Source organism: Sorex fumeus, unplaced genomic scaffold (assembly GCF_029834395.1).
Source record: "Sorex fumeus unplaced genomic scaffold, SorFum_2.1 ptg000063l, whole genome shotgun sequence".
NCBI classification, from domain to species: Eukaryota; Metazoa; Chordata; class Mammalia; order Eulipotyphla; family Soricidae; genus Sorex; species Sorex fumeus.
In genome coordinates, this window is record NW_026606120.1 from 12,479,395 (window position 1) to 12,623,573 (window position 144,179).

General features: G+C 41.8%; 1 protein-coding gene and 2 non-coding genes across 6 annotated transcripts; 2 read left to right on the top strand and 1 right to left on the bottom strand.

Annotated features, from left to right (window-relative positions):
* Positions 1-6,968: 6,968 nt before the first annotated feature.
* LOC130036249 (U6 spliceosomal RNA) lies at positions 6,969-7,075 on the top strand. The gene has a single exon (XR_008794302.1). It is a non-coding gene; the product is annotated as a U6 spliceosomal RNA (small nuclear RNA).
* Positions 7,076-15,687: 8,612 nt separating this feature from the next.
* Positions 15,688-98,107, bottom strand: PTPN2 (protein tyrosine phosphatase non-receptor type 2). 4 transcript variants are annotated; one of them, XM_056127505.1, is made up of 10 exons: positions 97,837-98,105; positions 75,096-75,186; positions 59,023-59,123; positions 54,456-54,554; positions 49,111-49,248; positions 38,743-38,952; positions 36,650-36,802; positions 31,433-31,614; positions 25,401-25,502; positions 15,688-16,062 (listed from the first exon to the last, which is right to left on the bottom strand). In XM_056127505.1, the coding sequence occupies exons 1-10, from the start codon at positions 97,903-97,905 to the stop codon at positions 16,041-16,043; spliced, it is 1,167 nt and encodes a 388-aa protein (XP_055983480.1). In that variant the 5' UTR covers positions 97,906-98,105; the 3' UTR covers positions 15,688-16,040. The 4 variants fall into 4 exon arrangements, with proteins under 4 accessions (XP_055983480.1, XP_055983479.1, XP_055983481.1 ...); XM_056127504.1 differs by lacking the exon at positions 15,688-16,062 and having other exon boundaries at positions 23,854-25,502; XM_056127506.1 differs by lacking the exons at positions 15,688-16,062; positions 49,111-49,248 and having other exon boundaries at positions 23,854-25,502; positions 97,837-98,107.
* On the top strand, positions 74,483-74,589 carry LOC130036235 (U6 spliceosomal RNA). The gene has a single exon (XR_008794288.1). It is a non-coding gene; the product is annotated as a U6 spliceosomal RNA (small nuclear RNA).
* Positions 98,108-144,179: the final 46,072 nt, after the last annotated feature.

Here is a 144,179-nt window from a genome sequence, read left to right on the forward strand (position 1 = left end):
GCCAAGAGTATCTCCCTGAGCATCATTAGATGCGACCCAAAAGCAAACAAAAGGATGGGGAGAGATGGCAGGATGCTTTCGTTACACACTGCCAACCTGGGTTTGATCCCTGGCACTCCATTTGGTCTCCCAAGTACCACTAGGAGTAATCCGTGAGCACTGCTAAGTGTGGCCCCAAAATGAAACAAACGAAAAATGAGAAGAGGAGAAAAATGGGAGCAGATACTTTTCCAGCAAAGACATATGGATGACTAGCAGGCATGTGAGAAAATGCTCTTTGTCAATGTCACTTATTAGGAAAATTCAGATCAAAACAACAATGAGATATCATTTGATATCAGTGAAAATGGCATCTATCAAAGGAACTGGAGAGACTCACAAATGAATATTGGAACTGAGAAGCTCGCTGTAGGATGACTCCAGACTATGAGACAGGCTGCTTTCACTGGGGCACCTCAGAGAGGAGCAGGCATCCTCTCCCTCCGCCTGCACCAGATGAACCCCCGACACATTCCCCCTCCCCCCCCCCGGCCCCCTCAAACTTCTAGAAACCAATCTCCTCCCCCCCCATGGCTGATCTTCACAGGCTTGCCTTGGGCCCCCCATACAAGAGAATAAATCTGCTGAAAAAACCAAGGTACGCAGGACCAGCGACAGAAAACGCCAGGCTTCAAGGAGTCAGAACTAGGCCATTCCTTCCCATCTCCCCCCCTTCTAGCGTCCTGTCTGTCATGTTGATGAACTGTCTGTGGGTGCCGTTTAAGCTCATTAAGGGCCATGATCCAGAACCTCACAAATGAATCTCAGAACTGAGCAGCTCACTGTAGAGATGGCTCCAGAACCCAATTATTTAAATTTTTAGAATCCCAGGAGCGCACAGCTACAAGAGTGGCTGCACAATATCTCATAGTATTTTTTTTTTCCTTTTTTGTTGAATCACTGTGAGATAGACCCTTACGGACATCTCATACTATTCATAACAAGCAATACAAAATAAATTATGTAGCATCTGCCTGTGGGACAGGCTTGAGTGGTGGTGGGAAACTTCAAAATAATAGTGGTGGGAAGATATAATGGTGGTGGGATTGGTGTTGACATAGTGAAAGTAATTATTGTTAACAACTTTATGAAAACGAAATTTAAAAAATTTTTAGAAAGGGATTGGAAAAAACTAGTGATGGTGGGGATATGGTGAGAAGGAAACCCTCATTCACGGTATGGTGGAATGACATCTGGTTCAGTCTCTATGGAAAGCAGTATGAAGATTTTGAGAAGAGAGAGGAGAGGAGAGGGGAAGGAAGGGAGAGAAGCGGACAGGGGAGGGGAGGGCCTCCCATACAACCCAACTGATTCCACATCTTGATGTCTACCCTCCCTTCAATACAAAACATTAATTCGAAAGATGTGTGCACACCTATCTCATTGCAGAGTTCAGTACAATAGCCACGATATTTTAAAAAAAACCCAAATGTCAAACAACTAGATGAGGGAATAAAGAAATGAGGTTGATAGAGAGACACAGTGGAATTCTGTGTAAAGCTCACTGCATATGATAGGACTGGAGAGTACTGTATTGTGTGAAGTAAGCCAGAGAAGGACAAAGAATGGATAATTTCATTCATCTGCACAACAGAGACAAGAGAATTGACTATACTGAACAATGATGAACCTTGTTGGCCTTGGAAAACAAAACCATTTGCCAAGTAGTGGGGAGATGAAAGGGAGAGGAAAAAGAACCAGACCAGGGGTGTCATAGAGGCAGAGACAGAGAGTCCTGGGCATTGAGTCGGCATAGGAACATTGTATATAAATATTACAAAATCTGCTTGTTTGGGACCCACACCTCTTGGTGCTCAGGATCACTGAGCACTGGTGGTGCTTGGGGACCATATGGTATCGGGAATCAAACCTGGGTTCTAGGGTATGGTGCTGCCAGCAGGTCAACCTGTACCTGTGGGGCGAGTGCATCAGCAATCTGATGGTGACTTCAGACTTCCGGGTACCCCAAAATTGCTGCTGTGCCTTTGGCAGACCCCAACAACTTGGGGCCAAGTTTACCAAGAAGTTAAATGGCCAAAAGTTAGGTATGTGGGAGAGATACCCACAAGCCACCTCCGGCTCAGCTATATAAGCTCATTTATTGGCCTTATTTCAGAGACCCCTAAATCTCAAAAGAGATCAAAAGATGCAGTTAGGGCCTGTAGCACAGAGGTAGGCAGGACCCTGTGACTGATCCAGGCCTGCTTGGATCGGGACTGGACATCCTCCCCCCAGCTCCCCAATTTTCCAGTAGCTTGGCAGCTGTACCCACAAACTGCCCCCAGCACCATGTAATCTCATCAACGGCCAAGACTCAGGGACTATAAGCTAAAACTCCTGAAAGAGAGCGCTGCAGAATGTCCAAACCCCATGCCAGGCTGTCTTCACCAGGGCACCCCAGAGGTGGGTGGGTGAGAGCCCTCCCCGCCCCATGGGACCCCGCTCTGGCAGCCAAAATTCTCCACAACCCAACTGCCACCACACTCATGGCTGTTCCCATGCACTTGGGCCAAGCCTCACATATGAGTAAACGTATTCCTGGACACATTTAGTAGCTGTGCAACACATCATAAAACCTACCCATTCTCCATAATTACCATACCACATATTAGTGATATCCTGTAGAATGTCTTAATGGCTCCTGCCAAAATAGAGCAATCTTCACACAGTTTCCAATATGAACAGTTTTTTGTAAGCATGTTCAGCAGTTCTTTATAACAGACAAAATGAAATATATTATTTCGGTTGTGTTTTGAGACAGGGTTTGGGGTTTGGGATGGAAACGTCCTGAGTTTGGTGGTGGAAAGGTATAATTGTGGTGAGATTGGTGTTTGAATATTGAATATAATCAAACACTGTGAACTAACTTATAAAATTTAAAAATTAAAAAAATAATGTGGTGTTCATGCTCAATTCCGTCAGCTTAATCAATGGCTGAATAAATAGCAGGGCTCCTACATTATTAAAATAAAAAATTGAAATAAAAACCTGCATCGAGTATGTGCAAGGCAATCACTTATCAACTGTACCATCATGCTGGCCCCTAGAAATTTTATTTTTTAAAGGTTTTAAATTTTATTTTTATAAAGTAGTTAACAATATTTAATTACATTTAATATTTTATTACCAATCCCAAAACCATTATACCTTCCCACCACCATATTTTGGATGTTTCCATCCCAAACCCAAACCCCTGCCCCAAAGCAGAACCAAAATAATTTATTTTGTATTGTTTGTTATGAATAAACCACTGAAAATGTTCCAGAAAACTTTCCTTAGAGGAGAGTGTGTGAAGATTGTTGCATTTTATCCAGAGGCCATTAGGTCCTTCTATAAGAAGTTGCTGACATGTTGTGTGCTTATATATGTGTGTGTGTGCATGTGTGTGTATCTGTAAATATATATTTCTCTCTAAGATTGATTGCCTTCTACTTTAAACTCCATCAAATGCGGTACACTACTCTTGGAGTATGAGTGGTGTGAGATATGAGATGTTCCATGGCCACAAATGTGGCCACACTGTCCAGGGATAGGTTTACTTGTGGGTGAGGCTCAGTCCAAGCATGTGGAGAGCGGCTGTAAGCATGGTGGTGGTTGAGTTCTGGAGGTTTTTGGCTGCCAGGGCTGGGTCCCTAGGGCCGGGGCAAGGCCTCACCTGTCTCCCTCCAGATTGCACCAAAAGAAACAGCCTTGTGCAGGGTCCAGCAACATGGCTACGGCAAGTTGTTTCATGCTCTCTTCTGAGAGAGGACAATGAGTCTCTGGATCATGGCCATTGACGAGATTATCTGGCGCTAGCCAGAGGTGGCTTGTGGGTATGACTGACAAGTTGGTGGAAACAGGGGAACATGGGGGAAGGTCACCCATTCCTGGTTCCATTGAACCTGGAGTTTTCAGTCACAAGTCCTGCATACCGGGGTTTTGTATGGATTCACTTGTGTATGAGGCTCGACCCAAGTATGTGGAAAGCTGGTCCCTAGAAATTTTAATAGTGTTGTAATTACCTAAATTCTAACAAAGCAAAAACAGTATTACAGGGGAAAGAAAGAGTTTTCTCTCTTCCCATCATCCTCACCAATTAAAGATAAATTTACAAAAGAAACACAATTTTTAAAAAATTTTTATTTGTGAGACACCATGAGGTACAGTTGTAGACTTACAAATTTTTGTGCTTGGGTTTCAATTATACAATGATCAAATACCCATCCCTCCACCAGTACCCAACCACCGTTTCCAACCACCACCACCGATCCCAGTATCCCTCCCACCCCCCATCCCTCCCATCCCACCCTGCCTCTGTGGCAGGGCATTCCCTTTTGAAGAAACACAATTTTTGTTGTTTGTTTTTATTTGTTTTTTTTCCTTTTGGGGAGGAGGTTCACACCTGGCAATACTCAGGGGCTACTCCTGGCTCTGCACTCAGTAGACTGAGTAGCCAGTCTTCACTGAACTTTCAGGGGGAGGTGTAATTAGTTGTTTCTGAATGGAAGCCAGTGCTGGTCTCTTCCAAATCCTATTTATTCCCACCCCAAAATTGACTCTCTACTTCAGTTTCAGTGTAAAATGGTTCCTCCTGACCTGGCTGTGGCCAGAATTTTTCCAACTGAACTATCTTTCTCTCTGTCAGGACCTTTTTTATTTTCTACTCCAATTCAGGCATATGAATTTCTTTTCTAATTACAAGGTGGCATGCCATCTCACTACAGTTACCTCAGCCTATCTAAGTGTGTGAGCCAAATTCTGTTGGCCCCCAGGTTACTCTGACACTCACTTGGCCTTGGACCATTTATGCAAACTCCAGGTAGTACTTTTTACTATCTTCCAGCCGCCTTTGCCCTCCAGGGTTCCAGGACCTGGTGTGTCTTACAGCTTCCAGATCTTTCTGAAGCTTCTTCCTCTCCCCTGCACCGTTAAAAATGATGGGGAACTTCCCATGATCTTGGGGCCTCAGCAGCATACACTGAGCCCAGCAATCTCTGAACTCTGAACAGTGTTTGCCTCTGGTTAAGTTTTTGCCTTTGTTAGTTAAGGATTCCTGAACCTAGGGAGAAGGAGAATCAGCCTCAGGATTTAACTCAGCTGCTTCTATGTTGCTTGACAGCCCCCCCCCCCCCCCAGGGTGGTTTCCTGTTGTAAAAATTGTAGCACTGTAGCACTGTCCTCCCATTGTTCATTGATTTGCTTGAGCGGGCACCAGTAACCTCCATTGTGAGACTTGTTACTGTTTTTGGCATATTGAATACACCACTGGTAGCTTGCCAGGCTCTGCCTGTGTGGTTGGGATACTCTTGGTAGCTTGCCAGGCTCTCCGAGAGGGACAAAAGAATCGAACCCAGGTTGGCCGTGTGCAAGGCAAATGCCCTACCCGCTGTGCTAACGCTCCAGCCCTGTTGTAAAACAAGTGAAGAAAAAAGTGCAGGATGTGGAGACATTTGTGTATGACTAGCTTGGGAAGACAAAAGCAAAGTTTGTTGTTCCGTGTGTCAAACATTTGAGTTCAACCTGCGAGTGAGTGCTGATAAAACTGATTATTTTTAAGTTACAGAAGGTTTAATCAGTCCTTGGAAGAATTCTGGGAAGGAGTTTTGATTGCTTAGTTTGAAAGTGTTTAAACTACAGTGTTTTTGATACTTCAGTAATTATAAACCCCTTTGATCAAGTTTCTCACAGCCACCAACAGTTTAGTTTAACTCTGTTCCCTTCAAGCATGAGGTGAATCTTAGCAGGGAGCTCTGAACATGAGAATGACTTACTACACCCTGATCAGCCCTTGCAAGAGGCAGCAAGATCACGAAGCATCATTCGAATGATGCTTCCAGGAACGATCTTTATGACAAACACCAGAGAGGTGGCGAGGCAGGGGATCTTGCAAAAGACTGCAGAGGGGCTAGAGGGTACTTACCTTGCATGCAGCTGACCTGGGTTCGATCCCCAGCATCCTATATGGTCCCCTGAGCACCACCATAGGTGATTCCTGAGTGCAGAACCAGGAGTAATCTCTGAGCACTGCTGAGTGTGACCCAACCATTCCTTTCCCACCCCTCCCCCACAAAAGAAAAAAACACACCAAAGGCTGCAGAAATCTTGGCTACCAGCTGACTGCTCTGAGGAGCTAAGGGCTGCATAAGGAGAACCTGGCCACATGCATCACACTTGATTAACAATATCCACCTGAAAATGCTCTCAACTTGGACATTCAAGCTGGACATATTAAAGCACCTGAGCTCGTGAGACAGGGCAGGAGTTAAGGCACTTGCCTTCCAAGCAGAGGACCCTGGTTTGATCCCAGCACTGCATAGGGTCTCCTCTGAACCCTGCCAGAAGTGATCCCTGAGCTCAGAGCCTAGTGTAGCCCCCCAAAACAAAATAAAAATTAGAAGAGTACCCACAGAAGAAATTTTTAAAAATTTTAATTTTTGAATCACTGTGCGATATGGTTGTAAGCTTTCATGTTTGTGTTACAATGACACAATGATCAAACACCCATCCCTCCACCAGTGCACATTCCTCACCACCAATATCCCTAGTATACCCCCCCCCCTTTCCCACCCTCTCACTGCCTCCATGGCAGGCAATATTCCCCATACTCTCTCTACTGTTGGGCATTATGGTTTGCAGTAATCATTTAGGAACCCCTGGAAGTCAAGTGGATAAAGAACAATGCTTAATGGTGTCTGAGAATGATGTCTACGAAGAAGCAGAGCGAGCAGCACAATATTCTGCAACAGGCAGAATCAGAGCAGTGGCAAATGTCACTTTCTCTGTGTGCGTCTCTATTGCTTTACTCAAATCCAGTAATGCCTGGAGGATGCTCCGAGAACTCAAGGGACCATGCAGGATCAAATCCAGGCCTCCCTCATCAAAGCCTCTGCTCCAGCCCTTTGAGCTGTCTCTCCTGGCAGTAAATAGAGACTCAAAAACAAGGCCAAGTGCTTGCTTCGGCAGCACATATACTAAAATTAGAACTAAACAAAGAAGATTATCATGGCCCCTGCACAAGGATGACACGCAAATTCGTGAAGCGTTCCATATTTTTTTTTAAAAAAAAAAAACAAGGCCAAGGCAAAGGTGGACTCTGGCCTGTGTTCAGAAGGCCCTCACACTTGCCTTAAATACGGACCCAGAGTGCTATATTTACTCCCTTAAAGGAAAGACTAAAGCTAAATTATACTTTTTGTTTCTTTTTTTCTGGGTTTTGGACCACAACCAGTGATGCTCAGGGGTTACTCCTGGCTCTGCATTCAGGAATCACTCCTGGCATTTCTTGCTTGAACTGAGCAAGCAAGGAACTGGAGACCGTAGAGCCTTACCCACTGATCCAGGTCAAGCAAAGGATCTGAAGTCAGACTTTTTTTTTTTTTTTTTTTTGCTTTTTGGGTCACACCCAGTGATGCCCAGTGGTTACTACTGGCTCATGCGCTCAAGAATCACTCCTGGCGGTGCTCAGGGGACCATATGGGATGCTGGCAATTGAATCCAGGTGGGCCGCGTGCAAGGCAAATGCCCTACCCACTGTGCTATCACTCCAGCCCCGAGTCAGACTTTTTTTTGTTTTGGGTTTTGTTTGTTTTTTGGGCCACACCCAGTGATGTTTAGGACTTATTTCTGGCTCTGCACTCAGGAATTACTTCAGGCAGTCCTCTGGGGCTCATATGGGATGCCAGGGATCAAACTCGGGTCAGTCACATGCAAGGCAAGTGCCCTACTCACTGTACTCTCTTCAGCCCCTTGCGTCAGTTTGATCTGTTCTTACTTATCTTAGGCTTTAGGGGAAAGGACAGGTAGGTAAGGACAACCCTTCCTGTCCAGAAGAGCTCGCAGTTTTGCAAATCTTCAAATTCAGTTCTTAGCTTTTTGGCGGGGAAAGAGAGGTTATACCCAACTACTCCTGGCTTGGTTCTGGGGAGGGGTCACTCTCAGTGATTCGTGGGGAGCTGTGATTATATGCTCTAGACTTGAGCTACCATGAGCCCCTCAGCTCTTAACTTCCTTCACGGACTCTTTCCATAGGATCTGCCAATTTGGCTTGCTGTGAATGAGATAACCATCATCTATCTGCAAGCTGAAATAAGAGGAACTTATTGTCTCTCAGAGTTGAATATTGGAATTCCAAGATGAAAGTTCCAACAAAGTTGATTTCTCACAGAGCCTGTCTTCCTGTCTTGAGCACGTTCTCTTTCCCTGCCCTCACATGACCTTTCTCTGTGGATTTTATTGCTGCTGGAGAAGCCAGGTAGGGGGGCGTTGCATGTACCTGAAGTTTGCCAGAGAGACTCAGAAGCCAAAAAGGAGAGACGAACAAGAAGTGTGTTTTGTCTATCACAGACACTGCATGGTGCGCCGGGGTCTTGAACACTTGACCAATGATACAGAGACTCCAATCTCATTTGTCCCCCAAAATTACATTCCAAGTGTGCCAATTAAAAGCAGACTAGATGAACTGCAATCTGCAATAAAACAAAGCATCATCCAACATTCTGATGAGATGTGAGGGGGACAAGGTCCTGTTATGGTCATATGATCGAAAGGGAGAAAAGGATTTCTGTGCAGTGCTCAGGGTCCTGGTACGCTTTCCCGTGCTTACCAGGGAGTCAGTCCAGGTGGCTGCTGGTGAAGTCCAGGAGCTAGCACGGAGTCAGCACCTAGATACAGAGTGAGCACAGATGGTGCCTGTAAAGCTCAGGGACAAATTTTTGAATTCTTGTTTGACCCAACATTATAGACGATGTGGCTGGTTGAAGTTTTCTTTTCTCTTCCTTCCTTCCTTCCTTCCTTCCTTCCTTCCTTCCTTCCTCTTCTTTCCTCTCTTCCTTCCTCCCTCCCTCCCCCCTCTCTCTTTCTTTCTGGAGGGGGAAGGGGTGCTCATGGCTCCGCGCTCAGGGAGGCTTGGGGAACCATATGGATGCCAGGGATCAAATCCATGTTGGCAGCGTGCAAGGCAAACACCCTCTACGCTGTACTATGCCTCCAACCCCACATTATTATTATTATTATTATTATTTTGCTTTTTTTTGGGTCACTCCCGGCGATGCTCAGGGGTTACTCCTGGCTCATGCACTCAGGAATTGCTCCTGGCGGTGCTCGGGGGACCATATGGGATGCTGGGAATCGAACCAGGGTCGGCCATGTTGGCTGCGTGCAAGGCAAATGCCCTACCCGCTGTGCTATTTCTCCAGCCCCTCCAAACCCCACTTGAAAGAACATTTGTAAGCCATCCCTATGTGCTCCCTCTTAGCATTTCTTTTTCCACAGGGAGAACAGGAGCTGCTTCCAAATGAAGCAGTGTGTCATCTGAATCCAGTGCTTCTTGTTTGTTTGGGGCTACACTTGGTGGTGTTCAGGGGTTACTCCTGGGCCTGCAGGGTGGGATGGGGGGATGGGGGGTGGGAGGGATACTGGGACCCATGGTGATGGAGAATGGGCACTGGTGGAGGGCTGGGTACTTGATCATTGTATAACTGAAACCCAAGCACAAAAATTTGTAAGTCTACAACTGTACCTCATGGTGTTTCACTAATAAAAAAAATCTGGAGAAAAAATAAAATATCAATATTTTCTTTAATAAACAAAAAAGAATCATTCCTGGTGGTGCTTGGGGGACCGTATGGGATGCTAAAGACTGAACTCCATGTACAATGCAAATGCCCTCCCTGCTGTATTATCATTCACTCCAGTCCTTTAATTAGGAGCTTTTAGATTTTCAGTCGGAACCCATTATTTTCCAACCTGAATATTCGTTTTTTATTTTCCAACTTAATACACAGCCTTTTATTATTTAATTTATTTTTATTTATTTTCCTATTGAGAAACTTTTATTCCAAGCATGCTGGATATAAAAGACTCCATTTCACTCTGGAAGGGATTCAAAGTCTTTCCAAATAAATGACCTGCTGTCTAGTTCTCAAAATGTGAACTTCACTGGCACTATTACCACAGTTTTAGTTCAAGTTTATGTGCCAGACAGAAATAAAACTTTTGCCTTTTAAATTCAAGAAGGTCTTCAGGCCACAGTCATCCTGCACAATACGGACCTGCTGTTGGAGCCACGAAGGCTATTTACAGCATATTTAACGAAATAATGTAGTACAAATACTAGGAGGTTTGAAAGTCCGGCTGGAGCTTTAACTTTCACAAAGAATTAACTTTCACAAATCTAAGACCTCAAAATAACCTTTTTTTTTGTTAAAATGTTGGAAATCATTTTGTTGACTTTTTGGCTTCATTGGGATTTTTAAAAAAATAGTTCACAATATTTGATTACAATTAACATGCGAACACCAATCCCACCACTATTACACCTTCCCATCACCATATTCCAGATGTTTCCATCCTGAACCCCAACTCCTGCCCCAAAGCAGAACTGAAATAAGTTATTTTGTATTGTTATGAAAACCCACTGAAAATCCTACAAAAAGTTTCCTTAGAGGAAAGAGTGTGAAGATTGTTATATTTCACCCAAGGACCATTAAGTCCTTCTATAAGAGATCACTGACATGTTATTAAAGGTTGAGCCTTTCATGCTAATATATGTGTGTGTGTGTGTGTGTGTGTGTGTGTGTGTGTGTGTGTGTGTAAAAAAATATTCCCCTAGAAGATTGGTTGCCATCAATCAATCTTTAAACCCCATCAAATGTGGTGTGGTACTCTTGGAGTATGGGTGGTGTGAGGTATGAGTTGTAGTGCAGCCATGAATGTGGCCACGTGGTCCAGAAATAAGTTCACTTCTGGATGAGGCTTGGCCCGAGTGTGTCGAGAGGGGCTGTGAGCATGGCAGTGGTTGAATATTGGAGTTTTCTGACTGCGAGGGCTGAAACAAGGAGGGGTCTCATCCGCCCCCATCTGGGGCGCTCCAAATTAAGCAGCCTGGTGCGGGGTCTGGCAGCATGATTATGGTGAATGTTGTGTTATTCTCCCTTCTGGGAGAAACAGACATGCGACTCTGGACCATGGCCAATGAGATTATCTGGCGCCAGCCAGAGGTGGCTTACAGGCGTGACTGCTAAATTGCAGAAAGCAGGGGTCAGAGCGATAGTACAGTGGGTAGGGCATTTGCCTTGCTCGTGGCTGACCCGGGTTCGATCCCCTGCGTCCCATATGGTCTCTCAAGTACCGCCAGGAGTAATTCCTGAGTGCAGAGCCATGAGCAAACCCCTGAATATCGCTGGGTGTGACCCAAAAAGCAATAAATAAATAAATAAATTGCAGGAAGCAGGGGGATACAGGTGAAGGATCCCCATTCCTGTTCTGTTGAACCCAGAGTTTTCAGTCACAAACTCCTGCTGCAGACCGTTTTTTTTTTTTTTTTTTTTTTTTTTTTTTTTTTTTTTTTTTTTGCGGATTCACTCATGGGTGAGGCTTGGCTTGAGCATGTGGAGAACAGCTCTGAGCATGGCGGCGGTTGACAATGGGATTTCTTTAAGTATTCCTGGTAACCAGAAACAAATCTCACAATTTATGTTGCACTTGGCTCATGTTTCAGAAGGTGAGGGAAAGCTTGTTATTCCAGTAATCTGTGCACTGTGGAGTATGGAGAATCCAGCACCGAGAAAACCTGCCAGAAATCCACTCTGCCAAACCCAACAGGAGTCATTAACACACAGCCTGTTAAATACGTTTCCCCTTCCTCATTCAGCATCCCATTTACAGAGCTCTAGTGTGGATCTCATCAAGAGAATTGGTCCACACAGGCCAATTTAATTAGGATCATCTTTAGAGAGATTGTGCTTTCTCTTCCACCCCACAGTCTGCATCTGTATCCCATGACACAAGTCCCTTCTGTGGACAGGGATGGTTCCATTTTCTGTTCCCACACCTAAAAGGGCAGTTATCCCATTTTTGCTTGGGGTGCTTCTGTAGAGCAGCTGGAAAGGGTGTCTTTAGGACTTCCCTATCACCCTGACTGACCAACTTCTGGCAGGTGCCAGAAGTGTTCTCATCCCCTTGCTTAAGAGAAGTTGAGGCTTGTGTCCTGGTCAACCTTGCATCATTTCAGCTTCCTTAAATAATTCTCTGGGCCAGATAATCAGAAGTCCCAAATAGTGGGCAACCTTGCAACTGGCGTTTCCTCTTTAGGAGTCCGATATCTTAGATCACATGCTGCCAGTTCTCCAACTTAGCTCAGATCTCTTGCTAGGTTTCCTAAAACTCCCAAGTTTAATCGCCATGATAGGAGGTTTCCACACCAATCTGATTTCTACAGCAACTGTAGTGTTGGCAGAAGGCTGTGACTTGGGAAGAGGACTAGCCAACACCATAAGGTTACACCAGGGATTGAACCCAGGTCGGCCATGTACAAGGCAAACATCCTACCTGCTGTACTTTCGCTCTAGTTTTAAACCCTGTATTGCTCCCTGGCAGTATATGGTCCCCTGAGAGCAGCCACTGGTGACTCAAGAATCAAACAAAAAGGTATGTATTTTTTAGAGGGTTAATCTGAATAGCCATTTCTTTAAGGACAGGCAAACGAGTCTAGAAAAACGTGTTGAACATCACTCATCAGGAAAATATGTTAAAATCTGTCAGGATTTTCAAAATGAAAAATCAGACACAAGCGTTGGCCAGGATGTGGAAAAACAGCTTTCAGCGGGGATTCCAAAAAAAGGAAGGGCAGGAGACGGGTTTATGTGCTGGCCTTGCATATGTCTGACCCTGGCACAGCATATGGTCCTGAGAACTGCCAATATTGACCCATGCTCAGAGCAAGGGTGTGGCCCAACCCCTCTCCGGTCAAAAGAAAACAAAATGGAGGTTGTTGAAAAAAATTAAGAAGGGGCTGGAACAATAATAGAGTGGGTAGGGCATTTGCCTGGCACGTGGCTGACTCAGCACCCCAGGGTTCCCCTGAGCACCACCAGGAGAAATTCCTGTGCGTGGAATGGGAGTAACCCAAGTATCACCAGATGTGACCCCAAAAGTTAAAAAAAAAAACATGATCCAGTAAACTCACTTCTGGGTATTCATCCCCAAAATAACTGAAATCAAGAGATATTAGCACTCCCAGGTTCTTTGAAGCACTATTCATAATAGACAAGATGAATAAAAGCCTACATGTCTACAGTGGAATACTCCAGTTCTTATGAAGCATATTTTGCCATATGACACATGAACCTTGATGACATTATGCCAAGTCCAATAAGCTGGTCACCAAAAGGCAGCAGCTGAACAATCCTATTTCTATTCAGTATTGAAATCAGATTCATAGAACCAAAGAACAGAGAAGTGTCTGCCAGGGGCCGGGGGAGGAGAAAATTAGGATTATAACCAAAGAACATAAAATTTCAATTAAAAAAGATAAAAAAAATCTCTAAAAAAGACTGCTAGACAGCACTGTAACTATGGCTAGTGATAATAAAATACACACACACACAAATTTTTTTTACACACTAAAATTCTATTAGGTCATTCTCACTGGTATAAGATTTTCCTGTCTAAAAAAATATGATTTATGTGTGAATTATTTTCCCAAATTCTATTCAGAAATCAATCTTTTCAACTGTGACAATAAACTGAGGGTAAATTTTATCTTTTCACACAATCACTGTATCACTGTCATCCTGTTGATAGTTGAATTACTCGAGTGGGCGCCAGTAACATCTCTATTCCTCCCAGCCCTGAGATTTTAGCAGCCTCTTCTTACTCGTCTTTTCCCAACGATGGGAGGCTCTTTCAGGGCCAGGGAATGAGACCTGTTGTCATTACTGTATTTGGCATATCAAATATGCCATGGGGAGTTTGCCAGGCTCTGCCCATGCGGGAAGGATACTCTCGGTAGCTTGCTGGGCTCTCCGAGAGGCATAGTGATTTGTTTTCACACAATAACATTTCTTAAAATTCAGGTGTAAGAATTAAGATGAAGAAAATCCAGAGGGATCCTATAAAGGGTCTGAGGAGAAAATGGCAGGAAAGGTGTTAATATTGCTGCCAAGGATAAGGACTGTTTTCCTTGGAGATAGAGTTCATAACTCACTTGCTAAGAACCCATGTATGTTCATGCATGTGTGTGCCCCCCCACACACACATACACACACACACACACACACACAAAACTGAGCAGTGTACACTTCATTAATCATTTCTGGGTCACTTTTTTTTTTGGTGCTTGGGTTTCAATTATACAATGATCAAATACCCATCCCTCCACCAGTGCCCATTTTCCACCACCACGGATCCCAGTATCCCTCCCACCCCCATCCCCCCCACTATCCTTCCTACCCATCCCAACCCCCCCCTCCATTCCACCCTACCTCTGTGGCAGGGCATTTCCTTTTGTTCTCTCTCTTATTGGGTGTTGTGGTTTGCAAAAGAGGCAATGGGTGACAATCATGTTTGGTCTATAGTCTACTTCTATAGACCAGCATGCTTCTCTCTGGGTCACTTTTAAACAAGGGATAGTCAGATCTTCCTGGGGTCAATAGGCATATGGGAAGCAAGGAAATAGAAGTGGTTGTTCATAGGCATAATGGGAGGGTTGCCTGGCTATGCTATTTCATGATTCACGGAGCTATCATGCTTCCTTCATTTTTTGGTCATATCAGGGATGCTCAGGAATTCCTCCTGTCTCTGCACCCAGGAATCACTCCTGGCGGTGCTCAGGGGACCATATGGGATGCTGGGGAATCGAACTCAGGTCGCCTGTGTGCAAGGTAAATGCCGTACCCACTGTACTATTGCTCCAGCCCCCTATCATGCATCCTTTAGGAAAGATTTAGGAGGGATTAACAGTTTCCTCACTCCTAAAATAGACCGGTAGTAGTCCTGGAAGAAAAGGCAAAAGGAATGTAAGGTGAGGCATGTCTTACAAAGATAAAATGGATGTACTCACTGAGGGGTATTATGAAACTTTCACAGTTGGGGCAAAAAAAAAAAATGTGGTACTGGAGATCAAACCCAGAATGCCAAGTGCAAGGTAAGCACTTTACTTGCTATACTAGCTCTCTCGCCCCAGGCTGCTATAATGTTAGTCTTATGTTCATGTGATGGAAAGGTCTGAGTCATCTCTGGACCAGATAATCACCAACAGCCTAATATATAGCTCTATTCATTATTTGGTTAGGAAATTAGAGAGTAAAGAGTCAACAAGAGCAACAACAAAATCTCCAACAGCTCAGGAAGTATCCTTGGTCTTTTTATTTTTCAGGTTTTTGGGCTACACTTGGCTGTGCTCAGGGATCACTCCTGGTGGGACTTGGGGGACTATACGTGGTGCTGGAGAATGAACTTGGGTGAGTCACGTGCAAGACAAGAGATAGTACCTGATGTACGATCTTTCCAACCCCTTGGTTTTTTATAACAGGAAATGTTTGGGAAAAGCACAGCTAGCAACACTATGATTTTTAAAACGGCACTGAACTGCTGTAATTATATGAAAATAATTTTGAGCGTAAGCTAATACTATTATCCATCATACTGTTTTTCTGAGTGATGAGAGCGATTCTAACTTGTTTTTTGTTGCTTTTGCCTAGTGACGTATATTGTCTGAAAAATGACTTAGTAATAACTAAAGAAAAATCTCAAAGAGCAGGTGATCTGTCTTTTGAACCCACTTCAAGTTAAATGTGGCTAGTTATGAAACTCTGAGTAAACTCATGGGAAAAAAAAATTCACCATTTGAAGCAGAGCTGTCCTAAGATAATGCACACAAATCAACAGTCTATTTCATAAAAATATTTAATGCTGCCAAAAGTATAAAAATACAGTAGGAATGGCAGTACAATGCAAAGTAGTCTCTCCTCATTTATTTTTTTTACATCTTTCTACATTTCGTACACACATTAAAAAAAAACTTAACAAAACACCAAATTAAGAGAGTCTGCAAAGTCTTCTGCTGGTGGTGCTCTTCGTTCCCTGGATGTAAAGTTTACTTTGTAAACAGACAAATGTGAGGCAATCTATGGGCTTAGCAAAGCCTCACTTTAGTTTCCGGAGTGGACTTCAGATCTTGCTTTGCACATCAATGGTTCAAAATTTATAGCTGCAGAATAGTCTCAAGTCTCATTGAATATTTAGGTGTCTGTCAATCTTGGCCTAAAACATAAAATAAGAAGTCATCTATTCAATTCACATTTGCCAAACAGAGACATACAAAATTACACACAAACAGAAGAGGACTAACAATGAACAAAAAAGGCATAAAGAAAAAAAATTCCAACATCTCACATTCAACTACTCTAAGTGCTTTGCTGTTTATCCTCGTATAAAGCTGCTGACATGCTTGGTTTTCACACAACTGGTGGTGTGAGGTTGGCTTGTATTAAAGCATCATAACTCAATTCTTTTTAAAGAATGACTATTACCAATAAATTTTGTCATCTGGCATTACTTAAGAAATGACCTCTAAGTGTGATACTGACAGACAGACAAGATTTAAAAAAAAAGTACTCACAAAAGTTTAGTAAGAGTATATATTATGGACTAAACTTACCAATATTTTGGAATTCAATGCAAAAGTCTAATCCAATTTGAACCTGCAATGTACCACACTGCTAAAAATATTCTGAGTGCAATGCATGAACATAAATTCTATTTTTAAATCATGGACTGTTAGCTATATGTTTTTTGTCTTGAAAAATAACACTAATGATTATAGCAATATAATCTAAAATCAAGTGACATAATTTAAATTATCATCAATATAAAAAGGTACAGACATAAACAAAAAGTAAAGAGTTCAAACAAGCAAGTCAGTGAATAACAATTTTCTGGGCAAGCTGAATCTTTTTTAAATGCAATTTCAAAGTATTTGCAAATAGCCAACTTTTGAAGAAGAACTTGTATTTTTTTTCCTTCTTCAAACTTCTCTCATTGCCATACATAAAGTCCAAATCTAAATACCTGCCATTATTCTATTTCCACATATATATAAACAGGATATACAAGCCAGCACAATTAGCTGAAACATTTAAGTTAACCCCTTGAATTAGCTCAAACTAGGCTTCTTCCTTATTACTGGCTCCTTCTACTAAAGGAAAATGTAACAGAACTTGAAGAAAAGTTTAATAACAACAGAACACCTTGGTTTCTAATTTTTCAGCACTGGCAGAGAAGTAAATTCTTATTAGATATATATGGGTTGCAAAACTCCCTATGGGTATTGACTGCAGGGATCTACAGAATCATGAACCAAAGTAGCGGAAGCAGGACAGCTACTGTATATTGATCCTGACTGCTACAAAACAGGCATTTCCTATTTGTCAAGTCTGCTCTTGACAACAAAGGAACAATGAAAGTAAATGAAATGATTAGATTCAGAGAATATGTTGATGTTCCAGCTGTTCGGGTTCAGTGGTGGTTCAAACTGGCAATCTTTTGGAGGGGAAAACTATTTACTTCCCTTAAAAAATAGAGGGGAGTGGGGATATGAGGCTCAAATGATAAAACATATGCCTTGCATATGTGAGGTCCTTGATTTGAACCCTGGTACCACATACCCTCTCCTCTCAAACACTGCTGTGTATGGCCCTCACAGTGGTGACAAATATGAAAGGATAACTGGAACCTAGGGGTTTGACGGGAGCCAGCTCCCAAGCATGGCTTTAGGGGCCAGCCTATTGAGGTGATGCAACCTGGGCCAGGCAATGCTCATGGGCATGTGTGGTCCCAAGAGACGCAATTCGGAGCTTGTATATAAGGCATGTGCCCCAGGGCATCTCCCTGGCACCAAACATTTTGTGATTACTTTAGCAAGTAAAAATAGTTGCTTAAATCCATTTATTTTTTAATTTTAGGGTCACACCCAGCAAAGCTCAGGGGTACTCCTGGCTCTGTACTCAGGAAGTACTCCTGGTGGTGCTTGTGGGAACCATAAGGGATGTTGGGGACTGAATCCAGGTTGGCTGTGCGGATGCCTTAACCACTGTACAATCCGGCCCCTAATCATTCTCTATTTAAATATTTAGTTTACATTAGTATTAAAACCAGACTGACAAAATGGAAGAAGTATGTGATAAAGAGGCATTGTAATTCTATGGACTGGGATTTGAATCTCAGTTCTGTCAAGTACTAGTGGTGGATCTGGAGCAAGGGACTTTTTTTTTTAATGTTTTCTGATCTGGGAACAGGGTAATATAACGTATTCAGAAGATGTGTTATGTAGGTCAGATGACATATTTAAACATATTTAAACTGGAAGAACTGCAACTATTCCACATACACCACTGTCCTTCCTAGCAGTGTGTTCAAGATAAACTTACCTACCAAAGGCAATTGTTTGTAAGAATTTGACAGTATTTTAAAAATCCACTTTTTTTTTTTGTATATAATAATCTAGGGGATAAGAAAATAAGAAGGGCCAGAGATATAGCACAGGGGTCAAGGCACTTGCCTTGCATATAGCTAACCTGAGTTTGATCCCTGGCAATACCTATGGTTCCTGAGCCCTACTAGGAGCGATCCCTGAGGACTGCCAGCTGTGCCCCAAAAATGAAACCAAAGCAAACTGGGAACATTAGCTGCATTTGAAATATTATCCACGATAATAAAAAGACAAATGGGCTTCATTTTAGGGGGAAAAAAGTGTTCATTTGGGTTATTATTATTAGTTTTATTTTTTGGAGGGAGCAGGCTTATTTAGAAAGGTAAAAATAAAATGAGTTTTGGGGGCTAGTATATAGCAGTTAGGGTGTTTGCCTTGCCATGTGGCCAACCCAGGTTCAATTCCCAGCATTCAATATGGTTTTCGAAGCACTGTCCTACCAGGAGTGATTCCTGAGTTGAGAGCCAAGATAACTCCTGGGCATTGCAACTCCTTCTCCTCTCCCCAAGAAAACCAAAATCCAACTCAGAAAAAAAAAAAGGGGGGGGGTTTCAAAGATACCAATGGAAATCAATGGAATAAACACAGCCCACAAGAAAGGTATCAGGACCGTTTAAAGGCAGAGCAAAATCTCCTGAACAGTTCAGCCTCTGAAGTAACAGCAAGTCAAACAGCACCCAAAGGAGTCTTGTCCAAGACACTCAAACTTTATTGCAAAGAATCATATAAATTTCTCTAAAGCAAGACAAGCATTATTATAGACAAAACCCAACTTATCTACTTCTCCTGAATTCATACAACTCAAGTAAAAAACTCCTTATACTAGAAATTTGAAACATCCAATAGCAATATGTGTCCAAAACTGATGCGACATTAGACTAACAAGATTGACATTTCTCTTTAAAAAATGTTCTCTAAAAAACCCTGGAAAAGCATAGTAATAAAAGCAGTCTTGAGAAAGACTAAATTTTGTAATGACCACATTCCTGTCTCAATTGTAAAACCAAAACAATTCAAAAAGCTGAACTTTCATCCTGTAATTCTTAGCAATCTTTTTACTTTTGGGGGCCGTAGACATAGTACAGGGACCAGCTTGCATAATAGAATAAATTTTATTCATGACACTACATAGTCCCCCAAATATTACCTGAAGGCCCCCAAGCACGGTAAAGGTGGTTGGGTGACCCCTACCACTGCATCACAGGTCCACGTGGCTTAGAATCCCTGGCACTCCTAAGGACTATTTGGGTGAAATCTTTTCATTATCAGGTTGCTACCAATAAACACAAAACCTTTTAAACCAAGTAAAAGGAGCTTCTATGCGTCACTGCTTATCTAAGGCAATGCTCCGTGATGAAGTACACAGCAGAGAACTTGAGGAAAACGATCAGCAGTTGAAAAAAGTTTCCAGAATTCAGTAGCCAATGGAGTGAAAGGTTTCTGTGACTGAGACTGAGAGAAAGTGCTAGCACAGATTACTCAATACTATTCATGGAGCAATCTAAATGTGAATACCAAGAACATTCCAAATGCTGAAGGAATAACAAACTCATACCATTTTCCTCCAAATTTCTCCTTAGAATATCACCTGACACAGCAATTTATATTTTCATTCTCTAATTTATATGTTTTTTGGCCACACCTGACTCAGGGCTTTTCCTGACTCTATGATCAGGGTCTGCTCCTGGCAAGGCTTGGGGGACCATATGGGGTGCCAGAAATCAAAGCCAGGTTGGCCATATGCAAGGCAAGCACCCTGCTCTCTGTACTATCTCTCTGGTCCTAAAAGCAGGTAGTTTAAAATAACCAAATTCAAAGATGAGATGGCTACATGATGATTATTAGGTACGTGGAATATAGCCAGAAAGTGTGCAGTATCTGAATTGAGGGAATACAGCCAGAAAACGTGCAGTATCTGGATAGAGGAAGGCTGAAGAGATATTTAGTTTACATGACCCAAGTGTCTTTCCAATTTGGCATGACGCCACACATCCTAATGGAACAAGAAGGTAGCTGCAATGGCTAATATCTACTAGGTGTTAGTGCTGATGTCCCGTAACAGTCTCTTATTCCTTTGTGGACAGGAATAAGGACAAAGGGAATCAAATCGAAACAAATGAACTGAATAAAGGAGATCAAAGAAACAGATCAATTTTAAAACAAATCCCATAGCATCCCCAAAACCTGTATTTTGAACCAGAAGAATTTAAATTTTATTATCTGAAGAATACTGTATTTCTGTTTTCCAAATTTTGTGCTACAATTTCAATGCCAGATAAAGGTTTCTTAGAGAGACTGGGTGGAGAGCTCAAGGGGCAGGGCAAATGCTTCTGCGGGGTGGGGTTGGGGGGTGGGGAACTGGGTTTAATCCCCAGAACTATTCAGGAGTGACCCCCAAGCACTGAGCCTGAAGTAGCCCCTGAACACCACCTGTGTGGCATGCATACACAAAAGTATCTAAGAAACTTGTTTAGTTGTTGGTGTGTAAATGAGAACACCCATGGACACACTGGCTATGTGGTACTGCCAGACGGAGAAGAACACAGCAAGCTCTAACTTCCCCATCACCTTGCTGCCCATGAACAACCAAGAAATACCCCTGCTCTATAGTTTCTTCCTCACGAACTAACCCACATGAACCCACTGGAGGAAAAGTGTTCCAAAGTTTACAGAGGTGTGGTTCCTTGACCCATGCCTGGAGATAAGAAAAGAACAAACCATATTTTTAAGGGAACCACCTGAGAGATATTATTAAACCCTGCCAACCCCCAGCACTCTAAAAGCTCTAACTGAAAATAAAACTCAAAATGAACTAATATTTTCATCTGTAAAATAACCAAGCAGGCACTTTGGAAATGTAGACACTCATTAAAACAAGAGTATGATAGTTTAAGCATTTCTAATTATACAGGTGCTGATTCATGTCTGTATATAAGAATCCAGTTCATAAGTATTTTTCTAGGAGGGAAATGACTTGTCACTCCAGAGGAGATGAGAAGTCATTCTGTGAGAAATTCTTATTTCTAAAATATAATACCCATGAGACTTTTTCATGATTGTATCACAAAAGGATATAGAAATGTCAAGTTTCTGGCTTGTTATGGCTTAAAAATAATACCACCTACCTCAAAAGCTTGTTGTGAGGATTAAATAGAGTAATATATGAAAAGTGCTTAGCACTGTGCCTGGCACATAGTAACTGATCAATAAATGGGAGCCACCATCACTCTGAATTGATGCTGCAAGCAAAGAAGGAATGCAAAAGCTGAAGAATTGTTATAGAGCACAAACTACTTTTTAAATTAGTATGTACTTTTGGTTCCATACCATCAGTTATCGTTAATTTAAGATGAGTGGGGAACAAGTGTAAATAAAATTACTAGTCACAGCTTCTTCCTCTGACATCCCTGTTATGCAAAGCTATTTCAAAAAGAGGTGTGTTTGTGGGGCAAAGAGATGGCTCAACAGTCTGGCCATCAAGTTTTGAACGTGGAGGCCCGGGTTCAGTCCCCTGTACTGCAACGGTCCCTTGAGCAAGCACTCAAGGGAACCAACCTGGAGCAGAACCTGGAGTAGCCCCGAGTATTGCTGGGTATGGCTCCAAAACAACAAAATGACCAAACCAAAACACAAAGATCAAACAGTTTTTTTTTCACTCCCTTTCCTCTTTTCTTGCTTATTCCTTGGTAAAAATATTAGTGTCCAATAAACTAGAAAAAAATGATTAGTTATAAATATAACTAAAAATAAATAAGTAATAAATATAAATAATATACGAATATAAGTAAATATAAAATATAAATAAATATAAATATAAAAATAAATATAAATAATAAATATCCTTAAAACCCCAAATGGTCTGATACCACCTTAAGTTCTCTGTGCATATTTAGCCATGTATTTAACCTGCTAAGAATGCAGATGAGGGGTATTTTATTGTAAGGATAAAGTAAACTGGAGAATTGCATTTTTATATCTCATGTGTATGGGCATAGATAAAAATCAGTGAAAGTCTAGCATAAAATGCCCAGTTAAATTCAGATAGAAAAAATATACAACTAATTGGTAGTCAGAGAACATGGTGTTAAACCAAAGGCTGCTATCAATTAGCATGGAAAGCCATGAACATGAATCAATCAGAAATTAATGCAAACATTCCCTCTTAAGGTCTGAGGGCTGGAGCAAGAGTATAGCAGGTAGGGCACTTGCCTTGCAAGCAGTTGACCTCCAGGTTCAATTCTCACAGCACATGGCCCCCCATGACCCTTGGAGATGGACTTAAAAAAGATGCAGAATCCATCAAGGATTGCTAACTTTGGAGCTGGTCGCTGTTTGATTCCCTTTCTGAGAATGCCACTCTTCAATTCCTAAGGCTGGGGTAACAACCATGGGCACCACAGCAAATTGCCTTGTATTTTCAGTAATTAGTACATGGAACCCATCAGAGTTAAAACAAAACCAAAAATCTTCAAGTATTTGTGTGGAGGAGGAAAGACAATGAACCCTTGTGGAAGTACATCATCAGGAACTGCACACTGCACCAGACTTTAAAAATGTATCTGGGGCTTATTCCCCTGAATCTCTCTCCTCTATTACACCTTCCTTCACCTGGACAGTGGAGGGTACACTATTTGGAAAAAATAAAATCACTTGCTTTTGTAAATTAGTTGAAATAAAATATTAAAAAGTACATACATATGTAATACACATATAAAATTTGTTTATAGGGGTTGGAGACGTAGCTCAATGGACTGGAGCACAGGCCCTGAATGCATGGAGCCAACGTCTGACCCCAGGTACCCCCTTATTCCTGAGCAGTGAGATGAAAGCAGTCCTAAGCACCACCTGATATGGCCTCAAAAAACCAACACTCTCACCCCCTGCCCCCAATTATAATACTACCCCAGAATTTCAAAAAGGAGACAAATGACAAAGCTAAAAAATTAAATTAATGGAATTTAGGGCCAGTGAGACAGCTCAATGGGCTGAGTGCATGCAAAGCATGCTCTGCATGCAACAGGCCTGGGTTTGATCCCTGGCACTGCACGAAGTGACCCCAGAAACAGAGCTGGAAGGAGCTGCGAACACTGCTGGACATGGTCCCCAAAACAACAAAAAGCATATTTACCTCACAAATGGTAATGTGTACCATTAGCAGCATGTTTTCTGGAAGAAGTCTTTACCTTTTCGTTTAAAGGAAGGTTATCTTCAATTGAAATTTAGTATGTCCTAGGCACACTTGACTTATGGAGTAACAAAGTGTATTTTAGCAAAGATAAGCCAGGGTAAACTGGAAAGAAAGATTATTTCTTCTTCTTCTTCTTTTCTTTTTTTTTGGTAGGAGTGGGTACCGGGAATCAACTCCAGGGCCTCACACATGCAAGGCAGATGCTCTACCATTGAGCCACATCCTTGGCCCGGAAAGAAGACTTTAAACAATGATTGGAAGGGTCTTGGTGCCTATACAAAGGTTTAACGCAGACAAGACATAAGGAAATGTCTCTCTTACCTCCTCTCCAATTAAAGGTAACAGGAGACAATAATACTAAATTAGGACACAGGCACAAGTTATAAAAATCATTTAATAAGTAGTATCACCTACATTCAAGAAGGCTACTCACATCAACTAAAAATATACCAATGGTTTCAAACTGTTTTAAAAGTAACTGCTCCCTTAAAATAATAAAGACTTATGTAAGAATCTTACGTAGTGTATGAAACAGATAAGAGATGGTCTGGGTGAAAATAAAATAAAAATTGGTAGCTTGGAGTTCTTCCATCCACCTCTTGGTGACCTCTTAAAAATGCAAGCATAGTAGTTTGGAAACCACCAAAATAATATGATTTAATTATTCCCGCAATTAAAAGTTCTGACAACTATTTGAAGTTTAAGTCAAGCAAGTTAACACCAGATGGAATGTTGAGATATGAAGAAAGCTAGCACTCAAACAAGCAGTTAAAATCAGTAAATTTTCAAGTACCCATAAAAAGTTAAGGGACAATGTAAGGTTGTATGTCATCATACTATTTATTGAAGTAGAAAGAACTTGAAAAATTTTTTACTTCAAAACTTCAGCCTAGTAAACTGAAATCATGGATCGTAAAATGCTGTTTATTAATTCCCAAATTATGACTTACCCCAGTTGTAAATTAGGGTGAGTACATTGAGATTTTCATGAAAAATAAACAATATTAATAATGGGCTTTACAGAAATAAATGAACATCTTTATAAAGACTTAAATAACTGCCACCTAACTATGCCAGTAAGGAAAAATTTTCCTTCATATTTTTAGGAAAATTTTTTATCTTTTTAAAATTGGGAAAACTGTAAAACATGAAAGAAATGCAAATACAGAATAAAGATTACTTATTCCAAGTTCTATCTGCTCATATCAAACTTCTCTATAGGAAAATGTTTCCATTACAACGGAGTCAACATACAATTATTTTATGGTAACAGAGTTTTCAAATTGAGCTTTTAAAAAGTACATTTAACTACAAAAGATTAAATAGGTATTTATAAAATATACTCTGAAATGGTAAAGAATATAAAATGTTGATGCCCATGTTAATAGTACATAATACATTACACACATTAAAGATAATTTTCTTTCCAGTAATAATGTAGATTAAACCACAATATTTATTGCTTATATCAAGTGCAGGTTCATTTCCAGATATCCTCCAAAAACAAATCCTTGTGATAAAGGATTTATCAATCTGCTCAGGTAAAATATTATGCTTAACATGTATGATGAATACAGCTACAAAATGTACCAGTTTTAAACAAGCATTAAAGTCTTTATTTTTGATAGCCATTTACAGTCTTGGGGTAGCGTCCTGAGATGGTGGGCAGGGACGGAATTTAACACTTATCTGGTTAGTGTCTATGCTACTGTGCCCTTTGGGGGATGAGGAGTCTGTTAACAAGACAAACCCTTGTGATAAACGCAACACTACCAGCTACCAGTGTGGAAGCTTGTTAAGCAAAATTAATTGCTTATTTGTAAGGTATTTTGCCGAGAGAACAGCATCCAGCCGACAAAAGCGCCAACCAAAACGAATGACACAAACCCTATCTTAGTAAAAATAGGTTGCCAATATAACCACCTTTTTCTTTTTCGTTCAGTCTCATTTAGCCTCTGTTTCATCTGCTGCACTTTCTGGGCTGTGTTAGCTTTTCTGTCCTCTCGAATACGTTTCCGTAGAACACTATGAACAAATAGAAAAGAAATAAAAGGAAGAGCACAAAAGAATTTAATTACACTAATATAAAGAACTCAGGTTCTAATAAAATCACACAAACACACTATTCAACACATTCAAACACTGGGGAAAAAAAAGGTGCAAAATTCTAAAGGATCCAGAGTTGTACTCTGATAATTCAACAACAGTTTCTGATAGTTTTATGTTAATAAACTAATGTTAATAAATCAGGCAGACTTGAAAATAAATATGGTATTTTCTTTCTCAAAAAATGTACTAAAGATTTTCAGTTTTTCTTTCCTTCTTTGCTAACTGGCCGACAGTAACTATGTCCTCAAGTATCTGATTCCCTTCTGTATTTAGATTTGTTTTAGCTTCCCTTGACAGACATTCCTTATTTAAACATTTCTATTTCTAAAAAAATTTTGTTTGAGGCACCGTGATTTAGAACACCGTTCACAATAGGGTTTCATGCATACAATGTTCCAACAACCCACTCTCCACCAGTGTCTGCTTCCTTGCATCATTATCAGAGTGTCCCCCAATTTTTCTAGAGTCTAGTTCTGATGGTGTAATTTCATTAAAAATCTTGAATGTCTTTCTTTTGTCTACTACATTAGGAATTAGCTTCTTTCCTAGTCAAAGCATTTTACTTGAATTTAATCATGTGAAATAATCAAAAGGATTCAAATTGTGGGGCATCCTAAAAGCAACTGGTCTACAAGCTACAAAACTGTCAACACCAAGGGAAAAAAGCGGCAAATAGTTCTAGACTAAAGGTTCACATCAACCAAACATAATGCGCTAACTGCAACTGAATCTTTAAGTATTTTGGAAAGCTATAGAGACTGGGATCATGAAAATGTTCCCAAATTAGATTATGGTGATAGCTATACAACTCTGCAGGTATGTTAAAATCCATTACATACTTTAAATGAGTGAACTTTATAGTATGCAAATTATCTCAAAGTTGTTTCTATGGGCAGATTTTTAAATTAAGAGAAATTTGAATACAAAATAAGTTTTAGATGGTTTTATTTGATCAGTCAGTAATTTTCCACCACCAGTGTGAGGGCTCGAACCCTTCCCCCTTTGCTGGCGTTTGTTTTTTGTTTGGTTTCTGGGAGGCGGGGAAATCACTCCTGTCAGGCTTGGGGGACCATATGGGTGCTAGGGATCAACCCTGCATCAGCACCCTGCCCCTTATACTCTCGCTCCAGCCCCAGACACTGGTTTTCGTGGTATATTCGATATGCCAAAAACGGTAACAATAACGGGTCTCATTCCCCTGACCCTGAAAGAGCCTCCGACATGGCAGTGTTGGGAAAGATGAGTAAGGAGAGGCTGCTAAAATCTCAGGGCTGGCACTCAATGCCTCTTTTGCAAACCACAAGGAGAGAGAGAACAAAAGGGAATGCCCTGCCACAGAGGTGGGGTGGGTAGGAAGGATAGTGGGATCATTGGTGGTGGAGAATGGGCACTGGTGGAGGGATGGATACTCGATCATTGTATAACTGAAACCCAAGCACAAAAAATTGTAAATCTACAACTGTACCTCATGGTGTTTCACTAATAAAAATTAAAAATAAAAAAACCCCAGGGCTGGAACGAATGGAGATGTTACTGGCGCCCACTCGAGTAAATCAATGAACAACGGGATGACTGTGATACAGTGATATAGTGATATTTGATCAATATTACATCTCAGGGATACAAGAACTTTCAGATATTGCTAGTGGAAATAAAAAAACCTCACAGTTCCTCAGAATATTACACATAAGCATTATTTGAAGACCCAGTAATTGGCACTCTTAGAGACACACACACACACACACACACACACACACACACACACATCAACTGAAAGCACAAGATGACACAAAAGATTCTCAATATTCTCCTGCTCTGGAAAACTTTGTTCTTGACTAAGTGAGTGCGTGCGTGTGTGTGCGTGTATGTGGTGAGTGTGTATGTGTGTGTTTGGTTTTGGATCTCACAACTCAGGTCAGCTGCGGACAAGACAAGTGCACTAGTACCTGCTGTACTATTGCTCCGGACCTGACTATATGTTTTTTTAAAATGAGCATTCAAATTAGTTTCCCACAAAAAGAGAAAATGTTTTCTTTTCTCTTTGTTTCTCATTTCAATTTAACTATTCCTCTTTATCATCTCCAAGTACCCTTATTTTTACTTTATGGCACCAAATTTTTGTTGCTAAATTCAATTTAGATTTATTCCCTACATTTGGAACTAAGATATTACACTTTGCTTTAATCTGTACCATCTGTATATCTGATAGTGCTTTCTGGTCTTTTCCACTTTTACTTGTCACATATGTCTGGTGTCTGAATTTTCTGAATTCTCCCAAAATGTGTGCAAAAGATTATTATCCAGAATTCAACCTTTGAACTAAAATTTTTTTTGAACTAAAATTTTACTATGACAAATAGGTGTATACCTGTCAGTGAAAATATTTAACTTCTTTGTCAAGTGCAGGCTAAACACATATAACTTACAGAAATGTTTATAGAGTTTCTATTCAAGAGTCTTCAAAAAGTCCTTGCAATTTTTGAGGTGGAGGGGCGGGAGACACACACCTAGCGATGCTTAGGGGGCCATATGGGGTGTCGAGGATCAAACCCAGGTCAGCTATATACAAGGCAAATGCCCTATCTGCTGTACCATCGCTCCTGCCCTGAACATATTTAACTTTGTAAATCTCTTATTAAAATAGAAAAAACTATAATTTATCTAGTATGACATAATACTACTATTCACCATATAAACCCAATGAAATTCACTGGAACATAATTACATAGCTATCCAACTATATAATTAGTGCTTAAACAATTTGTTATATAGAATTTAAGATGTTTTTAAGGGGACTGGAGAGATCATACAGAGGATAGAACATCTGCCTTGCATGTGGCTGACCTGGGTTCTATCCCTGGCATTCCAAATGGTCTCTCGTGAACCACCAGGAGTAATTCCTGAGTGCAGGGCCAGAGTTACCCCCAAGCATCAGTGGGTGTGGCCCCAAAACAAAGATATTTTAAAGACATTTGGAAGCACTGGCTGAACTAAGAAGACAGAATTTGTTCCATGTAAAATAATCGGATTGGTGACACCATCCTCCCCCCCCCCTGCCGTTTCCCCCCCCCCCCCACACACACACACAGAGGCTGTTTACAATGTCCCGTACACATTTTCAAGAATGGAATAAACACTAACACCATGGGACACCTTTAATTAGTTTTTGAGAGTTCCAATAGAGAATAATTTTTTTTTCCTTTTATTTTTGGGTTACATCCAGCAATGCTCAGGGGTTACCCCTGGCTCTGCACTCAGGAATTACTCCTGGTAGTACTCAGGGGACCATATGGGATGCTGGAGATTGAACCCAGGTAGGCTGTGTACAAAGCAAATGCCCTACCCACTGTACTATCTTTCTAGCCCGAGAGTAATTTTTTTTTTTATTTTTAAAATTTTATTTTTTAATTTTTATTAGTGAAACACCATGAAGTACAGTTGTAGACTTACAAATTTTTGTGCTTGGGTTTCAGTTATACAATGATCAAGTACCCATCCCTCCATCAGTGCCCATTTTCCACCACCACAGGTCCCAGTATCCCCCCCCCCCACCCCCGCCCCCATCCCATCCTGCCTCTGTGGCAGGGCATTCCCTTTTGTTCTCTCTCTCCTTTTGAGTGTTGTGGTTTGCAAAAGAGGCGTTGACTGGCAATCATGTTTGGTCTATAGTCCACTTTCAGCATGCTTCTCCCACCCTGGGAGGATCCTCCCAACACCCTTTATTTGGTGCTTCCTTCTCTATCTGAGCTCCCTTTTCCCCTAGCATGTGTGGCTGGCCTCCACGCCATGGAGCAATATTCCTGGTACTAATCTCGGCCACTCTTGGGAGTAATTTTTAGTTTGTGACACAAATCTTTTTCTCACCGAGGTTCTAAAGAAATGTCCGTATAAATAACCTGTAATATATCCTACTCAGGTATGCGCATGCATTTTTACAATTCTGGCCAAAAAAGGAAGGCTTCCTAAGGTTTGTTGAATTGAAGAGTCATTGAAGCCCATGTGGAAATTCTCATAAAGCCATACATAGCGGTATTGTCTTGGTCTCAGTGAGCAGTCTACTAGGCAAATACGGAGAAGGGTATAAATAAGATGGCTACTTTTCACTTATCCAAACTATTACCCATTCTCAGTGATCTAGATCAATGGGTTGCATAACTGAAAACAGTGGCAAAAAAACAACCCCACACAGAAAAAACACCCTATCACGAAAGCACAGCAACACACACACACACACACACACACACACACACACACACTATATATATATATATATATATATATATATATAGGATTTATGTATAACATGTACATATATAAAATATGTCAAAAAGACTGGTGATATTCTGATCTACTTTTTTCTCTAATTTAGACTCCAAAATGTTTTTCATAAACTCATGACTTTGGGAATGTGACTGAATGGGAAAGACACTGATTTGAAGGATATTTAATAAAGAAAATGAGGGGACAAACAGACAGTACAGCAGGTAGGCATTTACTTTGCATATAGTAGCCAGTGTTTGGTCTCTGGCACCAATATGGAGTGATCCATGAGTACAGGGCCAGGAATAAGCTCTGAATGCTGCTGGGCATGACCGAAAAATTGAAAAAAATCAAATTACATTGAAAATGAAAGAAAATAAAAAGGCCAGGGAGATGGCACAGCATGAGGGGTACCATGTGCACTGACCCTGGTTTGATCCCTGGAACTGCCCCCAGGTACAACGTCCAAGGAGCACTGCATCCTTAGTCCTTCCATTGAACTCTCTGGTCTGTTTGGGGGTGACTACTGTAAGTCCCTGAGTGCTGCTTGGGAGCCCTACCTTGCCCCAGAAAAGGGGTGAAGGGAGGAAGTATCATTTTATTCCCTTTGAACTGAACTTTTTTGTTGGGGAGGGGTAGATTTAGATTTATTTAACAAGCATCTCTAGTAAAAAACTACAGATCAATATTAAAATTGATTGTGACTGGGGCAGACACAGTGGAGGGTTTAAGGTGCTTGCTGTGCACACCTCTGGTCCCCAGGAAATACTCTGGTCTCTTGGGTGTGGCTAGAAACGAAACAAAACCCAGAAAGATAAAAACCTAGGGGCAGGGGAACCGAACAATTAAGTTTTCAGGGTGATCTTTATTTTGTTTTTTATGCTTTTATTTTTCTATGACTATATCCAGCTAATCAATCCTTGGTTTCCTATAGGGACCTTTATTCTGCTTTTAAACAAGCTCTGCTCCCATCTACCCTGGAAAGAAGAAAACAACAGTGGAGTGTCTGCCCCTGCCTCCGTCAGACGATCCCTGCCATCACTTTACCGATGACAGTGACTTTCCTCTGTGCTTTCAGTCTTGAAAGAATTTACATCTTCGTATGGATGTAAAACTCACAAAGCATAAAAGAAAAGGGCATTTTGGGTAACTTTTTAGAAAAAGATGTTATTTCTTTCTCCAATAATTGAATTAAGTTAAAATAATCATTTAGTTCATAATTCTATTAAAAGAATTATTATCTATCACAAACTATGTATAAACACTATATAACTATACTATTAACAATATTCCTATCATCTGTTTACTGCACACAATTAAACATTTTACATGCTGGTTATATTAATTTTTGTATTGAATTAGTATTGGTTTAAACCATCTTCTATCTGATTTCGCTCTGAAATATTTACTTCTTAATAGGATTAAAAGCTCTAAAGTCAAAGATCTTATCAGATGCTACTAAACAGCCCGAGATAATACCTACATATAATTCATTTAACAGAGGATCTATGTGACTTCATAGCCACAGACTATATTTAAAACAAAAGCCTTATTATTTTTTAACTATGCTGTTGTAGTAGCCTTACCTGTCGCTGCTCTCCTCCACAGAATCTTGCATTTTAGAGGATAGTTCTGTATATCTGTCATCTGTCAATTTTTCTTCTTCTAGGTCTATTCTGTTCCCATTGTATTTTTCTGTCATAATTTTGGTTGATGAATGATCTAAAGCAGGAAATAAGTCTTCTTTAGAGAGTTCTTTCCACTGTTCCTAGGTAAGGAAAACAAAAATCACAAACACTAAAATTCTGATTTCAAGTTAAAAAGGAAAAAAGTTTCAAGATGGAAATTCTGTTCAACTTCAGAAAACCTCAAGATAAATTTTGCTTGCCATACTTTAGTTTCTGAAATTTCCGTTCTTCACTGAGATCTAATTACAGCAGCTATCTGCATGCTTGGACAAAACTCAACAGTAATGAAATGATAATGAAAATCAAGTCTTAACTAACTAAACTACCTCCCGGAATATCCAACCTCCTGGAATATCCAACAAATTCAGAATCTGTCCACAAAAAAAAAAAACCTTCAGTAAAACCTGGTGTGGTGGAAAGAGTTGTAAAGCTAGTTGTAAAGCTAAAAACACAAAAAAGGCGCCAGAACAATAGTACAGTGAATAGGGCTGGTACAGCCTTGCATATGGCTGATCTGGGTTTGATCCTGGGCATTCATAGGGTCTGCCAAGCCCTGCCAGAAGTGATCCCTGAGCACAGAGTCAGGAATAAGTCCTGACCACTATTGGGTATGGTCCTAAAAACAAAAAAGCAAACAGTAACAACCCAGGGATAGAGTGATAGTAGAGCAGGCAAGGTGCTTGCCCTGCATATGGCCAACCTGGGTTCAATCTCTGGCACTGCACATCATCCCCCAAGCTTGCTAGGAGTGATCCTGGAGTCATCACTTGACTCAGGGAAGAGTCAAGCGTATGCCCTGAGAATAGCTTTGCTTGGCTTCCAAACCAAACCCAAACACCCTAAACCTGTGTGATTTAGTCATATCTCTGGGCAGCAAGTTCTCTCAACTATGTCTACCTTATGATACGCAAGCTGATTTGCACTCCAAAAACCCCTGCCTCAGTCTTTCTGCTGCTCACTGGGAGGTCAAGATACTAATGCTACACTGAGCTACAATCTTTTGAGGTTTAAATTAGAGCTATGGCGATCCAGCTAAGTTTTCACTTTCCTAATTCTATGTTCAGCTAAACCACACCTGCACAACAGTGTCTGTGCTGCAATAAGAAATGTTCCTTATAGTACCACTAACATAATCTCACCTATTTCTCACCAAAGTTCCTCAGAAAAAATGATGAAACTAGCTTGGAATACACTCCAATTTGTAAAAAGTGTACCACTGACCTAACACTTTATTAGTGGTATCAAACAACCAGTGACAGATCTAAGAAGAAAGTGTTCTGTGAACACACTAGAAACTTCTTTCCTTCTTCCTGCAAGCATTGGTTTCCTCCCGAAAGTCTAAGGCAAAGATGATTTACATGCATGGAGGAAAAGAGAAGCCTTATCTACATGCCTATGTTCATTGCTGCATTATTCACAATAGACAAAATCTGGAAACAACCCAAGTGTTCAAGAATAAATGACTGGATAAAGAAGCTATGGTAGATCTACCAGTATTATGGTTAGGAAAAAAAATGGAAGTCATGAAATTCGCTGATACATGGATGGAAATAGAAAAAAAAACATCTTTTTCTAATAAATCACTATCTCCTAGTGATTCAATAAATTTAAAAAAAAAGAAACCTTTTTATAAACTGGCCATCACATTTTTATATAGTAGAAAGATACATTTTTATAGACTTTAGGCATTTTATAGCCATTTCACTCAACTTGGGGTTTCTATACTAACATAAAAATCTTAGATCGTAACTGTAAGGTTTTACTTATTTATTTTTGCTTTTTGGGTCACACCTGGTGATGCACAGGGGTTACTCCTGGCTCTGCACTCAGGAATCACTCCTAGTGGTGCTCAGGGGACCATGTGGGATGCTGGGAATTGAACCCGGGTTGGCTGTGTGCAAGGCAAACGCCCTACCCGCTGTGCTATTGCTCCAGCCCGAAGGTTTTATGTTTTTGATCTCAGAAACCTTTACTTCTTTTAGACTTCTGTTCTAATCCAAGATCCAGTCCTGCACTGTTCAGTGAAATATGTGAGGAACAGACATAATTTTAAAGTGTCAAGTAGTAAAACTGTTTTAAAAGGTGGATTTGGAGGTCTGGAGTGATAGTAAGGCAGGGTTTGATCCCTGGCATCCCACATGGTACTAGGATTTGCTTCCTAAGTGTAGAAGCAGGAGGAAAGCTTGGGCAATGCCAACTATGGCCCCAAACAACAAAAGTAGATATGGGTGTGGGACATGGCTCACGGGAGAATACCTGCTCTGAACATGTGAGGCCCTGGTTTCAGCCCTGGATATGCAAACTGAAAAAAGACGAATTTTAACAATGTTTTAACTCATATATACAAATCATTGTTATTTTTACACTTTCTACCCTGTATTTAATTTTCAAAGTCTGGTGTTTATTTGAAATTTTAGGTAAATCTTGATTCAAACTATCCACATTTCAAGTGCTTCATAGACCATGTGGGTACGGGCTGTCATACTGGACAGGAATTTTATGAAGAAAAAATATATATGCAAGACAAACAAGTCTCTTTCTGTAAAGTACATATTACTGAAAATATACTTACACGACCGTTTTTGTTCAAATTTAAGGTGGGAGGGTAATGTTAATGAGGACTTTAACTTTGTAAGTTATGAAAATACTTCTACTTTTGTTGAATTCTTTTATTTTTTTCTATAATAACACTACCAGAACTAAGTGAAGTAATTACTAGTCTTTCTAAGGTAAATTCTGTTGAAACTGACTCTCCAAATAGTAAAAATGACCCTGAGTACTGAAAAAATGTAGATACATTTCCAACACCATTTTCATAAAGGGCAGAAAAGCACTGGGTTTAAATAAGATGGCAATTTCAAAGTCTAATGGCTACAGCACACTAAACTGGGAAAAAAAATTCTCTCGTCATAAAATATACTACCATAAAATGTATGCTCATAAACGTCATTCTATTGTGAAATAGACCCTAAAATAAGTACATATAGATTGTGAAACTAAAGAACAAAACTTTGAAAAACCATCAGAGGGATGAATACTTGCTAAGGAGAACATACTCTCTCTGGTGGCCTATAAGAATAACTAGAAAATCAGGGGCTGGAGAGCGGGTAGGGTGCTTGCTTTGCACATAGCTGACCCAAGTTTGATCCCTGACATTCCATATGGTCTCCTGAGCACTGTCAAGAGTAATTCCTGAGTACAGAGTCAGGAGTAAGCCCTAAGCATAGCCAGGTGTGGCTCAAACCATACATTTCCCCATAAAAAGCCACCTATAATATTTTTCTTTAATGCTATTTAAAGATTTATTTAAAATCCTTTACTTGAACAATTTAAAATCAAACGTAATCAAGACAAAAAGTTAGCTACTAATAAATAATCTTATGGCTACTTACATACGCCTCTGAAATTTACATATATAGAGCTCTTATAATTATTCAGTTGTGGCGGATAGTCTACTATATTACAAAGGGAAACATTTCCAGAAATCTGTTTGGCTAGAAATAATGGAAATCAAGGAGCTAGCAAATGAATTAATATAAACAGAGTTGTTGTGTGAATATTCTTTCGGTTGGGGGCGCTGAGATAAGAGACAGGAGAGAAATGAGACTTGCTGGAGAGACTTCTTCCTTGTTCTGGAAGAGGAGCATAGAGAAGTACCCACCCACCACACACCTTTATTTAGTATCCTGCGATACACATCTAATACACTCTGTACAGAGAAATCATTAATGGGGAAAGGCGTTTACAGGAGGGGCAATAAAATATCAAGAAGTATTTTGTCCTGTTGAATCTGTAATCCAAATAGTCAACAAACTCCGGAGGGGAATGCAAAACCAAGGCATCTGGCGCCGTGGGTACTTACAGCCGGCACCTGGGGCGGTAGGGGGATGTGAGAGAAAAGTCTGCACTCCAAAGCTGAGCTGGGTTAGAAAAAGGGAAGATTGCTTCTACGTGATACTAGGAGCTAAAAAGCAGCCAAAGGAAGAGATCTTAACTCTTTCCAAACACGGGTAATCTCGCCCATTTTCATGGGGCCTGTGTTCCTGCCCGTGTGCGGGTCATTCTCCACAGGCTCATCCTATGTTGTTGGCTGGGCACCAACAACAAGAGTCCATCTAGTTTTTTTAATCTATCTGTTTACAATGTTAACTTACATTTAGTACGGTGATTAGAAATGAAAAATGTGACTTTGATTTCTATTTTATATAAAATGCAATAAAAATACTACATAATAAGATTTCTGACAGTCTCTCAACCTAGGTTTTGCAAATGTGGAATAAAAGTAACTTCATGAGACTAAAGCCACTAGAGAAAATACAACTTTCTATTGGAAATTTCATTATGCCTGTTAGAATTGCTCAAGTTGTTCACTTTTATAACTATAAAGTAAAACAGTTATTATACAAGTTAAATATCCCACAATTCCATTTCATGGCGTTTTGTTTGTTTTGGGGTCACACCCAGCAATGCATAGGGGATACTCCTGGTTATGCACTCAGGAATTACTTCTGGAGATGCTGAGGGCACCACATGAGGTGCCAGTGAATAGACTCAGGTCAATAGCATGCAAGGCAAGTGCCCTAACCTTGCATGTAATATACTTGCACATAATTCTTGCATGTAATATTCTAGAGACCAATTTTCTGGTATTTTCTATTTATTTTTAAAATTTCACACCTGGCAATGCTCAGGGGTTACTCCTGACTCTGCACACAGGACTTATTCCTGTGGTGCTCAGAGGACCATATGGGGAGCCGAGGATTGAACTGGGGTCTGCTGCCTGAAAGGCAAACTCCCTACCCACTGTACTATCACTCTGGCCCCTTTCCGGAATTTTAAAATACTTAAAACTCTCTTACATACAAATTTCACTTTTAGTGAAATCTTGATCCCTTTAGGCCTTTTAAGTAACAGGATTTATTACAAATCTGAGGTACATAAGAGGAAGTGAACTTAAATTTTATAACATTAATATATCCTTTTGGATTTATCACATTAAGTGCTTTTTTAAAAGAAAATAATGGAAGTGAGAAGGTTAAGTTCTTAAATAAAGAGCAATTATTTGGGGCTAAATGTATTTCATACACAGGTATAAATTTCCTAAAAAAAGTTTACCTGTATATTTGAATCTCCTTTTAAAATTTTTGCTCCCTCTATTATTGTCATATAAGAAAATCTGAGTTGATCTGGAGTCTGAATAAGTCCCATTCGGTATTTTCTCATATTCAGTAACAGTTGTTTAATGTTAATATCATTTCTTTTCTCCATCTGCAAGAAAGGTAAGCATTACTCAAGCCTTTTGTTGTTAGAATCCAGGAATAGAACAGCAATACAAGATGACTGGTGAGAGTTTGCTATCATGTGCTGTGTTTATCCTCAAGAACAAGGAAAGTTCCCACTGTAGCTATAATTCTTTCCATTCAAATCCATCCATCTTCCCTATATCTCCATTGCTTAGGTAGCAAACAGAGGGCTTCTGGGCACACTTAGCAGACTCACAATTAATTTCAAACCAATATAATTATTTTATCTGCTCATTTGAACAAAGTCCTGGATTTATGACCAGTTACAGTTTAATAAAAGAATAAATCCAATAAGATAAGTGGTCTTCTTTTTCTTAGGTCTTGGCGGAAGTAAATCTCTCCGCCTGGTGCCTTCTTTCCATCTTCATGTTTGAGGACAGCAGTCATTTCAAAATAGAGAAGAAACACAGAGAAAGTCGTAACATGGTGGACCCACTGCACAGGCCTAGAATATGGATCCGTGATTATAACTACAAAGCCTTTCATTCCAACAGAGAAATAAAAATGGTGCTAGTTTGGCAGAATTGGTAAAAACAATTCAGTTTTAACATCCACCATCAATAAAACAGACATGGCAAGAGTCTACTTTAATATAATACTCCAGTTTTTGATTGAAGTATACTATACAAAGGCAAAGTGGTAAAAAAATAAAACTGTGCCTATGCCACAGAAATTCCTTAGAGTGACTAAGGAAAGATGGACATTCTAATAAGAAAAAAGGCATAGTACTGCATTCATACTGAGGATGGAACGGCTTGTGGAGAAACTGTACAGCCTTTGGATTTAAGAGGAATAGTAACAACACTAACACTCCCCCAGTGCTAAGAAAATAGGAGGGACTCATTCCAAGTGTCTAAAATACTCATACCTAATAATCCCCATAACAACCCTGTGAAGAAAACAATATTAAATTAGATTCAAAGAAAACGAAGGAACAAGAAATGATGGGCTTATCTGTAAAGGAAGGAATCCGAGATCAATTTACATCTGACAAATAAGAGTAAATGAACTTTAAAATGTGTCTGTTATAGAAAGTATCGTGCTGAGTGAAAAAAAAGTCAAAAGGAAAGGGACAGACTATAGAATGACTGCAATCATTTGTGAGATTAAAAAAAAAAAAAGCATGAGACTAAAACCCAAGACCAGGAAAAAGGGGCCAGGAGTACTGGTCAATGGTCGGAAGCTGCCACAAGTGTGTGGGGGTTGGAGGACAGTAAGGATAGAGTAGGGACTAGTATGACAATAATAAATTATCACTTTGGACAAGAACTGAGTGTTGAAAGTAGGTAAAGGGATACTGATAATCTTTCAGTACCTGTATTGCAAACCATAATGCCCAAAAGGTGGTGGGAAGGCGGAGAGGAGGGGAGGTATTGGGAGGGAAACTGAGGACACTGGTAGTGGGAAATGCGCACTGGTGAAGGAATGGGTGTTGGAACATAATGGGACTGAAATCCAATCATGGACAACTTTGTAACTGGGTAACTCATTATGATTCAATTAAAAGAATAAATAAAATTTTTAAAAATAGGTGTCTGTCAAGGAGGTGGCCAGAAGTGCAGGAAGGGGAACCTGAGGACATTGGTGGAAGGTTGACGACTGGTGGTAGGATTGGATTTAGAACACCATATGCTTGAAAGTATTACTAGCAGTTTTGTAAATAAATCAAGATGCCATAGAAGAAAAAGGATCCAGAGTAAAATCCTATCATCTACAGAATGATTGTGAATACATCCACAATAGTCACAAACAATAGATGAAAGAAAAAAAAGGGTATATGAGATTTTTACGTTTTTCGAAAAGAAGGCAAAAATTTGAGTTAGGACAAACATAGTTTTGAGATGCTTGTATTCGAATTCACAGAAAGGACGCAAACAGAACTGAGATGGGATGAGGAACACTTACCAGAACGAGACAGGTATCTACCAGGGAAAAAGTGCCAGACCGCCCAATGCCTGCACTACAGTGGATCACGGCAGGCCCATGCTCAGGATTCAAGGAACCAGATTCTCTCACTTTAAACAGGAAATTGAGAAATGAAGCTGGTGATTCGGGGACTCCAAAATCTGGCCAGGTAGTGTAATGAAAGTGAGATATTGTTCTGGTTTCGCCCGTCTGAAAGTGAAAATTAGGTGGGGGGAAGTGTTAGTTCTAATTTCTTTTTAAAAACAACTTCAGAAAGACTGTTTTGTCTAATCTTATTGGCTTTTTGTACCGTATTTTCATTTGGCTTGTGATAGCCACAAATTTGAAGAGGTTTTCATTAGAATATGTAATGTGCTAATTGTCAATGCTATTGTTGTGCATAATTAGATATGAATACTAATGCATAGTAATTAGCCATTAAAAATTAATACTATTATACAACACTTATTTTGTAGGCATGTTCTAAGCTCTTTAATTCAATTCACACAACAACCCTATTAGAAACCATTTTTTTTTTCAGATGAGAAAATAGAGGCCAAAGGTTAAGTAATTTACCCAATGTCATACACGTAGAAAATAACAGAGCCTCAATTTGAAGAAGTAGTATATGGTATGCCATTTGGGTTCTGAATCACTTATTTGTATTAAATGCATTGCCAATATTTTCTCTACTTCATATATCATGATGAATTACTTTTTCATGTAACCATTAATTTTTCCCCTAATATTTTATTTATTTGGGGGCTATTTTTTGGGGGGGAGGGCACACCTGGTGGTGCTCAGGGGTTACTCCTGACTCTGCACTCAGACATCATTCTTGGCAGTGTTCAGAGTGCCATATGGGATGCCAGGGATCCAACCAGGTCAGCTGCGTTCAAGGCAAGCTCTCTACCTGCTATGTTATCACTCTGGCCCCAGTATTTTCTGTTTATCTTTTTAGGGTCATATCCAGCAATTATCAGGGGTTACTTCTGACTCTGTACTCAGAAATTACTCTGGGAAGTGCTAGGGGTACCCTATGGGATGGCAAGGATTGAACCCAAGTCAGCCATATGCAAGGCAAATGACCTACTGGGCACACTATCACCCCAGTCTGCCTAGCTCCAATTTTAAATATATCCTTTTTAAGAATTTGAAAGCTACTTTTTCAGACACAATTGTCTCCATTATCTATGTTAGCTTTTAGACTATACAAAGGCACAGAGGAGCAAGTCGATTAATTTAAGGAAACAATCTTTATATTTTTAATTGAAATTGTTCTTCTAATTGTGCTTTTCCCCATGGCAATAATTTCCAATCCTAAAACTGTTTATATGTCTTCACTGACGTGCTAAAGTGGTTTACCAACATGCAAAATGTTTCCTGTCTCTTAAAGCCTGCCTGGCATCCACTATCATTTCCTGGATATTCTTGATGATTTTTTATTTCTAACTCATTATGAAAATGTTCCTTAGCTCTTGCCAATTGCTTTTTGCCCCCAAGGAGCACTTCTCTGCCTTATACTCTTGTTTCTGTAAACAAAGCAATAATCCTCTAACATGTTTTTGCACAATTTTTCAGCAGTTATTGTTGTACTGTTAGGAAAAGGGAATCATTGAAGTCATCATTTTAAAGATACTCAGTATTTTAAACTGATCAATTACAGATGATTCTCATAACACCTTGCTTTCAATACAAACTTGTAAAGCTAAATGTAGAGGAAAGGCTAGTTTTCAATGAAAAAAAAAAACAACTTTTTTTTCTTTTAGAGCAGTAGAAATTAAGACTCAGTTGTGATACTGACAAAACACAGTGCAGACATTTTGAAAAAATGAAATTTCTGGATTAATTTTTGTTAATATCCAGCATTCATATTTCCCAAACACTGGGTTACACTGATTCCCAACATATTAAAAGCAACGCAAGAGGTTCCTATTCCTAATTAAAATGATCACGATGATTATTAGGTAGTAACTATTTTTTTAAAATTCTAAATTAAGAATGTTGCATCAGACTCTCAGTACTATATACGGTATGATTTCATTTATAGGATATTCTGGGAAAAGCAAAATTATAGGATCAGAGAAACCAGATCAGTAGTTAGTTGCCAAGATTTGGTGGTTAGGGGTGTGGCTAACTGTACAGAGGCAGCAGAGAGCAAATTTGGGGGAGGGGGGTAGATGGGTGATAAAACAATTCTTTATCTTGATTTTGAGATGGAAAGATATACAACTAAACATATTGCCAAAACTTCTGTAAAACTATACACCATGAACATTCCCTCTCACTTCATTTACAAGTGTCAATTAAATGTACTATACTTCAAAAAGGAACTTGAAACATTACGGAAGACTAACCTGTTGTTTTCTTTTACAAAGTCATGAACAGAGAAACAATCCCCACATTGGAACTAAGGACACTGGCTCTTGATTAGCCCAAGAGTATAGATAAAGTCCTGGTTTCCTTTAAGTGAGGTGTAAGATTCCTGTGGATGTGTTTGGCTTCCCGAACCCCTCACCACCCAACAACTGCCCTATTGTGGCCATCAGCTGCCACAAAGTGATGAACATGCACAGCAAGTTCATGCTGGCCTAAACAAGGTCCAGTTCTCACCAGAGTGCCCAGGTCTGGGAAGAGCAGTGCTAGAGGCACAAAACAGAGCTGTGCTCCCAAGGCATGGAGCGGTGCTAATGTCTGGGTGCACTGTCAGTGTGTCACTTCCAGCTGAAAACCTGTGGCTACCCGCAAAGTTTGAGCCATTATTCACTTTTACTTGGCCTGTATGATTTTGGCTCAGGACTAGTGGTCTCTTAACTTTTTTTTCCCTTTCAAATTCAGGTCACGCTGTCTGGAATATTCAAGGCCAGTTCCCAGAAATGCTCATGACTGTAAAATACAGTCTTCCTTACTAATAGATTTTTGAAAATCAGTCATTTTCCCCTCCGTATAGAACAAAGGATTTCTTCAGAGGTCAATTTTTATTTACTCCTACTCAAACAAGATTCAAAAAACACAGCCCACAAATCATATAAATCCTAAAGGACCAAATACAAAGTAGTAAAATACTTATGCTTGCTACTTTTGTATAAAAGAAATGTTTAATGCATGACTTTGTTTTCCTGTTGGGAAGAAAAACAAAAGGGGAAATAGGATTGCCAATAAGTAGACTGTAACAAAAGTCAACTTCATTCCTAGTAAGCTCTACTTTTAGATCTTATAATTTTTGACAAACTCTGTATTTCCAAATAATAATAAACCCTGTCCTTGGTAACCAAGTCACAAGGGGCCTCATCTTGTGATTTCTTGCCAATCTTCTCCATCCTTGTCTGCTGGGCCTCCTATCCTACTTTTCCCAATTCTGTGGCTATTCCATTTCTAGCTGTTTTTCACATACAAGTCCTTTCCAGCAAACATATATATTAAACCTAGGATACTCCTTTAAAAATGCAAATGAGGGGGCCAGAGAAATAATGCAGTGGGTAAGGAATTTGCCTTGCACAAGTTCTACCTGGGTTAGATCCTCAGCATCCCATATAGTCCCCGGAGCACTGCTAGGAGTAATTCCTGAGTGTAGAACCAGGAGTCTCTCACCCTGTTCGTTCCATTCTAGGCCATGGGTCCCGATGTGAAGTTCTTCAGCTGATCTTCTCGGTCCTATCTTGGCATTAAAATCACCCACAATGATCTTGTAGAAGGTGTGGTCTTCTTTATAGAACTTCTCTAGCTCCATGTAGAACTTCTCGATTTCTCTTTCATCATAATGAGATGTTGGTGCGTAGACAACGAAGATAGAAACTGCAGGCAGTGAGCCACATCTATTCAAATGTAAACGTCCGATTCGGGTTATTAGGCATTCGAATGAATCAATGCTCTTGGCCAAGTTTGTGTTGGCAAGGACACCGACGCCTCCAACACCTCTTTTATCGCATGTTCCGAGGAACAATTCTTCTCCAGTGTAGAAAACGGCATGGTGAGATTCGTGCCTTCTTGTCTCGGTCAGACCGATGATGTCGTACTTGATCATTCGCACTTGTACCATCAGGTCCTCGATGGATGCATCTGATGCTAGCGTACGTGCATTGAAAGTACAGACGATCAGCCAAGCGGCACAAATGCTGGCCGACTTTGACCGTGAGTGGAAAGGTAGGACTACAGCTGAATCTTACGAAGACAATGTTTATGAGAAACAGCCTTGTTCCTGACGCCCCATTCGCTCTCAATGGAACGACCATCTCCGAATGCAACAGCTATGTGTACCTAGGTCGAGAGGTCAACATGACAAATGACCTGGCACCCGAGCTACGCAGGAGGAAGAGAGCGGCTTGGAACGCCTTCAAGAACATCGAAGAAATAGCTAAGAGGACGAAGAACCTCTGGCTCCGGGCACATCTCTTTGATTCCACTGTTCTTCCTGCATTAACATATGCCTCAGAGACCTGGGCCCTATGCAAACAAGATGAGAACGCTATTCAGGTCTCCCAAAGAAGAATAGAAAGAGCTATGCTTGGAATATCACGTTTCACTCAAATGAGAGAACGAATCCGGAGTTCTGACATCCGTCGACGATCAAGGATCAGGGACGCTGTCTCATTTGCCAAGGTATCGAAAATCAGATGGGCTGGTCACGTAATGAGATTTAAAGACGACCGTTGGACTAGAGCTGTTACTGATTGGATTCCACGGGATGTCAAAAGACCGCGTGGCCGCCAACCTACCAGATGGTCAGACTTCTTCGTCAAGATCATGAACGATCGGTTTGAGGCCCTTCATGTTCCCGGAGCGAACAGATGCCATTGGGCTACACTAGCACGCGACAGGGACAAATGGAGACGTTACTGGCGCCCGCTCGAGCAAATCGACGACTAACGGGAAGTTAAGTGATTAAGTGATAAGAACCAGGAGTAACTCCTGGGCATACCTGTGTGTGACCGTCCCCCAAAATGAAAATGAGATTTTGCCTTGAATAGAACAGTGCCCTATTGCCTTAAAACACACACACAGTCTTACAACACAAAACAGCAATGGGGCACTGTTCTTTTTAAGGCAAAATCTCATGTACATTTTTAAAGGAGAATCCTAATTTAACATTTCTGAGTAGGTATAAGACAATAAGGAGTTATGGCAACTTACGTTTATGCTGTCTATAAAGTTAACTACTATTTCAAGTTAACTCCTATTATGAATAAAGTAGAATTTCAAATTATTTGAAATAATCCAACAGCTCTATGACCCGGGTCAAATTATTTTTATACTTTAGACATATATAGAAGGCACCAATATTATGAAAGCATTACTAAAATGCTTTCATAAGTCAGATTGTCATCCATAAATGGAGTTGAAAATAGTACTTACCTTAGAGTGCTTCAGTGAAAAGAAATGAAATAATAAATGGAAAATTCCTAATACTGGTCTGCATATGGTATATGATTGACAAATATGATGATTTCAAAAACACTTATACTAATTGCCTTAACTATAATCCCAAATAAATTCTCATCAGTTGTAAATCTCTCCATATTCCCAATCTGTTCATTTAGAATTTCTTCTATATCAAGAGTACAGTATGCCAATCCTCTCTACTAAATAGATGAAATAGATTTAATATATCAAATTTGAATTCTTGCTGTTACTGTTCAGCCCCATGTCAATTTCTTGAGAGGTTCATTATATTATGCAAGTTTGATATACAGCTACTGAAAATAATTTTTTTTGGGGGGGCCACATCTGGCAATGCTCAGGAGTTACTCCTGGCTCTGCACTTTGGAATTAGTCCTGGAGGTCCTTAGGGGAACAATGAAATGCCTAAGATCGAACGTGGGTCAGCTGCATGCAAGGCTAGTGCACTACTAGCACTTCTATCTCTCAGACCCCTAAATATCATTTTGAAAGATGAATGAAACTCACCAGCTCATAAGAGAGAAAAGTGAGGAATAGTGAAGCATCGGTCTTGTGTTCCTATTTGAGCAGCATTAAATCTTTTTTTTTTTTTGGTTTTCTTTTTAAAGGTTTTGGGTCACACCAGCGATGCTCAGGGGTCACTTCTGGCTCAGCATGGAGGTATTACTCCTGACAGTGCTTGGGAGACCATATAAGATGTTAGGGATCAAAATCAGGATAGGTACCAGCAAGGCAAGCACCTTACCTGCTATACTACCTCTCCAGTCCAAGAAGCATTAACTCTTTTAACAAGAACAAACCCTGATTGTCTGAGGAGGTGGACATACACAAGGAGGCAGAGATTAGGCTGGGGAGCTTTTAGATTTCTGCACTGTCACAGAGAATTTTTAGAGTATGGTGGAAGGATTATGCGTGGGTCTTACAACAACCGCACAGGTATACTATGCTTAATAATGGCACTTGGTGAATGAGAGAAAGGAGCATAAGGGTAGTGAAAATCCTCAATGGATTAAATATATATTCATGTACAAGTATTGAATAAACCAGTAAAATGCTAACATTTAGATTATGCAAATCACTATAAAAAGACCACGGGGCTGGAGAGAAAGCAAGGGGGGAACAGGAGTAAGAAACCTGCCGTGCATGCACCTGACCCTGGTTTAATCCCCTGACTACAGAGCTAGGGGTAAATAAAACCAAACCAATACCAAACCAAACAAAAAGATCTAGGCTGTTAGAAATAATGTGTCACAGATGGACTTAAGACCTAAGCAAGAACTGGGTCATAGGTGGTATTGAAGGATGTGTGAGATATAAATAGGCAGGGACAAGAGGAGGCCAGTCCATGTGGGATCTATTGTTTAAACTAGTTTGAATCAAATCCCAGTTGGGCATCATGATACGCAGGCATTCATCCTATTTTGGGCAAATCTATAGGGTTGGAGAGATAGAAGACGGCATTACAAGGGTGTTCCTGGAACTTTATAAACAAAATGCTGGCCAAAAATATTATAGAAAATCATGAAGGGCAACTAAGAAGAAAAACTGAAAGTTAAATAAGTACTTTATAAGACCTTATACTTAAACAAAACGGCAACTCACAACTATTTCTAACAAAAGCCGTAAGGTCACTTTGTTTCTGTATTTATTTAAAAAATTGATTCCTTCTTGTTCTTCTTCTTTTTTTGGGGGGGTGGGGAATCACAACTGGCAATGCTCAGGGGTTACTCCTGGCTCTACACTCAAGAATTAATCCTGGCGGTACTCAGGGGACCATATGGGATGCCAGGGATCAAACCCAGGTCAGCAGTGTGCAAGGAAAATGCTCTACCCGCTGTACTCTCCACAACCGCCCTCCCCCCATAGGGTTACTTTGAAAGCAAATAAAAAATCTCTTCAATTAGGGGCAAAAGTTTAAACTCTTGGCTCTAAGCAAGACATTGGAAAGTACATCTGTTATGTAGCTTCATTACCTCATTGGACTACAAGTTTCAACAGAAATAGAGCTTACAGAGAGCTCTGGCCCCAGATCTGTCAACAGAAAATACTGGAGGTCTTCAGAAGGAAACGGGTTCTCTGCAGTTCAAAAATCTCAACAGATTTGCAAATGAACTTGGCTAACATGCTTAGTCCAAAAAATACATGGACAAGGACAGAGGAATGGTTAGCAAAGTTGCAGTACATACACACAATGGAATACTATGCAGCCACAATAATGAAGTAATGTAGTTGACCACAACTTGGATGTAACCTGAGAATCATGTCAATCCAAGTAAGTCAGTGGCAGAAGGACAAACAGCAGGTGATTTCACTCATCTGTGGTTGTGCTCGTTTTGGCAGCACATACCAGAGAAACATGGAAAGAAAATGATCAAATGATCACAAACGCTGGGGCCGGAGTGATAGAACAGCAGCTAGGGCATTTGACTTGCACACGGTCGACCCGGGTTCGATCCCCGGCACCCCATGTGGTCCCCCAAACACCGCCAGGAGTATTCCTGAGTGCAGAGCCAGGAGGAACCTTTGAGCATCGCCAGGTGTGGCCCAAAAAGAAAAAAAAAAAGATCACAAACCCTGACCTTGGATTACAGACTGAGAATGCCAAATAAGGTGAGAGTGGGTGGCTAGGAAAATAAGGCAGGCTAGAAATGATTCATAGACTTTGGTGGAGGGTCGTGGGCACTTGGTGGTGCCAAGATAATGGTGTACACATCAAAAAGGTAAGGGCTAGTAATGTTGTAAATGTGTGGATTGGGCTATAAGAATTACACTTTTTAAAAAAAGTCTGCTAAGGGAGTACAGTAGAATAGGAACTTGGAATATAAGTGGAGGGACACTGACACTCATCGGTGGTAGGTATGGTGCTGGACTATGCCTGAAATTTTATTATTAACAGTGCTGTAAATTATGGTACCTAAATAAAAATTGGTGATGCGGGGCTGGGGAGTATGCCCTTCTTTACCTATTTCAACCAGATGTAAAAACTGGGATAAATAACAAGAGAAGCTGATTCAGAGACCACAAGAAGTCTGTGGCAATACAGTCATTTCTGGGAAGGGGAACTGGACAATTCAGTAGCAGATAGTGATATATCTTAATACCACTTAAGACACGGAAATAGAAAAGTTGTGCAAAATAAATGCGGTAAGGAATTTATAAATAACTCATAATTCTCAACCTCAAGGCTTCTTAGATGACTTGAGACCACACAATACGCTTAATTATGAGCGTCATGGGAAGGTCAATTAAGGCCTAAAGCACACAGTAAGCATCTACTTACAGGATGCAATATAAAAGAATCTACTGGGCCAGGGAGATATTGAAAGGACTGGAATGCATGCTTTGATACCGGGTCCCACCCAGGTTTGGTCCTCTGCAACGCAAAGTCTCTGAGCACTACCAGGAATGATCTCCAAGCACTGTGATGGGAATAGCCCCTAGCACTGCTGGGTGTGATAATACCCCACTCCTCTCCCAGAAAAACAAACTGTTCCCAGAGATCACGAAAGACATTTTTAATTTTTTTGTTCAGCTTTTGGGTACTTGGTGGTGCTCAGGGATCATTCTTGATGGAGTTCAGGAACCATAGGTTGTATGGAGATATCAAATCTGGGTTGGCTACATGCAAGGCAAGTGCCTAGACACTTTTTTTTTTTTTTTTGCTTTTTGGGTTACACCTGCCTATGCTTAAGAGGTTACTCCTGGCTCTGCACTCAGGAACTACTGCTGGCAGTGCTTGGGGAACCATTTGAGATGACAGGGATCGAACTAAGATCAGCTACATGCAAGGCAAACACCCTACCTGCTGAACTATCACTCCAGACTCCAAGACATTTTTTAATATGTAAAAAGTAGTTAAGTATATTGCCTTTTTACAAATAATTTGTTGATATACTTCTTAGTCACCTAATTCACTTAATAAGTAATTAAAATAACTCATTTTAGAGTCTTCATACATTATAGAAGCCATATTTTTTTTGCAAACCAAAACACAACCCAAATCCCCATGTTCTAATTCTCCTATTTTCTAACAGAATCACAGAAATCTCTCTTTCACATTTTACAATTATTTAAAAAATATTTTTTTTGGCGGGGGGGGGATCTACATCCAGTGGTGCTTAGGACTTATTCCTATTGGGCTCAGGGGATCATATGGGTGCTAGGGATCAAACGCAGGATCAAGGCAAGTGCCCTACATGCTGTGCTATTTCTTTGGCCTCACATATCCCAATTAATTACAACATAAAGAAGGCAAAAGAGAAAAGGGGAAAGAACTGCCATGATCTTTAACTTTATAACAACAGCAGGTTCATAATCCACCATGTATATGTATCTAGACCAAGTAGTAAGAAACAACATGCATACTTCTAGGGAAAGTTTTCAAGACCTCATGCTAAATTAATTTCACTATTTTTCCTAATTCAACAAAGACAATTCTTTGCTGTGAATCACTTGAGTTAGCTATGTTCTTATCAGTTACCTTGCTGACCTGCTTGCTACTCTCAACAGTAGTCATTTATCGGATATCAACAACTGCGTCAGGTACTTCATATTCTTCTCTTCATCTGATCTCCACAGTAACACAGTAACCTAAGAAGGAGATATTTTAATCTCCATTTTATACATAAGAAAGGTCTTCATGAGGTTAAGGAACAGGTCCAAAACATACTTTTATTAAGTCAGAGGTAGCATTTGATTCCAGGCTGACCTAATTCTAAGTTCCTCTCTCTTAGTCATCAAGCATTTTAAAAATATATTTATACCTCAAATATAAACCTGAATTCAAACAATTTTAGTTTCTGGAGAGTCCTTGGAGAGCTTCCACATATAAAAAGCAATCTAAAAATGAAAGTTTATGACTATACATTATTAGAATTTATCTAAATGTGTGGCACCAATTTCTAATATAGTAACAAGAAATAATCCTTAAACTCATAGTAAGTCCAATCGTTTGGGCATGAAAAGTCTTACATTGATATTTTCTAATCGCAGTAGATGTACTGTATAATATGACTTCACATCTTCTGACAAGAACTTCACACTGAATCCTGTTTCTTTGAACAGCATCTCGTGGTCGTCTTTTGTTGGCCAGTACTGTGCACATTTAACCTGAATTTAAGAGTAACGTATATACATTTTTTAGTTTATAGATACTATAAAACCACAAAAAGTTGGAAGATAAAAACAAACCATATACCATACATGCTCTATTTTTATCTTAAGTACCCAAATCTCCGAACACTCCACTACCATTTGAAATGCTTAATGTATTTTGGTAAGAAACACATAAAAGCAGTTTTACAAAATGTTTCCATAACTTAAATACCATAAAAATCATAAACATATTTTTATCAAAAGAAATGTCATTTCTAAAGAATAAAACGAATATTTTAGATCAAATTAGCATTCACTTTATGCTTTTAAATGACTCAAACTTTTGCAAGCACCTTATCTTTCATAAAGTATTGGAAAAACTTAATTTCACAAAGTTTCCATCAATACCTATGAATCTGCTACAAAATACTTTGTATTTAGAAATAACATCACATATTTACCAATTAAAGTCAGGAGGAAGAACCTGAAGATAAGTCCCAATACCAAAAGTTGTTACATTTTGACAGAGCTACTGGGTGAATAGCACAGCGGGTAGGGTGTTTGCCTTGCACGGGCTGACCTGAGTTCTATTCCTCTGCCCCTCTCAGAGAGCCCAGCAAGATACCAAGAGTATCTTGCCTGCATGGCAAAGCCTGGCAAGCTATCCATGATGTATTTGATATGCCAAACACAGTAACATGTATTACAATGTTACTGGGCCCACTTGAGCAAATCCATGAACAAGGGAGGACAGTGCTACAGTGCCACTGATAGGGAATTCAAAATTCTCACAATAAAAAGATCTTCCCAAAGCCAAATTATGAAGACATCACTTTGAAGCAAAGCAAGAGAAAAAGTCATTTAATTTGGGGGAAAAAGTATCAGAAATGCATACTTATAAACTATGGCCATTGTTCCTTTTCCAAATCACAAACACCTTAAACTTATAAACACAATAGAAGTCTCTGGATTGGTATGAACTAAAACTTCAAAAGTGCTAAAAGATATTTTTTAAATGGCAGGAGAATACAGCATAAGAATCAGAACTAAAACATGAAGTGATGAAATATAGAAAAGAATTAAAATAGCACATATTACTTCAGGAAAGAGGAATGAACTGGAAGGAACAAAGCATGACTAAAGAGCAAATAACATATTAAGATAAAAGGAAGAGGAAGAGGAATTTTTTTTAAATAAAGAAATGGAGATACAAGGGCCGGAATGATAATACAACAGGAAAGGCCATTTGCCTTGCACACAGCCGACCTGGGTTCCATCCCCAGCATTCAATATGCTCCCCCAAGCACTTTCAGGAGTAATTCCTATTGCATAGCAAAGAGTAACTCCTGAGCATTGCTGGGTGTCAAAAGAAAAAAAAAAGGAGATACAAATAAGATACAAACACAATTAGCAAGAAAGGTGACAAATGCAGAGGGAAGCAAAGAATAGTCAACATATTACATAGAGAAAGACAAATAAGATTAGATAACAGAATTTGACAAAGAAAACTGAACATTTGTATGTTAGGTCCCAAAGACAAACACCAAAGCAATCAAGTAACAACAAATACAAATGGCTGGAGCAATAGCACAGCGGTAGGGCGTTTGCTTTGCACACAGCCAACATGGCCAACCCGAGTTCGATTCCTTCGCCCCTCTCGGAGAGCCTGGCAAGCTACCCATGACGTATTCAATATGCCAAACACAGTAACAACAAAGTCTCCAATGGAGACGTTACTGGGCCCGCTCGAGCAAATCGATGAACAACAGGAGAACAGTGACAGTGACAGTGAAAAAGGAAAAAAAGGGGGTTGAGAGCTGGAGAGATAGTAGAGGCAGTAGGGGCTGGAGATAGAGTACAGATGTAATTAAGGCACTTGCCTTACAAACAGCTCACCCTACTTTGATTCCTGCCACCACCTAAGGTCCCCCAAGCACTTCCAGGAGTCACCCCTGAGCACAGAGCCAGGAGTAAGTCCTGAGCACTACAGGGGATGGTGTAAATCTGTCACTCCCCAGCCTCCAAATACCTGAAACAACAAACTGAAGGAACACACTATTCATGTGGAAAATTTGGACCAGAATGACCCACACAAAAATGTTTTGAGGCGCATATGCTACCTGAGAACATGTGTCGCCCACATCTCCCCTCTAGAGATGTGTACTTTAATGTTTTCATGTCTATTGCTGGGATGTGTGTAGGGGCTCTCTTTCCGCCCTTGGAGAAGCCCGGACTCTCTTTTGAGTAGGTTACTCTCCCCTCTCACTTTCTCTCCTTCCTTCCCTTCAAAACCTCCAAATAAAAACTGTGTAATTTTTTAAAAAAAAAGTTTTGATTCAATTAATGGGATTTAAATAAAAAGGAGGAATAATCATTAACTAAAAAGAACAAGTGACTTGCGCCAGGAAGACAGCTCAAAGGGCTGTCATGCAGGTGCCCTGGTTTATCCAGCACCACAGGATCCCCGAGCACTGCTGGGAGGAGCACTGCTGAGTGTGCCTCACACACCATAAAATCTTAAAAACAAGATGTAGATTTGATTTTGATGGCAATTTTTTAATCCAGGAAGAAAGCAGAATAATATAGTTAAGATGCTCAAAGAAGAATGTGAGGACAAGGATTTTATTTCTCCCCAAGCTCCTTTTTAGTCTTATGACATCACATAAACTGTCATGGACATGTGCTATAATGCCTCAGTCCTTCCTTGCTAGAGAATGCACTAAAGCCAGAAGTGGAGAGACAGCAATATACATTCTGTGTGTCTACATACAGAATTGCAGAACTAAGATTGTATAAGGGATATGAGAAAGATGATATAGCATGCTATATGCTCTGACAATGTGGCTAAGGTGTAACTTTAAAAAAACAGCAAACAGCAAACAGGGACCAGAGAGCTAGTACTGAGGGAAGGACATTTACCTTGCATGGGGCTGAACCAGGCTGGATCCCTTGAGCCCCATCAGGATTGATCCCTGAGCACAAAGCCAGAAGTAAGCTCCAAACTAAAAACAACCAAGAAAACTCTACAGCAAACAGAAAGGGGCTGAGCAGTGTGGTTCAGACACTTGCCTCACTAGAAAGTCACTGTGATTTTGATCTCTGGTGCAGCCACAAACGTCATGTCAAATCCCAACGGCACTGCTGTTTGAACTCCACAGCTCCCTTGCCTTTGGCCTCTGACACTAGAAGCCATCACCAGTGTGAATCTGGCAACCAAAAGTTATGGTCCCTCTAAGGACAGAATACCATGGCCAGCTGGGTAGTCTCTGCTGAGCCCTACAATAAAATACGGACAAGCACCACAACTATAGACTGTGACCCCCAGCAAATACTGAGGCTAAGGGTGTGAGCACCACAACCAAGCACATGTGTGGTCCCTGATCATCAGAACAAGGAATGGGAAAGAACAACAAACAAAATGGGGGAAAAACCCACTTTCAAGTATTTTTATTAGTAATTTATACCCTGCCACCCACACACCCGCAAAATTCTCACTGGCCACCTGCACAGAATTTTCTTTTCCTTGGTTGATTTTCTTTCCAATTCTCTTTTCCTCAAAAAGTGGCCAACTGGCGCCAGAGAAATAGTAGAGAGGGTAGGGTGTTTGCCTTTGCATGCATCTGGCACAGGCTTGATCCCCGGCATCCCATATGGTCCCCAGGTACCACAAGGAATAATTCCTGAGTTTAGAGCCAGGAGTAACCCCAGAGCACCACAGGTGTGACCTAAAAAGCCAAAAATAAAAAAAAAGAAAAAGAAAAAAGGGGGGGGGGGCACAACTATTTAGAATAGAAAGCTTCTTTTCATAAAAATATCTCAACAAAAACATAAGAAGGAATATCATCATTTTGAAACCCCTAATTAATGAGAAACAAAACAATAACTAATGATGTCTGTTAGCATCATTAAAGATATTCAGACACAGTCGGGCTTTTAATAAAATAAAAAAAAAATCCACATCAGCACCTATGAAGTATTTTTACCCAAAATAACTAAGCTTGAATCTCAGCCTGAATCTTTGTAAGCATTTGCATCTAAAACTCATAAATACACATAGCTGCCAATTACCACTGGCTTGTCTTTTACTTATAGGTATAATTTCCCCTTCCCTTTGTTGCTGTTGTGATGTCCAGGGTTCACAGTTGGTTGTGGTGCTCACCAGGGGTTACATGCTTGTTGTGGTGACAATGTAGGGGCAGAGCTGGGAGCAAATCCCCAGCAACACACACAGATGCTCTGCCACTGAGCTACATTCCCAGGCAACTATATACTCCAAAAGAAGAAATGAAACCTATAAACCACTTAGCTTACAATGCTGTTCATCAGTTAAAACTGACAATGTCATTGTCAACTAATTTTAAAATCATACTGCAAGACATGAAGAACTCCTAGAAATGACTATCCTGATTTTGCTTGATATTCAGGTATGTCAACGCCAGTTCATATCAGATATAGATTAGAAGATTTTCCAGCAACTGTTTAAAGTGTGCAACTAAAACTTTAGATAAAAATAAGAATCAAGAATCTAAAGAAACAGAGCAGTCTAAGATTTTAAGCTTTAGAAAACAGATGGACTTGTTGGACAGAAAAAAATCTAGAGCTACAAAAATTAAAGGACTTAAAGATGTATCACTAACTTTGTGTTTAGACCATAACTTCAAACATTCCCATAGTTACCACCTCAGAACCTAAAAACTGGTAATAATTTAGAGATAAAAACACTGTTATTTAAATCTTTTACCAAATGTTTCCATTCCATTAATACAGTGTAATGATTCTAATTAAGCCTAGGGACTCCAAAGATCTATGCATCAGTATCTATTCTGTATTTTTGGGTTTTTATTTATTTTTGCTTTTTGGGTCATACCCGGCAATGCACAGGGGTTACTCCTGGCTCTGCACTCAGGAATTACTCCTGGCGGTGCTCAGGGGACCATATGGGATACTGGGAATCAATCCGGGTCGGCCACGTGCGAGGCCAACGCCCTACCCGCTGTGCTATCACTCCAGCCCTCTATTCTATATTTTATCTTGAATGGACTATAATTGTCACTAAATATTTAAAGAAATAAAAATGATAAAGTATTCTGGTTTAAACAAAACAAAGTTAACCACTAGCTTTTTAGTTTTAAAAGCCAAAATGAATATTCAAAAAAAATATGAAACACATATAAGATAATGATCCAGAAAATAATATTAAGCTGCAAACAATAAATACTCACTGATTCTTTCTCCACAACACGGTTTAGCATGACAATTGCCTTGGTTTTTTGTTGCCAAACCATCAGCCAGAAATGACAACCTGTATTAGGAAGTGGGCCCTGTCAGAACAAAGAAGAAAAGTGGGTAAGAGAAGGGATGGTACAAGGCTCAAGGAAACTCTCCAAGAGCTTCAGTTTGAGAACAATGTATGGCACAGATTCTGTGTTTTCTACCAACTGTAGCTTTGTGACAACCTGAAACTGAACAAAAAAAGTTTCATTTTTCCAACAGCATGCCCGCACATTGTGTCACATTTCAAGCATGGATTTGTCTAGAGAGAACGCTACCATTTGTTCATCAGTTGATAGTATAGTATAAATCTAACTTATGCATTAGGAAACAAAAAAATTCACATGACAGGAAATTTAGAGACCTGGCTTTACTGTAATAATCCACTTTAAGGTGATCTAGAATAAAGTCCAGTTATCTCCAATGCATGTCTGTACTGAACCAAAAGAATTACATCATGACTTTAAATACACTTGACTTCAAAAAATATGCCTGTACATGTTAGGATATGGGGTTATAACTCATCAAAACTGACTTTTTACTACCTAGGCAAAAGGACATTATGTAGGCAATCAGGTAACTTTCTGAGCTGAGCGAGCTGGAAAACCTGGCTTGGGTAGGAAACGGTACCAGGGCAAGATTTTGTCACAAGAGTCAGGTAGGGATCAGACACTGCTTTAGATACTGTCACTTTGCTATGTGAGCAGTGTCATATGAAGGTGCTGTAGTGCGCATGGATAAGCCGTAAGCAAACCAGAGTCGAGATCTCAAGCAGAAATATCTGGTTGATCAGATATGTTGAATTGCAAAGTAGGACGGCAAGGGAAATTTCTCTCCAGCTTCTATAGTAGAGAGTTCTGCTTCCATGGGGCACTGACAAGTAACACATAAGGGAAAACTTGTGTGTTACTAGGCAGCCAAATAACCCAAGTTAACTATAAAACTATTTCTAGGAAAAGCAGGAATTTCAAAGTACCTAAACCACTATGAAACTATTACTCTACAAAACTGTGGCGTATGCAGCCACAATGGCAGGCATAAAAGAGATGACAGATATTACAATATTCCTGTGAGAATGGCGGTGGGGAGGGGAAGAAGTATATATACTTTTAATTATCTCCTCATTTTGCTTAATGGTAGCGTAGGGCAGAAGAAAGGATAAGAGATGCAAAGCTATACCCAAATCATGCCTAATTTTAAACAAATGAAGGTTAAAATGAATGAGACCTCACTAAAATAACTCAAAACACACGTTCCCCTTCCAGTGTGGTCCAGGAAAGGTCAGAGCTGGTAGGATAGTCAAGACACCCAGGGTGTCAGGTTCGCACAAAAAAACTGATTCATTGAATGAAACGCCTCTTTAGGGCAGTTATACTCCCCACATTAAGAGAAGTGAAGCATTTAGTAGTATGAAACAGAACCTCTATGAATATTATTTGAACTAAAACTATTTTCTAAGATATAAAAATGCTAGACATCTACTGAGAACCTGCAACCCAACATGTGAGGAGACTGTCCTGCTCAACTGATGCACGGAATCTACTGCTTGCTCTACTCTGAAAATGCTGTAAGGTAAAAAAGAGCAGTGAGAAAATCCCTACTAAATGATATTCCCTTTATGTGGAAAAAACAATGGATGTTATCTATTTAACAGTAATATCACAACTCAATGTATAAGCACACACAAATTCACATACGTTTGATGTGCTAACATGCATTGCTAATTTTCAAAGTGGGAATAGAAGAATACCAGAAATACCAACTTTCTTTACTTACAAAATGTAAATTTCTACAAGGAGAATAGCATTTTTTTCTTTCTCTCTATTTTCTGGGGCCACACCCAGTGGTGCTCATGACTTACTCCCGGCTCTGTTCTCAGGTATCACTCCTGATGGGCTCAAGGGCTCAATATGGGGTGCTGGGGACTGAACCCAGGTCTGCATCATGTAAGGAAATTTCTATTTTTTATTTCATTATTATTTTTTTATTTTGGGGTCATACCTAACGGTGCTCAGGGACTCACTCTCGATGGGCTCTGGGGAACATATTGGTGCCAGGGACTGATCCCTGGGTTGGCCATGGCCAAATCACATGTCCTGCTCACTGCAGTGTTCTTCTGGCTAATCTTCCCTAACTATTCTGGCTTTTATAGTGTCTCCAGAATTAAGAAACATTCTGTATCACTTTGCACTTTTCCTTCTTCTTTGGGTCAGAGGCAGTGCTCCTGGCTCTCTCCTCTGCCTGAACCTGGATGTTGGGTTCAGCCTGTTAATCTATCTCCCTAACCCTCACTTCCCAAGGATGACAGGGATCAAATCCACATGTAGGGGCCAGAGAGACAGTACAATGGTTTAAGATGCTTGTTCTGCAAGTGGCCAACTCAGATCCAACCCCTCGCACCAGGATATATAATGTGATATTTGAAATGCCCATGATAAAAATACCCTGAAAAATTATGGAGAAGGGGAAATGTAAGAAAGAATAAAAAACTAGGGAAAGGCTTGAGTCCCTCTATCTAACTGAATAAGCTCAGCTGTCAGGACATGGAGACCAAACCAACAGGAAGTTTAAACACAATCACTAGAGTTTTAAACAGGCATTTTCTTTATGGTGATATTCTTTATAATGTTCTGTAATGGGTCATTATCTTTATTACTACTAATAAAAAGCAGTAACGGATTTGGCAACAACCCACATGATGTTTGCCACAGTAATTTATATAATGCCAGTCACTATATGATTTTCTTTCAACATCTTCCCATGAACAATACAGAGATAGAGGCTTGGGAATTAAGTAATTTGCCCAAGGTCGCAACAACTACAAAGTGGCAGAGGTGAATGGTGAACTGGAACTGAGGAGCACTTGCCTTACCTATATGAGGCCCTGAGTCTGGTCCCTCACATGACTCCATTTACTCGTATACCCCCATGATCCTCAACGAGTATGAGCCACAGAGCAAAGGTGACTACAGAGCTTCAAATTCTGGTTTCATCTTCCCAGTTATATCAGTCTGATAAAGTTATTTGATGTCCCTGGGCTTCTTTAAAGTCCTACTATGTAAGATAAAGATAATAGTATTTACCAGAGAGGGTTATTCTGACATTTTAATTATGTAACACATAAAACAATGTTATTGGGGCTGGAAGATAGTACTGCGAATAATCTGCATGCCTTGTACGCAGCACGCCTGCATTCAATCCCTGACACCCCCTGTCCCCTGAACCTGCCAGCACTAGCCCAAAAAGTTAAAAAAAATTACAAAATGGTTGTTATTAAATTTACTTCTTTTAAGTAAATTTTATTTATGGCAAGTTTTGGGGCTGGAGCGATAGCACAGCGGGTAGGGCGTTTTTGCATTGCACGCAGCCAACATGGCCGACCCGAGTTCGATTCCTCCAACCCTCTCGGAGAGCCCGGCAAGCTACTGAGAGTATCTCTCCCGCACGGCAAAGCCCGGCAAGCTCCCCGTGACGTATTCAATATGCCAAACACAGTAACAACAAGTCTCACGATAGAGACGTTACTGGGCCCGCTCGAGCAATCGATGAACAACGGGAGGACAGTGACAGTGATGCAAGTTTTTAAATTATCTATTATAGTAAAGTAAAGGCCCTCCCGTTGATCATCGATTTATCTATTAATTGAATTATCTATTATATTATTACAATGTCACCCTCCCCCCATACACGCTGCAAAACAGGCCTCCAGTATTTGTGAATGGGCAAATGAAAATCCATTAGAGATTGGGTCACTTGAGCATAGAAACTGAATCTAGAGTTTGCACCTCTTAAGACAAAGGTTGAAAATACTGTTTGAGGTTGGATGGGGAAAAAGAAACCAAAACCAAAATGAGATACTGTGAAACATCAAGGTTTAATTAAGGAGTTGGGTAAGAGATCTAAGGTAGTTATTCTTTTCTATTTTTAAATATTTTTTACAAATAGAAGTTATTTTAAAACTGTAAAACTGGCTTAATTAAAAGTATTATGAATGCACATAATTACAGGTCCTCTTTTCTACTCCTATCTGTCACATTTTCAGAGTAGGGCATGTTTTGGATTCGGTCACCACATGACAGAGACTGATACAGGTCTCCTTGACATTCACCTGGACACCTGATCTCAGTATTACTACACTGAAATATGTGACAGAGACAGGGAAGAAAAGACGACCTGTAATCATGAAAGGCCTGCTAATATGATAGAGCTATGTGAAGAGAAATGGGAGAATCAACAGAGCACTAACAAAGATTTATCAACAATTTAGCATGGAACATCAGTTACTGAAGCTACTTCATTAAACTATTTCCATTCGCAGAATACATACTGCTAAAAAAACTCTAATTTGATCCAATGTACACAAAGCTTCAAAATACAGCCTACAATTACATAAGCAGGAAAAAAACCCCTATTAACATAGCATTTTGTTTCCCAAAACAGTCAAGCCATACTTTCAGTTATGTTTTACAGCACCCAACCACATAACCTGGACATCTACCCAACAATCACAGCACTTGCCTGTGTTAAGATGTAACTCCTCTGCGCCTCTTCTATGTCAACTAAGCTGGCGTTTATATAATCATTTTCAGCATTTTGCAATTTAACACGACTGTGATCATCTGAAATAGAGAATGATAAAGTGTAACTGTCATTTCAAACCTTTTATTTAAATATTTATGTTCCTGATATATAAAATTATGGAAGTTACAAAACAAGAAAAACAGACTATCAGCAGAGTCAAATCCTGAATTAATCCCTTTTGCTAATAAAGTATTAAAAATGTAATCCTCCATGTGCCGACAGAAAGTGCTTCGGGTGGTAGCAGATTAGCTATTTCAACAAATTAGCTGAGGAGTTTAATATAGTGAAAGGAATAAAATACTAACCTTCTAAAAGAAAAAGGACGTTTTAGAATTCTGAACCCCCAATACTAATAGATCACTTAATACTTAAGAACTTATGACATTTTAAGTAGGATACAAAAAATTTGCCGTATGGCATTTAAAAATTGTTACATTAGAATGTAAGTGATGCCTGGGGCCAGAGTGATAGTAAAATGGGTAGGGCCCTTGCCTTGAATGCAGCCAAGCCAGGCTGACCCCCAGCATCTCATATGTTTCCCTTATCCTGCCAGGTGTGCCCTCTCCCACAACCCCAAAAAAGCATTTAAGTGATTTATTTTTTTTTTAAGGAGCCAATGCTGATGATGTTTGGGTGTTACTCTGGTGCTCAGGGATACTGCCTTCAGTTCTGAGATCAAATTCTGTGCCCTACCACATTAGTCTTATCCCTTGCCCTCCATTATAATTTTTGGGGATGCAGGAGAGGGGGTCACACCCACCAGTGAATGGGGCTTATTCCTGGCTTTGTGCTCAGGAATCACCCCTGCAAGACGTGGAATATCATATAGGGTGCCAGGGACTGAACCTGGGTTGGCTGCTTGCAAGGTAAGAGCACTACCTGCTATACTATCTTTTCAGGTCCTCTTATAGAATTTTTTGTTTTTATTTTTGGGCCACACCCAGCAATGCTCAGGGGATCTTAAAGAATGCCAGAGGTGGAACCTAGGCCATTCGAACCTAGGCAAGACGAATTTTTAAAAAAAGATTCAGATCAGACCTTTATTACACAAAAAGTGGTAGGATGCTGTAGTATTGTTTTAAGACTCTACCTTAACTTACTGTATTAGAAGAAAAAGTTAGAAACACTAATTTTAAATGCTTCCCCAGTGTTTTGGTTTGAAAGAAGGAAAAGCGTAAGAATAAGAGGGAATTAACATTAACTTAGAGTCCTAAATATACAGCTATGGTAAGTACATGTGTGAAAAATATACTGGAAAATACTTGATGCTTAACTCGGGAGAATATATTCTATTACAAGGAATGCTCTCTAAAGGAAATCTATATAAAAATATCCACTCTCTAAAGAAAATCTATATAAAAATCTACTCTCCCCTCTTTTAAACTAAAAAACTGTTTACATTACCTCCATATGAAAGAAAATGTTAAATGATTCTAGTTTCACCATCAATTTATCTGAGATGATTCTGCTGGATTTAACCCAAGACCTCTGTAAATATTACATGTCACTTGCCAACAGGAAAAGTAACATCTTGTTATAGTAAATCACTTATACTAGTGTTCTCGGAAAGATGATGTCAGCAAGCACTATATTTAAAACTTTTTTTTAACAGTTTGATGACTCTTTATCTGTTATGTGAGAGTAAAAAGGTTAGCTGCCTAATTAAAAAAATAAAACTATCAATCTCCTAGATAATATACATCAGAATGAATGCTTTTAAAATGTCACTAATCCCTAAAATTCAAGTTCCACTAAAATATAATAGCCAAAGGAATGTATTTCCTCACATTGTAATTACAAGAAAGAACACAAACCCGAGGTTAATCATATCTGTTGCACAACTAAAAACAGCAGTTCGGCCACAAAAAGTAATCCATAAAAACCAGATCCATAAAAACTGTTTAGGGACCTCAACTGCTCTGTTGCCCACCATTCCTGAGTCTTTTACAGCTAGGGAAGAACCAAGCCTAAGAGAGAGACCTTCAGCAGGAAGACCCTTTGTTCTTACGGTATTTGAAACAAGGCTAGGAGAATAGGCCAGTGGTTATGGTGTGTGCCTTAAATGTGCTGGACCCAGGTTTGATCCCCAGCATCACATGGCCTCCTAAGAATCACCAGTTGTGGCCTAGGAAGCTGTCATCACTGCTGCGCTGGTCCTGGTATTTGATGTTCTATCCTCAGGTATCTGATTCAGAAACTGCTGCCATTCTCTCCCACCCTGAAAATTAACACGGGTGTCACTTCAGTACATTAAAATGCTCCATACACGAACAAAAGGACAGATCCATTATCTGAAGTTGTGTCCTACACCAAAAGGATATAGGACATAAGGCCTGGCCCTGACAAGTGGCCCTGGTTCCCAGATGACATTTATTTACAAAAAGTCAGTAAAAGCAAAATAACACCGAATTTTTCTTAGGGAAGAAGTTTTTATTTTGCTCAAATCAAAAAGGCAGTTATGGGAAACTATACGTCTTCAGAATTAGCTACAAATGTTAGCTGAACTTTTATTTTCTCAAGACAGATTAAAAAAAAACTCTCAAACATCTATATCATGTTTATTTTATCTGTTCTGTTTTATTAAGAAAAATTAAAAGGTGTATTGGTGGAGCTCAGTGGCAGAGCACCTGCCTTGCACTCTTGAGGTCAGTGGAACTGAGCTACATTCCAAGAGGGGAAAAAATATCAGTATATAACACAGAACAGGAAATAAATCCTTCTTAAAAATTACATCAAGGTGATAATTGATAAGGGATTAAATCCTTCTTAAAAATTATGTCAAGGTGATAACTGAGAGGAGGTGGAGCATATTTGCCTGTTTGAAAACCTGAGTTTGACAGAACCCACACCAGATGGCCAAGCACAGGGAGACCCCATTCAAATTATAAAATAAATAAAAGTGTCCATCACTTGCTAAGTCAGAAGGAAACCTGAATAAAGAAAAAAATTTCAGGTATTAAATGAAACATTTTAAAACTGTACACATTTCAGGAAGTGAAACTATCAAAGACTATTTATGAGAAACTGTGGGGTCAAAGCAATAATTCAGCCAGTAGGGTGGGTATTTGCCTTGCACATGGCCAACCCGGGTTCAAACTTCGGCATTCCATATAGTTCCCTGGGCACTGTCAGGTTTAATTCCTGAGTGTAGAGCCAGGTCCCCAGAGCATTGCGGGGTGTGGCCCCAAAAAGAAACCAAAAACAAAATACCACATAGAGGGACTGTGTCTTTCCTTATTACATGAATCAAGATCCAACGTATGGTTTTAAATATCTGTAATAGTGCCAGAGCAATAGCAGAGTGGGAAGGGTGTTTGCCTTGCACAAGGGTGAGCTGGGTTCAATCCCCCGCATCCCATATGGTCCCCGAGCACCGCCAGGAGTAATTCCTGAGTGCAAGCCAGGAGTAACCCCGAGCATTGCTGGATATGACCTCAAAAGCAAATTAATTATCTGTGATAGTAGAGGAATAACTAATGTCCAAAGGCAATAGAAATGAAGAGCAGAACTGGCCATTAACAGGAAGCTTGCCACCGGTGGGGGTTGGGCTGGGATAGGGGAATGGTACGGATAAGCCAGCGATGGGAACACTATGAGAATGACAGAGGGAAGCAGTGGTCACACTGGGACTGGGTGCTATATGCATGATACTTGATTGGAAACAGCATTGTAAACCAAAGTGCCTAAAAGGAAAAGAGGACACAGGTGTGGGTGGAGGAAAACAGAAAAAGAAAAAAGCTATAGAGGTAGGCTGGGGGAGCAGGGGGGAAATTGGGGGCACTGGTAGAGTAAAGTGGATACTGGTAAGGATACTGGTGTTGCCTGAAACTCAATCATAAATTTCTAATTTATGGTGATTCAAATAAATAAATAAACAAATAAATAAAATACCTGTGAGAGTGGACAAGTCCTTTTACAACCTGGGGACCAAACTCCTGCCCTACAAACATCAGTCAGTCCAATAACTGTGAACTGACCGTTTCAAATCAAACTTTTGACTTCAGAGTTACAGAAAAAGAAAAGAAAGGGCTCTCTCTTGCCTCCAGTTTATTCTGCACAGGAACCTGTGATCATCAAAATGACAGAGACCCAAGTCTTCAGGCTATATGTAAATCCAAAGGCCACAGTACTCTATCAGTCTAAGTATTAGATTATCTTCCTCTTCACTATCTTTTAAAGGATCTGACAAAGGTAAAAATTTTAAAAGTTCAACTTATATTGCATGAGATACTATAAGACTAACAACTCACACTTCACAGGAAATCTTTTTTCTCAACATCTACTAACACCAATAGCAGAACTATAGAGAATTACCACCCCCCCCCATAAGGCATAATCTTCTCTTCTCATCGCTGGTTGAATGAAGAAATGCAATACCTAAATAGAACTGTGGTTTATTAACCATAAGAACTAAGTAAACTTGCGATGAAGATTTCCTTCACCTCCCACCCCCAGGGTATGTTTTCTGAGAAATGGTTTCAGCTGTCAAGAAATGACTCGAGTTAGCAGTGGCCTAAGCTGACAACACAGATTAGCTTCCTCTTTCAATACTACCATAATGAATTTATTTTTTTATACACCCACACACATCACACTGTTTTCACCTAGTTCATCATCATTATAAAGTCGTCTTTTGGAAAGTCTTCCAGGCCAAATAGGAAACAGAAATCCCATTCATCATCCTCAGTGGGTTACACCAAAACAAAAACCATATACAATTTCTAAGTTGAGCAGGAAGAATAACTCAATCAGTACAACATTAGAAACATTTTGCTTTTCGTTTTCCTATTTTCCTAGAAGAGGGAAACAGTAGGTTTAAAAAGCTGATGTCCAGGGGCCAGAGACAGTACAGCAGGTAAGACTCTTGCCTTGCATGTGGCTATTCTGGGTTTAATCCCTGGCACAACAAAGGGTCCCCCAAACCTCACCAGGGGTGATCCCTGAGTGCTGACACAGGAGAAAGCCCTGAGCATCATCGGGTGTGCAGTTTCCCCCCAACCTGAGGGTGGGGTGGAGGGGGGAACACTATGTCCAAACTTAGAGGGTACTTCCCAGGCAAGAACACAAAGCATTTTCTAGATGTCAAATACCTGCACAAATATTATTTTTTAATTAAAAATTATTTTTGCATTTTGGGCCATACCTAGCATTGCTCAAGGCTTCTTGCACTGTGCTCAGGATCACACCTGGTGGGCTCTAGGGTGTTGGGGACAAACCCAGATTGGCCATATACAAGGCAAGTGCTCTACCTGTACAATTGCTCTGGCTCCAATTTAAAAAAGAATCACAAGCCAAAGGCAAAGCTGAACTAAAACCCAAGACACCATAAACTCTTTCACAACGAACCTTAGGGTACCAAGACATAAACATTTGAAAAGCTAATTCAAAAATTTAAGAAATTGAATTTCCAAGCATTAACAAACAACAAAAAACACCCAAATAACCCCACCAAAAGATGGGGAGAAGAACTGAATAGAGACTTCCTTTAAAAAGACATATAGGGGCCGGAGCAATAGCACAGTGGGTAGGACGTTTGCCTTGCACCCAGTCGACCCGGGTTCAATCCCCGGCATCCCATATGGTCCCACAAGCACCGCCAGGAGTAATTACCTGTTCAAAACCAGGAGTAACCTCTGAGCATTACTGGGTGTGACCCAAAATTTTTAAAAAAGACAAAGAAAAAGACATATAGATGGCCACTGGATATATGAAAACATGCTCAACATCATTTATCATCAGAGAAATGCAAATGAAAACCACAATGAGATACTGTATTAGCGAGACTGGCACACATTAAAAAAAAAAAAAAAAAGAAATCAACCAGTGCTAGTGGGGATGTTAAAGGAACCCTCACCCACTGTTGGTGTGAATATCTAAGGAAAACAGTATGGAGACTTCTCAAAAAATAATTTATCCCAAGGGCCCAAAAACACTTTCAAAAAGATATTTGTGTTCCTATGCTCATTGCAGCATTATTCACAATGTAACCAGGAACATCCAAGTGCCTGAGAACAGGTGATCATGAAATTGTGGGATGGTTGGAGAGATAGTATAGCAAGTAGGGTTCGAGCCCTGGCATTTCATAAGGTCCCCCAAGCAGTATAAGAAAAGATAAAAATCATGAAATTTGCTGCAGCAAGAGCTAGAGAGTATCAAACTGAAGTCAGTCAGAAAGAGAGGAACAAATATAGAATAATCTCATACATGAGATACAAAGTAACACCATAAGGAAATAACAAATGACCAATGACAGCAGAACCTGAGCACTGGCCTACAGAGTTGAGTATATGAAGAGAAGGGAACCTTAGAACACTGGTGGAAAAACATTGAAACTCTTGTGGTGGGTTGGATTGGAACCTTGTATGTCTGAAAGAAATCCTATCAACAATATTATAGGGGCTACAGACATAGTACAGTGGGAAAGGGACCTACCTTGTGCCTGATCGACCTAGATTCCATCCCATCATCCCATGTGGTCCCCAGCACCAAGAGAAGTGATTCTCTGACTATAGTAACCTCTGAGCATTGCTGGGTGCTGCTCCACCTAATAAATCCCCAATATTGTAAATTGTGGTGTCTCAATAAAAACTGGGAAGTAAAGATTTCTTACTGACGACATACACCTACTATGTAAGAGATACTTAGTGCATATTATGTGTTGGGTATTGCATGATATCATTTTTGTTGGGTTTTTTTGGGCTTATTTAGGGGGTCACACCTGGTGATGCTCAGTGGTTACTCCTAGCAGGGTTCAGGAGACCATATGGAATGTGGCTTGAACCCGGGTTGGCTGTAAGCAAGGCAAGCACCTTACCCACTGTGCCGTCACCCTGGCCCCTGCACAATACTCACTGGATTTCTTCTTTCAATCTCCCACAACACTATGAAGTTTATATTGCCATGTTCATCTTAGTAACTCCAAGGGAATTCAAGTCATTAGCCTAAGACAGCATGAAAGATAACACAAGAGGAAATGCTAACCTAATTTGTATGATTTAACAAACAACATTTATGTCCAATACCACATTGTTTCTAATATACCTAAATGGTCCTGTTATCATCATTGTAATATATCCTAAATTCTTCCTGGCATTGCCTTTCACTCTGTTCTTTCCCTCAGACACAATTTCCGTTGTTTCATTTTGTTTTTAAATTTTTATTTTTTTATTGAGTCACCCTGAAATACACAGTTAAAAAGCTGTTCATGATTGGGTTTCAGTGACACAATGTTCCAATACCCACCTAGCCAGCAGTGTACATTTCCCAGCAGTAATGACCCGTTTCCGTCATGCTACCCCCACTTCCCCCAGTTTGGATCTATGGCAGGCACCATCCCTCCTTCTTCTTCCCTCCCTCTCTCCATTTCTCTCTCCCTCCCTTCCTCTCTCCCTTTGGGCATCATAAATTGCAATACAGATACTATGAAGCTATCATGTTTGTTCCGTTAGCTACTTTCAGCTAGCAGTTCTTATCCAGAGCAATCATTTCCAACTATCACTGCCACAGCGCTTCCTTCTCTATCTGAATTGCCTTGTCCCCCCAGCACCTGAGGTAGGCTTCCAACCGTGGACCAATCCTCTTGGCTTGTGTTTTTACTGACCTTGGGTATTTGTCACATTCTATGGTTTTTTAATGTCCCACACATGAGTGCAATCATTCTACGTCTATCCCTTCCTGACTCGTTTCACTCAGCATGATAATAAACTTCATGTCCATTCATTTATAACCCAATTTCATGATTTCATTTTTCCTAATAGCTGTGTAGTATTTATCTGTGTCATACAACCTTCCATTCCTTAAGATTAATCTCCAAATAGCCTCTCTGATGGACTCTCCATCATGATGGTCTGTACCATCCGATATTTGCACTGAACATCTTCAACACTCACACAATTTTTCACCAGTGAACATGTTTGAAGCCAGACAACAGAAATAGAGCGATAAAACATTACTTTTTAAAAATTTTTAAAGGAAAAAAAGCTAGGGGGCACAGTGACAGTACAGCAGGTAGGACTCTTCCTTGCACTTGGCCACGTGGGTTTCAATCCCTGACATGTTATATGATTCCCTGAGCACTACCAGGAGTGATCCCTGACTGCAGAGAAAGGATTAAGCCCTGAGTATGACCAGGTATGGCCCAAAAGAGAAAAAAAAAAAAACACCTATTAGTAACTCCAAGTGCTATACTTCGTTTCTTTAACAGTGTGGGAAGAAAACCAACCAATGGATGCTGAATAAGCATAATATGATGAGCAAAGCAGACTTTGATATACAGGAGGAGAATAGTATTTTTAATTTCATTCACTCCATCATAATTTGAAATTCTGAAACTTATAGGACAAAGTTAAATTCTGAAGGTCAGAGAGATAGTAACTGCTGGGTCCTCGAGCATCACTAAGTGAAGTCCTGGAGATCCCTGAGCACAGCTGGGCTGGCCCAGGTGGTCCCAGCATTCCCAAGTATCGAACCCCAGCATAGCCCTAAACCCTGGCTTTGAACCTTGGCTCCACTGGCCAACAACTCTTAGGAGTGGGCACCAGGCCTCTGGGGCGCTTCCCCCTTCAAAAAGTGAAAAAAAGGAAAGAAAGTTCAAGCTTACTCTGACCGGAAATTCCCGAACTGTGTTATTCATTCATGAATCCTAGATTTCACTCATTAATTCTGGGGAGAAAATAGGAAAATTTTTTAGCCAAAGTTCAGGTGTGTCTAAGTTCAAGTTAGTTATCAAGATTGGTTTAGGGTTTCTATTTCCTTATCCAACTTCACTGAGTTCTATTTCTTATTCCTTAATCTACTTCAGCACATCAAAGGTCTCTGGGTATAAATTATTAAATGCGCAAAATAACTTTAATTCAATCTTGATTAAAATTGAAGATTAAAAACAAAAAACTGTAGACACAATTAAGACCAGAGTCCTAATAGTTAATGGGAAAATCTTTTAAGTAAAAAGCAGTCAGCATCATAATTTCCAATCTGTAAAACGCATTTGGTCTTTCGACAGGATAAAAAATAAAAAGGTTGCCAAATATTTATATGAGTTACCTAAATTTTAGTTATAGCTACATAGTCATCTCTTTGAGGTTTCATTTTCTGTTTCAGTTATCTATTGTCAACTGTGGTTGGAAAATAAATACAGTAAGATACTCTGCATGGGGCATAGGCAAAAGTACAGCGAGCTGGTAGGAGAGCAGGGCACTTGTTTTACATGTGACAGACTCCGATTTAATCCCTGGCACCTCATATAGTTCCCTGAGCAAGGCCAGGAGCAATTCCTGAGTACAGAGCCAGGATTAAGCTCTTAGCATCAAAGGGTGTGACCCAAGAACAAACAAAAAAAGGTATTTTGAGCATATTAACATAACTTATCATAATACACTGCTAAACTGTTTAGTTTTATTATTGTTGGTAATCCTTGCTGTGCCTAATTTATAAACTTTATTTTAGTACAGATGGTATGTGACGGTATGTGTGTATAAGAAAAAAGATTATGCACGTATAGGATTTTATACTATCCACATATCCTTTGCAATTAGCTACACCTGGCAGTGCTCAGCGGCTGTATCTGGCTTGGTGCTTGGGGTTCACTCTGGTGGTACTCAGGAAACCATCTTGTGCCAGGTACCAACTCAGAAGTCTGTGTGCTCAGCATGTTGAATTATCTCTCAGGACCTATCCACCATATTTATATTGTTAAGAGGAAAGGGGCACTCCTGGTCAGTGCTCTGAGGCCTAGAATCACTCCTGGTTTTGTTCCTGGAGAGCCAGGGATCAAATCTTCCCACAAGTTAGGCACCTGCTCTACTACTTGAGCCATTTTCAAAGATATTTAAGTCTATAAAGGTGAACTTGTTCCTGTAATTCTACTTATTTTTGCTTAATACACCTCGAGGTCACTTTATCAAATAACTATCAACTTCAGGCAATGCGGCATTGGCATTCAGAATAACTATACCATTTGCTGGAACTTTTTTTGGCGGTGGGGGTGGTAGTTTTGAGTCACACCCAGCAATGCTCAGGGATTAGTCCTGGCTCACCCTCAGGAATCACTACTGGAGGACTTGAGGGACCAAATGGGGTGCCGGGGATCAAACCCAGGTCGGCGGCGTACAAGACAAGCACCCTATACTATCTTATCTCTCCGGCCTTATGGAATTATTGTCACTGTCACTGTCCTCCCATTGTTCATTGATTTTCTCAAGCGGGCCCAGTAATGTCTCCATTGTGAAACCTCTTGTTACTGTGTTTGGCATAGAATACGTCACGGGTAGCTTGCCAGGCTTTGCTGTGTGGGTGAGATACTCTTGGTAGCTTGCCTGGCTCTACGAGAGGGGTGGAGGAATAGAACCCGGGTCGGCCCAGTCGGCTGCGTGCAAGGCAAACGCCCTACCCGCTGTGCTATCGCTCCAGCCCCTGTGCTATCATGGAATTATTATTATGATTATTTTTAATAAAAGATGCAGGAACACTGGAAGGCCTGGAAAGTTTCCTTACTTCCTCTTTACCCAGCAACTTTAATGATAGGAATGTTGGACACTTCTTCATAGCAGTAAGATGATGTCCATTTAACCTGTCATACTGCTAATATCAGCGATAGCACAGCCATAGGGTGTTTGCCTTACAAGCAGCCAACATGGCCGATCCGAGTTCGATTCCTCCGCCCCTCTCGGAGAGCCCGGCAAGCTACCGAGAGTATTCGATATGCCAGACACAGTAACAACAAAGTCTCCAATGGAGATGTTACTGGGCCCGCTCGAGCAAATCGACGATCAACGGGAGGGCCTTTACCTTTACCTTTACTGCTAATATCAACAGGCACAGTGAATTTTCCCATTGAAAATTGACATGTCCACAGAGGTAAACCCTGAAGATACTATGATAAGTGAAATAAGTCAATCACAAAGACAAAGACAGCACAACTGCACAAGTATGGGAGTTCTAAAAGAGCCAAACCACAGAAAGTAGAAAGGTGACTGCCATAGGGGTTGGAGGGAAAGGGTCTTGAGTTCTCTTAAGTAGCTTCAATCACACAAGATGAAATAGTTTCAGACACTGTTCTGGAACAAGGTGCAGATTATTAACCATGGACAAACATATCTACAAATTGTTAAGAGCATACGTTTATGCTAGGTGGTTTTTAAAACCACAATTAAAAAAAAAAAAACAAATTTTGGGACTGGGGTGATACCACAGCGGGTAGAGCGTTTGCCTTGCACGTGGCTGACCCGGATTCGATTCCCAGCATCCCATATAGTCCCCCGAGTACCGCCAGGAGTAATTCCTGAGTGCATGAGTCAGGAGTAACCCCTGCGCGTTGCTGGGTGTGACCCCCCCCCCAAAAAAACTTTCATAATCAGTGAGAAAGAGGATATTTCATCAAGGAAATGAAGCAACTGCTGGCACTTCTTTTTTTTAATGTAGCACTGTAGCACAGTCCTCCCACTGTTCATCGATTTGCTCGAGCTGGCACCAGTAATGTCTCCATTGTGAGACTTGTTACTGTTTTTGGCTGAATTTGCCACGGGTAGCTTGCCAGGCTTTGCCATGCGGGCAGAATACTCTCGGTAGTTTGCCAGGCTCTCTGAGAGGGGCGGAGGAATTGAATCAAGGTCGGCCACGTGCAAGGCAAATGCCCTACCCACTATGCTATCACTCTGGCCCCCTTTTTTAAAATAAAATAGTAAATTGGGATTATAGCAAACAGCAAAGATAATTTCAAACTCTGGCAGTAGCTCCATGTTATAAAGTCGATCTCAAAGAGCTGGAGCAATTGTACAGCAGGTAGGGTGCATGGTGCATATGTGGCTGAGCCAGGCTCAGGCTTCAGCATCCCATATGGTCTCCAGGCCTGCCAGGAGTGATCCCTAAGTGCAGAGCCAGGAATAAGTCCTAAGCACCATTGGGTGTGGCCCCAAATACAAAAGTATAAGACAATCTCAAGATTATAATTACGATCTATTTTTTCTCAACTAAACAAGTTCTTAACTAACTATACTTGAACTATCTCATAGGAAACAGAAAACTAAAACATACTTTCATCATAACAATTATAAAAAACTGTTAACTTATTCAAATTCTATTTTAAAATAACCTTCTTTGAATGCTTCTTATATTTGCATTTCCAAATGTAGTTTCTATATGTCAGCAGAAGGACTGTGCCAAATTGGTTATGTAAAAACCAAATAAGGAAACAAAAAACAAATATCTGGGGATTTTGTTCAGTGGTAGAGCACTTGCCTTGCTCATGTGAGGTCCCAAGATCAATTCTGCTAATGAAAAAAATAAAAACACAGATTTATATACCAACAGAATCAAAATATAGCAAAAATTTGGGGCTAAACTTTAAAAAAAACACTTCTTTCCGTTTTCTTAAAAGTGGAGCCATCTGTGAGGCCTGAGCAAGTACAGCAGGTAGGGTGTCTGCCTTGCATGCAGCTGACCTGGGTTTGATTCCCAGCACCCCATATGGTCCCCTGATCACTGCCAGGAGTAATTCCTGAGTGCAGAGCCAGGAGTGACCCCAAAACAAACAAACAAACAAACAAGCCATTTGTGACTCTTTCAGCAGAGCTGAATACTCTTCTCAGTCAGCTTCTTCAATAATATACTGTCATATCCCAAAACACATCCAGCACAAAACATACGTATTTATTTCCCATACTATACTATAAATTATGAGGGCAAGGTACAAATATTCATTATAGTGTATGGCAGAGTAACAGATATGTGAAACTGTTATTCTTTTATCTTTTAGAAGTATGAAAATGCTCATGATTTATTGATAAAATCTTAAAAGAAAAAAATCGTGCTTGTCTGTTCATATATAATACTGTCTGGTGTTACAGTGAATCATTAAATTGCCTTTTCTATTTCAAAGATTAGTTTTTAATATCAGCATATTTCATGCAGCTTAATAGAGTATGGCATCAGGGTATTTTTTTGTTATTTTAAAAAACTTTTTTATTGAATCACGGTGTGAAACTGGTTTTCAATACATGTTTTCTGAACGAAATGTGAAGCATCTACTAGATGAAAACACTGTGTGGCGTGCATGCACACACACACAGAGCACACCCCAAGTGCTTAGGGGCTGGGAAGCTCTGTGCTTGAGTCGTTCCTACTGCTGGAAGTATAATACAGAAGGAAAAGTGTCTTGGAGGGCCAGCTTGGCCCTGAGCACCTAGTCAGATATAGACCCAAGTACCACCAGATGAGGTCCCCAAAAGAATAACAAGCCAAAAAAAATAAAGAAGAAAAATATGGTGCAAATAAAATTATTAAAGCTAGCGATGGAGACTCAATGATGGAGGCATCCACATTTCAAACTGCAGCAAAAGTGTGACAGTGATACTATTTATGAATACAGGCAATTGTAGGGGCACTTGTAATGAATGCGACTACCACTAGTTTGACTCCCTGACACCACATACGGTCCCCTCAAGCACCGCCAGGAGTGATTCCCTGATTATAAATTAGGTTTTTACACAAATGGGAAATACTGTCTTCAAAATCCACGTTTTAAATACTGTCTTCAAATGCAAACAATAGAGAATCAATCTCTCTGGTTCAGTAATTCTCGACCAGAGATCTGGGAGTCGCAATTGTGAAGCAGAGCCTATTGTTAAAACTGCCCCCATTCCCTGCTGCCCTGGCAAGCCAGTGTTTCGAAGCCTGCCTTTTCTTTCTTTTTTTTAATATTAAAAAAATTTTTAATAGTGAGTGATCATGAGGTACAGTTGCAGACTTGGGGTTCAATTATACAATGATCAACTACCCATCCCTCCACCAGTGCCCATTTCCTTTTCTTAAAGTGTGCCACAACCAAAGAAAAGTGGAAAAGCACCCTCACTGAGCCTTTCATCTTCACACAGACTTCTAAGTGGTAAGGAGGAAAGCATGGAAGAGAAACCAAGTACTTAATAAGTTATTTACAATAAACATGCAATATTTTTAAGACATCACTTTTCATTTGATTTTCTATAATCAGTCAATACACTTCAGGGAAATGGTCATGCTCACTATGAAATCATTCTGTTTGTGTAAGAGTAAAAGTACAAATTTTCCTTCCCAAGATTTCCAGTGATATATTCATCCCTACAACGGGGAGATATAGAGTCTGTTAGAACCTTAAGTACAGTGAAAGAATTCAGTCTTATATGGGTGGCTTTGGCACAACAGCATCATATCATTGTTAACTGAGAGAAAGAAACACAAATAAGCAGAACTCAAAATGTGACACATTACGTTTTCTTTCATTTGGGGAGGAGTGGGGTCTGGGGCCACACCTGGCAGTGATACAGGCTGGAGGTGCTCAGAGAACTATGCAGGGTGTTGGGGATCAAACCTAGTCGGTCGCATGCAAGTCAAGCACCTTAACCATTATACTATCTCTTCAGATCCTTAGAATTTTAATTTTGGATTTGAAAGAAAATGTGCGGAGGATTGGAGAGATAGTAGAGTGGGTAGGGTACTTGCAAGTGACTGACCTGACTGAGTTCGATCCCCAGCATCCCATGTAGTCCCCTGAGCCCTGCCAAGAGTGATCCCTGAGTGCAGAGCCAGAAGTAGCTCCTGAACATGGTCTGTGGCCCCCAGGAGTAGGTATCACAACTTCCATAATAATTTTTTTTAACATTTAAGATAGGGAAATCCTCATTGGAGTAGGTATCACCATTTCCACAATAATTTTTTTTTCAATCTCTCTCAGATGTGGGAATATAAAGAATAATAAGGAACAACAAATGGCCAAAGTTATCAGAACTGGAGGTTATGTCTATAGATCAGAGCTTACATAGTGATGGTGGTGGTGGTGGTGGGGGTGGGGGGTTTCCTTGAGACACTGTGGAGGGAAGCAGCAGTCTAATGCCAGATGTGGTGTTGGAATGATGTAAGCATTAAATGTACAGTTTACAGTATTGTAAATTCCAGAATTCATAATTAAAATGGTTTAAAAAAATAAAGACAAAGAAAAAATGTTTGTTTATACCTAGAAAATACCAAAAATATGAAAACAGAACCTTTTGTCTTGAAATTATAAGGTGTTTCTATAACACATTTCTGTATTTTAAGTTTTCTGCAGGGGCCAGAGAGATGGTTCAATAAACTGAGTGCATGTTTTGAATGTAGGAAACTTGATCTGATTCCTCAAAATACATGTCTCCTCAGAGTACTGCCAGCACCCAAGCACCAGTGGAGTATGGACTCAAACATGTTTTCTGCAGTGAATACTACTTCTTTTATAATTTGAGGAAAGAAACCCAAACTAACATCTAAATATTTTAAGCAATACTTACCAAGGATATAGAATAATAGGGTAGGGAAGTTTGCATGTATTAATTTACATATCCCTCTGACTATAATCACTTTAGAAGAAAACTGGTGGTATAAGAAATGAAAAAAGGTGCTCGCTTCGGCAGCACATATACTAAAATTGGAACGATACAGAGAAGATTAGCATGGCCCCTGTGCAAGGATGACATGCAAATTCGTGAAGTGGTCCATATTTAAAAAAAAAAAAAGAAAAAAAAGTAGGTAGAAAATATATCAAAATAAAGGCGGCTAGTTGAAAGCATAAAACTTTGGGTATTTTTTATTCTATTATTATATGACTTGAAAGTTTTCAAGAATGTGTGTATGTGGGGCTAGAGACACAGCACAATGGGTTAGGCATTTGCCCTGCATGCTGTTAACGTGGTTTGCTTCCCAGCATCTTACGCGGCCCTGAATACCACCAGAAGTAATTCCTGAGCCAGAGCCAGGAATAACACCTAAATACCGCTGGGTGTGACCCCCTACTCCCCAACATGACTGTGTATTTGTTAATATGAAAATAAATGACTGCACTTATCAACTATGACCTCAAACCTTCCTTTTCCTTTGTATCCAGCCTTCTAAAACACACACACACACACACACACACACACACACACACAGATGCACACAGACATCTCACGTGCAGAGAGAGACACACACACACACACACACACAGACACACTACATTCACAATTACTTACATGGGCTTACATCTCTGTATCTGTTTCGATTTCTGTTTTCTGGAAACTTGGCCACTCTATGAGGATAATCATGGGACTCGTTGCGAATTTCCTTAAAATAACAAAAACATATTTTAACATTTCTCTTGAATCTCATATAAGCTTTCCCAGCAAGTATAAAAGAACATTTATTGGGGTGACAGAAAGAGTTCAAAGAGCTGGAGTACATGCCTTAAATGTATGGGCTCTCAATTCATTGCCCAGCAGCACATGGTTCTGGTGGTCCTTGCCACCTGGAACTGGGCCAGGGCAGCATCACAAACACCATCATATTGAAGGAACATGGCACTGAACATCTACCCAAGTTGGTCAAATATCACAGCCAAGTGAAACTCCATGGCCCTTTGGGAAACACCTCTCCCCCAAATAATTAACATGTACTGGAGAGTTGTCATATACTAAATACTGTGCAAACTATATTTTTCACAGTATCTCATTCAATCCTCTAACACGAATGGGAACGATTACATTATTTTAATAGGTGAGGTCTCAGAGACTCTGAAAGATTAATTCTCTGAAAGGTTAATCTGCCATAGGTTACAATGCTAATAAATGGTGCAGACTTCATGACTGTACAATTGTCCTATCGGCACTAGTCTCAGCGTTTCTGCCTCATCTCCCAAGTTGGGCCATAACTGGTGGGACTCAGAGGCTACTTCCAACCTCTATGTTCAAGGGTCCCCTCCCACCAATGCTCAGGGACAGGCAGGAAATCAAATGTGGGCCTCTAGTATGCAAAGCATGTATTCCAGCCCACTGAGCAATCTCTCTGACCTGAAGTCAATCTCGGCTCTTGATTTATTGAATGTCACATTATATTCAACATTAGCAAGCATTCAGTACTATATTGTCAGCAGCATTGTCCTATCAGCACTGTCCTCCTGTTGTTCATCGATCTGCTTGAGCAGGAACCAGTAACATCTCCATTGTGAGACTTGTTGTTACTGTTTTTGGCATATTGAATATGCCAAGGGGACCTTGCCAGGCTCTGCCACGCAGGCGGGATACCCTCGGTAGCTAGCCGGGCTCTCTGACAGAGACGAAGGAATCAAACCCAGGTCGGCATCGTTAAGGCAAACGCCCTACCTGCTGTGATATCGCTTCAGTTTAATATTGGTACTATATGTAAAACAAAATCAATACAATGAACGTATCAAAGTTTAAGCTCAAATATAAAACTCTCAATAATATCTACATATATTTTAAGTTTAAAATTTTAGTTTTTGAGATTCAATTAAAAATAAATTTGCTCGAGAGGGCCCAATAATGTCTCCATTTTGAGACTTCTTGTTACTGTGTTTGGCATATCAAATACGTCACGGGTAGCTTTGCCGTGCAGGTGAGATACTCTCGGTAGCTTGCTGGGCTCTCCGAGAGGGGCAGAGGAATCGAACCCGGCTCAGCCAGGCTGGCTGCACGCAAGACAAATGCGCTACGGCTAATTTTAAAAAATTTTATTTCTTCACTTTCATGCCATGTAACTATTTTGAGACTACAAATATTCTCAAAATTTACTTTCAGCTCTGTAAGTGTTCAGCAACCTCCACAAGATCTGATGCAGGATCTTTACTCTTACTCCATGATGCAAGAAATCCTCTGAGGTTATATCTGTGCAACACATTCAGCTACCTGCAGTACAGAGTCTGACCAAATTTTTTCTCCCCAGTGGAATCTTCTTCTAAAAATTCAGATAGGGGTAGGTAGTACAGTGGGTAGGGTGCTTGCCCCAGGACCCCATATGGTCCCCAGAGCACCACCAGAAGGGACCCCTGAGCACAGAGCCAGAAATAAGCTCTGAGCATCACCAGGTACGTTAAAAAAACTCAGATAAAAATTGAAATAGAGTATAGCTGGGAATGTAACATGTTGGTATGGTCATTTTGGAAATGCACCTTACCATTGTTGCTACTGACTTTTCAATATTACTTCCATGTTTAAATGTTTAATACTACTTTCATGTGTGCTCTCTAGCTAGTTATGAATTTCTCAATAGTAGCACATAGTAATAAACCTGCCTCTATCTTGTACTTCATATTTATTTATCCTTAATTCTTTTTTCCTACCTAGTTGTATTGTCTAGAACACCCTGTGCAAAGTCACACAGAAATCCGTGTGACACAGGCTGGAGAGAAAGCTCATCCAGTTGAGCACATACTTCGTATATGGGAGACCCAGATTTCCCAACATGAATAAGGTCATCTCAGCACTGCTAGGTGTGGCACTTCACCACCACCACCACCAGCATCAGAGCCGGGAGAAGCCCTTGAGCACTGCTGGAGTGACCCTAAAACAAAACAAAAAACAAAAAGCAAAAAGTTTTGCCCTGATTTTAAATAAGCTGCTTCTAAAGTTTTATCACTAGCATAATAATTAACTACTAATCTGGTAATGTCACATGATGAATTACAATAATAGATTTATACTTACTAATTATATTTAGGGTTCCTCTATGTCTTTTTCATGGTCTTTCTAGCTCTGAGTAATACTGCACTATACCATTATTAGTGGCTGTATTACCATTTATGCATCTTTAAATTGTCCTAATTTTCTCATGACTTACTCAGTTCTCTTATCAAAGCTACAACTGCCTTATACAAAAACTAAACTAAAACAGGACCTTTAAATATCAAATTTTTTTCCATGAAATTGTAACAAATTACTATGACTAAAAAAGGAAAACTTGATCTTCTTGCATCAAGTTTTAAAATGGCAAATTATGGGAAGGGGGCTGGTATTGGGTCACACCCAGCAGTGCTTAGGGTTTACTCCTGGCAGGCTCCGGGGACCACACTGGGTGCTGGGGACCAAACCCAGGGTAGCCACATGCAAGGTTAATGCCTTATCCACTATACTATCTCTCCAGTCCATAAAATGGCAAATAGTTTTGCATGTAAAATTAAACCATATTCAGGTTTAGATTTAGATTTGCCTAGCCCCAAACACTATATAAACACTACCAAGTTTTAAGTTATTTCACACTGTAGATTAGTCAATGAAGTAACAGAAAATTGTAACAAAATTATACTAAAACACCTATTTTCTAATGACAGCTATTCCTTATTATTAGGAGCAAGAATAGGGGCCAGAGCTAGAGAGATAGCACAGCAGGTAGGGCACTTGCCTTGCACATGATGACCCTGTGGATCCAGCACCACATATGGTCCCCAAAGCACCACCAGGAGTGACCTCTGAGCAGAGAGCCAAGAGTAAACCCTGAGCATTGTAAGCTGTGGGCCAACACCATACCCCAAAACATATATGATTAAGAAAAAGGAAGTTTATCATCATTTTAAAAAGAAAAGAGCAAGAAAAGAAAGTTCTGATAACATTAGATGGTAAAAGAGAGTTGAGAGTTATTCAAATATATATGGTAAAAGAGAGTTGAGAGCTATTTACAAAAGACAATTGAGAGCTATTCACATATAGTATTTTTAGTGAGGGGAATAAAATCCAGTGAGATTTTGAAAATCACTAAAATCATAAACTTGATCAACTTTACCTCCTGAAATTAATAGGTAGTTACACATGTGTGTGCAAAAATTATGTAAAAGGATATTTAAGAGTACAGAGAAAAATCTAAAAATCTTAATGTCCTTTAGGAGAGAACTAACTGATAACATACCAATGCAGTGAAATCTGTAAGAACTATGAAAAAGTATACCAAATGACACATGCACTGACATGGAACTATCTCGAAGATAACAGCTTCGTGAAATAAAAGGTGTTTTAGAAAGGTACAGAAGAATGTGTTTGTGCCTGGGGTTTGGAGTAAAATAAACTTCACTCAAACATAAATATGCCTGAACAGACACTGAATGATTGGTTCAGGTGATAAGAAATGAGTAATTTCAGATGAGGAAGACTGGGGGGCAAGAAATTCAGAAAACAGAAAAATAAAGAAGCCCAGGGAATGTGACTCAAGAGGCAGAAACAATGCCTCATATGTGTGAGGCCCCCAAGTCCTATACTTGGTACTATAAAACAAAACAAAACCTCAGAAAAATATAGATGACATTCATGTCCCCCACCACCTCACCAGTGACATTAAACATCACATTTGCCACATTTGCTTAAAATATTTAAGAAATGAAGGGTTATAGAAACAGCATAGGGGTCAAGGCCTTGTAATATGTGGTCGACCTCAGGAACAGGTCATACCTCAGCACCAGTGGAAGAGACTACAAAGCAGAGGCAGGAATAGCTCAAAATTCACCAGGAGTGACTAAAAATCCCACCCTCACCATCAATCCAAAATGAAAATTACTGCTGATAGTGAAAATGTGATCCTTATCCTGTGGCTCTCTTCCAAAAGCTGATTCCCTTTATTATTTTATTTTTTTGCTTTTTCAGTCACACCCAGCAATGCTCAGGGGTTACTCCTGGCTCTGTGCTCAGAATTTACTCCTGGTGGTGCACAGATGGACGATATGGAATGCCAGAGATCAAACCCAGGCCAGTCATTGCAAGGCAAATGCCCTACCCACTGTGCTATCATTCCCACCCCTGTAGCTCCCCTTTAAACTACTTTTACTAGACAGCTTTTTGCCATTGAATTACAGGTCATATATTCTTATATTCTTTCATTCCTATGTTATTTTAAAATTAGCTAGTAAAAATACTAATACATACTAGCATAGAAACAGCACTAGTGTTAAAATAGTTTTAAAATCACATTAAAAACTGCCAGGAGTGACCCCTGAGCACTGCTGGATATGGTTCAACATCTGCCCCCTCAAAAAGAAAGCTTGGGCTGGACTGATAGTACAGTGTAGGGTGGGGTGCTTGCCTGGCATATGACTGGCCCAGGTTTGATCCCCAACACCCCAAATGATCCCCCAAGCCCCATCAAGAAGTGTCTGCTGAACACAGAGCCAGGAGTAAGCCCTGAGCACTGGCCAGATGTCGCCCCAAAACAAAAAATGACATAAAAAAATAGTTCCAACCCACAGAATGGAGAAAAATTGTTCTGATTCATATATCACATGATTAATATCCATCCATGTAAAAATTTATACAGTTAAAAACCTTTTGCTGTTTTGCACCAAACCTAACAAGGCTTGGGAACTATTCCAGGTCTATATTCATGGCTTCTTTGGGAAATGTGATGCCAGGGATCAAACAGGGATTGGCAGGTAGCATGCAAAGCACTGTAATCCCTGTACTACCTCTCCCAAAGTTGCTAAACATTTTTAAAGAAAAGTTTCTGAAGAACTGGGGATTTGGTTCAACAAAATGAAACATATGCTCTGTTTTCAGGAGGCCCAAGTTAGATCTCCAGCACTGCTGGGAACCCCAGAACAATCCCCAAGCCCTGAGCCAGAAGTAGTTCCTGAGTAATAAATATCTAATGTGCCTCCCCAAAAAATCTTTAAGGGGCAAAGAGAATAAGGATCCCTCCATCACATCAGTCCTTCAATGTTTGTTATGTATATATCTATTAAATTCAACTGTTGCTGATTACTACTTTTAGTCTCAAGACACATTTACATATTAACCCCTCAAATCAGTACTGATGCTTCAAGACAAAAAAAAAAAAGTGGGACCTCAAGTACAAGCATAGACCACCATAGCCATGCCAGGCTATGCTCCAGGCTGTTTCACTTGAGGCACCCCAGAAGGGGGAGGGTGAGATCCCTCCCCACCCCAAGGGACCCAGCCCCGGCAGCCGAAAACCTCCACAACCCAATCACCGCCATGCTCAAAGCCACTCCCCCACATGCTTGGGCTGAGCCTCAAGCACAAATCAACCTATTCCTGGACCATGTGGCCTCAAATCGTACGACACTCCTACCCATTCTCCAAGAGTACCTCACCATATTTGATGGGGTTCAATAGTAGGCAACCAATCATAGAGGGAAATATATATATGCATACGTATATACATTTTCAGATACAGATATACCAAAAGTTCACATCACTCAATCTTTAACAACATGTTAGTGATAAAAGGTAAAGGTAAAGGCCCTCCCGTTGTTCGTTGATTTGCTCGAGCGGGCCCAGTAACGTCTCCATTGGAGACTTTGTTGTTACTGTGTTATCCTAAAGAAGATCTTAATGGCAAAAAATAGGACAATCTTCACACAGTTTCCTCTATGGATACTCCAGCATTTTCAGCAGCTTTTCATAACAAACAATACAAAATGTATAATTTCGGTTGTGCTTTGGGACAGGGACTGGGGCTTGGGATGGAAAAATCCCAAATATGGTGGTGGAAAGTGTAATGGTGGTGGGATTGGTGTTTGAATATTTAAATTAATAAAATATTGTAAACTACCTTATAAAATAAAAATTTAATAAAAAATTTTTAAAAACGCATAGAAAGGTATTTGAATTTAAACGTAAAAAAAACCTGTTAAATCCTTGGGATTAAATATATTCCTATCTTAAAATACATGTTATTTTCCCAGTTAAAGAAAAAAAAGAATCTCATGGAATCTGTTCTCTCAATGCTGTTATTTGTTCCCCTTCCCCTTCTTAATTTCAGGAAGTTCAGGAAAAAAACAACACTTTAAAAAGTAGCTCCAGGGGACTGGACCTATAGGACAGTGGGCAGGGCGCTTGCCTTGTACATGACTGACCCGAGTTCAATCACTGGCACCACATATGGTCTTCTGAGTCTCCCAGGAGTAATCCCTGAGCACAGAGCCAGGGGTTAGCCATGAGTACAGCCAGGCATTACCCCAAAACAAAAAGGAGTAGCTCCAGAGTTACTAAAATTGCCTACTGCTATATCCATTCTTCCTAACTAGCAGTTTCCGATTTTATATTATAACCTACAATGAACTAGATTATAAAACTATTTCCCTGTCTCCTCCAGCTATGAATAGGCAAGGGACAAATTTAAAGATGTGCCGTAGGAAAACACTGAGGAAACAGCCTACTTAGCTCAGTTCAGTCGCCCCATGTCCTCATTGAGGCCTTCCCAAAATGCAGATTTTTATTTGGTGAGGAAAACTGGGAATAAATAGGGGCTGAGCTGTGACAAACTAAAGTGCACATTGTAAGGAAGACTACAGAGAAATTAAAAAGTGCATAATTAGGGTACATGCCTAGCAAGCATCTAACCTGGGTTCAATTACTGGCACCACATGGTCCCAAATGAAGTGCAGTCCTGGAGGCACCCAGCATAGATGGGTGTCTCGGTATCCCCCACACTCTAGAGCCCAAGCAGCCTGGCATTCTCAGGCCCCTGTGCTGAGCCAAGACTCCTTGACCACGAATTGTCAGTGGGGCCTCCTGGGACTTGTGAGTTCTGCTTAATAGCATCAGTTGTATTTCCAGAATTTTCACTATAGAAAAATTAGCTGTTGTCGGTTAGATTGTCAACTGCTTGATTTTCTTTCCCATACAGCAAATATAGATCTGATATGCCATAATCTAAAGAAACAGATTACATCTCAATAAATACTAGATCTGGGGTTTCTCAAAATGGGATCAGGGAAGCAGGTCTTAAGCTATTAACAGTCTATCATATTTGGCAAAATAAATTAATAAAGCAACTTCCCAATGCTAAAACATTCTCCTCCTAAAAGCAAAATATAAACAGTGGCCCAACATATATTTCCTGCGAACAGTAATATTAATAATCCAAGATGTGTTCATCTCAGTACTACTGATGTTCTGGGTTGGCACCATTTATCGTGGGGGCTTGCGTGTTAATCTTATGCACTACAGAATGCCTCGCAGCAGCCCCAACTCTCCTCACTAAATATGGGCAGAACCCCTCTTCCCAGCTCTGACCAGCAAACATCTCAGACACTGAAGAATGTCCTTGAGCAGCAAAACCCACTACAAACATCTCAGACTAATGCCCCGTTGGGAACTACATTACAAATCCAATACAAGCACTACTTTTAAGCTAAGTTAGTGGGAAGAATCTTTGTTTCAAAAAATAATTTAAACCAAATATTGTAATCTATTTTTCTTCTTTAGGAGAAATTATTCAAAATGTAGGTAGTTTATACATACGAAGCTGCATTTCTTGGAATTATGTTTACTGTTGAAAAGTAAACATAACTCCAACTTCTCTGGCATTGGGTATTTATTCAGAAATAATTGGTTGCATAAATCATGATAAAGTCAACTACATATTGTGCTTTTTGAGAAGATGTAGTGGGCACACCATGTGGTACTCAGGTATCACTCCTAGTCAGCTCAGGGAACAATATGAGATACCAGGGATTGAACCCAGATCAGCCTCATGCAAAGCAAATGCCCTGTACTCACTCCAGCCCCTGAATACTATAGCACTGTAGCACTGTCCTCCCGTTGTTCATCGATTTGCTTGAGCAGGCCCAGTAACGTCTCCATTGTGAGATTTGTTGTTACTGTGTTTGGCATATCGAACACGTCATGGGGAGCTTGCCAGGCTCTGCTGTGCAGGCGAGATACTCTCCGTAGCTTGCCGGGCTCTCCGAGAGGCGGAGGAACTGAACCTGGGTCGGCCTGGTTGGCAGTGTGTAAGGCAAACGCCCTTCCCATTGTGCTATCACTCCAGCCCCTGAATACTGTATATTTAAAAATCAGGCACTCATGTCATATCTGTAGTTACAAATGCAATCCCTTGGAATGATATGATATAAATCAAAAAATAAGAAATCAATTAAAGGTTGGCGCAATGGTACAGCTGATTGGGTGCTTGCCTTACATGTGACCAACCTGAGTTCGATCCCCTGCACCCCATATAGTTCCTCAAGCACCACCAAAGTGACCCCTGAGTGCAGAGACAGGACTAAGTCCTGAGCAAGGATGAATGTGCCTCCTCCCCTATCTGCCCCCGCTTCCCCAAATCCAACCTCTCTTTATTTCTTAAGCAATAAGCTTGTAATCCTGAATAACAGACACAGCAATTTTTTTGGGAGGGGGGGGGGCTTTTTGGATCACACCCGATGATGCACAGGGGTTACTCCTGCTTGCACTCAGGAATTACTCCTGATGGTGCTCAGGGATGCTGAGTTGAACCTGGGTCGGCCACATGCATGGCAAATGCCCTACCTGCTGTACTATCGCTCTAGCCCAAGACACAGAAATGAACATCAATCTGTGCCTCATATTTTGACAGGGCTTGAACGGCAAAGTTTTACAAGCCTCACATGAAACCATTTGTTTTGTGGCTACTCCAAGTGATGCTCCGGAGGTACTCCTGGAGAACTCTAGGGGCCATATAAAATGCCAGGGATTGAATATAGTTCAGCAATGCACAAGCAAGCATCTTACCTTCTGTACTATTGTTCTTGCCTATCACATGAGGCCATTTGCTCAATAAAAAGTGCATTTTCCAGCACATGGTCCCCTGAGGATTTTTGGGCGCAGCCCTGGAGGCTCCTTGGGTACCAGGTATCCGCAGCACCACAGGACTCAATTAGGATGGTATTCTCAGGCCTTTACACTGAAACAGCTGGCCCAGTTGGTCATCAATTAGCAGAGGGGTTTCCTCAATTTCCTGAGCAAACCCCCACCCCACTCCACCCCCCAATCATACACACAACTTCTTTTTTTGGGTATAAAACAGTAATAAAGCACTGTATATCCTCCTGTTCAATGATTTGCTCGAGCGGGCACCAGTAACGTCTCCACTGTGAGACTTGTTACTATTTTTGGCATATCGAATAGGCTGTGGGGAGCTTGCCAGGCTCTGCCGTGTGGGCGGGATGCTCTTGGTAGCTAGCCAGGCTCTCCGAGAGGGACAGAAAAATCGAATCCAGGTCAGCTTCATGCAAGGCAAACGCCCTACCTGCTGTGCTATCACTCCAGCCCAAAACAGTAACATACTTGGGCAAAATGGGAAAAATTTAGTCTTAAAACCACTCTATCAGACTGAGAAAAAACATAAGATTGTAAGTCTAAAGATGAGACCTGTGTTTCATAACTTTTTTCTAGCAACAACTCGTATAAACCATCAAATTTAAATTAAGACTGGTCAGAATTATAAACTCTTGTTTGCTGGAGTAAAGGTAGAGGGTGCAAGCAAATACTGGTTACAGGGGATTGAACTGGGGCCTTGTACATGTGAGGCATGCTAGATCTGATACGTGGACTCTAAATTACAAACTCTTTGAAAAATATAATTTCAGCTGGTGATATATCTCAAAAGGCTAGAGTGCATGCCAAGCATGTGTCTGCACCCAGGGCTTAATCCTCAGCACCACAAAATGTCCTAGTGCCACTGAGTATAACCCTCATGCCCCCCTGCATCTCCTGGGAAGCCCCCAATATAATTTTACTGTAGTGAACATTGCTATAACAGTGAAACATTCCCTGATACTTTCATAAATTACTTAGGTATCCTAAAATGTTTTAAATGAATTTATTTATAAAAATGGCAGTCTCTTAAGAGGTTGAAAGTTTCTTTTACAATCTCCTAATGGACTAAGGTTTCACCCATTTGGCTCTATGATCAAGGCACCATATGTGGTGCCAGGGTTCAAACTGGGGTTGGCCACATGTAAGACAAGCATCTTACTCCTTATACTATCTCTTCAGCCCAACAGTTCCTGAAAAAGCTAGACATTATTATCTATCAATGCCACATCCAGGTTTAAATTAGAAAGACTTGAAAACAGAGACTCCCAACAGATATTTGTGAACCAACTTTCACAACATTATTCACAATAACCAAAACAGAAAAACAAAATGTGATATATTCATACTCAACCATTAAGAAGTCATTGTTACCGCATGGTTCAATCTTGATAACATTAGACTGTTAGAAAAAAAAAAAACAACCAAAGGGACAAATTTTGTAAGATTCTACTTGTATCAAAATCTGGAATTCAGAGATAGAAAGTAGGGTAAAGGTTACCAGGGACTGGAAATTGGGGAAATTGTGAACTATTGCTTAATAGAGTGTTTATCAGGTGCTGAAAGGGTTTTGGGGGTAGAGATGATGGTTGCACAACACTGTAAATAAAAAATCAATGACAGTGACTTGTATACTTATAAATGGCTATAAAGACCAACTTGTTAAATATTATTTTAGCACAAAAACATATAATTGGATGTTTATCTCATTCTTTTTTAACAAGACGTCTTGGTTGAACAATGATTTAAATAAGTAACTAAAATACCGTGTCCCCTTGAGGGGCAAAGAATACAGTTCAGCAGAAATGCACTTGTACTATATGTGTGAGGCTGTTGGAGGAGATTCCTGGCATAGGGGTGTGGGGTGGGGGAACCACTGGAGAAAGTTATTTGTAATCACAGGATGGAGAAGGCTTTTTTGGGAGAGAAGGGGGTCATACCCAGTTATGCTCAAGGACCATGAGGGATGCTGGGGCTCAAACACAGGTTGGCTGCATGCAAGGCAAGCACCCTGCCCACTGTACTATCACTCAGCCCAGGAGAAGGCTTTCTAAGTCATGTTACAGAAACCAAGGCTGATGAATCTGACTTAATACTGACATTTTCTACATTTAAAAATATAAGATCCACAAATGAGGTAAAAAAAAAATAAAGATAACCATCAACTGAACGAGTTTCAGTACATGATGAAGTTTTAAGCTTCCTTAGTATGGAAGCATTCCTACATATCAAAAGAGAAAGGAAACAGCTGTTCTGAGCTGGGGATCTGGCTCAAGATGCTGTCCATGAGCTTGGTTTAATCCTAGACACTGTATCACTGCACTGTCCTTCCGTTGTTCATCAATTTGCTCAAGCGGGCCCAGTAACGTCTCCATTGTGAGACTTGTTACTGTGTTTGGCATATCGAATACGTCACAGGGAGCTTGCAAGGCTTTGCCGTGGGCGAGATACTCTCGGTTGCTTGCTGGGCTCTCCAAGAGGGGCAGATGAATCGAACCCGGGTCGGCCATGTTGTCTGCATGCAGGCAAATGCCCTACCTCCTGTGCGCTCCAGCCCAATCCTAGGCACTGAAGGAAAATAGTTATTTTTCAAACTCCTTCATTATATTAAAACTTCAAATCATAACTACACTAAGACCTCTTTCACATCTAAGACAAAGATCAAAAAATTTTAGGAAGTTTCCTACCCTGGGGTAGGAAAAGATACAGGAAAACAGAAACTTTCTTCTGTTAATGGAAATAAATATCCAGTGATACATCTTTAGAAGGTTATTCACTGCATTATTGTTTGTAATAGATGACACACTAGAAACAAGCTACAGATGATTAATTAAATAATGAATACTATTTCCACTGACAAAATGAAAGTGAGGACCTAGGTGCATGAAGTGAAACTAAGTGTCTTGAACAAACTGTGCTGAGAAAACTGGGTGGTCACATGTAAAAACAAAATGGAACTGGAACTGTATCTCACTCCACTCGCAAGTTAACTGGGATAGGAGGTGGGGCAGAGAGATAGTAAAGAGTGTAAAGTGTTTGCTTGTCTTGCATGTAACCAACCCTAGTCTGATCCCTGGAACTGCATATCGTCCCCCAAGTACCACCAAGAGTAATCCCTGAGCACCGAGCCATGAGTAAACTCTAACCATCATTGGACATGGTTCAACACTACCCCTCCCCCAAAGTTAACACAAAGTATATCAAGACTTGAAAATTAGAACAATCTATAAAATATACTGAAGAAAACACAGAGGGAAATTCTCCAGGACATGGACCTCAAAGGTGTCTTCAAACGCCTTTGTAACTGTGTTATCTCAAGGAGACTAAAAAAAAATCCTCTTCAAGGGCAGATAAGAAAAACAAAGATAGGGCCTGAATGATAGTACAGTAGGCAGGGTACTTGCCTTGCACTCAGGTGACCCAGGTTTGATCCTCAGCATCCTATATGGTCCCCTGAGAACCGCCAGGATGCCAGGATTAATTCTCAGTGCAGAGCCAGAGTAACCCCTGAGCATTGTCAGGTGTGGCCCGAAAACCAAAAAAAGAAAAAAAGGAAAAAGAAAAGAAAAATATATATAAACAAATGGGACTGCAAATTTCTGCATGGCAGGCCAGAGAAATAATACAGCAGGTACGGCACTTCCCTTGCATGTAGCTGACCAGGGTTCAAGGTCAAGGTTCAATCCATGGTATCCAATGTGGTACCCTAAGCACTGCCAGGAGTAATTCCTGAGTACAGAGCTGGAAGTAAGCCCTGGGGACAGCCAGAGTGGGCCAAAAACAAAAACAAATGTTTTTGCATGGCAAAAGAAACTCAAGCTAGCTGGGGGGGGCTGAAGCAATGTACAACAGATAGGCCATTTGCCTGTACACAGTAGGCCCAGATTCGATCCCCAGTACCCCATATGGGTCCCCGAATCACGCCAGAAGTGATACCACCGGAATGATTCCTAATCACAGGGTCAGGAGTAACCCCTAAGCACAGTCGGGTGCGGCCCCAAAACCACCCAAAAAGCGGGGAGAAAAAAAGAAATTCAACTAGAAAAAGAAAAGTTGCTATACTGAATAGCAGAAAATATATGCACAGAGGGGCCGAAGCCACAGTACAGTAGGTGTTGCCTTTTCATTTTCCAAAAGGGCATTTGCCTTGCAGGTGGCAGAGCCTGGTTCAATCCCCACATGGTTCTATGAGCATTGCCAGGATTAATTTCTGAGTGCAGAGCCAGGAATAACCTCTGAGCATTGCCAGTGTGACCCAAAAACCCAATGCATCCATCGGATAAGGGCTAATAGCCAAAACATATATAAAGCTTTCACAAAGCACGACAACAAAAATCCAATTACCCCATCAAAAAATGGAAAGAGAACACACATTCTCCCAAAGAAGATACACAACTGGCTATTAGGCATATGAAAAAGAGTTCATCCTCATGTACAGTAGGAAAACGTAAATCAAAATAACAATGAGCATGTCCCACCACCCCAAGTTTGATTCCACAGAGTACCGCCAGTTGCAGTCCTGACGGTTCCCTGAGTATTACAATGTGTGGCTCTGGAGGCCCTCAGCACGAGGGTGGGCCAGAATCTCTAGCACAGCAGTGACTGAACAGAAGCTCACCCACAGGTCCCTGCAATCAACTGGTGGCCATGATGGGCTTAGAATTTGTGGTAGAGCCCTTGGGACTTCCCTCACTTGAGAGCAACCCCTTTCCCCCACCAAAATAACAAAAAACAAAATCAACAATGAGATATAATTTCACAACAGTGAGAAAGGCATTTGTCAGAAAGACTGGTAACTGGTAACAGTGCTGAGGGCATGCAGTGAAAAAAGAGTTCTCATTCCTCATCCCACTGGTGGTGGGAATATCTGGGTCAGCCTCCAGGGAAAATAATATGGGAGACATCTCAAAAAATCAAAAGCAGAACTCTCATCCAACCCAGTGATTCTACTTTTTGTCATCTATTCCCCAAATACAAAAACATTTATTTGAAAAAATATAGATGTTCATTGTAGCACAATAGCCAGGATGTGGAAACCAAATGTCCATATGAATGGATACAGAAGTGGTATATGTACACAATGTTCACTGAACATGGATGGAACTGGAGGGCATCATGTTACGTGTAGTTAAATCAGAGGGAGGAGGACAAACACTGGTATCTGTGGAACAGAGGTATGAAACAAGAGATGAGGCAGTATCAATGACAAACCCTTGGCCCTGGACTACAAAACCAATTAGCGGTGGTGGGAGTGAAAGGAGTAAAAAATGATGCTGCAAGGTCAATGCTCCACTGCTGAGCTACATCCCTGGCCACTACATTCACTTTATTACCTTTCTGATTCTGACAATAATCACACAAGATATAACATCATTCAGTTCAGAATAGGAAAGTTTAATATTCTACTCATACTCCAAACATTAGAATCACAATTTACATTTTTAAAAATTAGCCAACTGAACTGTATCTCTTCCTCAGATTAGCTAAATTTGAAGTTGTCTATGCTAAATTGACAAGTACATGGCTAATTTTTACTGTCCGATGCAATGGAAGATACTATCCAAAGTCTTAATCTGAGTTAAACAACCTCTGCCCCTACCATCTTACCTCTAATTAGGAATAGAAATTTAGGGGAGCATTTAGCAGAACTACCATGCAGCTGACAGGAACAGAGTATCAAAATTTCCAGAGGAAACAAAATTATTTACGTGCATGCTTATTTTGGTATGTGAAAAGTATGCTTAAGTTGATCTTTGCCTCCCCAGATCTTATTTGAAGAGAGGGAGCAGAGTCAAAGAGCTACATAGTTCCCTAACTGGGAATAGGAGTCTGGACAGTTAATGACCTGGCAGAAGTCAAATGTTCCAGATAGATAAGGGAAATACAAAGTCTATTTAACAAGTATGAGGACTCCCAAGGTGTGAGAAAGTGGGTGACTTCCAAGGAAAATCAAGGAACATGATTGTTCCAGAGTCCACATAATCATGTAAAAGCACTGGGCACTAAGATCACCAGGGAGAGGGAGTGAGGAAGTGTTTCACAACTGTTCCCTATGCCCTTCCCTCTCTGAGTTCTAGAAGAGTTCCCTTGATAGTTTCTGAAAATACGCTGCCTCACAAATCATAAAAACTGCTCCTATTCTTATAAATCAGAACTACAAACTTCTTTTAAAGTTTTTTTGGGGGAGGGTCCACACCCAGTGATGCTCAGGGGTAACTCCTGGCTCTGCACCTAGTGGTGCAGAGGTGTCAGGGATCGAACCCAGGCTGGGCAAGGCAAGAGCCCCACTATTTCTCTGGTCCCTGAATGACAAATTTCTAATAAGGAAAATATGTTTGTTGCAAGATCCCTGTTCTTCTCTGTGGTCTTCTCAGAGTGGGGGCGAGCAGCTTTCCCCAATGCCCCCACACCCTCGGCCAATTCCCTGTATTTCTGGAAGCCCCAGAAACCACACACACATCCTACAACTGCTGCCATGTAAATTTAAGACCCAATTAAATTTTCTTGAGTTTCTGGAGTGTACAGTCACAAATGCAGCTGTGCAACATCTTCAAATTCTACAATACTGGACACCCCAGAAGGAACTCATCAAAGGAGTTGGGAAAGTAACATCGAAACCAACTAAGCTCAATAAACAAAAACATTAAAATAGAAGGCTCAACGAGAAACAACAGCTTGGTAAACCCTCAGAAAAGAATTTAGTGACTCTATGGTGAGATGTAAAAATTTTCACAAATTTTCTTTCACTGAAATATTTTTTGATAATTCCAATGGCCATTTAGTTTAACAAGCAACATAAAATAAGTTATTTTGTGCCTGCTAAGGGGGCACGCTTGGTGGGTGGTTGGGAAAATGGGGACAACAGTGGAAGGAAGGTCACAATGGTAGTGTGATTGGTGTTGAAATATGGAAAGCCCGTAACAAATGTGTTATGAACAACTTTGTAAACCACTGTGTTTAAATAAAGGGGGGGCGGGGAAGGGGAACAAACTGTTCTTGAACCTGTACTTGAACCCTGATTAATCAACCTTTCCTGTACCAACATTTACCAGAAACTTTATTCTATGACTAAGCTTTTACCATACCTCTCCATTTTTATTCCCATCCCCACGAAGGCTCACAAAACTCTATTTCTTTTCTCTGCTCTACTCATGCCTTCCACCTGATTCTGACTGCAACAATCAGAGGTGACTAAGAAAAACGGGGGAATGAAAGGGGAAAAGGGGGGGGGGGGAAAGACTACTATGAACAATTCTCATAAAGCCTAAATCAACTTCAGACTACATGAATGTCATTAGCTGTCAATCAGACCAAACTAAATGTCAACAATCACATGCCAAATGTAGTCTTTCAAGGCCAATTTTTCCACCTGAGTATTTAACTGATATGATCAGCTTCTGCCTCCATCTACCCCTTCTAGTTCTTCAAACTTTAGGCATCCCCCCCCCCCCCCAATCATATACACACATATCAAGTTCCCCTTCTCTAGTAAGCATTCCTGCATTGAACAAATATTTATCACTAAGTGTGAGATTCTGTGTGCAAGACCCGGGCACTGCTTCTATGAAACTCTGATGAAGGAGTGTAGAAGACAAATAGGAACAGAGTTCGCTTTGCTCCAATCCAACAAAATGTTTCCAGGAAACCTATTATCAGAGCCAGGAGATAGTACAGCAGCGTGTGTCCAATCTGAGTTCAATCCCCACCACATGCCTCCTGAACACTGCCAAGTGTAATTCTGGAGGCCCCCTGAACACTGGCAAGTGTGGACCTGGCACCACAGGACCCAGCAGCACTGAACCACCAGTCCAGGCCCACATAGCTACGAGTTGTCCCTAGACCCCCAGAGCACCACTTAGGAGGCATCCTTCCCCACTCCCCAACCTCCTACTATAAAAGTCATGTTATAGAAGCAACTGCTCCAAAGATAAAAAGGAATAGGTTTGAGTTTCAGATTCAAAATAGTAAAATTTTTCCTGCAATAATTTCTGTAACAAGGAGAAAAGTCAAAGTCCTCATACCACTAAATCAGGCTTTCTGTTTCATTTAATTTTTGCTCAAAAGTAAAGCCTTCCATGGACCTGGAATGGCAAAATCAACTGCCTCGCAAGTGCGTGGCCTTAAGTTCAAACTCCATCACTCTCTACATTCCCCAAGCATGGTTGAGGGGGGCTCTTCTATATGTGTGTGTGATCTCCTGTGGGCTGTAGTCAGTTGTGGGGGCACCACAGCCAAGTCCACACTGTGTGGCAGCAGCACTGTCAGCATCACCTGCAAAAAGGGGGCTAATGAGGGGAGGAAGTTGTAAAAAAAATTTCCTCACAAGGAAAAAGCAGAGTAAAAACTTTTTCTTTCCCTAATTCCCCTTAATAACCACCCCCCCACCTCCACCCCACAATTTTCCTCAAACATTACCGTAAGTACCACCATTGTGATTTTAGAAGCAGAAAGCCCCCTTAAACACTTTTTCCCTACTCGAGCAATAGTAGTTTGAATAGTGGTTTGCTCAACACTCCGCTGCTAGCAATTTCCAGTGCACTACACACAGGCGAGGGGAAGTTGTGGGAAGCCCCAAAACTATGTAACAGGGACCAGACCCGACAAGGGTTGCGGGAAAGCCTCCCTTAAAGGGAAGTGAGAATTCACGGATGAGTAAAGACAGTTAAAGAGAAGGAAAAGGAGGAAAAGGCTGTGCCAAGCCAAAGATGGCAAAGGTAACTAATTATACAAAAGTCAAAGGGGTAAGAACGCAAGCACACACACATATTTCAACGAACTTCGTGTGAGAGAACACTGACATGGAGAGGCAGGACATTATGGTCTTATGAGTCATAGGAGAAAGGTAAATTTTACATTAACGAGCAATGAGAAATCCAAGTTTTTTTCAGTAGGTAAGTTAGATAATCACACTTCACTTTACTTACATTTCCTCACTCTATTCATTCAAGCTGCTTAAAGAATAAAGGATGGGGCTGGGGGGTGGGAGGGGGAACAGGAGTGGGTAGGGTACAGCAGGTAGGCTGCTTGCCTTGCATGCAGCCAACCCTGGTTCAATCCCCAGCACCCCATACAGTCCCAAGTCCGCCAGGAGTTATCACTGAGCACAGAGTAAGAAATAAGCCCTGAGAATTACCAGGTGTGGCCCACAAACAAAAAGACTGGATTAGACTTCCCTCACCCCAATGGCTAGTTGTGGTCCAAAAACAATAGAAAATAGATTGATGCTCTTAATAATCAATAATTTAATTTTCCCTTATTTGTAGCATGTGTCCCTGCTGACCATCAACAGCCCTCCCTAATTTTCTCCCTTTTTGCAGGCTCCATTTCCCAATCTACACCCTTTGATCTTAACTGTGAAGAGTTGATCCTTGGCCTTTCGCACTTCTGAATCCTTCATATTTTCCTCTGAGTGATGTCATCAGAGGAAACACCTCAAACACCACCTGTGATTTACAAAGCTATATTGACAGACCATACCTCTCCTGAACTCAATTTAGTATTAAAGATTTCAAATCCATTATCTTCCAGGCACCTCAAGTTGTATTACTGAACAATTTCAAAACCAAACACAGGAGAGACAGTATAAAAGATTAAGGAGTCTGCTTAGCATGTGGCACTGGCCACCTCCTGCAATGACTCTGGTTCAAATCCCAGAGGTGTGGCTGGCAGATGTGGTGCCTAAGCACTGAGCCAGGAGGTAAGGTTCTGGAGCACAGTTACAGGTGTGGCAAAAACAATGAACCAACCAATCCATTAACATTTGAACTCTGTCTCTCCTTCCTTCCCATGACCGTATTAGCTCAGCTAATCATTTCTCTTCAGATTTCCTTCAGTGAATTTTTTTTGGGTTTTTTTTTTTTTTGGTGCTGCCTGCCCCATATACCACCCTCTGGTTGTTAAAAAGTAAAAAGTATATCCTTGGTGAGTTCTTACATAGGTCAGAATTTACTCTACACCTCTTCTCTTGAGCACTCTGGACTCCACTGCTGGAGTTCCCTTGGCATTCTATGCTTTGTGTCTTTGCATGAACTTTTTCCTTCTCTGGAATACATATTCTTTCCCCCTCCCTCATCCTCTTTACCTGGGCAGCTCATCCTGCAGGGTCTAGGGAAGGCCCTCCCTCCTCCGGAAAGCTTCAACAAAATTTCCAGAAGCACCTCTTCAAGAGATACACAAAATGTGTAGGTTCTCCCACAGTTTCCTGTGCTGAACACTAATCTTGAATTTATTACGATTATGCTGATTCCTCCCCACCAGGCTGGATCCTTGTTCAACAGAGGCACCTATCAAGCTGTCTTGTGAGCAAACCTAGAATTGCAATAAGACCCTTGAGAGAACAAGTTCTAAAATATAAATTCCTCAAGAGCCTGAGCCTGAACCTGGTGCTCACTTCAGCAATATATTTCCTAAAACCAGAACAGTAGGGCATCTGTGCAAGGATGACACATAAACTCATGGAGCACTCCACATTTGGGGGGCATTAGGTGGTGTGTAATCACAGAGTATGTCTAAATGTCAGTACCATTGCAAACCAGGCTGTGGCAAAAATAAATAAAAAAGTAAATTTAAACAGGGCACGAGGGCTGGATCGAGTACAGAAGGCAAGGCTCTTGCCTTGCAATCAGCCAACCCCAGTTCGATCCCTGGCATCACATAAGGTCATTCAAGGACAATCAAAACTGATCCCCGGGAACTAGCAGGTAGGGCACTTGCTTTGCACATGACACACCCAGGTACAATCCCCAGCACCCCATACGATCCTCAAAGCCTGCCAAGAGTGATTCCTGAGTGCAAAGAGTAAGCCCTGAGCACAATGTGGCCCAAACAAACAAGAGTGGCCCCTGAGCACTGTCAATTGTGCCCTCAAAATTTAAAAAAAAATTAAGGGGCTGGAACAATAGCACAGCGAGTAGGGCGTTTGTCTTGCACACGGCCGACCTAGGTTCGATTCTCAGCATCCCATATGGTCCCCGAGCACCGCCAGGAGTGATTCCTGAGTGTATGAACCAGGAGTAACTCCTGTGCATTGCTGGGTGTGACCCAAAAAAGCCAAAAAATATATAATAATAATAACAATGATAATAATTAAGAGCATGAACTTTGTGGCATTCTTTGTTCAATCTCCAGCACCAAGACAGCAGAGGCTCATATCCCATTGGTGCTCTGCCTGTATTTGTAAAATGGCCGAGCAGATATTCTAGAGTCAGATAAAAACATTCTAAAGTCTGATTTTCCATTATGAACTTTCCAGGTTTGTGACCTACTTTTACTACAGCGCGATTGTGGGGTGCATGGTTTCCACTAACCAAAACTCTTCTGTTCACATTCTACCAAACCATTAGATTTCTACTAAACCAGTTATACTCTTGTTCTTCCACTATGTAAAATATACGCAGACACCCCAAGATACAATTACCACTTCACTAAACATGAAATTTTCAGTACTAGTGCACTTTTCTGGGGAGTGGAATTACAGTTTTCGTGGCTATTTTCAAGGGTGCTAATGACACAACGAAAAGAAAACTGCTTAGCCAAAATATCAAGCAGAGTTAAGCTGTCACTTTCCTTTTTCTCTTCCAAAATGCTACATTGACATTATCACTAGCCACTTGGAAACAGGAGTCTCAGCTAAAAGAAATGAAATTGGAGAAGACAGTTGGCAGGTTCTCACTGGGATTCGGACTGGGACTGGAATTCGGACGGGCACTGGAATTTACATCCATCCCCCTCCCCCAAAAGTCCTTACCAACGTTATCTAAAGTTATTAACCTAATTCTAAATACACCAATGAGAATCAGAGTATCTGAAGGGCTGTTAATGCCTTCAAGAAAATGTTACATTCTGAGCCTCAGGGCAAGAGGAAACATTACTGTCATCGAATTAACTGGAAGGAGAAAGTCCAGGATCATCCAGATTTACAGGAAATCCCCAGCCCCCTTTTATTCCTCCGCTATGCAGGGGCAGCAGTTAACTCTCCAAGCACTCAATTAGATCTGGAGATTGAATATGCAGGCAGGCGAGGACAGGCGATTTAATATCGTTTATTGGAAAGTTCTGGGGCCAGAGGCAGAAACAGCCTCAGGATGCTTGCCCTGCACAGTGCAGCCCTGCACCGGACTCGATGTCCAGCCGTTCCTCCCCACCCCATAGGGTGCCCCCAAACACGGCCAGGGGAGATGCCTGAGAGCAGAGCCAGGAGTAAGCCCTGAGCACTGCCAGGGCACGGCGAGGACTGACAAGAGTTCTGCCCGAACGGAAAGGTTCTCGAGCTATTTTAACGAAGCTAGCGGAGTTCCGCCGCGATTCCACTTAGGATTTTTCGACGATTAAAAACCAAAAAAAAAAAAAAATCCTAATAAGCAAAAGTGGTTGCCTAGGGCGCGGGGGAGAGAGCAGGCTGGCATCCTCCGGGTGACTGGAAGGGTTCTTTTTCATCTTTTTTTTTTTTTTGGTTTGGGGGCCACATCCGGCCATGCTCGGGCTCGAGCAGCGCCGGTGGTGCTCGGGGGGCACCCACGGCGGTGCCGAGGCTCGAACCCGGGCCAGGCGCGCGCCAAGCACAGCGCCCTCCGTAGGCCTCCGGCTCCGGCCCTGAGGAAGGCGCCTCATTCCCAACCGCGAGGCTCGGCACGGGCGCGGAACGGGTCGGCGACTGGCCGGAGCCTGTCACACCTGGCCTCTTCCTGGGCGATCTTCCTGGGCGTCCAGTAACGCCTCAAGGACGGAAAACCGGGAGCGCGAGGGGCGCCCTCGGGACTTCTGTCCCCACCACCGCGAACCCGAGCGTCGCCGGGCTTCCCGGAAGCGGCTCTGGGTGGAGGACGCGCGGCCGCCCGCCCGCTGAGGAAACTCCGACCGCGGGCGCGTCGGGTCCCTGTCGCAGCCGCCACGGGGCTCGACCCGGCCACGGCCCGAAGGAGGCCGGGCCGGGGCCGCCCACCGCCACGGGAACGCGACGACCCCGCCGCCCGGCAAGCAGCGAAAAGGCGGACGCGCGAGCCCCCGGGAAGGACACCCGGTCCCCCGCGGCCACCCCGCTCCCGCTCCCGCCCCCGGCGCCTCTCAGGTCTCTCCCCCCCACCCCCCCCCAATCCCCCCAGGTGGCGGGGAGCGAGGGGCAGCACCGCGTCCCGGGCCCGCCACAGGGCGCCGCTGTGGCGCCGCTTCCCACAGGCCGGCGCGCGCGTGCGCGGCGACGGGCGCCCCGGGGCGAGAAGCTTGTGCTCTCGCTCCGCTCTCCCACCCCCACAGGGGGCCGAGGCGCCCACGGCGCAGGCGCGGCCCTGACGCGGCCCTCGCGCAGCCACTTCCGCCCGGAGCGGGAGGCGGGGGAGGCGGGCGGGAGCCCCGGGGTTCTCGGAGGAGGATGGCGAGCACCGGCGCGCGAGCCCACACGACTCACCAAGTACAGCTGCTGCCAGCGGTTCTGGGTATCCAGCTCCTCGAACTCCCGCTCCACGGTGGCGGACATGGCGGCGGGAGCGAGCGGGAGCGCGAGCGGAGCCGGCGCCAGCCGAGAGGCTCAGGCCCCGCACCACCGGGGAGTGCGCCGGAGCCGCGACGCATGCGCGCTCCGCGCCGCGCCCCGCCCCCCGCGCCGGTCTGGCCGGCCGCGGGGAAAGTACCTGGAGCGTCGGACGTCAGCGCGCAGAGGCACGCGCCGCGCGGAGCTGGGCGGCTGCGAGGCGGGGCGGCGGGGGAGGCGGGCTCTGCCGGCTGCTCAGGTGGGGCGGGGGCGGGGCCCGGCGACCACCCGCGACCGGCCGCCCCGCCCGCTGGCCGAGAGGGGGCGCGGCCCCGGCCCCCCCCCTCCGGCGCTGAGTGGCCGGAAGGAGGCGGTGGCAAGTCTCCAGGTCCAGGGGAGAGTTGCCTGAAAAGTCACGGGGACTTTCTCTTTCTTTCTTTCTTTCTTTCTTTCTTTCTTTCTTTCTTTCTTTCTTTCTTTCTTTCTTTTTTCCTTTCCTTTCCTTTCCTTTCCTTCTGTTTAGTCAGGTATTTAAAATTTTATTTTTTAAGGGCCAGAGGGTCTCAGAGCGTGCGTTCTTCTAGTCTTGACACCACTTGATTCCCTTCCCCCCCTCCCCCCCAGCACCGCTGAGAGCAGCCAACCCCTTTGGACACTGTGTGGTCCAAAGCCTACCTGCACCTCTCAAATTAGGCTATTTTAAGCATCATTTTGTGTCTAATTTAGGAACAAATTTCTAGATTTCTCAGCACTTTCAGAAACTGTAACCCACTGATAATCAGCGACCACCAGGGCCAGTTGGACAAGTATCACTGGGAGTGGCCCCCAGACCTCCTGCATGTCTCCAAACTGTGACTATAGTTTCAACACAGCCAGATATGGAATTATTATTATTATTATTATTTTGGTGAGAGCAGTTACAAAGCTTTTGGGTTTAAGTCTTAGTCATATAATGAAACACCCGTACCTTCACCAGTGCCCATTCTCCACCACCAAAAACCCCAGTATACCCACATCCCACACCCTCCTGTGGTGCAGATGATTTCCAAATTACTCTCTCCTCTCAGAGAGCCTGGCAAGGTACCGAGAGTATCTCGCCTGCACGGCAAAGCCTGGCAAGCTCCCCGTGATGTATTCGATATGCCAAACACAGTAACAAGTCTCACAATGTTACTGGGCCCGCTCGAGCAAATTGATGAACAACGGGAGGACCGTGACTGTGATACTTTGATTACATTCAACATTTTGACACCACACCCACCATTATTATTTGGGATTTTACCCCAACACTCAGCTCTGCCAAAAAGGCAACAGTAGACAATTTATTTTCTATTACTGGTCATGAATAACATATGATGTCACATGGTTGCAGTAGTGGCCCGTGCTCTGCTGGGTTCTGAGATTTGTTCCTGAGTCTCTGGGATCATGGCCGTTAAGCAACTTGATCAGGAGCCAGAGAGGCTGTTTGTGGGCAACAACTCAGGGTCTCATTGGGAGGGGAAGGAAAGGGCCAGCTCCACCCCCATCCAGTGAGGCCCCACGTGTCTTGTCACTGTGGTCCCAAACCTGACTGTCCAATGGCCTCTGGCAGATGACGGCCACCCAGCTACTAAGGGGGAGCAGGCAAAGGGACAGCTCCCTTTCCCTCCTGGGGTGGCCTAGCAACAGTAACCTATTGCAGGGACCGGATGCATTTCTGCCAAAATCCACTGGGTTTCGAGATTTGTTTCTGAGTCTCTGGGGTCATGGCCATTAAGCGGCTTGATCAGGAGCCAGAGAGGCCATACCTCCAGTTATATAGCTGAGCCAGAGGTGGTTTGTGGGTGTGTCTCCCACATAACTTTTGGCCGTTTATTTTCTTGGTAAATTTTGCCCCAAGTTTATGGGGTCATGCCAAAGGCACAGCAGCAATTTGGGAGTATCTGGAAGTCTGAAGGAACCATGAGGCTGCTGACGCACTCGCCTCACAGGTACAGATTGACCTACTGGCGGCACCATACCCCCCACAGTCAGATATGGAATTCTTAAGTCCATCAAAAATTGCCCCATCACTGTTAGTTAATATATATGATACACTTCTGCCATCCATTGAAGCAGCATTTCTCAATGGGGAAGGGGAGGAGGGATTTAGGCCCTCAGGATATTCCCAGAGGTGCAATCAGTAGGCCAGAGGGAGCCAGAGGAAGGAAACAGTCATCAGAAGGAGGCAACAATTGGCAGAAGGTTGGGAAGTATTGCCCCAGCAGGTAGAGCACTTGCCTTGCATGTGGCCAATCCAGGGTCCCCCACCTGCAATCCCATATAGTCCCCTGAGCACCCCCAAGGAGTAATTTCTGAATGAAGAGCCAGGAGCAATACTGAGTATCTCTGGGCATGGCCCAAAAAGCCAAACAAGCAAAAAAAAAAAAGTAATCTTGAAAAAAATATACCTAGCATAATTGCCTTGTTTCTGCTCTTTACTGTCAGTAAAAGTTATTTTGTATAGTTCCTCAGTTTCCTTTTGATCAGTTAGGTTGGTTGCTACACAATACATGAATTGCTGACTAGTCAGAAAGACCTTTAAATTTTATTGTTAATTTTTGTTTTGTTTTGTTTTTTCTTTTTGGATCACACCCGGCAATGCACAGGGGTTACTCCTGGCTCATGCACTCAGAAATTACTCCTGGCAGTGCTGAGGAGACCATATGGAATGCTGGGAACCGAACCTGGGTTGGCTGCGTGCAAGGCAAATTCTCTACCTGCTGTGCTATCACTCCAGCCCCTATTGTTAATTTTTAAAAAAGCACTTTTAATAATATTTTCTATCCACTGCTCTCCAACCTATGTCTTCAGGTATAATTCCTACTTGCCCGCTCCAAATTATTCATAATTGACCCCATAGGGAACAAAATCTGGACAACCAACATATTTTTGACTTGAAAATTATATTAGGGAGGTGTTCTGAATGCTAGGTGGAGTTTGCCCTTTTATAAGGGTGGATAAAGGAAAATCCACTTAGTGTGTACTATGTCTTAAACATTAGCAAAGATCTTAACTCTTGACAGAAAGCTGAGTATTTTATTTTATTGGTTTTGGGGTGACCCCTGGCAGTGCTTTGGAATTCTCTGAGTGCTTAGGGGTGAGCCTGATCCTAGCTGATATGTCGATGTGAGAGCTGGTACCTACTGAAGCAGGCAGCCAGGAATATAGGGAAAGTCCCCTCACCATGAAAGTAATAAAACCAAGGGAAGTAATAAAACCAAGTAGCACTAACATTGCCAAGACTCCTTGTGAACACAGAAACTATGGCCTGAAAACACCTTTAACTGGCACCAGATGCTCTAGCAGGAACAAGAGGCCAGGACAAGAATATCAAAGAAGATCTTCAGTAGCTCCCAACTCTTTCCCTTGGCAACCACCCTAACAAAGGATTCTTACCTACATAGAAAGTTCTGTGTGGGACAGCTTGGAGAAAACCCTATAAAAGCCAACTTGGAATAAGGGAAATGTTTGTGGTACATGGTACCTGAGCACATGCCACCTGCGTCTCCCCTCTTGAGATGGGTACTTTCATACTTGAATGCTGGGATGTGTACTTTGGGCTCTCTTCATTCTGGAGAAACGTGTGTCCGCTCTTGAACACATAACTTATCTCTCTCCTTTACCTCCCTTTGCTTCCAAATAAACTTGTACTTCACTGTCTCCTGATTTTTTTTAATTGAATCACTGTGGAAGTCACAGATAATCTTCTCCATTGCCCTTCTGGAAGATGTGATAGATCCATCAGGATGTCAGAGGGCAGTCATCTTGGTCTTGTAGTTGACGAAGGACAGACGGGTGTTACAAATGCTTTTCCCAGTTTCTGCCACATCTACCAGCACTTCTGCACTTCTCTCTTTGGGTCTTCCTTGATTGCATCTCTGCACTGCTTTGTGAGCTCGGACTTTCGCTCGCAGTTGCCTGAGGCATGTGCCAAACCACGTTGGCGAATAAGCTCAAGAGTTTTCGAAGACAGGTGTTTTTTTGTGCCTATCTCTCTCTTGGCGTTCCTCGCACAATCATGGAGGTGCTGAACCAGTCAATTGTATTCCTCATCAATGTTGTCAACAGTGGCATCTTCCCATGTTGCAGCAATGTTGCCAAAGAGCTCCCAGTTGGTGGTCGTTTTGGGAGTTCTCTTCTTAAACTTTGCAGCCCTTTCTCCCCGCTCTATGAAGTCGAATTTTGCATGAAGGAGACGGTGGTCCGATCCCGTTTGGAATTTTGGGACAACAGCGACATTGGTCAGGCAAAACCGTCGATTGAATATGATGTGGTCTATTTCGTTGTGGAACCGTCCACCAGGAGACTCCCATGTCCAACGTTTAGATTCGGCCTTCTGGAACTGTGAGTTACCATGGATGGTCTTGGTCGACATGATGAACTCAGTCTCTCACCCTGTTTGTTCCATTCTAGGCCATGGGTCCTGATGTGGAGTTCTTCGACTGATCTTCTCGGTCCTATCTTGGCATTAAAATCACCAACAATGATCTTGTAGAAGGTGTGGTCTTCTTTATAGAACTTCTCCAGCTCCATGTAGAACTTCTCAATTTCTCCTTCATCTCCTTCATCATATTTGGTGCGTAGACAACGAAGATAGAAACTGCCGGCAGTGAGCCACATCTATTCAAGTGTAAATGTCCGATTCAGGTTGTTAGGCATTCGAATGAATCAATGCTCATGGCCAAGTACGTGTTGACAAGGACACTGACGCCTCCGATGCCTCTTTTATCGCAAGTTCCAAGGAACAGTTCTTCTCCAGTGTTGAAAATGGCATGATGTGATTGATGCCTTCTTGTCTCAGTCAGACCAATGATGTCGTACTCAATCTTTCGCACTTGTACCATCAGGTCTTCGATGAATGCATCCGATGCTAGCGTACGTGCATTGAAAGTACAGACAATCATTTTTGTCTTCCTTTGTTTTGGCAGCCTAGTTCGGCCTTGAGATTTTATTAGCCTCTCCTTTCTCATCCTTCTTAACGCTGCCATATTGGTGACGCCTTCAGGGTCAGGGGCTTGGCTGGCTCGGCTCTTCACACGCTACCTGTCTGAATGCAAGATTCTGTCCCAATGGAAAACCAGCAGGACTGTACTACTGTACAAGAAGGGAGACATCCATGACATTGGCAACTATTGCCCAATCTGCTTATTGTCTGTCATCTACAACCTGTTCACTCGAGTCATCCTGAATAGGATTGGCAGAACACTAGATGAAGGACAACCATGCAAGCAAGCTGGGTTCTGCAAAGGATTCAGCACCATCGACCATATCCACACGATAACCAAGCTAATCGAGGTTTCTCAGAAGTTCAAGATGAAGCTCTGTCTAACGTTCATTGATTTAAAGAAGGCCTTTGATTCTGTTGAGATGGAAGCGGTCATTGAAGCCCTAGCCAATCAGGGCATTCAAACTCAATACATCAGGATCCTCCGTGAGCTGTATTACGGATTCACTACCAGGATCTCACCATTCTACAAAGAATTAATCATTGATGTCAAGAGAGGGGTTCGGCAGGGTGATACGATTTCACCAAAACTCTTCAGTGCCACCCTCGAGAACATCATGCGACAACTGGAATGGGAAGGAATAGGAGTGAAGATAGGTGGTCGGCAACTACACCACCTCTGCTTTGCTGATGACATCGTTCTAATAACACCAAACATCAACCAAGCGGCACAAATGCTGGCCGACTTCGACCGTGAGTGTGGAAAGGTCGGACTACAGCTGAATCTTACGAAGACAATGTTTATGAGAAACAGCCTTGTTCCTGATGCTCCATTCGCTCTCAACAGAACGACCATCTCCGAATGCAACAGTTATGTGTACCTAGGTCGAGAAGTCAACATGATGAATGACCTGGCACCTGAGTTGCGCAGGAGGAAGAGAACGGCTTGGAATGCCTTCAAGAGCGTCAAAGAAATAGCTAAGAGGACGAAGAACCTCGGGCTCCGGGCACATCTCTTTGATTCCATTGTTCTTCCTGCATTGACATACGCCTCAGAGACCTGGGCCCTACGAAAACAGAATGAGAACGCTATTCGGGTCTCCCAAAGAGGAATTGAAAGAGCTATGATTGGAGTATCACATTTCACTCAAATGAGAGAAAGAATCCGGAGTTCCAACCTCCATCGACAATCAAGAATCAGGGACGCTGTCTCATTTGCCAAGGCGTCAAAAATCAGATGAGCTGGACACATAATGAGATTTGGAGATCACCGCTGGACTAGAGCCTTTACCGAATGGATTCCACGAGACATCAAATACCGCATGGCCGCCCACCTACCAGATAGTCAGACTTCTGCATCAAGATCCTGAACGATCGGTTTGAGGCTCTTTGTGTTCCTAGAACGAACAGACGCCATTGGGCTACACTAGCATGCGACAGGGACAAATGGAGATGTTACTGGTGCCCGCTTGAGCAAATCGACGATTAATGGGAAGTCAAGTGATGAAGTAAATCACTGTGAGCTACAGTTACAGAACTTTCATATTTGAGTTTCAGTCAAACAATGATCGAACATCCATCCCTCAACCAGTGTACATTTTCCACCACCAATGTCCCAGTATCCCTCCCCTCCACCCATCTCCTGAAATTCTTTTCTGTAAGGGAAAGGTGACAGACCTGAAAGACCTTGAGTAAGGTTTAGGACAGACTTTCTTTTCCTGCAAAGAGCAATTCCTTGCTCCACCCTGAGTCCGTGACTCCCTGAGAAATCGGGTGATGAAGATCATCTCTCATGCCTTGCAGAACAAGTGAACTTCAGGTATGATTTGATAGCTGGTGAGAAATAAAGTCTGTACCAGGCAGAAGTTCATCACGGTCTTTGTCCAGTCCCAAGATCTCCCAGGTGTTCCTGGGTGGGACAGAGATGAATAGAAAGAAAGTGGTAGATTCCCTTCTTGAGCCTGCCATCTCTCTACTCCCCACTTCACATAAATCACCTCGGGACCCCCACCAACATCTCTTCCACTAATTTTTCAGGATGCTATAGTTCTAAGTCTGAAGCAAAGTGATGCCTTGTTGGAAAAGGAAGCATCATTCCCCAATTCCACCTGAATTGTTTAGGTTCACTGTCTTATGGAAAGGAATTTCAGGAGAGCATAAGTGAGGTGATTCTTTAAGGAATATGAGAGGAAAATGACTAGTTAGGGAATATGAGAGGAAAATGATATTTAGGGAATATGAGAGGAAAGTGACTATTTAGGGAATATGAGAGAAAAGTGACTGGGGAATATTAGAGGAAAGAGAGGAGAAAGTCCCCAAAAGTAAAGAAACACCAGAGCTTGAACTGGGTTGTGTGCATGAATTTAGAATGGAAATATGGGGCTTTTTGTTTTTTTTGTTTTGGGTCCACACCTGGGGGTGCTCGGGGCTTACCCCTGACTCCATGTTCAGTGATCACTCCTGGAGGGACTCGGGGAACCATAAGTGGTGGCAGGAATCAAACCTCGGACAGCCTCTTCAAACCCACTGTACCATGGCTCTGGCCCTGAGTCGAGTGATGATGAGCTGCTTTTTGCAGCTTATTATAAGGCCTTTTCAGGCTTTTTTTTTCTTTTTGGGTCACACCTGGCAATGCTCAGCAGTTACTCTTGGCTCTGCACTCAGGAATTACTCCTGGCAGTGCTCAGGGGACCATATGGGATGCTAGGAATCGAACCTGGGTAAATGCCTTACCCGCTGTGCTATCGCTCCAGCCCTTTTTCAGTCTCTTAGCCTGAGACTCTGTACAGACAAGAGTCCACTGCTAAGGCATTGTCAGCTCTGTTGGTCTTATTCTTACCAGGCCTTTCGTCCTGATGAACTGTGTCCTGAGGGTATTCAGCCTTTGGGTTTGGATTGGGTATTTTCCACTTTTGAGTCTAAAAATTACTACAGGTAATGTGACTTAACTTTTCAGGTAAGATACAAAGAAGCACAATAAAGTAGAAATTATTAAGTGGCAGGCAAAGAGACAGAAGTAAAGACTAAAACTGAAGGTAAAGAACTTTTCATCATTTACCTTGGTGTCCTGTCATCTTGTGGGACAGAAGTTTCCAGCTGGTCATGGGACTATCTGGTGATGCTTAACTGGACACCTGGCTACAGAGTGCAGCTGAAGCAACTTTGGCAGAAAGATTATTTTGAAGGAAGACCCTGAAGGCTGGATGGAGGTTATAGAGATACGTGTCCATAAAGACATCTCTTGTGTGAGATATTTACATATATCAAGACAATCTCCCTCTGTAAGTGGGTTCCCCAGGCTAGAATGGGAAGACCTAATCTCTTTAACTCTTACTGGAAAAATCTAAATCTTTTTAACTTTCTGCAGTGGAAAAAGCAACCAGTCTTATTTTTACTGTGCTTTTCCTACCAGGATTGACTTTCCTTCCCAATATCCTTTTTCTTTAGCTTTTGTTACTAAAGGAAGTCATCAAAACTTACTTTCTTTTTAAAAAATATTTATTATTATTATTATTATTTTAATGAATCACCATGAGGCAAAGTTACATACTTACAAACTTTCGTGCTTACATTTCAGTCATACAGTGACCCATCCCTCCACTAGTGCCCATTCTCCACCATCAATGATCCCAGTATCCCTCACACCACCCCCGGTCATCTAAACCTTCTGGTAATTTACTCAGCCTTTTGAGGGGGAGGAGGGGAAAGTGGGTTTGAGTCACATTGCTGGTGCTCAGGGACAATTACTGGCTTTGTGCTCAGGAGTGACATCTGGCAGTTCTTGGGTCACTGTGTGCATGACTGGGGTCAGTTGCTTGCAAGACTAGTGCCTTACCTCCTGTACTAGCTCTCTGGCCTCTAGCTTACCCAACTGTACTGAGCTTCTCCCATATATATAGATAGTATTCGTGAAAATTGTGTGACAATCAATTTTTTTCTTTTATAGAAACTAAAAATTCAATTTTCCTTTTCCTTCCTTCCTTCCTTCCTCTCTTTTTTTCTTTCTTTCTTTCTTTTTGGCTTTTGGGTCACACCTGGTAGTGCTCAGGGATTACTTCTGGCTCTGTACTCAGGAATTACTCATGGCAGTGCTCAGGGGACCATATGGGATGCAGAGGATTGAACTCAGTGCAAGTAAAGCACTCTACCTACTGTTTTATCTCTCCCTAAGAATTCAGTTTCTCAGGTGTACTAGCCACATTTCAAGTGATCAATGGTCACATATGAGTAATTAATGTATCTGAATGCATATGCCATAGAAGTTCCATTGGACAGCTGTCTGAGAGGATTAATATATTTGGGGTAAAATGTCCTTTGGTTGGAGATGAAATTAATGATCCATCTAGGTCTGTAGAATAGCAAATAAATTAAATAAGAGACTGGTTAAGAGAAAAGATAAAGTTTAAGTGTGCATAGAGGCCCACAATAATGGAACCCATCATATGGGCATTCTAGTAATGTTTTATAGTTCCTAGAAAGGAGGTAATACATTTAGAACAGGAGAAGCAGAGTGTTGATTTTAGCAATTTGAAGAGACAGGAATTTTGCTGAGTTTGTCTCCTTTATTATTGTTGCAGGCAGCGGGAAGGCATGTGTGGAGGAGGAATAGGGGCTGGCACTGAGTTCTTTGAGAAGTAATGAAACCAAGATGTTAGAGCTGGAGAGATAGTATAGCAGATAGGGTGCTTGCCTTGCATGAGACTGGTCCAGGTTTGGTATCCCATAAGGTCTTCTAAGCACTGTAAGGAGTAACTTCTGAGTGTAGAGCCAGGAATAACCCCTGAACACTACTGGACATGGCCCATATATAAAATTTTTTATAAAAAATTAAAATAATAAGATGTGATTTAAAGAAGTCACCATTAGACCTGGAGAGATAGTATATGTAGTAAGGCACTTGCCTTGCATGTGGCCAACCACAGTTTGAATCCCCAGCACCACATATGATACCATGAGCATTGCCAGTGAAGAGCCTCTGAGTACAGCTGAGTGTATCACAAAACACTCTTCCCTTCCCCAGACCCCGCCTAAAAAGAAATTGCCACTAGCCCATAAGTTGCCAAAACCTGGAAGGCTGGAACCCATTTGAGATGCAAATACTGAGTTTTGGAAATGCAGAAAATGAGGTACCTGTCAGAGAAGGGTAGACTCTCTAAGAAAAGGAGAAACTTCAATAGAAACAAAAGGCTGTGATAAGAACGCAGAAGGATATCATCAAGAGTCTAAGGCTCTTCTCCTATGACAACTCCCTGATTAACTTTTATGTACGCATCATAGGAAGAGGGCCTTGTAGATATAGTGCTCTCTTCTCCCTTATACCTCTTCTTTTTTATGGGGATGGGGGGATGAGGGAAGGGCTTCACCCTGCTGTGCTCAGGATTTAGCTCTGGCTCTGTATTCCGGGGTCACTTCTGGTGAGCTCAGGGGACCATGTAGTTTGCTGGGATTGAACCCAGGTGAGCAGTGTGCAAGGAAGCAAACATTCTACCCACTGTACTATTGCTCTGGCCCCATCCTTCCCTCCTCTTCTCAACTTATCAGATATCGCCCTTTTAAAGTTAAACCTACTGAAGATCCAAGATTGGGAGATAGTTCAAAAGGCTGAGTGTGTGCTTTGCACGTAGGAGCCCTGGGTTTGGTCCAAATACCACATAATCCCCTGAGCAATTCTGGCTATGACCCCACAACTAAACAAAGCAAAGCAAAGCAAAAGCCACCACCATCAACCAACACACACACAAAACTTTCTGAGAATGCAGGAAAATATCAAATCTCTGATATTTCTGGAGCATGACTAAATTACGAGCTGTGGTTAGACTTTCCTGAAGAAATTGAGAATGCCTACAGGTTTGCTGAAGAATTTGATGTGGTTGTTCAGACTACCAACCTGGTTTTTCAGATTTATATTAATGAATCCACAGCTATTTTTGGTGAAGGTCAAGACAAACATTGGAAATTAGCTAGATAGGAAAATCCTGTGAGTGATTTAAATAAACTAATCCCTAACTTTTGGCAAGAAGATAGGAAAACTTGAGGAGAGATTCTACAAAACAATTACAGCAGTATTTACTAAGTTTGCTTACTGGAATAAAATTCAGGCTTGCACATGAAAATTTTACTAACTTGTTCATATCTATATAGTTTATTTTTAAAAAAAAAAACAAATCTTAGCGGCTGACTTGACAGTACAGTGGGTAAGTCTCTGCAAGTGGCTGACCTCCAGCACTCTGTACGGTACCCCAAGTCCCATAGGAGTGCTCCCTAAGTGTAAAACCAGCAGGAAGCCCTGATCTTTGCAAGTTATGGACCCACTGCACCCCCTAAAATAATTTTAAATCTTTCTTCAGATGTTAAATCTACTTAGATGCCTTTAATTCTATGTTTGTTTTGTTTTTGGGGGGGCCACATCTGGCAGTGCTCAGGGCTTACTCCTGGCTCTACGCTCAGGAATTATACCTGGGGATGCTCAGAGGACCATAGGGGATGCAAGGGATTGAACCCAAGTTAGCTGTGTGCAAGGCAAATGCCCTACCCGCTGTACTATGACTCTAGCCCCATAATTCTATGCTTTTAATGGGAAAAATAAAGGGATATATGTAGGTCTTTCTTTTTCTAGTTAAAAACCAGAATGGAATGGGAATTATGCCTACTCTAGATTTAATTTGGAAAACTAGCATGTCTATGGTGTTCACCAACACCAAAAAGAAAGAGATCTAGGGGCCTGACCCATAGTATAGTGAAGAGGACACTTGTCCTCCATGCAGCGACCTGGTTTCAATCCCTGACATCCCATATGGTCCTTGAGTGCAGAGCCAGGCATAAGCTCTGAATGTGGGCCCAAAACAAAAACAAAACAAAAACAGAAAGAGATGTCACCTAAGAGAAAGATCATCAAAATCCTTCCTCTGCAACCATGACAGATGAGGTACTCCATAAAAGCCCCCAAATCTTTCTATTTTATGCCTGTTGAAAAGAGCATTTCAGGGACTGGAGATATAGCATAGTGTAAGGGCATTTGCCTTGCACACAGCCAACCCGAGTTCAATTCCCAGCATCCGATATGATCCCCTGAGCACCACCAGGAGTAATTCCTGAGTGCATGAGCCAGGAGTAACCCCGGTACATCTTCGGGTGTGACCCCCCCAAAAAAATTAATTATTTTTTTAAAAAAAGAAAAGAGCATTTCAGACACTTTCATCTGGTCTTCTAACCAACCAGTCTTGCCAACGTTCTCCTGATTACCAATGACAGGGATTAAAGGTACTATAGTGCTTTCTCTTCCAGTCCTGCCTCTACACTTCTCAATCAGAAAGACAAATGTCAGGTTGGCAATAACTCGCCTATGTTTTTTCTGACACTGAAGCCCCACTTTCAAAGCTCAATCCCACTTATAAGGCCTGGGAATGCTGAATGGTTTAAAAAGTAGAGATTTCTTAAAAACCTCAAATGATTCCTGTTTCTGAACCTACTTTCTTTTGGTTAGGCTCTTTGAGAAATGCTATCCTTTTTCTTAGTTCCCCTGCCCTTCTTCATTTATTAGATTAGGAATTATTAGAAAAGTATCATGTTGCGTTCTCTTATTCTCAAAAGGTGGAAATAATTCTAGAACTTGACAGCAACAATAAAATTAGTCAACCTAGAAAACTGAATATAACTCTGACATTTTCGGGGGGAGGGGAAAGGAAGGGTTTATACCTGGATATGCTCAGGGCTAATTCCTGTTTTTGTGCTCAGGGTTCACTCCTGGTGGTGCTCAGGGGACGTAACTTTGGCATCTTTTATATGTTCCATCTCTAAGAGTTCTAGACTTGATTCAAAAACTGGTGATCATTTGTTGATTTGAGAAATACTGATCATTTAAAAGAGTTTGCCCATAAAAAGCTAATATCCTTTTTATAGGCAACCGGCTTTGTCAAGACTTACAGTGTATCTCCCTTCAAAATTCAACAAGATCCCTCAAACCTTTCCCACGAATTTGGGACTGGAGAGATAGTACACCAGGTAAGATGTCTGCCTTGCATGCAGCCAAGCTGGGTTAGATCTCTGGCACCCCGTATGATCCCCTGAGCACTGCCAGGAATGATCCATGAGCACAGAGCCAGAAATAAGCCCTGAGCACAGTTGGATGAGGCTCCTCCCCCCCCCCCCCCAAAAAGTATTACTTTTCTTTCTCAAGTAACTTCAATGAAAAGAAAACAATAAAACAAACATTTTCCCATATATGCTTAAATAGCCAGCACCTTAAGAACAAAAAAACAAACAAAAAACCTCCCCCCACAAATTAGTTCAAAACTACATCAGAACTTGAGAGATAGTACACATGGTCATATGTAAGGCATTGGTCTTGCACACAGCAGATCCCAGTTCAACCCCCCACACCACATATGGGCCCTTGAGACCACCATGAATGCGGCCTGCCTTCTACTCTCCCCCAAATACCAAAAAGTTCTATGTATAGAGAAGCCCTCCCAAGCATAGGAGAGGATTATGTAATAGAAAATGACTGGGTTTTAAGCTTTATTATTTTTTGCACTAGTCCCTGTTCTGCCTGTGAGAATACCCAAGGGCCAAGGATAGCGATTCCTCCTGGACCTTCGAACAATAAACAACATTGTCATTTCTTGGCTGATGCTCCTATGTTTCTAGCTTGTTACTGATTTATGTAGTGCACTTTCCCCCTTAGTATTCCAGTTGATGAAGCTAGCTGATAGTTTTATTGGGGGGGGGGGAGCTGGGGGAGGGAGGGGGAGCAACTCCTGGCAATGCTTGGGGACAAAGTGGTGCCAGGACTTGAGCCCAGGTCATCCACATAAGCCGAAAGTTAGCTCTTTCTTTCTGTCTTCACTTGGGAAGGAAAATATTCAACTGAATAGCTGTATATCTAGGTTTTGCTCAAAGTCTGAGGCACAGATCTGGACGACATTGCTTCTTAGAACACCTGCCTGGTTACAATATGTGAATTAGGTGCTTTTTTGAAGGAGGGGGCACACCCAGTTGTGTTCAGTTACTCCTGGCTCTGTACTCAGGGATTGCTCTTTGCAGGCTCAGGGAACCATTTGGGGTGCTGTGGTTTGAACCTGAAGAGGCCTGCCAGGCTAGCACCCTCCTGCTGTACAGTCTCTCCAGGCCAGCTATAGGTGCTATTTCAAGCCTTTCAAGCCTTCTCCCCTGAAGAGGGTGCATTCATTTGCTAAGACTTTTAGTTTTGAAGGGATCTGAGGATGTTCTTTGCCCTACAGCCCATTTGATACTTGGGGTGTCTAGTACCAGAACAAACAAGGGCTACCTCTAGATCCATATAGGGTACATGATATCCTAAGCCTTCCCCAAAGTAGGAGTGATCCCTGAGATTTTTCTGAGACTAGCTTGTTCTTGCAGAAATTTTATTTATTTTATTTATTTAATTTTATTTATAAATAATTTCTCATGGGAAAGTCTATGTTTTACTAAAAAATGCCTCCTACCCTGAGGGGCGGGGTGCGTGAGGCATATCAGTATACAGAGCACATACATCACATGTATGACACATGGGTTCTAGCTCTGGCTCTGGAAACAAACAAAACAAAACGAAAAATTCAATACTGCCTCAACTATGTGATCTTAAAGCCTGAATTAGAGTGTAATGAAAACATCTGCTTTTGGACTCTCAATGATCAGAGTCTCTCCTTTCTTTTTGCGAATAAAGAAAAAGGGGTGGGGCAGAGAGATTGCATTGGGGTTCACTGTATCACTGCATCACTGTCATCCCATTGTTCATCAATTTACTCAAGCGGGTGCCAGTAACGTCTCCATTTGTCCAGATTTTAGCAGCCTCTCCTTACTTGTCTTTCCCAATGATGCCATATTGGAGGCTCTTTTAAGGTCAGTGGAATGAGACCCGTTATTGTAACTATTTTTGGCATATTGAATACGCCACAGGTAGCTTGCCAGGCTCTGCCGTGCCACATAGGGGTTAGGCACTTCTTTTGCATGGACTGATCTGGTCCCCAGTACTGAATATGATCCCCAAGCACTGCCAGGAGTGGGTCCCGAGCACAGAACTAAGAGTATGGCCGAAACACCAAAATAGATAAAAATAAAAGAAAGGGGAATGACTGTGTAAGGTGTGTCTTATCTTCCCTCATGAGGGACAGTCAGGCTTTCTGCTACGAAGTGGTCTTAGTGCCTGATTGCACATTTTGGGTGCCCAGGCCTGGAATAAGTCCTTGACTTCAGCAAAATAGCGGTACCTTGAAGACAGGGACCCTATGAATGGGTCTTGGGCAAAACAGTATGTCCTTGAGCACTAGAAATCACAACTGAACATTTCTAAGGAATGAGGTTTCAGCATTAGGCCAGCTTTGTCTTGTTTCCGTATTAAAGAGTTTCCCAAGACACTATGCCATGGAGATGGGGGTGGGGGTGAGACAGAGAATGAGTTAGCAAAGGGGTGCTTTCATGTGGCTGCTGTCCCCAGCTGCAGAGATGAGGAGCTGCTACTAGAACCAGCTGCCTACTGAGATAAGCTCAGAAAGAGCATGGCTGGAGAACTATGACAATGAGGGAGGGGAGAGAGAGAGAGAGAGAGAGAGAGAGAGAGAGAGAGAGAGAGAGAGAAGAGAGGGAAGAGGAGAGGAGAGGAGAGGAGTGGAGAGGAGAGGAGAGGAGAGGAGAGGAGAGGAGAGGAGAGGAGAGGAGAGGAGAGGAGAGGAGAGGAGAGGAGAGGAGAGGAGGGAAGGGGAGGGGAAAGGAGAGGAGAGCATTGAATTGCCAAGGTGAGGGCTGTAGTTAAGGAAGTCCTGAAACAGCAAGTAGGGAGGATCTTCACACAGGGCCCTAAGAGAGAACAGGGAGAGCCAGAGCCATGGGGCTGCCCTAAAAGCCTTAGACTGCCCTGGGTCCCTCAAAGAGCCCTGTGAGCCCTAAAACTGTAAGCGAGCAAATGTGTGATTATTTTGGGAGCCTGAATGTGTGTGGCCCCCATAAAACAGGTTCTGCTCCTCTGTGGCTGGTCTCACTCCTTGCTCCTGAGACTGCTAGGAAGGACCAGGTGTTCCAGAAAGGGCACAACCTTAGAATCCATGGCACAGTCTTCCAGGCCCCTCAGTCAGTCTAGTTCCCATGGGCCTCGGACTGGGGTCCCATGGATCTCTCTGAAATATGGGCCTGTGGCATGAGAATATCGCCTTTGACCTAGAGTCTGTCACTGCCCTTGTGATTAAGGCCACCAAGGAAGTTGGCATGGGAACCCCCTCTCTCTTTCCCTTGTTTTTTTTGGGGGGGGGGGGTGAGGGGGTGTTGGGACCATACCCAGCAGTGCTCAGGGGTTACTCCTGGCTCTAGACTCAGGAACCCATCCTTGGTAGTGCTTGGAAGACACATGGAATGGCAGGGATCAAACCTATGTTGGCCAAGTGCAAGGCAAACTTCTTATCCACTGTACTATCACTCTGACCCCCAAATGATCACCATTTTTTGTTTGTTTATTTGTTTTGGAGCCACACCCAGCTCTGCTGACGGCTTACTCCTAGATCTCTGCTCAGGAATTACTCCTGGGGGTGCTCAGGGGACCCGATGGGGTGCCCAGAAATGAAGCCAGGTCAGCTAAATTCAAGGTAAGCACCCAACCCTCTGTACTACCTCTCCAAGCCCTGTCAGAGAAAGCTTTTGAACAACGACAATCAAAAAATTAAATTTCTTGGGGACCAGAGCAATAGTACAGCAGGTAGAGTGATTACATTATATGCAGACTGGAGTTCAGTCCTTGGCACCACATGTTGTCCTCAAGCCCTGCCCAGGAGTGATCCCTGAGTGCAAAATCAGGAGTAAGCATGGTTGGGAGTGGCTCAAATAACCAAAAACCATACCAAATCAAAACAAAGGAGCTTTCACTGATAGAGAAATTTGTGTATTGGTAAAAACATGCATCAGATAAGCGAAAGAAAAATACTATTGGCTAGAAAACACCAAGAAATTATCATTTTAAAAAATGTTAGAAAATAGAAGACATTTAAGACAAGTGCAGACTTGTTTGTTCACTGCAGCACTCTTTACAATAGCCAGAATCTGGAAAAAACCTCAGTGCCCGAGAACAGATGACTGGTTAAAGAAACTTGGTGGTGGTGGCAAATGGGCACTAGTGGAGGGATGCGTATTTGATCATCGTATAATTGAAACCCAAGCACAAAAATTGTAAGAACCTCATGGTGTTTCACTAATAAATTTTTTTTAAAAAGTCACAAATCACACAAATCACAAATCATCCTGTTATTCGTCGATTGCCTCAAGCAGGCCCCAGTAACGTCTCTTTCATCCTAGCCCTGAGATTATATTCAAGGCTCTTTAGGAGAATGAGACCCATCATTGTTACTGGTATTTGGCATATTGGGTTTGCCACGGGGAGTTTGCCAGACTCTGCTGTATGGGCAGGCTACATTCGGTAGCCTGCCAGTTTGTCCAAAGTAGGAATGAGATAATAAGATGTCAAAATAAGATGTCGCCGCGGCCGCGCGGTTCCGGGAGCTGGTTTTAAAAAGTATAAAAAAAAAAAAGACAAGTGCAGAAACTCATGTTTCCTAAAATCAAACAGGAAAACTGATTTTAGATGATTTGTTAGTGACTACAGAGTCTGAGACCAAAGTTTTGAAATGATCACAGGGCAATTGTAAATTTAATTTATTTATTTGACTTTTGGGCACCACACCTGGTGATGCTCAAGGGTTACACTTGGTTCTGCGTTCAGCAATAACTCCTGGAAGTGCTCAGAGGACCATATAGTATGCCGGTGATTGAACCTGGGTTGTCTGTGTGCACGGCAAGCACCCTAACCACTGTACTATCTCTCTGGCTCCCCCATCAACTGCAGATTTTAAAACCAGATTTTACCACTGTCACCACCAGAACCAAACAAACTCACCAAACTGAACCACAGAACAGAGCCAACATTTCTGTCATCAAAACTGGAAAGTCCCCGAGAGAGGTGATCCAAAATTGAGTCAAAGGATGTGGTGGCTCAGTCTGAATGGGGGGCACCATCAAATTACACCTCTCTGCTGGCACTGGTGTAGAGCACAGAGAGACTGTAACTTTATTTATTTTTATTTATTTATTTATTTATGTTTGCGTTTTGGGTCACACCTGGAGATGCACAGGGGTTACTCCTGGCTCTTCACTCAGGAATTACTCCTGGCGTTGCTCGAGGGACCATATGGGATGCTGGGAATCAAACCCTGGTCTGCTGAGTGCAAGGCAAACACCCTACCCGCTGTGCTATTGTTCCAGCCCCCAGAGACTGTAACTTTAGATAAAAATGACTCTCAGGGGCCAGAGAGAGTACAGTGGTTAAGATTCATACCTAGTAAGCTCTCATTTGAAAGGTGAAAATGGCAAACAATGTAGTGGCTATGCAAGATGTGCACCTTCTGATGTTAAATTGAAGTGCAGCATTGATCTCTGGCTAGTAACTGTCACTGTCACTGTCATTGTCACTGCCCTCCCATTGGCTAGTAACTTTCACTGTCACTGTCATTGTCACTGTCCTCCTATTGTTCATCGATTTTCTCGAGCGGACCCAGTAATATCTCCATCGTGAGACTTTGTTGTTACTGTGTTTGGCATATTAAATACGTCATGGGTAGCTTGCCAGGCTTTGTCATGCGGGTGAGATACTCTCGTTAGCTTGCCAGGCTCTCCAAGAGGGGCCGAGGTATAGTAACTAACTGAATTTAAAAAATATCTGCATTCTAGCCAAGCATAAAACTCCTCATGGTGTTTCACTAATAAAAAATAATTTAAAAAACTCCCCAAACATATACTGATAATAAATCTACCTTTGCAAGGCTATGGAAACAACTTGCATTCTTACTTCCAGCAGAGATAAAATTAAAAATGGCCCTACAACTTGATGAGATAGTTCAGCTATGATGTGCTCAGGCCCCCTAATTCAACCCCCAGCAACTCATGGCCCCCAGGACTTCCAGGTAGAGCCTGGAGACCCCCAACTGTGGCCCTACTGGCTTCCTGAGCTCTCCTGGGTATGGTCCTGGAGGTCCCAGAGCTGCAGAATTTGGGCAGCACCACATCTTCAGGTGACAGTATTGAACTGCTCTGCCTACTTGGTTATGTATCACAGAGAATGGCCCCAGGCCTCTGAGCACTGCTTGGGGCGTACCCCCTCAAAATACAAACTGGAGCTGGGGAGAGAGCACAAGGAGCTAGAGTGCATGCTTTGCATTCAGGAGGTCCACGTTCAATCCCTGGCACCACATGAGCTCCTGAGCAGTGCTGAGCAACAAGTAAGGGTAGCCCCCAATACCACCGAGTGTGGCTGGAAAACAAAACAATAAAATGGCTTTTATGTTCAGGAATTTTTAGGTGTTACACCTAAAAATTTAATATGTTATCTTGGATGATATTTAGATGAAATTCTAAAGTCAACTCTGGAAGGTAAGGAAAATCACCTTGCTGCTATTTTCCATGAAGAATACTGTTCCCTTGAACAGCATAGACCCCTGAGCATGGCCAGCAGTGACCCCTGACACAGAGTTGGGTGTAGTTCCTGGAGCATCATCATATGTAGTACCACAACAGCAGCACAAAAGATAAAATGATTATCCCAACTGAAAAATTTTAGTTTTGGAAAGTTAGCACTCATTCCCAAAGTAACTTTGGATTCAGTGCAATCTCAATTAAGCCTACCAGATTTCATCTGGTGGTGTTAAAAGAAAAAAATACATAGATAATTTAGTGTCTTAATAGACTTACTCAGCAATTCAAGAATTCGGCAACATTCAATTTATTTATTCATTTATTTATTTTAATTTTTATTAGTGAAACACCATGAGATACAGTTGGGTACAGTTATAGACTTACAAATTTTTGTGCTTGGGTTTCAGTTATACAATGATTGAATATCCATCCCTCCACTGGTGCTCATTCCCCACCTCTAATGCTCCCAGCATCCCTCCCACCTCCCCACTCCCCATCCCACCCCACTGCTGTGGCAGGGCATTCCCTTTTGATCTCTCTCTCCTTTTGGGTGCTGTGGTTTGCAAAAGAGTCATTGAGTGGCTATCATGTTTGGTCTATAATCGATTTTCAGTATGCATCTCTCATCTTGGGAGGGTCCTCCCAACACCCTTTACTTGGTGCTCCCCTCTCTATCTGAGCTCGGCAACGTTCAATTTAGCAGATAGAAAAAAAGGAGCTCCATGAACAGCAGGAGGTCAGAACTGTGTAGGGACCAAAGTGAACAGGAATAAGGAAATCACACCAGGCCTTTGTTGACTGGTTCAGGCAAAGTTACTTGCACAGAGTAAAGGGAAGTCTTGGAGGCGGGTAGGTAACCTGTGCCAAGCAGGCGAGTACAGACTGGCCGACTGTGGTCTTTCTTTTCTGGGAGAGTGCTGCATAGAAAATTAGGTGACATATTTTGCCAGAGTGGGTCTAAACCATACACTTCCACTCTGGTAGGGGTTTTCTTCTTCATGTTTTTTAAAATATTTGTTGTCATCCTCTTAATATTATCTGATACCAATATTTGTTCAACTTTAGGTGCAGTGTCTAGGTATGGATTTTGTAAAAGTTAAAATAAATTATGTCAAAAAACTGGGCAGGGTCGGGGCGGAGCTGGGTGATATACGACAAGGATCAAGGTACTTTCCTTGCATGCTGCTGACCTGTGTTAAATCCCCAGCATCACACATGGTCCCCCCAAGCACCGCCAGGGGTCAGTCCTGAGCACAGTCTTCAAATGATTTTTTTTTTTTATGGTGTCTAAAGGTGCTGGTAATTATTTTCTTTTCTTTGAGCTCAAAAGTCTTTTTTGTGGTTGTTAGTGTTCTCTGTGAAAATGACCTGGGTCCATTAAACATTTTTCCTCAGCAACTGACACCACGTTAAGCTTTTGCAGTAGAGGGCAGTGGAGAGTCACTGCAGAAGAAAAGGGTCAGCTTCCTGGTTTTGACTTGCTGACTCTGCTGAGTCCAGTAGTCTTGGAGATTTATCAGCACCCAAAACTCTGGAGGACCATGACATCCCCAGCAGTGTGCTCCCTGGAGGATTTACTAGCAGAAACTTCAGTGAGATGTGTCCCTACCAACAGCTGGTTTCCAGCAAGCTTCAGAAGACAGAGAAGTGTTAGAAGCTCTTAGAGTGAGCCAATGTGGTAAAAGGATCTTTTCCATTGCAATGAAGATCAGATTCTTTGAACTGAGATCATCTGGGGCTAGCTGGACAGATCCTAAATCCAAGGGCAAGAGGCCTTAGAAGGAGAGAGAGAAGTTCCGGGCAAGAGGGGGCCAGTAAAGATGCAGACATGTTGAAATGGCCCAGACCATGGAATGCCTGGAACTACCAGAACTGGTAGCTGCAAGGAAGGCTTCTCTCCTAGATGTTTCAGAACCTCGATGACACTGGACCATTTCTGACGTTGGGAACTGGCAACAGGGCTGTACTTCTTCTGGAGGCTCAGAAGAAAATGTGGAATGTGGTCCTTTCTTTTTTTCACCCTCTACAGGGCATTCACATTCATGGACTTATGATCCCTATAGTGGTGGTAGCTATATCATCTCTGGTCATCTGTTAATTCGTCTGCTGTGATAACTTCTTTTGCTCAATTCTCTAAAGTGGGACTGGGTTTGTTTTGTGTCTCACTTAACTTCCTTCTCCAGTCACTTCCCTTTTCTATTCCTCTCCTTTATCCTTTCTAGGGTTCAGAGAGACATATCAGTGGCACGAGAGATGGGGACCAGAAGAGAAAATGGCTAATGAAAAAGATTGGTGGTGGGAAGACAAATGCTCTAGCCACTTTATTTTCTCTCCAACCCCAAGAACCTGAGAATTTCTGAGACTGTTTCTGGGGTATACCTTGTGTAACCTAGAACAAGAAGAAAGTTGGGATTTTGATCTGTTTTGCCATAATACCCAGAGTTGTTCAGGACTTACTCCTGATTCTGAGCTCAGGTATCATTCCTGGTGAGTTACAAGGGACCATATGGGATGCTGGGGATCAAATTTAGATTGGTCAGGTGCCAGGCTAGAGCCTTGTCCACTCTGCTATTGCTTTGACCTTCCTGAAGAAAGTTTTAAGAAAACTGATAAGAAAAACTGAGGTATTCTTTAAAGCTTCTGTAGAAACACTTTTGTTTTCTTTAGAATAAAATTTCATGCAAACAGGGGATTCATAGAAATCATAAATAACGTTGAAGCTTCTGTTGAGATTTAGATAACTCAACTAAATCTGAATTCACAACTTTATCATTAAAACTTGCTTCTCTTGCATTCATTTTCTTGGCTGATGGCATCACTCATTCTCCTAAGTCACAAATAGGAAGTTGTTTTCAAACTCTCTTTATCCTTGGGCTGGAGAGATACACTTGCCTAGTCAGTGGTCAACCCCAGACACTACATATAGTCCCCTGAGTCTTTTCAGGAGTAAGCGCACCACCGGATGTGGCACCCCAAACCATAAATTTACACAAATTAATTAATTAATTAATCTCCCTTTAGCTTCTTTATCTAACAGTACCTGGATTTTGTTGACTTTTTTTTTAACCCTCTAGAAAATCTCTCGAATACATGCACTATCCTCTATCTTTCCCTGATGCTATCTTAGTTCAGGTTTCAGCTTCTTTTCATTTCTGTCTCTTGTCCTATCCAATCATGTAACATATCATTTGCCATTGCAACTGCCCCCATAGTGCCTTGAGTAAAGGAAATATAAAATAAATGTGGCTGCAAGTGTAACTGAATCAATGTTTGCTGAACACTTAGATCATTTCCCATTTTCCTATTACAAATAAAATGCTGTGGTTCTGTTTTGATGTAAATCCTCCTTCCTTCTGTAGGATTATTTCCTTTGGAGAAAACCCAGGAATGGAATTATAGGGCAAAAAAAAGATATTGCTGTTCTCTACATTTGGATTTTCCCAGAAGCCAGTCCCAAGATGGAGACTTCAGCGTATTTTATGTTGGAAGTAATGCCAGAAACAGTCAAGGGAGTGAGGGAAGGAAACAGAGAGAGGAAGGAAGCCAAGATCATGCTACATCCATGGTGCTCAAAGCTAAGCCAGGCTCTCTGCTCAGGAGTGACCCCTGGCAGTGCTTGGGGGGGGGGGCGCGGCTATATATGGTACTGGGCATTCAAACAGTTTGGCAGATGCTAGGCAAGTGCCTTAACACCTGTATTATCTCTCCAGCTACCAGTAAAAATTTATAGTGTTTGTCTAATTTTTGGGAGATGAGGCCACCCCTGGCGGTATCCAGGGATTACTCCTATCTCTGCTCATCAACTCCTGGTGGGGCTGGAGAATCATTTATGGTGCTAGGAATTGAACTGGGGTGAGTTACATACTAGGCAAGCACCTCAATACACAAGTAAGGAGTGTTTGAACAACTGGTGACCATTGTAGACAACTTAAGTTCTGTTGGAAGACTGCAAGAGAAAGTACAGAACATGTCACCAAATTCTATTTACCTCAGGACAGGGAACCAGCCACTGCTAGCCTGTCATGGTTTGAAGAATGCTTCCAGTGGTTAGTAGACATTTGGCACTTCTACTTTGTCCTGTGTGTCTGCTTGAGCATGTTTCTGCTTCAGACTGAATGATTGTGTTCCCTCAAACCCATAGTTTTAACGTCCTAACTGCGAATGTGATGGTAGGAAGAGGAGGGGTGTTTGGAGAAAGTTGTTTAGATTATCTAAAAGGACCCTGGATTCTGTTGACTCTTTCTTGCCGTCTACAAAATCTCTCAAATATATGCTCTGTGTATTCAAAAAATAAATGTGGCACCCGAGCTGTGTGCATTCTGTGGTCTGGAACCACTTCCCTCACCCTGGACAGCCGATGGTAATGGGCGGCTGAAGCAGGAAACGGAGGTCAGGCTGTTTGCTGATCAGTTGCAGTTTATTCCAATCTGGTCTTCCTCTGCCTCCTTCCAGTCTCACCCACTCCCGGATTCCTTCTCCTTGTGTCCACTCTTACAGTCTTAGTTATAGAGCAAATCATGAGGGTTGGGGGTAGCAATTACACATAGGTTGTGTTTATATGATCAACAGATATAAAGTCCTTCTCTGGGGGAAGTTTCTTCTAGGACAAATTCTCATCCAGCAAGGTGATCCACCTAAGGACAAAATATCATCTAGGGGTGTATTTCTCCTTTTCTTAGTCCAATAACCATTTAAACATTCATCTTAATTCTTAATAATATTGGTCATTTTGTATGGACACAGGAAGAGATAGATTAAACTTATAGGGGGGCTCTCCTAGGGACATCTTGCTATGGATCCTAGACTACAGTCCTCAGGCCAGATTAGTCCTTCCTAACCCCTTATCCATTTGTTTCTCTTTGGATCATGACAGAATTTGCCCATAACTTTGCTCTTAACTTATTGTTAAGTTTCATGGCACTTGGCCCATCCCGTTTCAATGCCAAGGTAGTTCACAGCTTGCCCTGGGTCCATCCAGTCCCTTCATCAGGACCCTTCTTTTGGGGTGCTAGCAACTAAGGACAATTAAGGTTTAAGTTAAGTAAATATGACAGATGCCCAGGAGTAACTATTATTTGGAGACAATTAACTCCTGTTACAAAAGCATAGCATTAGCTGTCTTCCTGTGTCTATACAAAAAGAACATTGCTCTAAAGTAAACTATGCAAAGGACATAAGGGAAAGAGAAAGAAATTTTTCACTTACAAATACAAAATTCAGTGTCCTTAGAAGAATCTAACCTTAGAAAAATCTGGTCTAATTGGGGGATATAGGTAAGGATACAGATAAGTGAAGCAGAGCACAGAGAAGTTAAAGAGAAACACAGAGGAATGGGAGAGCCTCAAGAGCACTGTGATGGGATGACTGGTTAAAGAAACTTTGGTACATTTACACAATGGAGTACTATGTAGCTGTTAGAAAAGATGAAGTCATGAAATTTACATACAAGTGGTACTACATGGAAAGTATCATGTTAAGTGAAATGAGTCAGAAAGAGAGGGATAGACATAGAAAGATTGCATTCATCTGGGGAACATAAAGTAACAAAATAAGAAACTAATACCCACGAGTGGCCGAGATTAGTACCAGGAATTTTGTTCCATGGCTTGGAGGCCAGCCACGCATGCTAGGGGGAAAAGGAGCTCAGATAGAGAAGGGAGCACCAAATAAAGGGTATTGGGAGTATCCTCCCAGGATGGGAGAAGCATGCTGAAAGTAGATTATAGACCAAATATGATTGCCACTAATGCCTCTTTTGCAAACCACAGGACCCAAAAGGAGAGAGAGAGAACAAAAGGGAATGCCCTGCCACAGATGCAGGGTGGGATGGGGGAATGGGGGGGGGGTGGGAGGGATACTGGGACCCGTGGTGGTGGAAAATGGGCACTGGTGGAGGGATGGGTACTTGATAACTGTATAACTGAAACCCAAGCACAAAAATTTGTAAGTCTACAACTGTACCTCATGGTGTTTCACTAATAAAATTTTTTTAAAAAGATCACTGTGATGGGTATAACCCAATAAACTGAAGCTCCCGGCAGCAAGAGAGAAAGGACAAACCAATGTTACAATGCTCTATTATCTCACTTCCCCTGCTTTCACCCTGTTCATGTTTCAGCTTATTTTCATCTCTATTTCCTGTCCTCCTGTCAGATAAATAAGCTAAAGGATAGGGGGACTCATGTATTTGTTTGTATAAGTTTATGGTTTGGGGGGCCACTCCCTGTGGTGCACTTATTCTCGGAAAGATTCAGGGGATCTATGTGGTGCTGGGGATTGGAATGAGGTTGCCCACATGCTAGGCAAGTGCTTCACCCCTGTTCTATTTCCCAGTCCAAGAATAGGGAGATTTTGAAAACAAATTCCTATTGTGACTTAGGTGGGTAGAGTTCTCAGGAATAGGACTTGTGCCTCTATTTAAAAAAAGAAAGAAAAAGGAGAGACCCTTGGGAATGAACTCTCTTACTCCCTTGCTACCATGTGAGAACACAAGAAAGATAAAGATGGTCACCCATGAATAAAGAAGACTACTGTCACCTCTCTGAGTCTTGAGCTTCAACTTCCCTCCCCGCCTTTTAATTGATTCACTGTGAGATATAGTTACAAAGCTTTCATGTTTGAGCTTAGGTCACACAACACCCATTTGTATGGGGGCTGTATACAATCATCAAACACCCATTCCTTCACCAGTGCACATTTTCCACTACCAAAATCCCCAGTATCTCCCCAACACACACACACATCCTCTGTTCCAAACCTTCCCCACCTGTGTGGCAGAGAGTTTCCCTGAAACTCTGTCTCTATTTTGATTACATGCAGTATTTTGACACCAGTCCCACCACCACTCAAACCTGCCGAAAAGGCAATGCTAGACGAGTTGTTTTGTATTGCTTGCTATGGATAGAATATAATGTCCAGGAAATTCTGTGTCGTTCTCTTTCAGGAGCTTTAGTTTATAGTCTCTTGGTCTTGGCCATTGATGAGATTGCATGGCGCTGGAGGCAGTTTGTGGGTGTGACTGCCAAGCTACTGGAAAACAGGGGAGCTGGGGGGAGGAGGACCAGTCCCTATCCAAAGAGGGCTTGGGGATCTCAGTTACGGGTTCTCACATACCTTGGTTTTCCTGCCGGTCTGTTCTTGGGTGAGGTTCATCCCATCTTGGATGAGGCTCGTCCCCTCTTGAGTGAGGCTCATCTGAGTATGTGGAGAGTGGATATCTCAGTCACGTGTTCCTGCTTACCTCCGTGGCACCACTGGCCCTAACTGCATCTTTTGATCTCTTTTGAGACTTATGAGTCTCTAAAATAAGGCCAATAAGTGAGCTTATATAGCTGAGCCAGAGGTGGTTTGTGGGTGTGGCTCCCATATACCTAACTTTTGGCCATTTAATTTCTTGGTAAACTTCGCCCCAAGCTGTTGGGGTCTGGCCAAAGGCACAGCAGCAATTTGGGGGTATCTGGAAGTCTGAAGGTGCCAACAGGCTGCTGATGCACTCGCCCTGCAGGTATAGGTCCACCTCCTGGTGGCACCATACCTGGAGTTTCAACTTTTGTGATAAATAAAGATTTGTTTAAACTCCTCAATCTATGGTAATTTGTCATGGCAGCCCAAATGGACAAAAATGGCTCCCATGATTAGAATGGTTTAAAGCAGAAATGAAGCTGAGCACAAAGGGGCAAGACTCTAAAAATACACAAAAACTTATTTTTGTGGCTTCTGAAATCCACTGCTGAACTGTTTTAGCAGTTGTCAGTTCTGGGCTTGGGAGCTGCTCCTGGTAATGTTCAGGGAATCATGCAGCACTAGGCCTCCCACATGCAAAGTATGCCCTCTAGCCTGTTGAACTTTCTATTGGGCTCTTTCTAATTTACAGCTGCTTCCCAGTTTTTTTAGTTTGCTGTTGGACCACACTCTGCTATGCTTAGGGTTTATTCATGAGTCTATGCTCAGGGACCACTCCTAGTGGGCTTAGAGACCAGATGGGATGCAAAAATTGAATTCACTTGGCTGCATTCAAGGCAAGTACCTCACCTGCTGTATTATCTCTCTGCTCCCCCCTTTCTACCATATTATGCTTGCGTATAAACTGAGTGCTTGGAAATGGACACAGCTATAAAACATGAAGGCATCATGCAAATAATATAAAAGTGCAAAAGACTTCATGTTGTTTCAAAACCTTTTTTTCCTGCATGGGACATAGACTAGACAGACTTAATTATTTCTTCTCTGAAGTTTTTTTATAGTGAAAAACAATACGTATATAAAATTTACTATCTCTTAAGTAAAATTTACTCATCTTAAGTATACAATTTGGTGCTACTAAGTATTTTCATAGCACTTACAAGCTAATGGCCAACATCTCCTTACCTGGCAAACAAAACTCTGTACACATCAGAAAATTTTGTACAAAGTGTATTCTTACTAAGAAAAACACATCTAAATCCTTGAATCTGAGGGCTGGAGAGAGAGAGAGAGAAAGAGAGAGAGAGAGAGAGAGAGAGAGAGAGAGAGAGAGAGAGAGAGAGAGAGAGAGTGCACAGTGATAAAGACATTGCCTGCGCCCACCCAGGTTCTATCCCTGCATCTCCCTTATCATGGACTCTGTTCTAGGGAAAGAGAGAGATGACAAGTAACTAGAGTGTGATTTGACTTGGATGATTAAAAAAAAAAGGAAAGAAAGAAAGAAAAGAAAAAGAAATCAGTTGTTGGAAAGCTGAAGTTTGAGTCGGCCATGGCAATGGAAAATCACCATCCCTCATTCAATTTCCAAAGCTAAATCAATTCACAGACATAAAAGCACATTGACTGAAGGGAAGGGTGCCAGTTTCCCTTTATGAAGTACTTTGCAACACCACTAAAAGTATAAATGATGAACATCACTAATTCTTCCTTTAAGGCATCAACAGTCGTAAAGCAGGATAATGGTTCTGAAGGAAATAGATAACATATCTGGTGATCCACAGGAGTTGGATATCAGAGGAGTTGAAATACCATCATAATCTTGCAGTTAGAGTTGAGACTTAAAAAAGGCAAATGAGTAATACCCTTCCATGGACCCATAGGTCCCAGAACCCACCCTCTGGTTACTTTTCCATTTCCCACCTGTGTACACGGAATGGAGAAATATGAAATAATAGTCATAACCTTACCAAATTCTTGCTTTATTGAACAGGAGACAAAGGGATAAAACAGAGGACAATTGGCCCAACCCAGCTAAGAGAACATTCAGAAGCAGTCTGAAAGAGTGGCCTTTACAGATATCAGATGGATCACAGCTGAAAAATACTGGGGATGACTAAAGGTCACAGATAACATGGCCAATGTGCTACAGACTGAATAATGAACACATTCTTCAGAACTTCTTAAGTGGCTACTATGCTGAAATTCTATTCTTCTCAACACCCACCAAGAAAGTGTAAAGTCGACAGAATGAATTTCCTGACCCCAGGCTTCCCCTTTCTATCACCATATCCCCCTGAGATCTTGATCTTCTCTGCATCAGAAGACTAGGACAGAGATTTACTAGTCGAGCCTTAGAATGTGAGGATTATTTGGGGCCTCAGGTTTTAGTTTTATTCTTTAAATTAGTAAAATTTTACTTATAAGTGTTTAGAGTAAATATGTGACATAACATTAATACCGATTTATTCCAGATAATAGGTACTTATCTAGTCATCATTCAAAAGCTTTTTTGGTATTTACTGTGGTAAAGCATATAACACAAAAATGTTCTTTATTTTTGCTTTTTTGGTCACACCTGGAGATGCACAGGGGTTACTCCTGGTTTTGCACTCAGGAATTACTCCTGGCGGTGCTCAGGGAACCATGTGGGATGCTGGGAATCAAACCCGGGTCAGCCGCATGCAAGGCAAACAACCTACCCGCTGTGCTATCACTCCAGCCCCCCTAAATAAACTTTTTTTTTGCTTTTCAGGTCACACCTGGAGATGCTCAGGGGTTACTCCTGGCTTTGCACTAAGGAATCACTCCTGGCAGTGCTCAGGGGACCATATGGGACGCTGGGAATCGAATCCGGGTCGGCCACATGCAAGGCGAATGCCCTACCCGCTGCACTATCACTCCAGTACCCCCCAAATAAACTTTAAAAAACTAAAATGGAAAGAGGATTTTCCTATAAAAATGTTCCCAGGACCCAAGTAAGGGCAGAAGACTAGGGCATGACCAGGTGGCACCTACAAGAACTATCATCTGACCCAGCTGACTGCTTGTAGCCTGATCTTTTATGAATTCCCTCTCCTCCCCACTTCCTGTCACTGTCTTATGATCTCTTGTTTGTTCATCATAGCCACTAGTCCAGCAGCTCCTTGAAGCCTGGTGCTGTGTGGGATCCACCTTTCCAGTGCTTGCCCAGCCCAGTTCGCAGCCCCTTTCTGCTGATAGAGACCCTTGGCCCAGTTTGGGAGCTGCAGGGGGAGTCAGTGGTGGCAGAAGGCAGAATGAGGGGAAGGAATAGCTCAAGCTGCAGGGAATATCTAAAACGACCGCCTACTGAAATCATGTTACCTTCTGCTCATTCCCATGAAAAGAAAGGAAATGCACTTAATCCTAATTAAAAAAATAAATACAACAGCAGATCTTCAGCTTTCAGTTTTATTTTAACAGTTCTATTTCAATGCCCCATTGCCATTTACTTACTAATCAATCCTCTCTTGCTGGACAGTTAGATTGTTTCCAACTTTTCATGATTATAAATAACAGTAAAATAAAGAGCATATTGATGTCTGTTGCCAAACTTCCCTCTAGAGAAGCTTGACTAATTCACTTCCTGTCAGCAGTCAGCGCTGCATGATGGAGAAAAGAGAGAGACCTGAAAAGATGAATTTGTTACAAAGACCTAGGATAATCCCCGGCATGTTCAGTGTCCTAGAAAAATGTTCAGAACTTGCTTTTAAGCATATATATATATATATATATATATATATATAGTTTAAAAGCTGTATTATGAAACGTGTGGGTTTTTGTGCTACAGATTTATGTACTGATAAAGGTTTGGAGTGGTGGGTAGAGAGAGATCACCTCTTTTTCATTTATTGTCCTGATGGGGAGTTCAGGCATTGCTCTTTTGGAACTTTTTTTTTCTTTATGGACCCCACCCAGCAATGCTTAGGAGTTACTCCTGGTTCTGCATTCAGGAATTACTCCTGGAGGTGCTTGGGGGACCATATGGGATGCTGGGGATCGAACCCGGGTTGGCTGTGTTCAAGGCAAACACCCTATCCACTGTACCATCTCTTCGGCCCTTTTTGGGGACTCTGTGATATCCAGGTTCCAGGCTCCATTGTTTCATGTTCATTATTATCTAGTCATTTCTGACCACAGTGAGCTTCCATTTTGAGAAATGACAAGTGTGTGGCTATAACTTGCCATGCCCTGGTTCTGGTACCTGTGTGTGCTGACACAGGTGAGACTTTCTGCCTTGGGTTTCCATGCTGCCCTCCTCGCCACCCGTCTCTACCCCTCTCTGACACTGCTGCGTGATGGTGCAGGAGGCAGCCCTGACACTGATTTTCATCCACTCAGAGTTGGTTCTGAGCTTCACTGATGAGGCCTCTGATTCCAGAGTGAGCTGGAGTATAGATGGCAATGAAGATTCATCTCCTGTTTGAAATCCATCCTTCCCTCTCCCTCCCTCTCTCCCTCCTTTCCTCCTCTCTACCTCCTTCCTCCCTCTCTTCCTTCCTCCCTCCCTCCCTTCCTTCCTTCCTTCCTTCCTTCCTTCCTTCCTTCCTTCCTTCCTTCCTTCCTTCCTTATTTTCCTTCCTTTCTTTCTAGGGGGAACACACCTGGCAGTGCTCAGGGCTTACTTCTGGCTCTGCACTCAGGAATCACTCTTGGTGGACTCAGAGAACCAATATGGGATTACGGGTATTGAATCTAGGTCAGCTGTGTGCAAAGCAAGTACCTCACCTACATTTTGAATTTTCTGGAACAGAGGTAGGAAGCTCTGCTTCAATAAGAGCCCTTCTTCTACCCCCTTCACTTCCCAGGGCAGGCAAGGTGCCAACAGGCTGTCCTGAAGGACTTAAGACAGATCCAGTGAAACCAGACATCACTTTAAGGGAGGCAAGGGGGGGGGCATCAATGGGAAGGTCCTGTGGGTGTGGAGGGCAAATACCATGTCAGTCATGAAAGAAGAGGATGGGTGTCATGAAGTTCCCCAAGGGGCTGAGGTGAGCATTGTGTGCATGTCAGAGGCAGGGCATTTGACAGCAAACTGCCAATCCTGCTGCCCTCAGGAACTGCTGTGCAGCAGCTCAGATGGTCCAGATACACTCACATCCATGAACCACCAATATTAACTCAGAGTTCCCAACTTGTCATGTGCTTAAGGTGACTGAAAGTCACCCAGTCCACTGTGAAGACCCAATGTCTGAAGATTCTGTGCAATATGCACACCTATGTTCATCACTGGACTTAGTGCAGTAGCCAAGACATGGAAACAACCCACATGCCCAAGTACATTAAATCGATCAAGAAGTTGTAGTACATATACACGATGGAATACTATGTAGATCTAAGAAAGAACAAAATCATGCAATTTGCAGCAACATGGAGGGAACTCGAGTATATCATGCTAAGTGAAGTTAGTTAGAAGAAAAGGGACAGGTACAGAATGAACTCTCCTATGTGGGACTTAAAGATGCACAGTGAGGAACCAACAAAAGACTAAAGGCAACACAATGGGAGAACTGATCCACACAATTGAGTTGTGGGGGATGGGAGGAGTGGGGCTGTCGTACCTGGAGAGGCAGATGGGTACACTGTGATGGGTGTGGTGCTGGAAAAATCATTATTGATAGTACTCTTGGGGCCAGAGTACTTGTACAGTCTTGCATGAGGTTGACCCAGGTTTGATCCCCCCATCCCACATGGTCCCTGGAGCACTGCCGGGTGTGGCCCCCAAATAAAACAAAGCAAAAATGTATTTAAACCATAAAATCTCAAATTTAAAAATATTTAAGTAAAAAATATTGCACGGTAGCACTGTCCTCCCGTTATTCATCAATTTGCTCTAGCAGGTACCAGTAATGTCTCACAGCAAATTGTGAAACTTGTTGTTATTGTTTTGGGCATACCAAATACATCACGGGGAGCTTGCCAAGCTTTGTCATATGAGCAGGATACTCTCGGTAGCTTGCTGGGCTCTCCGTCCAAGAGGGGCGGAGGAATCGAACCCAGGTCAGCCACATGCAAGGCAAATGTCCTACCTGCTGTGCTATCACTCCAGCCCAAGTAAAAAATATTATATAAAAAATTATATATATATATAAAAGAGACACTCATTAGTATTGTCTTGTGACCTACTCATTATCCTTTCAGAATCCCTAGAGCCCCTAGAACTAATGCCCTGAGACAGAGCCCTTTCACCCGGCTTGCCCAGACCAGCGTTTGAAGAATGTTGGGGGTGGGCAGGGGTTGCACACAGTGGAGCTGGAAGTGAGAAAGTGTCCTGAAGGCAAGAAGTGGTTTCTAAGATCCTGAGGGACCTGATCTGGGCCAGGGTTTCAACCCAGAGGGCCCAGTAGCTCAGGGGACAGAAAATGTTGAGAAAGGTAGAACACGCCATGTTCTGGAAAGCAGTCCAGGGCAGAAGCAGAGCACAGCCACTCAGAACAGAATCTTTCTTTCTGCAGTGGAGTCATGGAGAGTCAGGAGTTATTTTTATTGCCCCAGTTGCTGGTGAGTCCAGCGGCAGGAGGGAAGAAAAATGGAAAGTCTTAGGTCTTCTTCTCTCTAGCCAGGGCACCCCAGTGCTCGGTCTAGCCTTCTGGCACGGCACAGGGATGGACTATATTATAAAGGAGGAGGAGTAGTGGGACACAGAGTTCTCATCAACTAAAAATAACCTTCCAGGCTTATTTTTTTAGTACACTTTTAGCTATGAATTTGATTCACTGGATCTTTCATTACCCTCAACTAAGCTCTGAGACTAATTTTTCTTTAAGTGTTGTTGCAAGAAAGGCTAATGTTTTGCTGGGGCCTGCCAAAATAGATAGGAATGACTTTAGAAACATCTCAGTTCCACCAGTTCCAGGAAACTTGTAATGACTTAAAAAAAATTCAGAATCTGTATTTGTGAAATATGCTGTTGATATTCCCTATAGCATCACAAAAACCATGGTTTCATGAATCAAAACACATGGTTTCAAAGACTGTGGAGTTGCTGAAATGACTTAAAGTATAATTTTAAAAAATCTTCCACAAGGTGGCAAGAACTTCTCCTTAGAAGCATAAATGATAATTATTTTTTCATTATGCAAATTTAAAACTTGATGAAAGTTTAAGTCTTTAACCATCTGGAGTTCTTTCAGCTCTGACATCAGCTTTCAAGTACAAAGTTTACAGAGTGGTTTCTGCCCATTTGATTTTCTTCTATGGAAGGAAGGAAGAAAGGCAAAAAGAAAGAAGGGAGAGGAAAAGGGAGGGGGAGAAAGGGGGAGAAAGGGACGAAGAAACATGCAATAAATAAAAAGAGAAAGACAGAAACTTCTGAATGCATAATTATGGGCCATCTGTCTGTTGATTTCCATTTTCGTTTTGTTTGGGAGCCAACCCAGCTATACTCAGGGTCTCTGTGTTCATGGCTCACTTCTGGTGGTGCTCAGGGGACCATCGATGGTGCTGGGGTGGAACCAGCATCAGCTGTGTGCAAGGCTAGTGCTTTAACCCCTGTAGTGTCTCCTGGGTTCTGGCTTCCATTTTTCTGTTTGTCAGATGTTACCAGCAGATGGGTTCCTCTTTCACCAGAATTCCCATTAATGCTCCCTCACACAGCCTCTTTGCTGTACTTCTCTCTAGGCAACATGACTGGGCTATTCAGAGGCAGGAGTTGATGAGAATTATTTTGGAGAACTGACTTCTCTCATTTAGACATAGCTTTTCCGGAGCAGAGTATTTTCAGGACATTTACTGGCAGCATAACGTAGATGATATCACAGAAGTAATTCCCGCACAGCTGAGCTGCTTAATTCCCCAGTTAAACACTGCTCTGATGTCAACAGCCTCGTGGCCAGAAGCACTGCCCATATTGTGAAGCACTTCAGACTTCTCATCATCCAGAAATGCACTTTTCCCACTGATAGAGTGTATTCTTTCTTCAAGTTAATATTTCCTTTATTTTATTTAAAAAATTTTAATTTATTTAACTTTTTTGGTTTGGGGACCACACCTGGCAATGCTCAGTGGTTACTCCTGGCTCTGCACTCAGGAATCATTTCTGGCAGTTCTTGAAGTTCAGTAGGAGGTTTCGGGTATTGAACCCAGGTTGGCCGCATGCAAGGCAAATGCCTTATCTCTATGTACTCTCTCTAGCTTCACACATATTTCCTTTATTTTAGACATGCAGATTGATATACATTTTATTTCACTGTAGAGATTAAAAAAATTTTTTTTGTTTGGTTTTGGACTTTTGGGCCATACTGATGGTGTTCAGGGGCTACCATTGGCTCTGCGCTGGCTTTGTGTGAGTCACACCTGGTGTGCTCAGGATCATACAGTGCTGAGGATTGAACTAGGGTTGGCCTTCCTGCAAGGCAAGTGCTGTCTCTTTTCCTACCTACTATCTCTCAGCCCTGACATTTGACATTTTTACCCAAAATGTTTCAATTTGAGCATGTTTCAAATGACCAAAACTGATCCTCTCACCACACACTCACATCATGTGAAAAGACACAAAGGTGGATTTTTGCAGTTTTTAGACTCTGTGTTATCTAAAAGTACAGAAGAATATTGGCACTTGTTAGAAATATTTCCCTGCCCACAGAAAGAAAGGCGTCCAAAAAATTATTGAATCCTTTAATATTTCTTATCTCATGTTCCTGCATTTGTACAATGCAAAATGATATTTTCATAACCTCTACAGTATCTTATGATCTGTTAAATTAAAAATTTTAATTAGATTTTTTAAATTGGGCCTATGGGGCTGGAGCAATAGCACAGCGGATAGGGCATTTGCCTTGCACGCAGCTGACCCAGGTTTGATTCCCAGCATCCCATATGGTCCCCTGAGCACCGCTAGGAGTAATTCCTGAGTGCAGAACCAGGAGTAACCCCTGTGCAATGCTGGGTGTGACCCAAAAAGCCAAAAAATTGGGGCCAAAGCAATAGTACAGTCAGTAGGGAGCATGCCTTTCAGGTGGCCAACCTAAGTTTGTTCCCCAGAACCCAAATTTGATCCCTGGCATCCCATGTGGCCCTGTGAGCACTGCCAGGAGTGATTCCTGAGTGCAAAATCCAGACTAACCCCTGAGCACCACTAGTTGTGCTGCCCACCCCCCCATCAAAAAAAGCACCCTCCCCCAGCACACACACACACACACACACACACACACACACACACACATACACACACATACCTAAGAACTGGGCTTTCATATGACTCAGAAAATTCCAATTCTGGGTATCTACCCCAAGGATCCAAAAACTCTAGTTAGAAAAGATATTTGAGCTCCTGTGTTCACTGTAGCACTATTCACAATAGCCCCAAATCTGGAAATAACCCAAGTGCCCAGAAACAGATTACTAGATAAAGAACTATGGTACTTATGCACAATGGAATATTACTAGACTACAAGAAAAGACAAAAAATCATGAAATTGGCTGCTATTTGGATGAAACTGGAGGTTCTCATTCTGAGTAAAGTCAGCCAGCAAGAGAGAGAAACACAGAGAATTATCTCTCTCATATTAGGGATATAACAAGGCATAATAGGGAAATAACAAAGATCCAAAAGCTACAGAAATTAAGAACTGGTCTATAGAACTGAGCTTATCATGGCAGTGAGATGTCGGGGGCAAGTGGTGAGTAGTGTTGAGGTGAAGAGGAGCCTGAGACAATGATGGAGAGAAATAGACACTCTGGTGTGTGGGGGGTGTTGGAATATTATAGTCATGAAGCCTTGTCATTGACAGTGTTGTAAGATTGTAAAACACAGTGACTCAAATAAAAAATTATAAAACAAACACTTGTGTTAATGTGCTTGCATCATTTTATTGGGTGAAGAAAATCCAGGCTTACCCATTTTTTCTATGCAATCGCTCTTCACAGCTTTTCTTGGGAGGCCCAGAACCATTCTGGGAACAGCGCTGCTGCCAGCTGCAGGCCACACAGCAGCTCTTGGCCTTGTCTGTCTCAGGTAGTTGTGCTGTGCATCTGTTTTGTTTTTTTGGGGGTTTTTTTGGGGGGGGGGGCACACTTTGTAATGCTTAGGGGTAACTTCTGGTTTTGCCCTTAGGAATTACCCGTGGTGGTGCTTCTGGTTTTGAGACCGTATGGGATACTGGATATTTAACCTGGGTCAGCAGCGTGTAAAGCAAGCATCCTACCTGCTGGCTTTCCTCTCTTTCTAGTCCCTGTGCTGTGTGAATTTTTAAAAAAATGCTTTATTTAGTCATTGTGAAATTACAAAGTGATTCATGATGAGAACTTTGCAAGAAAAACAACATCCAAACCCATCAAAAAATGGGGAGATGAACAGAAACTTCCTCAAAGAAATACAAATGGCCAAAAGGCACAGGGAAAAATGTGCTGTGCATTTCTCTTAATGTACCATGTTTCTGTCTCTGATATTCTTTGGAGTTAAAACTCTTGTGTTTATATTTGTGTATTATTTGGAGGGATTTGGGTCAAACCCTGTGGTGTTCAGGGGCTATTCCTGGCTCTCTTCTCAGAGGTCTCCTGGCAAGGCTTGGGAACTCCTCTGTGGTGCTGGGGATACAACCTGGATTGACTGTGTGCAGGATAAGTGCCCTAAACCCTATCCTATCTCTTTGGCCCCATCTCTGGAGATTTTATGAGAAAAAAGATATCATTTTTGAGTGCAGCAAAGCAACACCAACTTATTAAAATACAATTTAAGCCTTAAAAAAAAACCCCAAAAAGCCCAGAAAAGTCAGATGACAGTGGGAGACTCCAGAGTCCATGAAACTGTCACCAGCCATTCGAGTCAGAGGAAAGTTAGATCAAGGAGGAATGTGATCTCCAGAGAAAAGAGGATAGAAACTGAGGACAGGGTCCCCCACAAACACAGACAACTTCCTGGACAGCTCTGAATCCCCAGTCAATACTTCTTTGGCAGGTAGGGTATTTGCCATGCATGCAGCTAACATGGGTTTGATTCCTCTGTCCCTCTCGGAGAGCCGGGGAAGCTACCAAGAGTATCCTGCCTGCATGGCAGAGCCTGGCAAGCTCCCTCTGGTGTATTCAATATGCCAAAAATGGTAACAAGAAGTCTCACAATGGAGACATTACTGGTGTCCACTCAAGCAAGTCGATGAACAACAGGAGGACAGTGCTACAGTGCTACAGTATTGAAATTTGCAGTTCTCATACCATTTGACTTCACCAGTTTCAAGCAATCAAAATTTTTCTGATACACTATTAAGTAGTCAACTGGTTCATAAGGGTTGGAATAGACTTTAAAAAAAATTAAACCATGGCTTAACAATCCTCGCAATGTTTCCAATAAATCGTATTACAAATAACTGTGTAGTCAAATCTCCAAGTACATTCATCTGCACACTCAGATGAATTCCAAGAAGTAGAATTATTGGATGTTTTGATAGAGTGAGAGCTTCTTGCCTTAGGGTCAGCTGATTCAGATTTTGACAAGCAGAGCATGACAACCCCCTACTTCAATCTATTCTCTAAAACCATCATTCTTATTATTCCATGACAATATGTTAAACTTAAAAACAAGTATTTGGGCGGCTGTACTATCACTCTGGCCCTGTATCTAGAATTTTTTACTTCTACTGATTTTCTACTGTGTGGTGAATATTCCCTTATAAAGCTGTAAGTGATTTTCAAATGAACTTATCTATCACCATGATTTAGATATATATTTGATTTTAAAAAAATGTTTAAATGTGGAGGAGGGTATTAGAACATTGTATGACTGAAATCCAACCATGAACAGCTTTGAAATGTTCTATCTCACAGTGATTAAAAAAATCAAAATTAAAAAAGTGTTTATGGTTTTTGACAGAAATTTTGTAATACTTCCCCTTATTCTTTTCAAAATTAAAGAAGTGGTATCTGAACATTAAAACACCAAATAGCAAAAGGTAAATAAAGATAAAATGTGAAACTCCCCACTTCTACCCCCTTGTAATTCTATATTCCAGGGTAAATAATACCAGAGGACTGACAGGCATAATCTCACTGTTTCTTATTCATATGCAAAAATGTTTGTATGTATATGCTTTCAAAATCTACACTTTCCAACATTAAAGTGAGATAATTGTCTTAAAAACTTTTTTCTCCTAAATAGAATATGAACGGCTTTGTATGTTAGTAGTATATATGTGCTTCATTTTTAAAAGGTATGGCATAGTATGGATATGTGTATATTAACATAATATGATCATATGCTCATTGATAAATATTTTGATTGTTTTTAATATTATAAGCAATATAGAAGTAGTCATAATTGTACAAATACCTTTGTAGTATTGTACAAGTATTTCTGCAGAGTAGATTCCCAGAAGGAATTTCTGGATCAATAGGTACATTTAAAATTTTAATAGTTACCATCAAGCAATCCTTTTAAAAACACTGTAGCAAATTACACTTTCGCCACTAATAGTGAATAAAAGAACCCATTTCCCTCAATTACTATTATCAACATTTCACTTGCTATTGACCTGACACATCAAAATAGTGTGATGTTTTACTTTGAGAATATTGGTTTTTAGTGAGGTAAACATATTTTCACGGTTTTAGTTTTCATTTATATTTAATCTTCTGTGAAAATTTCTACTTGGTTGTCTTTTTTGTATTGATTTCTAAATATTGTTCATATATTATAGATACACATGCTATAAATAAATATAATCTTACAAATTGATGTTTATTTTTAGATGTTTTAGATGTTGGCTTATGTTGCGCAATGTTTTAAAATTGTATGACACCTACTATACCTATTTTTCCTTTTATACCTTTAATGTCACCATAAGAAAAGCCTTGCTAATTACGAATATTAACAACACTTAAAAATGCAATATTCCTTGAATAAGTATTTTGGGATTTGACCCAAAGTTCATTCCCCCTTTCATGAGAAAAGGATTTGATTTAGATACATGTTCCCAGTTTCCAGATAAATTTTATTTATCCAACTCAGTCATAGTAATTTCCCTCTTGGAGGGAGCAGTTTTTGGGCTACACCAAGTGATGCTCAGGGCTTACTCCTGGCTTTGTGCTCAGGTGCCAGGGATCAAATTAGGTATAGGGGATCAAACAGAGGTTGACTGCACACAAGGTAAGTGCTTAAACCTTTGGGGTACTACCTCTCTACCCCAGATCCCCTCTTTTAAAAAAAGAAAGAAAACTTTTCCTCTCCTCTTTCCCTGGACTGCTGTGACGCAGATTGCAGTCACACACCAGTGCTGACTTTGCACACTCCTTTATGGTGTGCTCGCCACAGTTCTGGATTCATGACCGTGGGTTTGAAAGGCAGAAGCTTAAGGCCACTGAGTCCTCCCTCTGGGCTCTCTTTTCTTTCTTTCTTTTCTTTTCTTTTTTTTTCTTTTTGGGGTCACACATGGCGATGTAGAGAGGTTACTCCTGGCTCTGCACTCAGGAATTACTCCTGGCGTTGCTCAGGGGACCACATGGGATGCTGGGAATCGAACCCGGGTTGCCCGCGTGCAAGGCAAACGTTAGAGATGTGAGGAAAATATTCTTCTCACATTAGGAACAAGATTTCATATAACCTTGCAATTCTACTCCTTGGAAATTTACCCCTCCCCCTCCCCAAACACAAAAACATTGGTCTGAGGGACTGGAGCACACCTCTGTTCATAGTGCTGTATTCAATAGCCAAGAAGTGGAAAGGACACAAGTGCCCAGCAGCAGATGAGAGGATCAAGAAACTGGCTATTAACAGTTCTCTGGAATACTAGCTAGTCAGGAGAAATATTGCTTAGCTTTGAGAAAAGCTGAGACCTTGTGGTTTGTCATTAACTGCATGGAGCAGAAGGATGTCATGCTAAGTGAAGCAGAAAGTGAGCTGGGAAGTAAAAGATAAATACATAATGGCCTCACTCATATGTAGGGGATAAAGACGCACAGAAAGGGATTAGTCAAGTCTCAAGGAGATGAATCTGGAGACATGATCAGTAGGATTGAGAAATGAGAGGGTGGAGGAGAAGGGAATGGGTCCATGGGATAATGGTTAAGGAATTTTAAAACACTAGTGGCGGGATTTGTGTAGTAGCTCTGTAGCTGTAAAATGAAGACTTCAATTGTATTATAATCTATAATACCTCCATTTGAAAAAGAAGTATTATTGGGGCTGGAGCAATAGTACAGGGGGTCGGGAATTTGCCTTGCACGTGGCTGACCTGGGTCAGCCAGCATCCCATATGGTACTCCAAGCACCACCAGGAGTAATTCCTGAGTGCATGAGCTAGGAGTAACCCCTGAGCATCGCTGGGTGTGGCCCAAAAAGCCAAATAAATAAATAAAAAATAAAAGAAGTATTCTTTCTTTTTGGGGGGGGTGGTAGTACTGGAGCACAAACCCATGAGGTCTACTGTTGAGCCATCTCCCTGATCCCCAGAAGTATTTCTCTTAAGGAGGCCCAAAAAGATGGTCTTCTTTCTCCATGGCACTGATATATCTGGCTAAGTGTCTAGAAATGTTGAGGCATCTTGTGACCATGAGGTGAGTGTTCTAGGCAGCTGTGTCTTCTGAGGCTGGCAAGGTAGAGAGAAAGAAACCCCTCAGTGAATCAGTTATATCAACCAATTTAGCAGTTACCTCCTGAGTTTTTTGATATGTAAAATATGTTTGATTTACTGTCAAGAAACCACTGATTATTGGGCAGAGAGTGTATAGTGGGTAAGGTGCTTGCCTTGCGAACAGCTGACTCAGTTCCAATCCTGGCACTGCATATCCCTTAGATCACAGCCAGGAGTAAGCCCTGAAAACAAGCAGGTGTGGCCCCCAAACCCTAAACAAACAGACAAAAACCAACACTGACTATAAGATGCAACTTTTTTTTTTTTCACCTGCCACTAGCACTGTAGCACTGTCCTCCCGTTGTTCATCGATTTGCTCGAGCAGGCACAGGAAAGTCTCCATTGTGGGACTTGTTGTTACTGTTTTTGGCAGTAACATGGGGAGCTTGTCAGGCTCTGCCGTGCGGGTGGGATACTCTCCGTAGCTTGCTGGGCTCTCTGAGAGGGATGGAGAAATTGAACCTAGGTCAGCCGCATGCAAGGCAAATGCCTCTACCTGCTGTGCTATGACTCCAGCCTGCCACTAGTGGCAGGTACAGTGTTACCTGCCACTAGGAAAAGAAAATGCTGCAGATTCAATCAAAGCATGCCATCATATGAGACTGTCTGTGACAGGACATGTGACTCAGTGGTAGTGCAATCCTTGATGACACAGATGGCACTCACACAGACTCCAAGACAGATTCTGATCACAGGGATTTTTTTTTCCAAAAATTTTTAATTGAATCTCAGTCACTGTCACTGTCCTCTCGTTGTTCATCGATTTGCTCAAGCAGGCCCAGTAACGTCTCCATTGTGACAATTGTTACTGTGTTTGGCATATCGAATACGTCACGGGGAGCTTGCCAGGCTTTGCCGTGTGGGTGAGATATTCTTGGGAGCTTGCCGGGCTCTCCGAGAGGGGCAGAGGAATCGAACTCGGGTCAGCCATGTTGGACGCTTGCAAGGTAAATGCCCTATCTGCTGTGCTGTCGCTCCAGCCCTGAATCTCAGTGAGATAAACAATTACAAGGTTGTTCATGATTGTGTTTCAGTTAAATAATATTCCAACACCCATCCCTTAACTACTGTACATTTCCCACTACCAATGTCCCCATTTTCCTTTCCACCCTCCCCCGCCCCCTTTGCCCCACACACTCTTGTGGCAAATTTCTAATCATTGACAGTCTTCCTGACCCTTGTTTTTTGATTACAGGGATTTTAAAATGTGAAAAAACAATCCAGATCTTAGAATAAAATGGGAGCCTTTTATTCTATTGCATAAGTCTTTTATTCTATGCACAATTCTTTGTTGCATAAGTCAAGTGAGATATAGTTGTATGCATCCTAATATACCCAAAACTTACCTGTTTCTAATGAATAAATCGCACAAACCCGTGTGAAAAGGCATGCAAAAGAATTGTCACTCGTTGGGTTGTTTTTAATTTTACTATTGTTGTACTTTGGGTCACAGCCAGGGGTGCTCAGGACTTACGCCTGGCTCTGCACTAAGGGATCATTCCTAGTAGTGCTTGCGAGACCATATGGGGTGCTGGGGACTAACTCCAGTTTAGCTATATACAAGGCAAGTGAATTACCTACTGCACTGTCACCCTGGCCCATATTTAGATTTTTACCTATCATGATAGCCTTCTCTTCTGGACTCCAAACTCAAGTACTGATATTGCCACTCAGTTATCCAAAAGGCCCCTCAAGCTTTATTTGTTTATATCAAATAGAATGCTTTTGGATTCACTTATTACAAAATCCAACTTGAACTCTAGTATTAACTGGAAATAAATAAATCTGTGGCAGATTTCTGTTGGGGAACAGTTTTTCCCCAAAGGTGCCTGAACATGTTGCACACTGGGTCCGGGCAGACGTGGGGCAAAGCATGACAGGTGCTCAGAGAAAACACCCTTCGGGAGCAGCTGATAGCTGTTCACTTTATTGCCAGATATACACATATTTTACAGAGGGTCTCGGCTTACAGGAAGGTTCAATCACATAAAGGTTAGCATTATTGGCCTATTGACCTTTCCTACTCTGCTTTGCCCCAGTCCAATCCCAATCAAGGCTAAATGCTGTGGCTAGGATGACTTGCTAAGCATATGTGACAGTTTCTCTGTCTTGGGTTCATGTGACTAAGGGGTCAATTGAGGCTCAAGGCCGGACACCTGGTGCTGACACCCTGTTCTTGCCAGTTTTGTCTGGATACTCCCTTCTGCAGAGCCTCCCTTCTGGGCAACTTTGCAAGGTTGGGTCTTATCTGCTCCAGCGCCTGTAGCCATGCTCCACAGATTCCAGATCAAGAATGGTTTGTCCTTGGACTCCAGGACTCTATGCTCTCAGCTTCACCCTCTAGTGAGGCTGATGGGCTCTAAGCTAATTTAAAGTTCATTATCACAGTCCTGACCTCTCATATACCATATACAGAGGAAGAAGGAAAATTTTTTTGATGGAGAAAATGTTTGTGGGAGAAAAATGTTTGTGCATTTAAACCCAGAAAAAATGTCTTTTCTCTTTAACAATGGAATGTTTTGTACTGATTGGCTTAAATCAGGATTCCTAAATTAGTAATAAAGAAACAGGAAACAGCACTTAAATCAATTAGGATGATTCTGAAGAACCAACTTTTCCTGGGATATACAAAAATTGGCAAATCCATTAAATGTCTAAGGATGCTATTAGGCAGGGCAAAATGGACACTGGCTAAGGCAACTATGTGCTTCCAGTTCACCCTCTGTGCTATTGTTGACATACATTTTATCTCTCAATCTCATAAAACCATAATGTAAAATATTTACACAATAGTAAATTGCCTTTAAAAAAGAAGGAAAGATTATTTTGTATTTATTCATTTCCTTATAATTTCTAGCACTCTTAACTAGATCTGGTATAGATCAGGACCTCTTGCCAGTAAAACTTCTCTTTAGCTTTTGTTTAACTGGAAATGACTATTTTAACTTTGTGTTAATAATTTAATTTTATTTTTATTATTTTTGAGGTCTCCGAAACAGGGTTTTCTCCTAGTGATATTGGACAGCCAGACCTGCAAGTTCAAAGTGAGGGTCTAGAATGGGGTGCTATTCTCTAATTCTGCTCCTCAGTGCTGGGGACCACCAGGGCCACTCCTGGTGATGCTCAGGATGCCATGTGGTGCCAGGGGTCAAGTCTGGTCAGGCACATGTCTAGCATCTATTCTCCCCCTTACACTGGTTGCCAGGCCCTCATCTTTGTGTTTATAAAGGATATTCTAACCAAACACAGAATTCTTTTTGGGGGGCTGGGAAACAGGACACATCCAGTGATGCTCAGGGCTTAATTCTAGCTCTGTACTCAGGGATCATTCCTGGTAGTGCTCAGAGAATCATACGGGATGGCAGGGATCAAACCAAGTCAACTGCATACAAGGCAAGTGCTCTACCTTCTGTATTATTGCTCTGACTCTTAGACAAAGAATTCTAAGTTGACAGCTTTTTTTTTTACTATGTTTAAGAATGTGTTATCATGGGCATGGAAGCTGGAGTATGTATTTTACATGCACTAGGCCCAGAGTTCTATCTCTAGTGCCATCCCCACCACCCAATTTCTCGGGGAGTCACAGATCAGGCTGGAGCAAGGATTTGCTCTTTGCAGGAAAGGAAAAACCAGTCCCAGGCCTTGCCTAGGGTTTTCGGGGTTCTTGTCTCACTTCACAGAAAAGAATTTCAGGAATAGACAAGCAGTGAAGTAAATAAATTTTATTTGGAGGGTTTGGAGGTTGTGGAGGAGGAGAGAGTGAGAGAGAGAGTAACGTGCTCAAGAGAGGTTCTCCAAGGGTGGAAAGAGCCTTGAATGGGTTTTTGGACTGGCTTTTATAGGCTCTTCTTGGGTTGTCTTGATGCGGAACATTTTGGAGTCTTCTCTGGGCTGAATCACTAAAGTTAATTGGATTAAGGGAGAGGTCAGAGGGTTTTCTAGGAATTTCCTTCATTGGGAGGGGTCCAATCTCCCCAGGGTCGCCTGAAGGTCTTATCAGGTCTTAGTTTTCTGTACGGGTGGATCAGCCTTAGAACTTTCTTCCCAGAAATTTTGTTGACCTAAGTTTCATTGCTGGGCCTTTCCCTGTCTACCTGCCTATGTCTCTTTCATCTCACATCTCCCATCCCGAGCAATCCCTCCAATCATTATATACTTAGTGGGGCCCTGCTTTTGGGGTGGTAAGAACCAAGGGAAACTGAGGCTTAAGTTGAGTAAATATGACAGATGCCCAAGAGTAAATGTTATTCAGAGTCAATTAACTCCCAAGTTACAAAAACATAGCATTAACTGTCTTCCTGTATTTACACAAAAAGGACATTGCTCAGAAATAAACTATGCAAAGGACATAAGGGAAAAAGAAAAGCAATATTTCACTTACAAGTACAAAATTCAGAGTCCTTAGAAGAAGGACTGACCTTACAAGTTATAGGGTTTGATTTGGGGATAATGGTGATTTTAGGGGAAGCAGAACACAAGAAGAGCTTTAAGATGAACACAGAGGAATGGGAGTGACTCGGGAGCACTGTTAATGGTGTGACCCAATAAACATAAGCTTCCTTTGGCAAGGGAGAAAGTACAATCCAATTTTGTCCTACAATGAACTACAATCCAAGTTCCTTATAAAACGTGGCCAATATCATCTGGTCCTGCTTACATCATAAGACCCTTTTCCCCACTACTCACCAAACTTTCATTCTCACTGACTTTCTTATTTTTCTAACATGTACCAAGACCTACTTTTCTTTTTTATCCCTTCCTCCTGACCTGTTTTTATTTTTTGTTCCCCACTGACTGACCTTTGCATTGCTATTATTAGCCTGGAAAGTTCTTTGATTCTCAGAGCTATTCAGTGATCCTGTCTACTGCAGAGCACTTAGATCTGAAAATTCATTTTCTGAGATTCTTTACCCACTTGGTTTTAGTTAGGGTATCTACCAAAGATCAAATTTTAGAGAATGGGGAATCATGGCATCTCCGCTACTCCTCTGAGGAAATGCCTTGCAGCGCTTTCATCTCAGAGCTTCTTGCTCCTGTTTTAACCATGGGATGTATTAATACTCACACCTTGATCTTTTTTCATAGGG

Coding starts and splice junctions, on each gene's coding strand:
- PTPN2 (XM_056127504.1), bottom strand. CDS start 97,905: ATGTCCGCCACCGTGGAGCGGGAGTTCGAGGAGCTGGATACCCAGAAC. Junction 75,187..97,836: donor GCTGGCAGCAGCTGTACTTG/GTGAGTCGTGTG, acceptor TGTTATTTTAAG/GAAATTCGCAACGAGTCCCA. Junction 38,953..49,110: donor TGCGATTAGAAAATATCAAT/GTAAGACTTTTC, acceptor TTTCACTTTCAG/ACGGGCGAAACCAGAACAAT.